The sequence below is a fragment of the Erinaceus europaeus genome, chromosome 1, assembly GCF_950295315.1.
Source record: "Erinaceus europaeus chromosome 1, mEriEur2.1, whole genome shotgun sequence".
Lineage (NCBI taxonomy): Eukaryota > Metazoa > Chordata > Mammalia > Eulipotyphla > Erinaceidae > Erinaceus > Erinaceus europaeus.
In genome coordinates, this window is record NC_080162.1 from 78,343,854 (window position 1) to 78,488,032 (window position 144,179).

A 144,179-nucleotide genomic window follows, 5' to 3' on the forward strand; every position below is an offset into this window, starting at 1 on the left:
TGGGCTGCTTCCAGGTTTTGGCTATTACAAATTGTGCTGCTAGGATCATAGGTATACAGAGATCTTTTTTGGATGGTTGTGTTTGGTTCCCTAGGATATATATCCCCAGGAGAGGAATTACAGGATCATAGGGTAGGTCCACTTCTAGCCTTGTGAGAGTTTTCCAGACTGCTGTCCACAGGGGTAAGACTACTTGACATTCCCACCAGCAGTGCAGGAGTGTTCCTTTGTCCCCACAACCTCTCCAGCATTTGTTGCTGCTATCTTTTCTGGTGATGACATTTTCACAGGAGTGGAGTGGTATCTCACTGTTGTCTTTATTTGTGTTTCTCTGACAATCAATGACTTGGAGCATTTTTTCATGTGTTTGTTGGCCTTTCGGATCTCTTCTGTGTTGAATATTCTGTACATGTCCTCTCCCCATTTTTGAATGAGGTCATTTGTTTTCTTGTTGAGTTTGGCAAGCTCTTTATATATTTTGGTTACTGGCCTCTTGTATGATGTATGGCATGTAAAGATCTTCTCCCATTCTATGAGGGGGTCATTTGTTTGGGGGGAGGGTCATTGGTTTCTGTTGCTGTGTAGAAGCTTTTTAATTTGATGTAGTCCCATTGGTTTATTCTTGCCTTAGTCTTCTTTGTAATTGGATTCATTTCATTGAAGATGTCTTTAAAATTTAGAAGGAAAGAGTTCTGCCAATATATTTCTCTAAGTATTTGATAGTTTCTGGTCCAACATCCAAGTCCAACGTTTACTTTTTAACTGTAGCGCCACTGCCCCTTTCCTAACCTAGTACTCCTTTCTTAGAACTAAAAGCATTAGATTTTGATGTCAGTCCAACTGGGTCTGTATGCATGGTAAATTTGGGCCTCCCTAACCAACAGTTTCCCTCAGCTGTAACATGAGCTTAATAACATTTACCTCACACAATTGTAACTGAGACAGCAAGTGAAAATACCAAGTACTGTTTGACACAGAACAGAAAGACAAGAATTATTTGCTGAACTGTGGCCTGAGCTTTAATATCAGTTTGAAACAGGACACAACAATCATTTGTTATTTAAAAACATTTTTTAAGGCAAAACTGAAATCTAAAGGGCTACTATTTACTACATTGGTTCAGTCCTTCTCATTATAAACCCCTATTCTTCTTTAGTAAGGAAACCGTGTTTCTTCTGAAGGATAAGGATTCTTACTTTCTTTTACTGAAAATGGGAACTATATAACCTAAGAGTCCAAAGCTTTATCCACTGTGCCAACTTCTGGGCCCCAGGTACTGTATGACCTCAAGGCTTTCCCACTTATACCTTTGGCTTCCAGGAATGTCAAAGCAAGGTTTCATATGGAAATACAGATTTCCTTGCTTACCTGCTAGAGACATTATGGGAAGGAGAGAGTGCAAAGGTACTGGGGCCAGAAGACTGAGCTGGGGCACTTTTGGCCCTTCTCACTCTGGATAACCCTATAGGCCTCCTTGAGCCTTAGTCCCCTCACTTGTATAAAGGGCGTAGTAAAAACAAGAATGATATGCAGAGAGCTGACCTAGTGTAGTGGCTCTGCACATGGGCTCTGAGGCAGAAGGGCTTCAGGTTCAAACCCTGTTCTCACCAGAAGCCAGAGGTTTACCTCTCTGGGGAAAAAAAAAAAGAATGATAATACTACCTACTTTATCTTCGCCCACCCTGTCCAACGCTTGACGTCTCGTCACCCAATCTGGTCCCCTATGCCTACACTGAACTTCTCTGTTCCAGTCTCTTGGAAACAGAGTTGGCAGTCAGCTGAGGTAAAGAACAAACACCTCATCACAGACCCCTGCAAGCGTCAACCCGGCTTTGACCTAGCACGTTATGATTGGGCCCTCCTCAATCGCTATCGCTATCGAACAGACCATGCGCCGCTATGTTCCATTGCTGGGGAGCCAGAGACGACCCGAACTGCCCCTGCGGCTACAGACAATGACCCACATAGTCAACGGCTGCCACCTCTCCAGATTCAAAGGAGGTCTCAAAACTTTACATCAGGCTCAACCTGATGCTGTTGACTGGCTACGGAAGAAGGGCAAACGCTAGAAGAAGAACAGAACTGTTGTGAGGTAATGCATTTAAAATGTTAGAGATCACTATCTGTAACATTATTATCTGTAACATTTTAAAGTTGGCAACTCATAGTAGCCTAGCCTTGCTAACATAATTACTCTCCCCCTTTCCCTCCAATATTTTGCATTTTATCTTTTAATCTTTGTATTAATCTTTTTGCAGTTTCATATAACTGTCTCTTAATTTGCTTTAATCCTTTCTGAAAATATACAAAGCAGAAATAAATGATGAAATTATTCCTAGTAAGCATTCTCCCTGAGGGAAAGAAGTAATCTCAGACTATACTTATTTTATATAATAATAATTTATAACAGAAAATAATTAAGCTTTAGTAAGAACATCTGTCTTTCACTCCCATGCAAAGGCCAAAGGAGGCACTTTGTACTTAATTGTTAAAAAAAAGGTAATAGCAAGTCAGGTTGAGAAAACAGTCTAGAAAGAGGCTTTTTGTTGGGCTTATACAATTACTGGTGATCAGTTATGCATTCCTTTTCTCACTTACCAAAGCTTATACTAGTGCCAACTATGAACCAGGTATTCTTTTGGGCAATGAAAAAGCAAAGGCGATGGACTCAAATGCCATGCCCATCATGCAAGAGCTGTACAGCACAGGATGGAGAGTGAGTATGCAAGAAATAGTTTCATTGTGGCAAACTAAATGCCAGCAGGAGAGAGAACTTGATACCAGAGGAGGAGGTAGACACAGTCTGGGGCAGACAGGTCAGAGGATATATGAGGACATGTGGAATTTATTTAGTCAGAAGAGGGAGGGACAAGGATTCCAGGTAGATGAAACAGTGTTTTTTTTTCTTTTTTCTTTTTCAGGTAACTCCAAGTGGTTCAGTTTGCTCAGAGCAGAAATGGGTTAGAGATCATAAAAACATGCTGGGAATGGAGGCAGGGGTCAAACTAAGAAGTCTTGTGGCCTCTGGTGAGTCTGGATTTTATCTTGAAGGGGAGGGGAGGGGAGTCAGTAAAGGATGTGGATGGTCAGGAAGTGAGGGCTCTAGGACAACACAGACATGATAGATCTGATTTGGCTGTTTGCAATGAGCTCTGTATTACAAGTTGGAGTGTTTGACAATTACTCATCTTCTGGAGACAGGACTTGGCTCAGCAGGCAGGGACCATCTGCTGCTGGAGATATTCATATAGGGCATGTATGAACATAGGCCAGATAAAATGGTGAGAAGGGGAGTCCAACTCTGGGTCAGGCTGTATTAAATGACCTCTAATCTCCCTTCCAAATTGGAGAGACCATGATTCTAAAGCAAGCCCAGTAGCTGAACTGGTGCTGTGGGCTGGGATCTGTGGCTAGGGAGCTGCCCTGGGCAGTAAATGGGTTAAAGCTCAAATAACTTTTATATATGAATTAATGTGTAGAGTTGGGAGCCAAAATCTGTTCCATTAATTTTTCCATCCATTCCAGGAGCAGTTAGGTACACACAGTAAAGTTTATTTTGGTGCATGGTATACTTCACTCCATTAAAAATAAATTAATCAGCAAATTCCTGCCTAGCTCAGCTCTGGTTTATGTAAATAGTGCCCAGCTGTAATGAGTTACAAGGTGTTATTATCTCATACATACAGAGGAGGCTTCATTCTAGAGCTCTGCTCACAACAAAAGCATCTTAAATAAACTCAGAGAAAGTGGTTTGATTTGTAATGTTTTCACAGAAGTGGGATATACCTCACCCATATAGAGTTTCTTTATATGAGTCATTTTATAGCAAGTTAAATGAAAGAAGTTTGATGGGGGGAGGAGCAACCTGGTTCCCCGCCTCCCTTTCTTCAATTTAAAGAAAGTCCTTCCAGAGATGACCCACACTGAGGAGGAGGAGGATACTACTCCTTATGTGCTTAGGCCAACATGGCTGTCTAGCACATGCTCCAAATGTGGGCAAGTTTACAGAAGTTGGGCGTTAAGTCTGGGTCCTAGGATGGTACAACTAAGCCAGGAAGATTGTTCTCTTCTCCCCCAAAATCTTATCAAAAAGGAGTCATGAGAGAAAAGAGAACAAATTTCTCACTCAGTTCAATGGTGGCAACAAAGGGACCTTTGTTCTTGAGGTCTCTTTTCAAACAACCTAGGATCCAAGAAGCCCCTTGGCTATCAGAGACCTCCTGGGTCCCAGGGGACAGGCACTGGCAGGCTGCCTTGGTCAGATCAGTGCTACCTCCATGAGCTGGAGCCAAAAGCACTAACAGAGATCCTCCTGACCCTCTCCCCACCCAACCCCCATTCTTCCTCTCTCTCTCTCTCTCTCTCTCTCTCTCTCTCTTACCAGAGCACTGCTCAGCTCTGGCTGATAGTGGTATGGGGGATTGAACCTGGGACTTTGGACCCTCATACACGAGAGTCTCTTTGCATAACCATTATGCTATCTACCCCCAACACCCATTCTCTACATGAGCTAGGCAGTGCTCCTCAGCTTATGGCAACTGCCACCTCAGTATGTTTCTAAAAGACCCTGGAATAAAGAATCATGCAGAGGGAAATCTCTGTTTCTTTTAATGGCCAACTCAGTCCCACCACTCAAAGCTGGGGGACAGAGCATAGTTACCCATCTTGACTCAGCAGCATTACAAACCACTCCAGGTCACAGTGGCAGGGCCCCTTTCTCACTAACCCCCATCCCTTCCTTGGCATTTGGAAAATGTTTGGGAAGTGTGTGCTAGAGAGTTCATGCTCAGGAATTCTCTTGATGAAAAGGGTATCCCCAAAGAGTTAAGGATTCTCACAGGACTGAACCCCACCAGATGAAGACTCTTGGGCATACTAAGAGGAAAAATCAACACAAATGGGGTCAAGTACTTGACAGGTGCTGTTTCAGAGGTCAGTTCAGGCTACATTTTGCAGGGTCCTGAGCCAGTCACCTCTCTCCTGGTGGTTCCTCGAAGCTAGCCAGCCAGCTGTTTGGAAGGACCTGCCTGTCAAAGACCCTCGTCATTATAAATTGGAGAACTGGGCTTCAGGACGCTCTGAGGATTCTTCTCCACTAGAGGGCGCCAGTTCACCTCCCCTGTGAGAAGTAGATCTTCACCATTCATGGAATCCAGGTACTGCATCTGCAATAGGGAGAACAGAGAATAGAAGACAGGGACACTGGGTCCATACCCCCAGAGGGATGGGGAATGGGAAAGCTATCAGGGGAGGGGATGGGGTGTGGAGTTCTGGTGGTGGGAATAGTGTGGACTTGTGCCCCTCTTATCCTATGGTTTTTGTCAGTGTTTCCTTTTTATAAATAAAAATTACAAAAAAAAAAAAAAAAGCAGAAAACAGGGACAAGGGCAGGACAGATGTGAGATGACACAAGGAATGAGCCTCTTAAAGAAAAGGAAGGCAAGAGGACATGAAGAGGATTCTGACTAGTTCAGCTCCCAGGGCACAACAAGTTTCTGATCTTCCAGATTATTTCATTTAAGAAAGGTCAGAGAAACAGTGTCACCGAAGCTCACTGGGAAGGCTTTAGGGAACTCTCCGTCATGCCTCTCTCCAAGAACGTGTCTCTCCTTACATCCTCTCTAAAGTGTTCAGTTGAGAGAGTCTTGTGATACTGCAACCACACCCTGTCCACTCCCACCACTGCTACTAGATGAAAGAATCTTCCCTAAAGCCCACACGTTCTTCCCAACTATTCCATTTCTGTCCCTAATGCTTATCACCTAGGTTGAAAATTTCAACACAGGGGCAAGGGAAATGGTTACAAGGGTAAAGTATCTATTTTACTAGGTGCAAGGCTCTGAATTCAATCTTTGTCACCATAAAGAAGTTCCACAGACAGCACAAGGGGTGACTCCATAGATGGTGGAGTTGCACTTTGATATTTCTCTGTCTCTCTCTCCCTCCCTGTTAGAAAATATGGTTACATAATCGGGTTGGGGAGGGCGCTAAGTGATATCACATATGCACAAGGGTCTGGGTTCTATCCCTAAGCACTTCAGTAAAAAAAAAAAAAAAAAAAAAAAAATATATATATATATATATATATATATATATATATATATATATATATACGTATATATGTAGATCTTAACAGAGCCTCTGAGCAGGTCTTGAGCCATCTACATCAAATAGCATTGTGGATTGTGGTAAGGGCCTAAATTTTGCTTAAGACTCAGTGTTCTGATGTTCCTTGACCTCCTGAGTCAAATTTAAGTCTTTCCATAGCACTTTGTTACTACCTGCATCTCATCACAGGCTGACTTATTCCAGAGCTAGTCTAGTGCCCAACTGGTTTCCTTGCCAAACTATAACCAGGCTTCTCGCGGATAGGATCAGGTTTTTATTAATTTCTGCTTTCTCAACAGAGTACTGGCACAGTAAGTATTCAAAAGATTTGCTGACAAAACTGGGTCTCCATCAAAGTCCTCACTTTCTTAAAAGCCCCAATCAGCTTTCCTACTGCCTATCTCTCTTTGCCACATTGGACTTATAGAGGCATTAGTGTAACAGCCTTAGAATCCTCAGAAATATCTCAGTTGTGCTCTTGTTGAGGGCCCTGGCACAAGCGCACTGTGGCAAATGGAAACTCTGGGCCGGTCTCTCAGAAAACTGAGCATTTGCTTTGTCAATTGCTACTCCTGTCTGAGGGCAAGTCCAGCCAACAGTGCAAGTCTCAATTCTCTATGGGTGGGGCCCTCTGGCCACAATACCCTCTCCCCAGCTCTGGCGGATTGAAGAATGATCAAACAGAAGTCCCAGCTTCTGGGGTTCTCTACCCTTTGGATTTGAGAGCTTTAGTATATGGTTTTTCCAGAAATTAACAAGCTGGTCCTGTTGGCCCCATCTATTCTTCAAGATCTGAGGTTTGGCTTTCCTTTTCCTAGTTGTTAGAGGCTTGAAGATCATGGATACAGGTGAACAAGGGAATAACTGTGCAGTGAGGCCCCTTCAGATCCAGGGGTTAGGTTCATGAAGTGAAGATATGACTCAGGGGACAGCCTAAGCTGATGAGCTATGAGGGACAGTTAAAAGCTTCTGGTGGTCAAATGAATCACTCAGGGGTTCTAAGCCAGATGTAGACTGAGTCATGGTGAGAACTTCTTCCCTGCTACTCAGCTAACTTATCTATAAAGTATGAGTTCCTAACAGTACAAGATCCAGGGTCAGAAGAGCATAAGGAGTGAATTCTCCATGGGCTTGAGGAAAACTATGCAGTTAAACAGTCCTCACTCTGGAGTTTCCTCCTCGGAACTACTGTGTCAGGGAGCCATAGAAGCCAGAGGGGTGAGGAGTGAAATAAGAGGAGACCCTGCTTGTCTGTGGAGAGTACCCAGTGAGAAGAAGCTTGAGAGGCATCAGTAGAAAACTGTCTACAGCCCAGTCCTCCTAGAAATCAGGAACAGGGATTGTGAATCCTGGGATCAAAGTGAGTAAAGAAGGGGGCTACAGAGGCGGTAGTAATGCCTATACCGTCAAGATCTATGTGCTTAGGATCCAGAATAGCACCTGGCATGCAGCAGGCAACCAAATATGCAGAGAATAAATAACTAAAAAAAATTAAAGGCAGGAGACTTGGTGCCCTTTCTTCTATGTATATGTGTGTGTGTATAATTTTTTTTTAACATTTTAAAAGTTATCTTTACTTACTGGGTAGAGACAGCCAGAAATAAAAAGGGTAGGGGGAAATAGAGAGGGAGAGAGACAGAGAGACACCTGCAGCACTGCTTTACCACTCACAAAGTTTTCCTCCTGCAGGTAGGGACTGGAGGCTTGAACCAGGGTCCTTGCACACTATAACATATGCACTTAACCAGGTGTGCCACCAGCCAGCCCCCTCTAGTCCCATTCTTAAGATACAGGTAGTGTTCTTCATTGGCCTGCTACTGACATGATTTCTTCAGAATCTCCTCAGAATGACTGTCAACCTCTCCTGATCACCTTAAAGTCTAATATACACAAATCATAGTACAGGCCCACTTCTCACAAGAGTTTGGGGGCAGTGAAGGGCTACTTACCTGTTTCCTCACATACTCCACCAACAATTCAAGTTGTCGAGGGTCTTCGCATTTCTGATTGAAGAAGGTTCTCCAGAGGGCAGCAGCCAGCCCATGATCGTCAGAAAGGATCCCCTAGAACAAAGTGCAGCAATTGGTCTTCTGGGAAGTATCACAAGAGCCAATGATATGAAATCTGGGAATACTGTGAATATGCAAACAACCACAGAGTCAGCTCAGAAGAACCTCAGAAATACCACAAGAGAAATGGGGGAAGCTACATAGTAGAACTGGAAGGAGTCTTCAGAGAGAATCTGGGCCAACCTTCTTTATTTTATACAAAGAACAGGAGCCTAGAGAGGCCAAGTGAATGCCTGAGTTTGATAAAGACGTAACTCATGTCTGAATGACCTTTCCAAGCCACAGCTCCCTGCACTCTGCCATATTCCACTTGGTTCAGACCACACTTAAGAGACTAAGAAACAGTAAAACAACCAAACAAAAAACAATATAATGTTCCCAGAGGTAGGAATAGATTGCACCTTCTCTCCTGGTTCAAGGGCACACATCTGCAAGGCAGCTGGCTCTTTGGGGGAAAGGAATCATTTACCTTGGCCTCAGGGCCTCAGCTTTGAGCTGCAGGTGTTTGACAGGATTGCCACGGCCACAGAGAGAATGTGCAAACACTATGTACCTCTCCTAGCAGAGAGGAGGCACTGCTGGGGAGCCCAAATAGCAGGGTCTAGTTAGTAGTTGGGCCATGGACTAGGGTCTTTTTCTAGTTTAGAACTCTAGGAATCTGGAGATGGAGGTTTGCTTCCTAGGTGAAAGCGACCTAAGAGAAAGGCACTGAAAGGTGCTTTGTTAAGGTATTACAGTAGTGTGTAGAACCAGCTAAAGTAGTGACTAAGGGTTGGTTTGGCCATGTTTTTGTTTTGTCACTGCCAAGTTCAGTGATAGTGGGCAATTCACTATACCTGATTCTCAACCTACTCATTTACTTAATAGAAACTAAAACAACTACTCTATTCACAATGTCCTTGAATTGCAAAAAACAAGTTTAATGGTGTTTTGTTAAGTGTGAAATGTCAGATACAAAGATCAGGGGCTAGCTTAGGCAGGGACCTGTGGATATAGTTGAAACAGGTGGATCTGAGGATCAGATCACCTGAATTCAAGTAGGTAGCTCTGCTACCTCATGCTGTGCAGTCTTTGGGAAACCATTAACCTTTCTTGAGTCTTGGTTTCTCATGAGAGAAATAAGCATAATAACATCACAAAGGGTTGTTTGAGAATTAAGAGATAAGAAACATGAAAGACTCTATGCGAGGTAAATCATTATACAGAGGCCCAGGATCATCTATTTGATGTTACACTGTAGGCTGGTCTCTGGGGCATCACATTATATGAGGTCTGGCTTCAGGCCTCCTGCTACAGAGAGCTGTGCCCAGTGTGGGGTGCTGACAGTTTGTTGGAAAAAGATTCCACCTGTTCCAAATGCTCTTTACTAACCATCCCCACAATTCCACAGCTTAAGAGACTATCCTGACACAATGGCTGAGTCAGGAAAACCAGTGTCTCCTGGCAGATGAGGACAGGAGTCAAGGACAGGCTCAGGCACATCACCATTATTTTCTTCAAGCTACTTGCTAACACAACAACCTGCCTGTGTCTGCAGAGCTCTGGGCACATGCCAGAGTGTTGCTGGCAGCAACCCACATGTACTACATGCGAAGGAACGGGATTGGGAACGGATGTTACAAGGACTTGGGGAATGAACACAGAGCATAGGAAAGCAAAAGCCTGGGAACCATGTCCTGCTTCAAACAGGCAATCAGAGGTGGATGAACTGGCTGGGAAAAGGCGAATTCATAATCAGTCAAAAGAAGGGATGACTCAGAACTCAGATTAAAAAGTGGTAACAACCTGGCTGTTCCAGACGCTCAGTTCTTTCACAAACCTGGCTCCTAATGACTACATATGTCAAGAAGAGATATTATTATCCCCATTTGAAAGATAAGCACACTGAAGCTTACAAGTTATCTAGCTAATTGGTGGTAGAACTAGGATTGGGATACACGGGTAGGTCAAAGGATGGTGCCTAATTAGCTCTAGTTAGGAGGCAGTACCTGGAACAAGAGTGGGAGTGCAATCAAAATGGTTGAGTAAATCAATGAACCCAACTTCAGTCTTCTTTCCACCTTATTGTTAACGAATCAGCACGAACAAATGAGAGAGGGCGACTCCAAAGTAAACTATGTACACAGCTGCTCCCCATTCTTAGTCTTAGCTTCTATGATAAACCCTCAGTGAACTTCCCAATCCATGCTAATACATTTCTCCATTAGCCTCTATTCCGCATTCTGTTTGTAATCAGATCTCTGTTTGTTGTTTACTTCCTATCTCTCCATTACAAGATAAGCTCCAGTGGAGAAGAATCAGATCATATTTCTTTTGCCCACCACTAGATTCCCAGTGTATCACACATTAGGCATTTAGTATATGTATGTTAAATATATAGATGGGTGAAATAAACATTTTTAAAAAAGGTGATGAAAAGCTTTGGGAAGGCTTGTGTGTGTGTTTCCTACCTTCCTTTTTTTCCCAAAGCACTGCTCAGCTCTGGTTTATGGTAGTGTGGGGGATTGAACCTGGGACCTCAGTGCCTTAGGCATGAGTTTGTTTGCATAACCATTATGCTACCTAGCTACACCTGACCCTCTTGTTATTTATTTATTTATTAAACTCAGCTCTGGCCTATGGTGGTGCAGGGTATTGAACTTGAGACTTTAGGGCCTCAGCATGAGGTGAGGGGGGTTCTTATAAAAAGGGAAGATATTTGGAAAGCTGCAGGACATTCTAAGCAAGAAAAAAGTGTTAATTTGCATTTACACAGGGACTATCTACAAGGTGCCAGTTCCTGAGCCAGGCCCCCAGGTCCTCAGGCCCTTACTCCCCACTGGCTACCCAGGAGAGCCGCACTCAGGGTCAGCTTGTCTATTGGGCAATCAGGCAAATGGCCCCACTTGGTTATATACACTGGAGAGTAGTAAGAACAAAGGTGGATAGGACATGTCACAATGGGGAGACTTCATAGAAGGTCTGAATGGAGGGACAGAAGGTTAAAAAAGTGTGCACAGTGAGGGCATAATCCAAGCAAGATTCTAGGAAAAGAGTACAGCAAAATGGTACTGTCAAGATGAACTTCAAGTGATGAAATACATACTCCACAGCTGCCCTGTCCAGTGTAGTAACCCTTTGGCACTTGCAATACATCTAGTTGATGAACTGAATTTTCTATTTTAGTTAATGAATTTAAGTCAAAATAGCCATATGTGGCTAGTATTGGACAATACAGTTCTAGAACATTGTAACTTCCAGTGTGATATCAAGTCTGGCTGCACCGTATCACCTTTGTTAGCAATGAAAACTCTCCAGGTTTTATCCCAGTCTTGCTGAGTCAAAATCTGAATTCCACCTAGATCTCCTGGTGATTCCCATGCACGTTAAAGTATAAGGAAAACTGTTGTATGAAAGCATTAAAGGCACCTAGGTAACATTTATAACTACAAATATCTATCCATAACACTTAAATCAGAATTTGTAGGCTATAGGGCCCAAACAATGGTGTTCTAAAAAAGTATCCCAGGATTGGAGGATTCGACTTCCGGAGGCGGAGCTACGAGCAGGAGATCGCTTTCTCTCCTCTCCTCTCCTCTCCTCTCCTCTCCTCTCCTCTCCTCTCCTCTCCTCTCCTCTCCTCTCCTCCTCCCCTCCCCTCCCCTCCCCTCCCCTCCCCTCCCCTCCCCTCCCCTCCCCTCCCCTCCCCTCCTCTCCTCTCCTCTCCCGGATCAACTAGGAATACCAAAGGAGACCACCCAGACCGAAACAAGACAGGACTAGAATGACCACAGGAACCCAGTAAATCACCCGTGAGTACAAACACGCGTGGCTGGTGATAGAGAGGAGACAGGGGCCTAAGGAGAGATTAAATGACTGCTAACAGTTCAACAGTTTATCAGTGGAGACACCACCTCCAGTCTGCTCCACAACAAGGGGACAGCTGAAGGGAGGAAAGGACTCCCCAGAGACTCACCAAGTGCAACTCTGAGTCTCCATTGCTACTACCCTCAGAATCTGGAGCAGCAACAGGGAGGGACACCAGGGGACAGAGATCTAACCGGGAAACTCAGGAGAAGACCTATACCTCGGTGGCTTAGCTGAGGGGCTGTGAAAGTCTCTTTGCATAACCACTGGATTATCTCTGCCACACCTTGCTTTATCTCTTGGTCAGGAGTCAGTGATTAAGCTAAGAAGCCTATTGATAGTTTAAAAGCCCTCAGGCTCCCATAGCCTACAGGGAAGGAAAAAAAAAAAGAGGCTTTTACACCACTGAGCTCCAACTCAGGGATTGAAAAAACTGTTAACTTCCACCACGGTAAACCCTTTAATTAAATTACTTAGACACAAGTCAATCCAGGCAATAGTAATCAATAATTTGAAAAGTACTGATAAAGGGAACTCATAACATAATATATAAAATGGTTAAAACAACAAGAAAAAATATTGGAGACTCGAACCAGGACAAGAGTCCAGCTAAAAGTCCTCCAGAGGGTGAAGCACAAAATAACGAGTTCAACATCCAAACATTAGCTAAGGAAATAATAACAGGAGTGAGTAAAGAATTTGAAAAAATTGTAATCAGAAATGCAGGAACAACAAATGAGAATATGGAAGAAAATTCTAATTATCTCATGGTTATTAGAGAGCTGAAAGCTGAAATCGCTGAGCTAAGAAGGCAACTAGCTGAACAAACTAAAACAGTATCAGAGCAGGGCAACAAAATAGATGAACTCCAGAAAACAGTAGAGGGCAGAGAGAATAGAATCTATGAGGCTGAAGACAGAATTAGCAAGATTGAGGATGAATTAGAGACAACTAAAAAAGAAGTAAGAGATCTCAAAAAGAGATTAAGAGATGCTGAAAACAACAACAGAGTCCTATGGGATGACTTCAAAAGAAACAATATACGCATTATTGGCTTACCAGAGGAAGAAAGAGAAGGAGAGGAAGAAAGCATTCTCCAGGCCATAATAGCTGAAAATTTCTCTAGTCTAGACAACACCAAAGACATAAAGATTCAAGAAGCCCAGAGGGTCCCAAACAGAATTAACCCAGACCTAAAGACACCAAGACATGTCATACTTAGAATGGAAAGGAATAAGGATAAAGAAAAGATCCTCAAGGCTGCAAGAGAAAAACAAAGAGTCACCTACAAAGGAAAACCCATAAGATTAGCAGCAGACTTCTCCATACAAACACTACAGGCCAGAAGAGAATGGCAAGATATCTATCGAGTGCTCAATGAGAAAGGCTTTCAGCCAAGAATACTATATCATGCTAGACTGTCATTCAGACTAGATGGAAGCATCAAAACCTTCTCAGACAAGCAACAGTTGAAGGAAGCAACCATCACCAAGCCTGCCCTGAAAGAAGTTCTGAAAGGTCTCCTATAAACAACCAGACCACCACAAATAGGACATATATTAAAACTCTATAAGAATGGCATTAAAATATCTTCAATCTTTGATATCAATAAATGTCAATGGCCTGAATTCACCTATTAAAAGACACAGAGTAGGAAGATGGATCAGAAAACACAACCCAACAATATGTTGTCTACAGGAAACTCACCTAACTCAACAAGACAAACACAGACTTAAAGTGAAAGGATGGAAAACTATCATACAAGCCAATGGCCCACAAAAAAGGGCAAGAACAGCTATTCTCATATCTGACATGATAGACTTTAAAATAGATAAGATTAAAAAAGATAGGAAAGGACACTACTTAATGCTCAGAGGATCAGTCAATCAAGAGGACTTAACAATTATTAATATCTATGCACCCAATGAGAAGCCATCTAAATACATCAAACTTCTACTGAAAGAGCTACAGCAATATATTAACAGTAACACAATCATAGTAGGGGACTTCAACAACCCACTATCTCAACTTGACAGATCATCCAGGAAGAAAATCAGTAAAGACATAAGGGAGCTAAATGAAGAGATAGATAAACTAGAACTATTGGACATTTTCAGAGTCATTCATCCCAAGAAACTGGAATACACATTTTACTCAAATCCACATGGATCATTCTCAAGGATAGACCATATGTTAGGCCACAAAGACAGCATCATCCAATTCAAGAGCACTGAAATCATCCCAAGCATCTTCTCAGACCACAGTGGAATGAAACTAACACTTAACAATCAACAAAAGATTAGTAACAGTGCCAAAATGTGGAAGCTCAACAGTACACTTCTTAACAACTTCTGGGTCAAAGAGGAAATCAAGGAAGAAATCAAAATGTTTCGAGAGTTCAATGAAAATGAAGACACAAGCTAGCAAAATATTTGGGACACAGCTAAAGCAGTCCTAAGAGGGAAGTTCATAGCTATACAAGCACACATTAGGAAACAAGAAAAGGCACAAATAAACAGCCTGATTGCACATCTTATAGACCTAGAAGAAGAACAACAAAGGAATCCTAAAGCAACCAGAAGGACAGAAATCACTAAAGTTAGGGCAGAAATAAATAACATTGAGAATAGAAAAACCATACAAAAGATCAATGAAAGTAAATTTTGGTTCTTCAAAAGAGTGAACAAAATCAACAAACCTTTAGCCAGACTCACAGAACAAAAAAGGGAGAAGACCCAAATAAATTGGATAGTAAATGAAAGAGGAGATATCACAACAGACACTGCAGAAATTCAACATATCATGTGAGGCTTTTATGAACAACTATATGCCACCAAGCTAGAGAACCTGGAAGAAATGAATGATTTCCTAGATACCTACCAACTTCCAAAACTAAGTAAAGAGGAAGTGGATAACATGAACAGGCCCATCACACCTAATGAAATTGAAACAGTTATCAAAAATCTTCCCAAAAATAAAAGTCCTGGACCAGATGGTTTTACAAATGAATTCTACAAAACTTTCAAAGAAGAACTAATACCTCTACTTTTAAAAGTCTTCCAAAAGATTGAAGACACTGGAATACTCCCTGCCAGCTTCTATGAAGCCAACATCACCCTGATACCAAAAGCAGACAGGGACACAACCAAAAAAGAAAACTACAGACCATTATCTATGATGAACATAGATGCGAAAATATTGAACAAAATTCTAGCCAACCGGATACAGCAGTATATCAAAAAAATTGTTCATCATGACCAAGTGGGGTTTATCCCAGGCATGCAAGGTTGGTTTAATATACGTAAATCAATCAATGTGATCCACCACATCAACAAAAGCAAGACCAAAAATATGGGATGATCTCACTCTCAGGCCTAAGTTGAAAAACAAGATTAGAAAAGAAAACACAAGTCGAACCTGAAATGGAATTGGAGTATTGCACCAAAGTAAAAGACTCTGGGGTGGGTGGGTGGGTGGGTGGGGAGAATACAGGTCCATGAAAGATGATGAATGACATAGTGGGGGTTGTATTGTTAAATGGGCATCTGGGGAATGTTATGTATGTACAAACTATTGTATTTACTGTTGAATGTAAAGCATTAGTTCCCCAAGAAAGAAATAAATTATTTAAAAATAAATAAATAAATAAATAAATAAAATGAAAAAAAAAGTATCCCAGGTAATTCACATATTTCCTCAAAATTTCCCACTCATTTTCCCTCCTAAAGGTTTACTTTTATTTCATATAAAATAGTTACAGATGAGAAAGAGTGGGGGAGAGAGAAGTCAGAGCACCACTCATACATGCAGCACTGGGGATCAAACCAGGAGTTTCAAGCATAAAAATCTTGTACTCTACCAGCTGAGCCACTTCCCTGGCCAAGCTTTCTCACTCTTAAAAGTTATGTAGAGTGCTTGCTAAAATACGAGGTCCTATGTATTGAAGTACAGTTTTCAGACGTGCTTAAGAATTAGACCTAGTCCACTTCACTCATGTGAGAGTATCATACACCAGAAAAGATAGCAGCAACAAATGCTGGAGAGGTTGTGGGGACAAAGGAACACTCCTGCACTGCTGGTGGGAATGTCAAGTAGTCTTACCCCTGTGGACAGCAGTCTGGAAAATTCTCAAAAGGCTAGAAGTGGACCTACCCTATGATCCTAGCAGCACAATTTGTAATAGCCAAAACCTGGAAGCAGCCCAGGTGTCCAACAACTGATGAGTGGCTGAGCAAGTTGTGACCTATATACACAATGGAATACTACTCAGCTATTAAAAACGGTGACTGCACCATTTTCAGCCCATCTTGGATAGAGCTTGAAGAAATCATGTTGAGTGAGATAAGTCAGAAGCAGAAGGATGAATGAATATGGGATGATCTCACTCTCAGTCAGAAGTCGAAAATCAAGATCAGAAGGGAAAACACTAAGCAGAACTTGGGCTGGAGTTGGTGTATTGCAGCAAAGGAAAAGACTCTGGGGCAGATGTGTAGGGGAGGGTTCAGGTCCTGGAACAGGATGGCAGAGGACCTAGTGGGGGTTGTACTGTTATGTGGAAAACTGGGAAATGTTATGCATGTACAAACTATTGTATTTACTGTTGACTGTAAAACATTAATTCCCTAATAAAGAAAAATTTAAAAAGAGAGAGAGAGAGAGACCTAGTGGCACAGAGGACAGAATGACAGACTTTTATTTGGGGAAAGTCCTAAGTTTGAATCCCAGCATCACATATGCTCTGGCTTTTCTCTCTCTCTTTAATCATCTTTTTTTCTTTTTATGAATCAGATTTATTTTTAAACACTATCTCTGCACTATGGTGGTATAGGGATTGAACTTGAGACTTTGGCGCCTTAGGAACAAAAGTCTTTCTGAGTAACCATTAAGCTATCTTCCTGCACATGAATTAGATTTTAAAAGGCTCAATGATCACTCACCCAGTAAAGCACATGTTCTACCATGAACAATACCCTGGATTCAAGTTCTGGCACCACATGGGAACATCATGGATGACACTGGGGGAGCTCTAGGAATGGTGGAGCAATATTGCAGTGCTTGTCTCTACACCCCCCCTCTTTCTCAAGAGAACAAAAAGGTGTGCCAGGGAGGCTACTCACATGAGTACTGTGCATGTGAGAGGTCCTGGGTTAAAATCGGGGGGTGTTTTAAAGATGGTTCTGTCAAGATGGAGTGGGAGTGGGAGAAAAGAGACAAGATCAGAAAATCTCTATTAATAATGGTGAAAGGAGTCAATTGAATCACCTGTAATAAAGACTCAACAGAAGCTAACAGAAAGAGAATTTTAGCTTGGTGATACTAGGATCAATCCCTGGCACCACCATCAAAAAAGACCTGCTCTGATAAAAAAGAAAATCTATTCAGTTCTAAGGCTCATTTACAAAAACAATGTAAGATTTCTGAAATCAGAATTATTTAGCAATTAATGTGTATATGTAGGTAGTTTTTCAACTCACACCCCTTACCCAAAAAATAATCATGTTAAATTAACAATGTATGTGGTATGCAATCTAAATTGTCTTAGTATAATTGAGGAGATCTGGTAGATTGTGAATCAGGAAATCTTAATTTTAACTAGCCCCATGACCCCATGCAAACCATTTAACTTAAATTTTTGTAAGCTTATCTCAATTCTTTAAAGACTTAATCTTCAGGCTTATATCATTTCTTCCAGCCTGGGATCTAGTTCCTTGCTTTCATCCTTTTATGCATGTCTTCCCTTCCTTGCTCTCCAACTACCACATGCCAAGCACCATGCTAGGCAAAAGAAATGTAAACACAGGAGATACCCAGAAGAAATCCTTACTCAGCCAAAGTGATGAACTTTGATGATCTTATGCCAGATGAAGGCAATTACTAAAGAACAAAAAAAGTCAGTACTGATTCCACTTACATGAGTCATTTAAAAGTAGTCAAAACCACAGAGACAGAATACGAAAATGATTGTGGCCAGGAGGCTGAAGTGGTGAGAAGAAGAAGAATGGGAGGATAGTATTTAATGGGTTATAGATTTTCTGCTTGGAAAGATGAAAAAAGTTATGAAGACAGATGGTGATGATAATTATTCAACAATGTGAGTTAATGTCGTTAAAATATACACTTGTAAATAGTTAAAATAGTAAGCTTTATGCTATGTGTAATAATTAAAAAAATGAGAAAGGTCCAGTAAGACAGCTCACCTAGGACACCCCACGACACTTAGGGAAGCTATGGTGCTGTGGTGTCTCTCCCTTTCTCTCTGTCTCTGAAAAGGTTGGCCTGGAGCAGTGAAGCCCTGGCAACAACAAACATAAACATATCTAAATGTTCTGATGTAGAAGGATGCCCATGATATATATCTATGTACATATATCTCTGAAAGCAAGGTACAAAATACTATATGTAGTTTAATTGCCATTTGTATAAAGAAAGTAAATACAAATGTTTGTGTATGCACAGATAAGGTCTGGAAGGACAGTCACTATTCAAGTTTTCCTCTACACAGAGAATTGGGTAGGAGAGGTAAGTGACCTGCTTTCTATGTCAAACTATTTAAATACAGTTGCACGCATTTTTTTTTAAATGAGCACTGTAACAAAAAAGTGTATGTTGCTGTGACCAGGAAGGTGGTTTAACAGGTGGAGCACTTGACTTGCAAGCATGAAGTCCCAAATTCAACCCCTAGCATTGCATATGACAGAATGGTGTGCGCTCTCTCTCATCTTCTTAATCACCAATAAAAATAACTATATATTTTTAAATGTGTAATTTGTCCAAGAGACCATGCTATTTGTGTGTGTATGTTTTCTTCTTTCTAGAGGCACTTGGGCTGAGACAGTGACTAATCTGACTTTGTCCCTCCATCCAACTCTGCACAGGTGCTGAATAAATGTTGGTTAATTGAATGATTTGACCATATTAAGTAGTGTTGTCTTCCCAAGCACTAGGGAAACTGTTTGGCACATTCACTCTAGTTGTCAAGGCAATAAAGATGAGAAAATAAATACTAGGCCATAGCGGCAGACAGTGATGATGGTCCTTGAAGCTTCTCTCAGAGACTTGCATCCAAATCTTTCTTGGGGGAGACCACTGTTTTGCCTAAGGTTTGGCAAATGATCTTACCTCATCATATCCCAAGATTGCAGCATAGAAATTATTTGTCATAAGGATCATGTTCTTCTTCAGGATATAGGAATTAACCTATGAAAACAAAATGACAGAAACAAAAAGTATGAAAGAAAGAAAAAAATCCAAAGGTATGATTTTTGGCTCTTAACTACCATAATTTCTTAGTAGAACAATGAGAGAGGGTCTCAATAGGTCAAACTGCCATTTTGCATCCACTTCCTTTGATCTATCAGGATTCTCCCTCATTTGACAGCTTCTTTTAGGTTTTGATCCCAAATTAAACAAAGAAGTAACTCAGCTCAATGAACTGAACCCAACTACATGTCAGGTTTTGTGTCTGATCCAATGAACACAAATATAAGAAATGGTTTCTTGACAAGAGAGGTAGTTTAGCAAGAGGAAATAGACATAAAAATAAAAAATAACACCATAACATGTTGCCTCCAATACTATTCTAAAAGTGGTGACTGGTAAATGAATGTTAGTACAAATTGTTTTTTCTTGGGGGAGATGTGGCAAGCATTATTTAGGAAATAACATTTAACTGAACATCAGAAGAGGAGCCTGATAAGAGAGAGTAAGGGAGAAAAGAAAGGACATACTAGGGGGCCAGGTGGTGACACACCTGGTTAAGCATACATGTCATATTGATCCAGGTTCAAGCTCCCAGCCCCCACCCGCAGAGGGAAACCTTAACAAGCAGTGAAGTAATGCTGCAGGTGTCTTTCTCCCCGCCCCCTCCGCTCTTAATTTCTCTCTGTCCTATCAAAATAAATAAGTATTAAAATAAAGAAATAAGAAAGGACATACTAGACAGAAGAAATAAGGTGTGCAACAATGCAGAGGTAGAAAATAAAATGCTTGAAGAATGCCGGCAAAGGTGAATGGGTAAGAACATTGGAAAGGTATGTTGGAACTAGGTCAGGAAATACCTTACGGTCCTTTCAAAGGAGCTTGTTATGGTGAAAGGACAAGAAGGAGGCTGTCAGAGGAGGGAAGTAGAAGGAAAAGCAGGACAGTGATTGAGATGCTGAGGAGAAAAGAGGGCCTCTGAGGCTACAGAAAGGAAGGTGGAATAAATTAGTCTCAAGTATTATGACTGTTAATCTAAGAAACTGTTTTAAAAATATAATCCTGGTGAGATTATAAAATCTTGTTATAACTGCTCTTAAGGAAAAGACCATGAGGACCTTCCAGAGACTAGAGTGCACTTATTTGAGTGTCTTCAATATATAGATTGGCCTCCAAGACTATGTTTGAAGTCAGGGCCCCTTTTATTTCTCTATGGGATCCCAGCACAAGTTTGGTGCACTATTAACATGCAGGAAGGACTTGAATATTTAAATGGATGGGTTTTAAAACCGAAAATAAGTTGGAATTTTATACAGAGTATGAGATTTGTGTCTAACAACCTTGATCATGACCATGCCCTCCGTCGTTCCCTTCATTTACTGAGATTCATTAATGGGCCAGATACTTCATGATCAGAATTTCTTTTAGAAAATTTTATTGGGGAAGGGATAATGCTTTATTGTACAGTTGTTGACACATGGATAAAATTTTTCATCTCACCATGTAAAACACTCTCACCACCAGCCTAGGACTCTTTCCATCATCATGCACCGGGACCCTCAAACCTCCCCCCCACCACAATACACACACTGAGCCTAGTCCAAATTTTACTTTGTGTTTCTCCTTTCTGTTCTTGTTTGAAGTTCTGCCCATGAGTGAAATCATCCCACATTTACCCTTCTCTTTCTGGCTTATCTCACTCAACATTGATTCCTTCAAGCTTCTTCCAAGATTGATTTCGTTAATAGGTGATATATATATATATATCACAACTTTCTTAGCTACTCATCTGTCTGTTGTTGGACACCGAGGTTGCATCCAAGTTTGAGTTACTAAAAATTGTGCTGCACAACAAGGGCAACAAAAGGGAATAAATAAATAAAATAAATTTTAAAAAATTGTGCTGCTATGAACATAGGTATACACAGATCTTATTTAACCATCACCTACCCTCAGAGGGGTAGTTAACTGCTATGGTCACACTTTTAAAGACACAGAAACCTAAGATTCAAAAGGTGAAGTGATCTGTTCTATGTTACACAGAAAATTAATGATTAAAGTAGCTGAGAGTATCACACAGGTCAGACTGAATCCAAAGTCCATACATATGCACTTCCATTATCAATCAAAGACTTAGTTATTTAATCCAGTGTTTCATATTATGGTCACTGAAGAGGGAAGAATGAAGTAGTAAACTAACCTGGATTTAGTCAGAAATTTTGGGTTCATGTCATAATTCTGATTATATAACATATATGGTATTATCTTGGGTAAGTCAAATGATCTGAGTCCTGAGTTCTCATTCTCTTTCTCTGGAAAGGCAGAGTGTGTATGTGGGGGGGGGGAGAGAGGGGGGGAGTGTGTGAAGACAGAGAGAGAGACCACATTATTGCAGTTTCCTTCAATGCATTGATAGCTGGGCTTGAACTTGGATCCTGCACAGGGCAAAGCAGCACACTGTTCAAGTGAGCTATTTCACTGGCCATCTATTTCAACTACCCTGTACAAAAGATTTTTCTGAAGAGCGAACAAAATGGTATTCATTAATTCAACAACGTATTGCATAAAGTCTTGGTAATCTGCAAAGAATTATGAGTAATACCTTCTGGTTTATTTATGTACAACTAAAACCAATTCCAATACTTTGCAAGATAATTTTCATAAAGGAAGAGAAAATTATGAAACTCAAGACTGGAATATATGAGATTGGATATAGCTGGTAGTGCAATCTATGCCCTTTCTCACCCCACCTTCAACCCTGGCCAAATTAGTCCACCTATCCTTTGTGTTCCCAGAGTTCTGTTCACACTTCTCCTGGGTGCACACCAAGGCTTAAAGCCGCTATGAACTTATCTCTCCCACTAGTCTGTGAACTACTCAAAGGTCATAATGGAATTTTATTAGTCTGGGCACACCCACCACCTCGTCCACAGCCCAGAGTAGGGTTCAAGAATGGCGAGCTGGAAGCTGAATCCTTACTATGGCCTAACTGCCACTCATAGTATATTCTTTTTTAAAAAATTTATTTATTTATTTATTCCCTTTTGTCACCCTTGTTGTTTTATTGTTGTAGTTATTATTGTTGTTATTAATGTCGTCGTTGTTGGATAAGACAGAGAGAAATGGAGAAAGAAGGCAGAGAGGGGGAGAGAAAGATAGACACCTGTAGACCTGCTTCACCACCTGTGAAGCAACTCCCCTGCAGGTGGGGAGCCGGGGGCTCGAACGGGGATCCTTACGCGGTCCTTGTGCTTTGCGCCACCTGCGCTTAGCCTGCTACGCTACCACCCGACTCCCCACTCCAGTAATATCCACTTTCTTTTCTTTTATCTTTTTTTTTTTTTTTTAATTTCTGTGCTACCTTCCAGAATGGGCTGAGGTAGAAGGAAAATATGACTGCAACTCAGACCTGCTGATACCCACCTTATGCTCTCTCCCTATTACTATACCAGTTGCTCTCTGAATTATGCAAGAAAAGCCAGACCCATAAATGGACAATGTCAGAGATGTCAAACAAAAGCAGAAGCATATCCCAGAGGTAAACATGCACTGAACCAATTTAGCAGAGCTAGCTGATGTGTTGCATTAAGCCAGGAAGTTTCAAAGCTCAGAGATCACATAGCTCAATTCCTTTGAGGAAACTTGTCTTGAGACCAGAAAAGCAGAAAGGACTTGTCCAAGGTCATACTTCAAATTAATTTCAGAGTCAGGAATAAGATCTGATTTCTGCATAGCTGCTTTTCCTCCTTCACTGTGTGCAGGGCATTTCCAGAGATTGTCAACATTAACCTGCAAACCCAAATTCTTGCTTTCCAACAAGATCTGTCTAAGTATACTCTTTTCTCCTTTTGGGATGCACTTGCATTCTGGCTGGCTACTGCCCAGAAAGAATGGAGAGCAGGAGTAGAATTCCTTATAAGCACAGCTCCCGCTATACCCTGGCCTCACATTCTAACCTCAATGACCTATATGCTTTCTCTCGCCATCACCTTTAGCTGAGAGAAGGCAAACTGCCACAGCTAAAAATGGTTTTCAGATATCATCACCCAGGCTGAATTAGATCATGAAAAGGGCCCTTCCTGGAAGAGGGTGGAAGCTCGATCATCGAAGACACATGATCTGCAAGCAACAGGTGAGGGTAACTGAGAGTACCTTCCTGACTATTGGACACTGACCCTTTCAGTCATCCCAGCAGTCAAGGGGAGTTGGATACTCCCTCTGATGAACTTCTGTTGGGATTTTTTTTTTTTCCTTTTAAACCAGCATTGCTCAGCTCTGGCTTATGGTGGTGCAGGGGACTGAACCTGGGATTTTAGAGTCTCAGGCATAAAAGTCTCTGTATAACCATTACACTATCTTCTCCTACTCTTCTATTGGGATTTGATTCCCTCAGCTTTCATTTGCTAGTATGCAGGTCCTATACTCCTTCTGCCATTCTCTATGGAACACACTGCCCATGAGTACACAAATGGACAAACCAGATGAGAAACTCTTCCCAGACAGCATCAGGTTGTTCTTCTATTAAACTCTTATCCATTCCATAATGCTTTGCTTCTTATAAAAAGCCATACATATAGCACCGCCACGGAAAAGGTTCCTTTTATATCAGTTACTCATATTTTCCCATTTATTTAAGCTTTTAAAATTCATGCAGATCTTTTATAAGCCATCAGAATTTGGTGACTGGTATTACTGAATGTTTAATAATAAACTAAACAGAAGAAATCAGAGGGTTAAATGATGACTGCAATTCCTATAATGACTTAATTAAATTTTTATTGAGTACATAAACTATGATGTCACTTCTAGCCAACCATGTTTCTACTTTCTCAGCATGTCACAGGGCGGACAGGGTGGAAGCACTCAATAGGAGGCTAGGCTAAATGAACAGCAAGTTTCAGCTGAAGTGGGGAGGGGAGCAAGGCTCATGTAACACACTCAATAAATTATCCGTTCATTTTTAAACAAAGTCCATGAGTTATAATATATTTGCCATGCAGTTTTTATGACATAATAAAAATGTTACCTTAAGGATTACTTAACACATACTACAAATGTTATAGCAGAGGCAGGCACAAGGGGCAAAGAAAACAAACACGAACAGGCCAGGAACGGGTCCTGGAGTTTATGTCCCAAGGGGGAACAGCATAGTATATTAAAAACGGGATGCAAAAAGGGGTAAGGATGCAGAGTTCAGGATTACTAATCAGCAGATTAATGAATGAGACAACCAACAGGGGACACAAATAAAGCAATAATGAATCTTGTAAGGACACACACTTAATTAATGTAGTGTTGTTGAAGAGGAATACTAGCTTTAAAGAGATGCCAATTCAGTTAAGGCTGATTAGCTGCCCTCTGCTCACTGTTGCTGCTCTTAAAAAGTATTATATGACTGCTTAAGAGACTGCTCAGATTATGTGGACAGAGTGACTGATGGAAATGAAGTTCTAATTCCTTTACAATCGCTATAAGGTTCTTTGTAATCTCTACTTTCCTGCCCACTTCCTCCCATCTTCCCACTTTCATTCTTTTTAAAATTATTTTTATTTATTTGTTGGGGGAGATAGAGAAGGAGAGAGACAGAAAGATACCTGCAGCACTGCTTTACCACTGCTTTACCTGAAGGTGGGGACTGGGGCTTGAACCCAGTTCCTATCGCACTGTAACATATACATCCAACCAGGTTTGCCCCCTTTCATCTTATTCTTTTTGCCTCCACGGTTATTGCCAGGGCTCGGTGCCTGCACCATGAATCCACTGCTCCTGGAGACCATTTTCCCCCTTTTGTTGCCCTTGTTGTTTTATCATTGTTGTGGTTATTATTGTTGTTGTTGCTGCTGTCGTTGGATAGGACAGTGAGAGAGGAGGGGAGACAGAGAGGGGGAGAGAAAGATAGACACCTGCAGACCTGCTTCACCGCCTGTGAAGTGACTCCTCCGCAGGTGGGGAGCCGGGGGCTTGAACCGGGATCCTTACGCTGGTCCTTGCACTTCACAGTACGTGCACTTAACCCACTGTGCTACTGCCCAATTCCCTTTCATCTTCTCTTCTAGTTCTTAAGCAATACCGCTACTAGAACCTCTTCCTTCTTTATCCGTTAGGATGCTAACTGTCTTATCCTCTAAGGCTCAGCTTACAAAGTATGTCTTCTACTACAAAGGCTCTTCTCTCCCCTGTCTACAGATGCAGTGATAATGATCTCAATCTAGAAATATATACTATAATTCAATATTTACCATGGGGCAAGAAATATGCTGATACATACATATACATATACATATACATATACATATACATATACATATACATATACATATACATATACATATACATATACATATACATATACATATACATATACATATACATATACATTCACTCAATCCTTTCCAAATACTGAGATGGGTCTACACATAAGAGAAAAAAGTCACACAGATAGGAAACACTGGGTGAAGGAAAATCCAACTGCAATGCTTATCTAAGTTGGATCAAACACCATAAATAATGTAGTTGTCCCTTCATGTGCTCAGAAACCAAGGAATTGGTACAGTAGCTATATAGCAGTGCACATGCAAACCTGTGGTCCTGAGTTAAATTCTTGGCACTGAAGCACCAGAGTGATGTTCTGGTTCTTTCTGGGTCTCTCTCAGAAATCAATAAAACTTCTCCATAATAGAGGCTGGGCAGTAGCATACCAGGCTGAGTGCATCTAATACTATGTGTAAGGACCCAGGTTCAAGCCTCTAGGTCGTGTGTGTGTGTGTGTGTGTGTGTGTGTGTGTGTTTTCACTGGTGATAGAACAGTGCAGTAGGTGTCTCTCCCTCTTTTTTTCCTCCTCCTCCTCTTTTTTTTATCTCTTTCCCTATCTCTATCTTGCATGCTCTATCAAAAAAGAAGAAAGAGGAGAAGGAGAAGAAGAAAAAGAAGAAGAAGATGATGATGGAGGAGGAGGAGGAGGAGGAGGAGGAGGAGGAGGAGGAGGAGAAGGAGAAGGAAAAGGAGAAGAAGAAGAAGAAGAAGAAGAAGAAGAAGAAGAAGAAGAAGAAGAAAGGAGGGGAGGGAAGGGAGGGAGAAAAAAAAATAAGGCCACTAGAATGGCAGAGTTGTACAGGCACTGAGCCCCAGTGATAACCCTAGTGGGGGAAAAAATATATGGGGGGGGGTGATACAACTGTATTTTTTTGTGTGTGTATGACATTTTTCCCCTTTTGTTGCCCTTGTTGTTTATCATTGTTGTTATTATTGTTGTTGTTATTGCTGTAATTACTGTTGGATAAGACAGAGATAAATTGAGAGAGGAGGAAAGGACACAGAGGGGGAGAGAAAGACAGACACCTGCAGACCTGTTTCATCGCTTGTGAAGCGAACCCGCTGCAGGTGGGGAGCTGGGGGCTCGAACCAGGATCCTTATGCCAGTCCTTGCGCTTAATGCCATGTGTGCTTAACCCACTGTGCTACTGCATGGCCCCTGACAACTGTATTTTTGTCCTCAATTTACAGAAAGGCATCAACTTGGGGGTCAGGCGGTAGCGCAGTGGGTTAAGTGCACATGGCACAAAGCGCAAAGACTGGCATAAGGATCCCGGCTCAAGACCCCGGCCCCCTACCTGCAGGGGGTCGCTTCATAGGCGATGAAGCAGGTCTGCAGGTGTCTGTCTTTCTCTGCCCCCTCTCTGTCTCCCCATCTCTCTCAGTCCTATCTAACATCATCAATAACAACAATAATAATAACCACATCAGCAATAAAACAAGAGCAACAAAAGTGGAAAATAGCCTCTAGGAGCTGTGGATTCGTGGTGCAGGCACCAAGCCCCAGCAATAACCTTGGAGGTACAAAAAAAAAAAAAAAAAAAGAAAAGAAAGGCATCAACTTATCTTCCATGAAGTTTCTCAAGTTCCTCAAAGTTTGTTGCTTTTACCTTCACATGGTTTTAAATATTTCTATCAGGAAAACTTATTGTACTGTTTCAATAAGGCTTATAGTCTGTCCCTTTACTTCTTGACTACATTAGATTGTGTGCTCTTTGATGGTAAAACAGCATATCTTTGGGTGTAAAGGTCTGTAGAATAAAACAATACCTTATTTCCTGTCTCAATAACTTCACATAGTACTGATGTCCAAGTACTTGAACAAATTTCAAGAAAGTTCCCGGAGTAAAGAAAGGTTGAAGAGGCTAGTATACATGATACTGTTAGTTTCATGATTTTCAAATACAACTCTTCTCTAATCCAAGGACGGCCAACTCCTATTCCTGCATAGTATGTTTTACATGGCCTCTGTTCTCTTTGTTCTCAGTCTTCTCAAAGCAGTCTTTTCCACTATGAAAATTTACATATGCCAGAGTCCTAGATTCAGAATTAAAATTATTTTATAGCAGCATGAAGTAAAAAGGAGAGCTTCTGAATGAATAGAGGGGAAAAAAATCACAATATCAGGTTAAGATAACCCACAGTGGATAACTAAGTTTCTTTTTTTTCAAGCTATTTAAAAATTTGTGATTAATGGTGGTTTTCAAGATCGTAAGATTATAGGGTATAGTTTCACACTGTACCCACCACAAAGTTCTGTGTCCCTCACCCTCCCCAAAACAGACAACCAAGTTTCTCTCTCACACTAGTCACTCGAACAAGACAATAGCCAAATAACTTAGACCAGAAACTATCAAAAACTCACAGGAAAAATACTGAAATTGACACAAGTTCAATTTCAAGGGGGGGAAAAAAAACCCCTGTATAGGGATTTACACACTATGTTAAATGCATCAAAGGATCATTCCATTCATGATAACTAGGATGGCTGTAATTTTAAGAAGGAAAAACAGCAAGTGTTGGCAAGGTTGCAGAAATATTAGAACCCTTATGTATTACTGATGGGAATGTAAAATGTAGTAGTCACCATGGAAAATAGTTTGGCAATTTCTCAAAAAGCTAAACGTAGAACTACCCTAAGACTCAGTAAATACTCCTAAGTATATATATCCAAAATAACTGAAATCTGGAACAAAAATATATACTTGTAAACCAAATATAATGCAAAGATAATTAGAATGAAGTGCATACCGTTATTTACAATAGTGAAAAGATGGCAACAACCCAAGAGTTTATCAACAGATGATAGGACAAACAGAAAGTAGTATGTACATACTCATTAAAAAGGAATACATTTTGATATGATTCAACCAGGATGAACCTTGAAAACAATTACGCCTAACTGAAATAATTCAGACACAAATTGTTATACACTCCATTTACATGACATACCCAGAACAGGTAAATTCACAGACAAAATGGAGAAATCAGAGGCAATCAGCAACTGGGGTTGGGGGGGAAATGAGAATTATTTACTAAATAGCATTTTTGTTGAGTATGAAGAAAATGTTTTGAGTATAAATAGTGGAAATGGTTACAAAATAATATGGATGTATTTAGTGCCATTGGCTTGTACACACTCACATACACAGTCATAATAAAAGTTCAGGGCAAGAGAGAGAAAGCTCATTAGGTCGGGCACATGCTTTGATATGATTACAGCCCAGATTTGAGCCCTGACACTGCATGGGAGATGTTATGGCAGCAGAGAAGCAGCTCTGGTACTGTGGGGTCTCTCCTTTTCTTTCCTTTCTTTCTTTCTTTTTTTTTTTTTTGTTATTGCCTCCACGGTTAGTGCTTGGACTTGGTGCCAGCACCACGAATCCACTGCTCCTGGAGGCTATTTTTTTCTTTTTTTAAAGGATAATACAGAGAGAAATTGAGAGAGGAGGGAAAGATAGAGAGGGAGAGAAAAAGATAGACACCTGCAGACCTGCTTCACTGCTTGTGAAGAGACCCCCCTGCAGGTGGGGAACTAAGGGCTTAAACTGAGATCCTTGTGGCAGGCCCTTGCGTGTTGTACTATGTGCACTTAATCCTGTGTGGGTCTCTCCTTTTCTATTTGAATGAAAAAGCATTCTGAAGCAGTGAAATCACATGTGCATGGGGTCCTGGCTAAACACTCTCTCTCTCTCTCTCTCTCACACACACACACACACACACACACACACACACACACACACACACACACACACTTTAGTTATAAATGACTCTTCAAATTGGTATTTCAATATGTGAACTATTCATGTACAAATATTAATGCTCATTTTATTAACAGTAGTCTCATGAAGTAATTTCTATTCCTTGATACATGCTTAATACATTTATATGGAGTGTTGCTACCTTCTAGGCATAGTGCTACGTAATGGGAGGAAAAGATAAGACAGTTTTATAATCCCATAAGAAAGGCATATTATATACAAGCCATTATAACATATAACACACTGTATATAATAATGACAACATTGGGAGTTGGGCGGTAGTGCAGCGGGTTAAGTGAAGGTGGCATGATGTGCAACGACCGGCGTAAGGATCCTGGCTCGAGCCCCTGGCTCCCCATCTGTAGGTGTCTATCTTTCTCTCCCCCACTCTGTCTTCCCCGCCTCTCTCCATTTCTCTCTGTCCTATCCAACAACAATGACATCAATAACAACAACAATAATAACTACAACAACAATAAAAAACAGCAAGGGCAACAAAAGGGAAAATTAAAAAAAATTTTTTTAAATGACAACATTAATCTGAGACTGAAAGGCTTTTAGAAATGAGGTGTTTAAGGGTGGGGGTATAGCATAATGGTTATGCAAGGAGACTTTCATGCCTGAGGCTCTCAAGTCCCAGGTTTAATCCCCCACACCGCCATAAGCCAGAGTGAAGCAGTGCTCTGGTAAAAAAAAAAAAAAAAACTATAACAACGAAAAAAAAAAAAAAGAAAGAAATGAGGTGTTTAATGGTGGCCACCTGGTGATGCACCCAGTTAAGTGTACATAATACTATGCATAAAGACCAGCACAAGGACCCTGATTCAAACCCCTTCATGAGTGGTGAAGCAGGCCTGCAGGTGTCTATCTTGGGATGCATTGGATCGACCTTCTCGTGGTGCATCCTGTGAGTACCCATTCATTGGGGAAACTGACAATCCTTCCTAGCTGACTGAATCCACATGGATCCCAGTCACTTTCAAAGCCAGCAACAAGCAGCTCCTGACAGCTTTCAACCTGACCTGTTGACTGGCTACGGAAGAAGGGCAAACGCTAGAAGAAGAAGGTGTCTATCTTTCTCTCTCCCTATTTCCTGCTCCTCTCTCAACTTCTCTCTGTCCTGTCAAATAAAAGGGGGATAAAATGGCTGCCAGGAGTGGTGGATTCGTAGTGCAGGCACTGAGCCCCAGTGATAACCCTGGTGGCAAAAATAAACAAATAAATAGGGTGTTTATTATGCTAGGTATTGAGGGATGAATAGGATTAGCACTTTGTAGATAGAAAGAATGTTCTATCCAAAGATCTGTCTGTCTCTGTCTGAAAACGTCAGTCCTGAGCAGTGAGGCCCTGAGAACAACAACAAACAAACAGAAAATTAACCTTAGAAGTACAGATCACAATGTTAGGAAGAACCAGAGGCAGGAATACAAGAGGAGGGTGTGCAATGGATTTGGCATGAAACTGAATAGATGTAAGTAGCAATAGGGACACAAAAGAAGGAATTCTTTCAAAAGAAATGTCTATAGCAGGATCAGCAGGATTTGATGATCATGTGGATGTGGAGGAGAAAAGGCGAAATCATGCACATAATCAGATCTCACTGAATGCTAGTTGAAGAAAGAATGCAAGAGCTATATTCAATCATAGGCCGATGACTTTCTGACCCTGGTAGCACTAAACAACCAGTCTTATAGGGTTCTAGCAATCACTGTGCCCTCAATGTCTCCTATGCTGTGGTAATGGAAAATCTTACTTGGACAAGTTGTAATACGAGCAAGATGTGTATTTAGCTTGAGCCTGGCAGGCGTCTCCAGTGGAATAGGAGTACAGCACACCAGGCCCTAGGAACCTGAACCCCTTTGCTGTAATTTGTTCACTATATGTCAGTGGATATCATTCTTCTGGGTCCTCTGCCTGCTTCCTGCAGTCATGAGATCTGATTACAGCATCAAGAAGATGCTGACCCCTTAGGTTTCCAGAAACATTGCAGGTTCTCAATTGCACCCTAGACCTCATGACTATATTTAAGCAAACAGTAAAGTAGTAGGCAGACCTCTGCCTTTAAAATGATTTTCTATTAAATTATCTAATCTGGAGACAGTGACAAACTAATAATTCTTATTCTCCATCAATTGTGGTCATCTCAAATACATATGTGTAAGTCAAACAACTAAGAATGGATACTCACAAGTTAGTGAGTTATTTGTTAATGGACCCCTGCCAGTTACTCATCCTGGATGCTGAGGATTTAAACAACCTCCAAGACCTAGAGACAGTACTTGAGGTCCTTCAGATGGAGTTTACTGACCCCAATCAGAGTCCAATCCCACTCAGCAGTTCTAAGATAGAAGTCACACTGCCTGGACACAAATATTTCAAGGATGCAAAATGTATCCCCTTCTCCACACTGAGATTTCAAAAGTCTTGCCTTCTCTCTGCGTGTAGTAATGGGAAGCAGAAGAGATGGGGGGATGGGGGAAATGGCCTCCAGGAGCAGCGGATACATAGCAGCAGGCACCCAAGCCCCAGTGATAACCCTAGAGGCAAAACATAAAATAAAGTGAAATATACTAGGAAGTGAATAGCAGTGCTGTTGGAACCTTGAAACACAAATATTAGACTAGAGGCATCAGAGACCTTGTTTCTGTGAGCAACACACCTGTGAACTGAATGATAAGTAGACAAAACACCTGACTTTCCTGATTCATCTTTACAGCAGAAAAACAGCCTTTTTCTCAGATGACCTACATTTCAGCATTTTAGAAAGCCTATGGTTTCCTACAGTAAGGAGTAAAGAAGTAACAATGACAGATTAACATTCTGTGACCAATTCTAGGATGTTGAATGTCTGCTTTATTGTTTTGTGTTACAGACTTTGGTCTCCTCTTCTTCCCAATGTAGTCACTAGTTAACAGTCACAAATTATACTCACTCAAGTAATACTGATGACAGTCTCTCTCCTCCTCCCCTCAGCACCTGGGGATTGCCTACTGTCCAATTCCATCTTGCCCTCTCTCTGTCCTGCTCTGAGCCAGCCTCTCTAGGAAGTCTACAGTAAAAACAAAAGCCAGGTGAACTCATATCTTATTTACCTATTTAGTTTGGAACTTAACCTAAGACTCAACTTTTATTTTTCATCTTGGCATAAACTAGACTGCAAGCTTTACAAGAGCACTTCTTTTTCGTATAACTCTCCAGCAATAACATTTAGGTATTAACATGTGAAGTAGCTAAACGTTCCTTGAATTAATTAAGGAATGAACAAACTGTAGGAGAACCATACAAATTAACAATGCTGCTGGAACTAAAGAAAAATAATTCATAATGCCTTCATAAGTTAAATGATCTAATCAGGCATCAAATACACCCAGGAACTGAAGTTATAACATCAAGCAAGAAAAACAATTCCTGAGCTGGAGTTTTACATTCTATTACAAGGAAATGGGGACATGACAAGTAAAATAAAATGTCAACTTCAGATGGAAATTTAGTGCTATCAACCCAATCCTGCCATTCAAAGCTCCAAAGATGATATACAGCACTGGACTGTTCTCATCACAGAGAGAGCTGCACTTAGGTTAAGGCGTATAGTGCACATGATACTCTAAAAGGCAAGAGGAGTCACTGAATTTCTATGCAATGAGTAGTAGTAGCACTAAGGAAAATGAGTCTGAATGTTGATTTAAAGGATGGATATTAGAGGAAAAAGTGAGAAGTGAGAGAGATAAGTAAGGCAGCAGATAGCCAAGTTTAGAAGAAAAGTCAGGACTGGATCTGAGTCAACTGAAGTCCTGCCAGTGTTTTTTGTTTGTTTGTTTTCTTTTTGCTGTTGCTTGCTTTTCTTCCCTTCCTTCCTTCCTTCCTTCCTTCCTTCCTTCCTTCCTCCCTCCCTCCCTTCCTTCCTCCCTCCCTCCCTTCCTTCCTTCCTTTCTTTCTTTTACAGTTTCCCTCACTCCTGGAGGATTACAATATATTTAACACTTAAGGCAGATATTCCTACCGTTCAGAAAAGGTCAGGATAATAGATGACAACTGACATAAAGAAAGAAGTCCCTCCTTTCCAGCTGGAACCCTTCAGTTTTAACCAATTCCATAGTGTCATTCAGCTCACATTTCAGAGAAACAATAGGGAAGAAGAGTATTATAGCTGCCTCATTGGAGGATCTAGAAACACAACACATCTGGGGCAGCCAAATCAGTGCCTGGCTCTAATCTATCTGGATACTTTAGCTTTCTTTTCTTTTCTTTTCTTTTCTTTTCTTTTCTTTTCTTTTCTTTTCTTTTCTTTTCTTTTCCCTTTCCTTTCCTTTCCTTTCCTTTCCTTTCTTTTCCTTTCCTTTCTTTTCTTCTTTTTTTGCCTCCAGGGTTATCACTGGGGCTCAGTGCCAGCACTACAAATCCACTACTTCTGGAGGCTATTTTTCCCATTTTGTTGCCCTTGTTGTAGTTGTTGTTATAGCTGTTGCTGTTGGATAGGACAGAGAGAAGTCAAGAGAGGAGGGGAAGACAGAGAAGAAGAGAGAAAAATAGATACCTGCAGACCTGCTTTACCGCTTGTGAAGCGACCACCCTGCAGGTGGGGAGCTGGAGGCTCAAACCAGGATTCTTGCACCGGTCCTTGCACTTTGTGCCATGTGCACTTAACCCACTGCACTACTGCCCAGCCCCCAGCTTTCTTAATTTTCTCACATAGCCACCAGACCTTAGTTACTACTTTCTGGCAATGACCAGAAAGAGAAAATGACAGATAGCTGCCTATTTTGTGGTAGGAGGTATGAGCAAGAGGCATCATCAATTTTGCCTCACTCATGATAAGAGCTCCTAAGAGTCTATAGTAATCACCTCCTTTAAACAAAAAAAATCATTACTAAAGTCATGGACCCCTTGGAATATACCTAAAATAGACTTCCTAGCTTTTTCCAAAATGGAGACACCAAATCTCATCTGCTCTATTCTTACTTTAGGTCCCTGATTATTAAACAATTTGTTCTGCTTTATATCTTAATGCTATGCAGCCACCAAGTTGCAGATGCTACCGTGACATCAACGTGAATTCCCTGGGCAGATGACCTCACCAATGTGTCCTGAAAGCCCACCTCTCCAGAGCCCTACCCCACTAGGGAAAAGACAGAAACAGGCTGGGAGTAGGAATCAACTTGCCAGTGCCCAGGTCCAGTGGAGAAACAATTACAGAAGCCAGACCTTCCACTTTCTATACCTCATAATGATCCTGGGTCCATGCTCCCAGAGGGATAAAGAATAGGAAAGCTTCTAATGGAAGGCATGGGATGCGGAACTCTGTGGTGGTAGGAATTGTACCACTCTTACCCAACAGACTTGTTGATCATAATTAAAATTAAATCAAGCTTGTAGGAGATTGACAGTCACTGAAGTAGCAGAAAATATAAACACTGATAGCTCTACAGTTCTTACTAGCCAGAATTAGCCCTGCCTGGGGTTCCTAGCCATCAGTAAGAACAATCTAGTCTTCCATTACTCAGTTCCTTCAAACATCCATACTCACTCACTGCTTCAGACCAGACAACTCTAGCATATTCTGAACCCCGCACTTGTCCCCAAACCACACCACTCTCTCCTAAGCCTTCTTCTTCTTTTTTTTAATTATCTTTATTTATTTATTGGATAGAGACAGCCAGAAATCAAGAGGGAAGGTGGGGTAAAGAGGAAGAGAGACAGAGAGTTACCTGCAGCACTGTTTCACCACTAGTGAAGCTTTCCCCCCGGTAGGTGGGGACCGGGACTCGATCCCGGGTCCTTGTGCATTGTAGCATGTGCGCTCAACCAGGTGCGTGGCACCTGGCCCTATCTCCTAAGCCTTCTAAGTTGAGGATAGGAAGGAAAAAGCCAGTTCTTCAAGGACTCCAGGGCAAGAGAGGCTTAGAGAACAAATGAGAAGCCTAATAAACTGCTTTTTACTGTTGCAAATTCTACACCTGATTGAAATTTTATTTTTTAGGGTTTGGGAGACAACATAATGATTATGCAAAAAGACTTTCATGTCCGAAGTTCTGAAGTCCCGGACTGAATCCCCCAAACCACCATATGCCCAAACTGAGCAGTGCTCTGGTCTTTCTCTCTGTATCTCTCTCATTAAAATAAAAAGTAAAATATATTAAAAATAAAAAGGGGGCCAGGTGGTAGCACAGTGGGTTAAACTCACATGGCACAAAGCCCCCGGCTCCCCACCTACAGGGGGGTGGCTTCATAGGTGGTGAAACAGGTCTGCAGGTGTCTTGTCTTTCTTTCCCCTTCTCTGTCTTCCCTTCTCTCAATTTCTCTCTGTCCTATCCAACAACAACAACAGCTATAACAATAACAACAAAGGTGACAGTAAGGACAAAAAAATGGGAAAAATGGCCTCCAGGAGCAGTGGATTCGTAGTGCAGGCACTGAGCCCCAGCAATAACCCTGCAGGCAAAATAAATAAATAAATAAATAAATAAGATAACTAAAAGAAAAGGCTTTCCATATTTTAAAAAAAGGGAAATTCAATTTATTTATTTATTTGATAGAGACAAAGCTAAACTGAGAAGGAAGGGGGAGGTAGAGAGGGAGACAGAGAAACACCCACAGTACTGTTTCACCATTTGTAAAGCTTTCCCCCTGCAAGTGGGTACTGCAGGCTTGACCCCAGGTCCTTGAGCATTGTTATACACATGTTCTACTAGGTGCACCACCACCCAACCCCTGATTGAAAATTTCTTGCTTTTTATTTTTTTTTCTTTCTTCTAAGCCAGAAAGATCCTTAGAATAACCACATCTAAGCTCTTCAGCTAAACTTGCTAGCTAATGGTAGAATTAAGTGTAATTTCCTACTCTTCTGGCTTTAGGAAGATATTTATAGCTTTAGGACCAAGTTCAATGTTCCTATCCCCTCCTTTCTCTAGAAAGAGGTCCTTCTTTGACAGATGACTTGGCTTGGGACCTTAAACACAGCAGCTGATAAACATATTCTGACACTGAAAGAGAAGAGGTGCAGCTATAAATATCTGCACCAAAGTACCAAAGACAATAAAGTCTATTTGATATCTTAAGAATGTTAGTAAAAGGGCATAGGGGAAATGAAAAGGAGTAGAGTAGAAGAACTTGTAATATCACTGAATGCTGAATGGGAATCATTTCCTACTTTCTCCCAAACCGTGAAAAAAACTACAAGTCTGCTGATTCTTAAATCTAGCAGCTGAATTACCCAACGAACAGAAATAGGGCAATGCACACACTTTATATGAATTTTATTATTCTGATAGAAATTTCTCTCCTGGGAGCAGAAAGGGTCAAAAGTCCAAAACCAAAAAGTATATATCTTTGTAAGCCAGGGTAAAGAAGCATTATAGCAGACAGTTATTAAAAAAAAACAGACAGAAAAAAAAAAAGAGTGAACACAGTAGAGTATGAGGTGTTAGAAAACTCACTCCAAGTAATTTATTCACTGGGAACCACAAAAGGCTTTCCCAAGAACAGCAAAAACACCATTAATTTCTATAGTACCCTCATTTCAAAGGGCTCCAAACACTTCACACACAACGTTTTAAATTGTCCTCTAAGGCTCCAAAATAAGGGGTTACTATTTCCTTAGGCTCAGATGAAGAAACTAAAACATTCACGCATACCCTCCTCTGCCCAAGACATCCGAACAGACTCGGCCAACTACAACTGAATGTCTGCTGTGTAGATGACCTGTACCAGAAAGTACAGGAGACACAAAGATAAAAGATATAATCCTAATCCTACAGAAAGCTGGAACCCAGTGGATCAACAAATGTGTACAGTAAAACTCTTGAGATAAGGCAGCCTATGCATGGTGTATTAAAAAGTTTCATATGCAGGAGTTGGGCGGTAACGCAGCGGGTAAAGCATAACAACCGGCGTAAGGATCCCGGTTCGAGCCCCCAGCTCCCTACCTTCAGGGGAGTCCCTTCACAATCAGTGTCTATCTTTTCTCCCCCTCTCTGTCTTCCCCTCCTCTCTCCATTTCTCTCTGTCCTATCCAACAACAATGACATCAATAACAACAACAATAACTACAACAATAAAACAAGGGCAACAAAAGGGAATGAACAAATAAATTTTTTTTTTAAAAAAAAGTTCCATATGCAATGCTCTTTCCATCAACAGTCTACAACAGCCCATGCACTAGCATTTTATTACTTAAGTCACCCGTGAGCAGCTTATCTTATAAAGGTAGGAATGGAAAAAAAATTAGAGGTAAAGAGATTTATCCAGGGTCTCCAGGCTAAAAACTATGACAAAGTAGGGATTAGAACTCACACCCATCTGCTCTATTCTTACCTTTAGGTCCCTGATTATTAAACAATTTGTTCTGCTTTATATCTTAATGCTATGCAGCCACCAAGTTGCAGATGCTACCGTGACATCAACATGAATTCCCTGGGCAGATGACCTCACCAATGTGTCCTGAAAGCCCACCTCTCCAGAGCCCTACCCCACTAGGGAAAAGACAGAAACAGGCTGGGAGTAGGAATCAATTTGCCAGTGCTCATGTCCAGTGGAGAAACAATTACAGAAACCAGACCTTCCACCTTCTGTACCCCATAATGATCCTGGGTCCATGCTCCCAGAGGGATAAAGAATAGGAAAGCTTCTAATGGAAGGCATGGGATGCGGAACTCTGTGGTGGTAGGAATTGTGTGGAATTGTACCCCTCTTATCCAACAGACTTGTTGATCATAATTAAAATTAAATCAAGCTTGTAGGAGATTGACAGTCACTGAAGTAGCAGAAAATATAAACACTGATAGCTCTACAGTTCTTACTAGCCAGAATTAGCCCTGCCTGGGCTTCCTAGCCATCAGTAAGAACAATCTAGTCTTCCATTACTCAGTTCCTTCAAACATCCATACTCACTCACTGCTTCAGACCAGACAACTCTAGCATATTCTGAACCCCGCACTTGTCCCCAAACCACACCACTGTCTCCTAAGCCTTCTGAGTTGAGGATAGGAAGGAAAGAGCCAGTTCTTCAAGGACTCCAGGGCAAGAGAGGCTTAGAGAACAAATGAGAAGCCTAATAATTTTTTTTTAATATTTATTTTATTTATTCCTTTTTGTTGCCCTTGTTGTTTTATTGTTGTAGTTATTATTGTTGTCCTTGTTGGATAGGACACAGAGAAATGGAATGATGAGGGGAAGACAGAGAGGGGGAAAGAAAGATTGACACCTGCAGACCTGCTTCACCGCCTGTGAAGCGACTCCCCTGTAGGTGAGAGCCAGGGCTCGAACCGGGATCCTTGCGCCAGTCCTTGCGCTTTGCACCACGTGCACTTAACCTGCTGCGCTACAGCCCGACTCCCAATAAATTTTTTTATATTTATTTATTTTCCCTTTCTTCTCTTTGTTTTTTATTGTTGTTGTAGTTATTATTGTTATTTATGTCACTGTTAAGTAGGACAGAGAGAAATGGATAGAGGAGGTGAAGGCAGTGGGAGAGAAAGATAGATACCTACAGACCTGCTTCATCGCCTGTGAAGCGACTCCCCTGCAGGTGGGGAGCCAGAGGATCCTTATGCCTGGTCCTTGCGTTTTGTGCCACTGGCGCTTAACCTGCTGCGCTATCACCCAACTCCCCCATCTGATTTTAAAGCCCATGTTATAGTGGTTAACTGCTTGAGAAAGTAGGTGTTAACATGGTAGCACAAAGTGCCAAGTGAGAGGGGGATAAAAGAACAAGGGTTCAACTCAAACACTAATCTTAGGGACATATGCACCCCTATGTTCATAGCTGCATTATTCACAATACTCAAAAGTAGAAGCAGCCTAAATGCCCATCAACAGATGACTGGCTAAAGAGGTTATAAGATATATATTTCATGGAATACTATTCTGCAATAAAAAAGACGATACTGGTGGCCCGGGAGGTGGCGCAGTGGGTAAAGCACTGAACTCTCAAACATGAGGTTGTGAGTTCAATACCCGGCAACACATGTACCAAAGTAATGTCTGCTTCTTTCTCTCCCTCTCCTATCTTCCTCATTAATAATAGAATATCAAAAAAAAAATTGTGTCCTGGGAGTCGGGCAGTAGCGCAGCAGTTAAGTGCACATGGCACAAAGCGCAAGGACCAGCGTAAGGATCCCAGTTCGAGCCCCGGCTCTCCACCTGCAGGGGAGTCACTTCACAGGCGGTAAAGCAAGTCTGCAGGTGTCTGTCTTTTTCTCCCCCTCCCTGTCTTCCCCTCCTCTCTCCATTTATCTCTGTCCTATCCAACAATGACAACAACAATAACAACAGCAACAATAAAAACAAGGGCAACAAAAGGGAAAATAAAATAAATAAAATAAAAATTGTGTCCTTTGGGATAAAAATGGATAGAACTGTAGGTGATTATGCTTAGCAAAATAACTAAAGAGATGAAAGACAACTAATGGATGCTTTCACTCATGTGAACTCTAGAGAACTTATACACGTAAACTTGGGGAAAAAAGGAAGCAAGTATACTGTTTCTAAGACTGGTGAAAACTATAGTGGTTATCTTTGGCAAGTGGAAGAGTGGAGACACAGAACTTTGGTAGTGGGTGTGGTGTAGAACTATACAATGTAATCTTATAATTTTGTCATCCACTGTTAATCACAATAAAAAAAATTATAAGAGAACAAGAGTCCACACTAGATTTGAGGAGAATGATCTGGTCTCTTGACTCAAATATGCATCTGCATATATCTAATTAATCCAAAGGGACTGCTCTTGGGGGTCAAGAAGCCAAAGGAAAATGTCTTCTAGAAAGTAACATAGTTCTCTCTGGGTAAGGAGCTCTGATTCCCCAGAAACCACCCCCACTAGGGAAAGAGAGAGGCAGGCTGGGAGTATGGATTGACCTGTCAACACCTATGTTCAACGGGGAAGCAATTACAGAAGCCAGACCTTCCACCTTCTGCATCCCACAATGACCTAGGGTCCATACTCTCAGAGGGTTAAAGAATAGGAAAGCTATCAAGGGAGGGGATGGGATATGGAGTTCTGGTGGTAGGAACTGTGTGGAGTTGTACCCCTCTTATCCTATGGTTTTGCCAGTATTTCCTTTTTATAAATAAAATAAATAAATAAATAAATAAATAAATAAATAAATAAATAAAGGGTCTGAAAAATCCTAAGCACTTCTTGTTCCATTGGTGGGCACTGAAAGTGGATCTGGGCCACAGAGTGTGGGATTCTTTGGCTGGCTTTACTACAAGGTGCCCAGTGTGGGGAATAGGGTGTGGTGGATACAGTATGCTTCCTAGCAGAGCATGCTTTTTCTTAAAACTGAAGTGGAACTCCTATAGAGGAAGGAGCTCCCCACTGGAGATAGCTGGTGAAGAATCTGGCTTGGTGACAGCTCTGCAAAGCTCACCTCATAGAAGTGATACCTGCCACTTTTGCCAAGGGAGAATGTGCCTAACTTGTTGGAAGAGTTTATGAGGTAGCAGGCCTCTGTCCCTAGACCAGATAAGTTACAGAGAGTCCAGTCAGCTCTGGGGAATCCATGCATCTTAGCAAAGGCCAAGTTAATAAAGAGCTAAATGTTAAGCCCAGAGGATGTGAGGTAGATTGGGGAAAGAAAAGGCCCTGCAAACTCTGTAAACAGGTTAAACCTGGAGCTAAGGAAGCCAATTACCAACCTCGATTTTTTTTTTTTTGGCCTCCAGGGTTATTGCTGGGGCTCAGTGCCTGCACTAGGAATCCACTGCTCCTAGAAGCTATTTTCCCCTTTTGTTGTCCTTGTTGTTTATTGTTGTTGTTACTATTATTGTTCTTATTGCTGTCATTGTTGTTGGATAGGACAGAGAGAAATTGAGAGAGGAATGGAAGGCAGAGAGAAAAATAGACATCTGCAGACCTGCTTCACCGCCTGTGAAGCGACTCCCCTGCGAGTGGGGAGCCAGAGGCTTGAACCAGGGTGCTTACGACGGTCCTTGGGCTTTGTACCATGTGCACTTAACCTGCTGCACTACCAACAGACCCCACCAGCTTCAAATTCTTACCATTTAAGTCATGTCATCCTTCCACAATTATTTTCGCGTCAATTTCTTTCTTAAAATTTCTTTTTATTTTACATTAGATAGATAGATAGATAGACAGACAGACAGACAGAGAGGAGCCAGAGCACCAGCCCATACATGCAATGACAGGGCTTGAATAGGAACCTCAGTTGAACTATCTCCCCAGCCATCCAAGTTTTAATTTAAACCTAACAACAATAAAACCCTCTGATGGAGTAAGGCACTTCTGCACTGAGTCCTTAACATAGGAAATAGGTTAGCTCAGTTAGTTTGCCCTACCTATCAATATATATGCCACTTTGTATTTAGCATTATGAAACTCTCTAGCCTGATGAACTTACAGGATTACCTTTATTTAACCATAAATATGGCGTAACAATTCTGCGCCTACATTGCCATTCCTATTAGTACACAGCTTTAGATATTTTAATATAATTATTCATTATTTCCTTGTCTCACATATACACAACTCATTTATTTGGTTGAGATGCACAGAGATGCACAATATGGGTCAAACTCTGTGTTAGGCATTTTAAAAACACCATCTCATTTAATCATTATAATTTGCCTTGTGATGGAGATGATGCTGTCAATATTTTGCAGCCAAGGAGAGATGAGGGGCAGACATGAAAGTCATAGATCTAGATCTGACCAATCTGAAAACTTTTGGTCCTTTGATCATATTATCTGCCTTTTGCCAAATGCCAGCACCAACGTTTTTTGGGTGGGTACACACACACACACACACACACACACACACACACACACACACACACACACATTCTTCTCTTAAACAGAACAGGGAAAACAGCTCTCCAGAGTACTGCTGGCCCTCTGATTCCACACTACTGCTGCATGCAATGAAGTACTTCAACAGTTAAAACATTTTTGTGCCAATATTTTAAGAGTGCAGAAGGTTCCAAATTACATGTAAAATAAACAATGCTAGACTGTGAAAACTCTTGGCTGCAAGGTTCTCTGATGTTAACAAGAGTTTCTTTATTACTGTAACCTTTCAGAAGTGAATAAAATATATTTCTCTGCCCTAGTTTTGCCCTCCAGTAAAAGGGAAGAGAACAGTGACCATGCAAAGAACTGTACAATAACTGCTCATGAAGGCAGGAGTCTGGAAAAGGAGTTTAAAATACAAAGCCTTCCATATATGTTTCTAGTCAAGGTTAGAAATTCAGTTTGTGCTGCACTGATCATATTGTAAAATTTTATGTTTCTAATACTTTTATGTAACTAAAACCTTTAGGGAGAAAGCAGGGCATTTTCGAGAGTCCAAGCTAAACTAGCACTCTGGAGAAAATCCAATTTTTGACCCAGACTTCTGAGCCAATCAGTGAACTTCCTTACTCAGAAAGTGAGTCTGAAGTACCCTTAAGAAGGAAACATGTCTCCAAATGAAGGCAAACTGTACCCTCACACCATTCTATCTTTACCCATACTATATTCTCTGCCTGGAATGTTCTTCCTGTTTAGCAAAGACTTATCTGAAAAGATACAACCTACATGGACACAATAAAATGGATGGAGAGATGCATAAAACTTTGTGTCTGGGAACAGAAATCAGACAGAGGGTGATGAACTGCTGAAACAACACAACACAAGCTCTGGGATTTAACACAAGGCTAGCTTTTCAAACTTTCACAGAGTTGTAGAATGCTAAGTCTGGAAGAGAATTCAGAAATCATCTAACTCTCCTCCCCAGAGAGGTGGGGTGATATCATTTACACAAACTCACCGAAAGAATGGCCTGGCTGGCTAGGACTCCTCACATTATACCATACCACCCCTTCTCTTAACTGTTGAAAATGGTAGGTGTACTTCACAGTAAAATGAGAAATGTGATTAAGACTGTGAAAATGGGGGATCGGGCAGTAGCACAAGTTAAGCACACATGGCACACATGGAACAAAGCACAAGGACCATCGTAAGGATCTTGGTTCAAGCCCCTGGCTCCCCACCTGCAGGGGGGTCACTTCATAAGCGGTGAAGCAGGTCTGCAGGTGTCTTTCTCTCCCCCCTCTGTCTTCTCCTCCCCTCTCCATTTCTCTCTGAACCATTCAGCAATGACATCAATAACAACAATAACAATAACCATAACAATGATAAGACAACAAGGGCAACAAAAGGGAAAAAAATAGCCTCCAGGAATAGTAGATTCATGGTACAGGCACCGAGCCCCAGCAATAACCCTGGAGGCAAAAAAAAAAAAAGACTGTGAAAATGTAAACTCATCATAAACAAATAGATGGTAAATATCATCCTAGGACTTCAAATAAATTGATATAAATATATAAGTTAGTAAAATAGTTAAATACAGAATTCCTAGGCAACCCAGCAATTCAATTCCTAGGCATATCTCCAAGAGACAGGCAAACATGTTCAGACAAAAATCTGTGTTTTAATGTTCACAGCAGCATTATAAAAGAGAAAGAGTACAAATATACATCCATTGATGACTGAATAATAAAAATGCAGTAAATTCATTCAAGAGACCACCCATGAAAAATATCTAAAGGATTGGGGGGTCTATTAGACTACCACCTTGCATGTGTAAGGCCCTAGAGACTACAATTTCAAGCCCCATAGTACCTTATGCCAGAGTTGAACAGTTCTGGTCTCCTCTCTTCTCCTTTCCTCTCCACCACATCCCTCTCCCCTCTCTCACTGTCATAATAAATAATTTTTAAAAGGGGGGGGCCAGGTGGTGGCACACATGGTTGAGTACACATGTTATAATGTTCAAGGAACCGGGTTCAAGCCCCAGGTCCCCATCTGCAGAGGGAAAGCTTTGTGAGTGGTGAAGCACTGTTGCAGATGTCTCTCTGTCTTTCTCCCTTTATCACCCCCTTCCCTCTTGACTTCTGGCTGTCTCTATCCAATAAGTAAAGATAATTTAAAAAAATTAAAAAATAACTTTAAAAAGGTGAAATACTGAAGTACTGAAATATAGTTTAACACAGATGAACCTTGAAACCAGAATTAGTGAGGGGGCTGGGTGGTGATGCACCAGGTTGAACACACATGTTACTATTCACAAGTACACAGGTTCAAATCCCTCACTCCCCACCTGGTGGGGGGAGGAAGTCTCACAAGTGGTGAAACAGGTCTACAAGTTTCTCTCCTCTCTCTTTCTCTTTCTCCCCCCCTCTGTCTCTCCCACTCCCCTTTCAATTTCTCTGTCCTATCAAATAAAAAAGAAAAATATGTTTAGATCACAGATTAAATGATTCCATTTAAATGAAATGCTCAGAACAAGTAATCTACACAGAGAATAGGGCAGCGGCTATTAAGGGTTGTGGAGGGGAAAGTAGGAAGAGACATAATGAATAGGGCTTCTTTTCAGGAGACAGTAATGTTGTAGAGTTAGTGGTGATGGTTGTTAACTATAAATTGACTCAAAACACTTAATATGATGAGTTCTGTGATTTGTGAACTTATAACTATTTTTAATGAAATAAAAAGATGCAGCATCTCCCTTTTAAGAGATTACAATCAAATAGGCGTCATGGCCTACTGAGATGCTTAAGGATTCATAAATTCAATATTACAAGATAATTGGTAGTATGTGAGGCACGACCTTAAACCTGCATTTTAAAAAAAATTTCCAAATGATGTTCAGGCTGCAGGTCTGGGAATCATACTGAGACTCTCTGGACTGGATTCTTTCAAGGTTTCTTTCCAGTTTTTTTTTTTTTTAATAGAGACAGAGAAAAATGGAAAGGGAAGGGGGACAGAGAGGACACACACACACACACACACACACACACCTGCAGCACTGCTTCACCGCTCATGAAGCTTCCCTCCTGCAGGTGGGGACTGAGGGCTTAAACCTGGGCACTGGTGCATGGTAAGGTCCTGGTTGAGCACTACCACCCAGCCTCCTCCAGATTTGACAGTCTTAAGATTCTCCAGCAACATCCAGCATATACAGGATTCAAAAAATAAAACAAACATTGCTATATCAGGTAGAAATAGATTTAACAACAAGGGCAACAAAAAGGGAATGAATAAATAAATAAAATTTTAAAAAGAGAGAAGTTTATTTAAAAAAAAAAGATTTAAAATTAAATTTCCTAAGTAGGAGAGTGGTGAGAGTGGGGGCAGTTGAAAGGGTCAGTATGTGGTACATGGTAAAGATTAATTTAAACTTTGAAATTGAGCAGAATGAAAAATCTTAAGAAAAGTTGGGAACAGGAAGAGGTTGTTCACTTATTCAATATGCAGGCCCCACTTTAATTTATCTTAATCCCACCTTTCTGCCTTTTCACCAGGTCCCTCCCCCTCACGTTCTCCTCTAGAAACACATCTAGGTGTCTCCTGGATTCATTTATTGGCTTTGCCATGCATGCACAGTATAATACTGCCTTTGTTAGTCTCCTAGCTCAGTCTCTCCAAGCATGATGTTCAGTCTCCATGTTCCTCTACTCTTAAAAAAACATAACCCATGAGTCTCTGAAAAATAACTGTAAAATCAACTGAGACAAATTCAGATGATGTGGAAACATTAAGCCTCTAAACGCTGGAAAAGGAAACAAATTCAGAACATTGTTAGTATTTTCATCTGTCTTTGCCCCCTTAGTCTCTACTAGTCCCATTGAATAGGAAACCTTTGCCACACTGGATTAGAAATCCTGAATAAAAGGGGCCTCCGGCTTGGGAAAGCACTGAAGAAGTGGGAGGCTTCTACAGTTAAGAAAAACACAATAAAACTATCATGAGATTGATGTGGGGGAGGTACCACAGGATAGGAAAATGAACAGTAAGTAGACAAGGAATCAACATACTCCAATTTTTGCTCTCAATCTGTTTTTTTCTAGCACTGTTCAACTCTGGCTTCAGGAGTTGCTGGGGATTGATCTCTGGGGTCTGGGGCATGGAAGGCTGGTGAACAACTGCTCTACATCTCTCCAGCCCCTAAAGTGATCTTATCCTCTTTCTTTTTTGCTCACGGCCTTATCAACTTAAAGCTATATAGTATCCCCTCCAAAAAACTTGGGCAAAACAATGAACTTTCTGGAACTCCAACTCCATTTCCTCACTACAGAAATGAGGCAGTGAGATAAGATCTATGGTCCTTAACCTGGGATATGCATCAGTAGACTTTTCAAAATATACACACTTGAGCCCCTTCAGACTGAGAACCACTAACTGAGAGAATCACTGAGGCATTCAGTCTAACATGCTAAGGTTCATTTAGCCAGAAAAGCAAAATAAAAGTATGAGTATGAGAAATCCATGGAATTAATGAGACAGAAAAATTAAGCTTTTATCTTTTTTAAGGGGACGTATCAGAGAAATAGAATACAGGTGAGATATCATTCACTAGAGGAAAAGAAAAACAATGACAACAGAAGATATCAGTCATTAAGTCAATATCTGTGAAACAGTGTTGGCTAGACATTAATAATGGAAAAGCAAAAACCTCTGTTCAGCCAACAATTATCTAAGAGGTAACTATGCTAGGCATTCTGTGCAGGACAACAGGATATTAGTCTCCTTATCTCATTTAATAGGAATGATCTACATAGACCTATACTTATAACGTTGTATTTCCTAACTCAGGTGTATGCTAAGAATTACAGGAAATCAAAAGGAGTGGAAAAATATATACTTTTAAATATAAAAATATATTTTAGAGGGTACTAGAATTTATTTGGAGGAGATACTATATAGCTATAAGTACATACCTAGAAGATGGTCAACATAAACAATGATAATACAAAAATAAATAAATAAATAAGCCAGAAGAAGGACACATATAGATTAATTTAGCTAGGAGAAACTTGGATTGAATTCCTATTTGGAGTGGAGAAATTGTAGGTGGGCTAAAAGAAATATATATATATATATATATCACATGAGGAAAGACACAAGGCAGGAGCAGCAAAGCTGAAGCCAAATGTATATGAAACAAAAAGGAACTGTGATGTCTACTGAGCACATACTATGTGCCAGGTACATGTGCTAGAAGGTTTCGTATACTTAATGTTCAAGAAGAGTTAGGGGAAATGAGTTTGGAAAGGTAATCTGGAGTATGAATCACAGAGGATTCTGAAAAGCAAAATGGTTCTTCTGAAAAGCAATGCAGAATTTTACAAAGGAATCCACTTCATCCCACTGCTCTCTGCCTCTTCCTAGTCCACCTGTAGTATCTACTACACAGAGCAAAAGACTAGGAGGATTCTTTGTCTGGAATAGTGCTTGTAAGAAACCATCTGAAGTCCTGCTGAGGCAGCTGGCAAGTCAGGGACCACGGACAAATCAGGGTGAATTTGTAATTTCTCTCTCTCTCTCTTAAATTTTAATTTTATTAACTACAGCCCACCCCTATCCCTTCCCACTTTGCTTCCATAGCTTGGAAAGCTTAAACCTGCTCAGTGTAAGCCACAAGGTGGAGATGTCTGGCAGGGCAGAGCTGAGAGGAAGTCATTTGGCAAGCCTAAGGTTACCATTAACACTTTGAGCCACTACCTTGAGCTAATTTTTATGCTTGTTTTTTAAGTTTGGTTGAAATATCACAAATGGAAAAATTAAGTAAAGCACCCAGTGAGCCACAAGACTGGACACACCTGGCTGCAAATCCAGCAAAAGAAACTTACTTCATTAATAGGAGAGGCTAAGAGAAATTTACATCTGAAATCTGCCTGGACCAGGAGAAAATGCTGAGGCCAGAAGCTCTGTCTGTTATTACAGCTGTGTCAAGTCTTAGTTCTCTGCTCTTACCAACACTCAGAAGTGAGGCAAGGGCCCAAGGAAAAATGGTCTCCAACCTTTTCAGCTGCAACTCAGCTCACAAAGGTTTTTAAGAACCAGTTAATGAAATAAAACAAGACCAGATGAGGTGATATAATGAGCTTTATTTCCACAGCTAATTTATATGTTTAAATATCAAATAATGTTTATCTTAAATCTCAGAACACTCTAAATTACTGATCTGATTTTTTGTAACTTCAGATTTAATGCTTTTTATATCAGCTTCACTGATGACATATGAATTTGTCTTATTTTTTCACTAAGGTCAGATTCCTAATAAACTGATGAAAAGTGATTTTGTAAGAGGGAATTTTCTCCCATCAAGTGAGACTGAAATTCTAATTCTAAAGAACTTCTTGATTCAATTTACAGATTAGTCATTTATTCACAGTGGCTTTCTTAATTCTTGTTATTTCCACATACACTAATCCCCCTAAGTAAACTAATGGCCTCTAAAAATCTTTGGCATGAGAAGTCTTGATTAGTATTACAAATTCTACTTTTTATGAATTTTCTTAAAGATGTACACCTGGGATACCAAATAACAAAGACAGATTTGCAAATTACCACCCCTAAACCAAAGATTCTCAAAGCTGGAAAAGAAACCTAGAAATTATGTAACCTGTCTACCCCTCCTCCAACCTAACCTGTATATTTCTGAGTAAACTGAGGCACAAAGAATTTTCCAACCAGGCTGATTCGACAAGTCAGACTGGCATACTACTGCCTACACTTTTTTCTAGTCTCATGCCTTTCTTTAGATTGTATACTCTCAGAAGATTGATATTCTTTCTACACATGAACACACACTCATAACTTAGAAGTGGTTGATATATCATTTTCTTGCCTATAAAAACATATTTATACTATGCAATTTGAAAAGGGAGGAGGGAACAAGTGACTTAGAGTAGAAATATTAATTCCCCAAGTCTTCTAAATTTCTTTTATTTTTAAATACCACTTTTTACTTAGTCTTTGTAACTGAACTTAACCTTCACATTTCTCTTTGTGAAGGCAAATTTAAAGATGTATACTTAAGAAAAACAGATCATCTAAAACCTTACTATTCAAAGTATTGTTGCCCCATCAATAAATTTGCTCCACTAATGACATTTACCATTACCAGGAAACTTTTTACAAATATAGACTCTCTGACCTCATCCCCAAGCCTAATGAAGCAGAGTATATTTAACAAGATTTCTCACCCAACACATTTTCCTATAGGATGGCATCATATCTTGAATAATCTAGACTGAGGGAGATGGAGTACTAATTCCTACACAACTGTACTAATGTACACCTGTACCAAAGACTACAGATGATTTTAAATGACTTTCTGTTAAGTAAGCTGACTTTAAAACAATGTCAGAGGCTAAAGTTCAATTTGTTTTCATTCAATGAATGATATATTCAGCCACTGTTGACATGTAAGCAAAAGGTTATAGATAGAGGTTGGGAGATGTCTCATCTGGTAGAATGCACATTTTACCATGTACAAGGACTTGGGTTCAAACTGTCAGCCATCACATGGGAGCAACATGCAAAGGGGAAGCAACACAAGCAGTAGAGTGTTGCTGTGGCTTCTGTGCTTTCTCTGTCTCTCACCCTCTATCTGGGGAAAAGAAAAAGAGAAAGAAAAAAAAGGAGTACCCTGGGACTGTGAAATGGAGCAAATGTAATGCTTAAGCAGAAATGAAAAAATCTATGGGTAAGACAGGTAGGCAGGTTTCCTGACTTCATACAGCTAATAATCAAGTACAAGGGACACTATAAAGTAACACAAGAGAAGGCCCAAAGAGCTGAATATTGTGATGGAGTTATATGTGGAGGGCCAACCAGGAAGACTGCATAGTGGTTATGCAAAAGTCTTTCATGCCTAAGACTCTGAAGTTTCAGGTGCACTCCCTGGCACTAACATAAGCCAGATATAAGTAGTGTTCTGACAGAGAGAGGGAGAGGGAGATCTAAAAGTCAGAAACTAAAAGGTTGCAATGATCCAGGAGTCAAAAACCTTTGACGTGTTTAATCATTCAGGTTTAGGACAGTCTGGATCTAATGGTTTAATTTCCAGCAGAGCTTAGTTCCTGAGGACAATACAGACTCCAAACCATGATCTTTCCATCTAGAGGAAGACTGTTTGAAACATTGAGTTGATGTCAAAGGCATATAACTATTACTTGATTTCTTTTATTTACTAGATCCATCTCTCCTGTCATGATTTATTTGGGTCTTATAATCTTACCTCAACAGACAGGGTATCCTCACACTAGCAAAACAAGACAACATGTGCAATCACATAAACAAGGTGTCTATGGCATGTCAGTTTCCACAAAGGCAGAAGTGATTCTAAATGAATTACCACTTGACATTGAAGTAGCCCTTTCACAGAAATCTGCAAGTCTATTCTAGGACAAATAAACCTTCAACTCAAGTCAGGTAATCTCTTACTGGCATTTTTAAGGATCACTTATAAGCACTCACTTACCCCCATGACTCTGCCACGCTGCTCAACATCCTCCCACATAAAATGAACTATAATACGACACATGTACTTTCCACTCCGGCCTTCCTGTTTCATTCGGACTAGACACATCCTGCATGGGAAAAAGGCATAGTCATTGGTTAATTACATTTCTAAAAAATATTTTATTTATTAATGTTGGACAAAGAAATTGAGAGAGGAGGGTGGGAGATTGACACCTGCAACACTGATTCACCTCTTGTGAAGCTTCCCCCCTGCAAGTGGGAGCAGGGAGCTTAAACCCAGGTCCTAGTGCACTGTAATAAGCCTCTCTACTTGGTGTGCCACCACCCATCCCCCTACTTACATTTTTCACAATACACATTCTACTCATCTAAGTGATTTCAGGGTAAAATTTTTTATTTTATTAATTTTTTAAAAATTTATTAGGGGATTGTTTTACATTTGACAGTAAATACAATAGTTTGTACATGCATAACATTTCTCAGTTTTCCACATAACAATACAACCCCCACTAGGTCCTCTGCCATCCTTTTTGGGCCTGTACTCTCCCCACTACCCACCCACACCAGAGTCTTTTACTTTGGTGCGATACACCAACTCCAGTTCAAGTTCAGTGTTTACTTTTCTGATCTTGTTTTTCAACTTCTGCCTCAGAGTGAGATCATCCCATATTCATCCTTCTGTTTCTGACTTATCTCACTCAACATGATTTCTTCAATCCATGGATTTTTCTCCATCCACGATGGGCTGAAAATGGTGAAACCACCATTTTTAACAGCTAAGTAGTATTCCATTGTATATATAGATCACAACTTGCTCAGCCACTCATCTGTTGCTGGACACCTGGGCTGCTTCCAGGTTTTGGCTATTACAAATTGTGCTGCTATGAACATAGGTATACAGAGTTTTGTTTTGTTTTTTTAGGGAGTCAGGTGGTAGCACAGTGAGTTAAGCGCACATGGCATGAAGCGCAAGGCTCCCCACATGCAGTGGAGTCTCTTCACAGGCAGTGAAGCAGGTCTGCAGGTGTCTATCTTTCTCTCCCTCTTTCTGTCTTCCCCTCCTCTCTCCATTTCTCTCTGTCCTACAGCGGAACATATATACTCTGTCCCCGGAGGAAGAGATCTTTTTTTGGATGGGTGAGTTTGGTTCCTTAGGATATATCCCCAGGAAAAGAATTGCAGGATCATAGGGTAGGTCCATTTCTAGCCTTCTGAGAGTTCTCCAGACTGCTCTCCACAGAGGTTGGACCAAATGACATTCCCACCAGCAGTGCAGGAGGGTTTCTTTGTCTCCATAACCTCTCCAGCATTTGTTGCTGCTACCTTTTCTGATGCATGACATCCTCACAGGAGCAAGCAATGACTTGGAGCATTTTTTCATGTTTGTTGGCCTTTCAGATCTCTTCTGTGTTGAATATTCTGTCCATGTCTTCTCCCCATTTTTTGGATAGAGTCATTTGTTTTCTTGTTGTTGAGTTTGCGAGCTCTTTATATATTTTGGTTACTAGCCTCTTGTGTGATGTATGACATGTAAAGATCTTCTCCCATTCTGTGAGGGGTCATTTGTTTGGGTTTTGGTTTCTTTTTGCTGTGCAGAAGCTTTTTAATTTGATGTAGTGCCATTGGTTTATTCTTACCTTAGTCTTCTTTGTAATTGGATTTGCTTTTTTAGGAGAATAGAACAAATGCTACAGATGCTTATCTGGAACCAGAAAAGATCTAGAATTGCCAAAACAATCTTGAGAAGGACAGAACTGGAGACATCACATTCCCAGACCTCAAATTGTATTATAGAGCCATTGTCATCAAAACTGCTTGGTACTGGAACATAAATAGACACACTGACCAGTGGAATAGAATTGAGAGCCCGGAAGTAATCCCCAACACCTATGGACATCTAATCTTTGACAAATGTCCAGACTATTAAATGGGGAAAGGGGAGTCTCTTCAACAGATTGTGTTGGAAAAAATGGGCTGAAACGTGCAGAAGAATGAAACTGAACCACTATGTTTCACCAAACACAAAAGTAAATTCCAAGTGGATTAAAGACTTGGATATTAGACCAGAAACTATCAGATACTTAGAGGAAAATACTGGAAGAACTCTTTTCCATCTAAATTTTAAAGACATCTTCAATGAAACGAATCCAATTACAAATAACACTATGGGTTTACTTTTTTAAATAAAGTCATTTTATTAAGGTACAAGGTAGATACTACGAATACAAATCTTACAGCTCAATGTATTTTTGCATATTATATGCATCTACATAAACACCACCCAAAACATATAGATCTAGAGCACCTCAGAAGGGTCCCTCACATAGAAAGAGAACACATTTAGTTGTTAGGGAGTAAGCAAGTGTGAATCTTTCATTTTACTGATTAAAGTCCTAAAAAAGGAAAGTTTTTTGCCTAATACTACAGTAGTTTGTAAAAGTGAATATAGTATTATAGCATTTGATTTTTTTTTTAAAGCTTCTAGCATATATAGCTATGGAACATTTTAAGTACAATTTGTATAGGGCTGGAGAAATAGTTCACCGTACAGATCATGTGCATGGACCTGGTTCAAGTCCTGATACCACAGAGGAGGTACAATGGCACCAGGGAAAGCTCCAGTGCTGTGGTATTTCTCCTCTCTTTCTGTCTCTTCATCTGTATGATCAGTCTAGAGAGCTCTCTGTTGAAGATCTTGCATTGACAATGTGTAAGAAATATGTTATATTTAAATAATGTTATATGTAATTACATACAGAAATATAAACAGCATCACCAATTTCCCAAGCTAGTTTCTAGTTTCATACCGTTTATTTCTTGTTCTTTGTTTTTGATGTGGAAGACTAAACTTAGGGCTTCATACAGGCAAAGTATGTGCTCTGCCTCTAAGCTAAATCCCCCAATTTCATTCATAAGAACATTTAAATTCTTACCAGGATTATGGATTATTTGGTCTAAAATGATAATTCCATCTCTATACAAATTAATCCTGCTAGCACTGAAGCTGTGGAATACATTAAAGTCTACTAGTAATGGCAAGGTATAATGGATTAATTCCAGCATGGCTTGCCTTAACATCTCCGTTAAAGATTAAGAAGGAGAAAAGAAAACATAGTTATCATATTCACAGATGACAAGAAGCTGGGCATGAAGACAAATATGCTGGATGAACTATCCATGAACCAAAAATATTTCAAGAGGCAGTTTGAATGGGTTCAATATAATAGGAAGAATTTGAGAAGTGTTCTTCAATTGGATCTGAAAGAACAATTGTATGTGCCAGGGGTTTACTTACCTGGTAGAGAGCAAACTTCCCATGCCTGGGACCGTGGGTTTGAAGCTAGGTGCCATGTGTGGGTGGCATCATGAATGGCATGGGAGAACTCCATGAATGGTAAAGCAGTGCTATGGTTTCTCTTTTCCCTCTCCATACCCCCTCCCCACCCCACCCACCAAGAACTAGAGAATGATGGAAAAGGACTTAAATTGGGGTTGACAGTTTGCAAACACTTATCATGGTGAGATGAGAAATTTTATCCATGTGTCAATAACTGTACTATAAACCATTAGCCCCCCTCCCAATAAAATGATAAAAAAATAAAAAGCACCCAGAAAAATAAAAGAATTGGGCTGGAACAGTCACTAAGCAGTCCTGTACATGCATAGGGGTCAGTCTTAGGTTAATTTTTGGGGTAGCTCACTTATAATAAAAGAAATACTAGTACAGGTTAGGTGTAGCTGTGTGTAAAAAAGTCTTATTGACTAGTAGTGTTTGTTCAAAGGTAGTCAAAAGGATGATGATCTAAATTAAACTGATGTTATATATAATGATATAATAAGAGAAATATCCTATCTTTGAAGTCCAGAGTAAGTTTTTTGTTATTGTTCTTCTTTTTCTTTTTTTGGTTCTACTCAGTATAGATTGAACTCTACTTGGGATACTGACCATAATTTTGAAAATTATATTTTAAGAGACAAAAGGAAGAGATAAAAGATTAGAAGACATTTCATCTTGAGAAAAATAGGGTAGATGCCTTAAGTATTGTAGAAAAGTGATTAGACTGGTCAAGAACTACTATCAGAATCAAAGGTTTAGGCCAGGCAGTGGCACATCTGGTTAAGCATACACTTTACAGTGTACAAGGACCCAGGTTCAAGCCCCTGGTCCCCAGCTGCAGTGGGGAAAGCTTCACAAGTGGTGGAGCAGGGCTGCAGGTGTCTCTCTGTCTCTTTCCTTCTCTATCTCCCTCCCCTCAATTTCTGTCTCTATCCAATAGTAAGTAAATAAAAATATTTTTAAAAAATCAAAGGCTCAGTGATAGAGGAAGAAAGAATTATTTAACATTGAATATAGAAAGCCAAAATTTTCTTACAAGGAAGCATCTGATAATTCAAATGATGGAATGAATGATCTAACCATGTAAAGAATTTTTCTATTTTAATAAAGGATGAATAAATACATAATGGAAACTCAGTAATCTGACAAGAATGTTGGCTATATAATCTCTGGTGTCCCTACCAATCTTGGGAATATACTGTGATTCTAAATTTGTAATCTCTGAACCCATTAAGTGCCCAAGAAATAACACTTCATAACAATAAAAATAGATCTATGGGAAAGGTCTGGTTACTTTACAAGCTACAGACTATTCTAAGGCAATATAAACTAGGGGGAGCTAGAAATCTTTATATATATATAATAATAATTATATATATTTAAAAAATGGAAACACATTTTTTAGGGGCCAGGCAGTGGCATGCCCAATTAAGTATATAGAATACCATGAGTGAGGATCCAGGCTCGAGCCCCTGCCCCTCACTTGCAGGAGGGAGTTTCACAAGTGGTGAAGCAGGTGCAGGTGTGTGTGTATGTGTGTATGATGCCCCATCTCAACCCACCCCTCTCAATTTCTCTCTGTCCTATCAAATAAATAAAAATAAAATAAAGATGGGAGTGATGGCTTTGTCATGCAGGCACTGAGCCCAAGCAATAAACAAACAAACAAAAAAACTTTTATTAGGAGATAGAGGACTACTTAGGTAGTGACAAGTGGCAGTGTTGAGGATCAAACCTAGAATCTCAGGCATGCAAGTTCTATGCTCAGTCAATTAGCTATCTCTGCCCAACCCAAGATTTTTCTTAAATTTAATCAAATCACTTACATCAGCCTTTTCCTGAAAAGACACTCTATTAAAAAAAAAAAAAAAAGACACTATGTTTTGATGCTTAAGTGTCATCAGAGGTCAATTCATCAACAGCAATAATGATGTAATGGAAATTCTCCACTTCTTTGAAAATTCTGTAGTTTGTTAATACACCTGCCCTCTGAGCTTTAAAAGGTACTAATTTTCTCAGACAATAAATTTTCTTACTATATCAACATGGAGTGTGTTTCCTGTTTCATACCAGTTTGTTCAAATGGTTATCTGAGTTGAAAAGATAGATGAAGAAGCTTTCAAGATGCTATATGATGCTTAATTCACTCAAATGAACATAACTTGAGGGTATATGGTTGAATGTTGTAGGGATAAGAGGAGTTAATGGGACCAGGAGATAGTTCACCTGGTAGGGTGCACACTTTACCTATGCATAAGGATCTGGGTTAAAAGGCCTGGGTTCAAGGATCTGGTTCACAAAGGGGAAACTCGATGACTAGTGGAGTGGTGCTGTGGTGTCTTGTCTTCTTCTCTCTCTCTCATCCTGTGTCTTAGAAGAGAAAGAGAGAGAGAGAAGAAAGAAAAGAAAGAAAGAAAGAAAGAAAGAAAGAAAGAAAGAAAGAAAGAAAGAAAAGAAAGAAAGAAAGGAAGGAAGGAAGGAAGGAAGAAACCCAGGGAATGGCAGAATTATGCTAGTGCAAAGTCTCAGTGAAAAACCTGGGGGTAGGAGGGGGTGGGAAGAAAGAAGGAAAGAAAGGAAAAAGAGTGATGGCTAAAAAGAGCCAAATTTCCAAGGAGTAGTTAGTCTCTTAGGGGTAATAAAACAAGCCCTATACAAATAGCTCTAAAAGAGAATGTGGTTAAGTGTCCCAAGAGGAACACAAAGTGCAATGGAGTTTGAAAAGATTACTTTTGGCTAAATGGGATCAGAGAAAGCGTATTGGAAAATGAAACACTGTACCTGGGATTTGAAAAGATGGGCTAAAGCTAGAGAGATAGAGATAAAAGAGAAAGATTTTTGGTAGATGGAACGTTAGGAACAAAGGCAGAGCTATGAAAGGATTTAACCCATGTAAAGGAATATGAATGCTGCAATGGGGGGGGGGGGGGCTGGAGACAAGCATAAGAAACAGAAAAATATACCAGGAAAATAATGATAAAAATTCAGCAAATATTTATTTTAGTAGGATTACAATATTAAGAACAGTGCAATCCAGAAGTATAATCTAATGTGTGCATTTGATTTTAGAGAAATATAGAACCAGTAATGTGTTACAGTCTGGACCTAATTTTGCTGATATTCACTGTTTAGAAATATGGATTCAAATCTTCCAAATGAGAGGAGAGGAGATTTTAGTTATTCCTAAAACATACACTTGACTAGTCAGTTCAATATATAACTGGCATAAGACACTTTCAGGTATAAAGTTCTATGGCAAATTTCATCACATATAGCTAAAGTTATAAAATACAAATGATCAGTTTTCATGTATTTTGCTGAGAAAACAAGAATTTCACCCACAGGGTTTTACTAATTCATAAGTACCACATCCAACTGTCTAAAAAAAACCTCATTTTTTTTTCCTTTTTGCCTCCAGGGTTATCGCTGGAGTTTGGTGCCTGCACTACGAATTCACTGCTCCTGGAGGCTATTTTTTCCCTTTTGTTGTCCTTGTTGTTTATCATCGTTATTATTATTGTTGCTGTCGTTGTTGTTGGGTAGGACAGAGAGAAATGGAGAGGAGGAAGACAGAGGGGGAGAGAAGGACAGACACCTGCAGACCTTCACCGATTGTGAAGCGACTTCCCTGCAGGTGGGGAGCCTGAGGGGATTCTTATGCCGGTCCTTGCGCTTTGCGGCATGTGCGCTTAACCCACTGCGCTATACCGCCTGGCCCCCAAAACCTGATTAATTTTTTCACTACATTTGTGAATCAAATTCCCAAAGAAGTTTAGGTACAGAAAAGTACACTTGAAATGAAGAACTTTGTGTTTGTCCTTAACGAAAAAGCAGGTTAACGCCCACGTAGATATCAGTTGCCTAGAATATACAGATCAGCATTCTGACCCCCGAACCCTACACACTTCTTTAATAATCTTCCTCTTTTTTTTTTTTATTGTCACCAGGATTATCACTGGGTCTTGGTGCCTGTATAATAAATCCACCACTCTCGGTGGACTTTTTTAAAAAAAATTTATTTATTATTGGATAGAGACAAAGAGAAATCAAGAGAGGAGGAAGGGAAGGAGAGAGGGACAAAGACAGAGAGACACCTGCAGCACTGCTTCACCAGTTGTGAAGCTTCCCCCGTGGGTGAGGACCAGGGGCTTGAACCCGGGTCCTTGCACACTGTAATGTGTGCGTTTAACCAGGTGCACCACCACCTGCTCCCACTTTTATTCCTATTTTATTAGATAGAACAGAGAGAATATGAGGATGGGGAGACAGAGAGAGAGTGAGAGAGATAAAAAGATAGACACTTACAGACCAGCTTCACCATTTGTAAATCGTTACCCATGCAGGTGGGGGACCGGGGCTTGAACCCAGATCTTTGCACATGGCAAAGTATGCACTCAACAGGGGTGGTGGGAGGGGACACACCACCCATCCCTACAAAGTCTTCCAACTGGTATCCCTTAGCCACCTAGTTCCTCTCCCTAAGTCAACCCTAGGGAACAGCTTAAGAATCCTATATATAATCAACACATGTAAAAGAATATGTATTCTTTTGATGTAAATAGTAAAGTCTCCCACAATAATAGCATTCTATACATTCTTCTTTTTTTTTTTTTTTGTAAGCAGGGGAGCTCACACATAAGCAATTTCATTGCTCCTGGTCAACTTATTTCTTTTCATTATTTTTTAAATAAAGCTTTTTTATTTATTATTTTTCTTTTCATTCTTTTAATTTCAGATACAAAGACAAAAAAATAGAAAGAAAGGGAGGCACCACAGCACCAGAGTTTTCTCCTGAGGAAGTAACACTCCTATGTGCTGCCAACCCAGATAGCATGTAAGGGAAGGTACATGCCCTACCAAGTGAGCTATCTTCTGGCCCCTATACACAATATTTCTAGATTGAGGAAACACTTATTTCTGTTACAAAAGGATAGAGGTGAAAAGATTTCAACTCCAATTCTACATTTAATCCAGAGGCCACGGTCATCCCATGACATCCAAGTGGTGCCATCATTTAGACATCAGTGAAGATAGATTCCACAAGTTTATCTAACAGTTATTATTTAACATCTATTCTAGACTGAATTCTACTTACCCAGCAATTTTTCCTGTTCTAGACATGATTAACAGGAAGAGAACAACAACAAAAATATTTAAATAGAAAAAAATGGGCAAGTGCTATAATTAACAGCTAACAAAACTAAGAGTCAGATACTGTCCTATATGATTTAGATATCGTATTTTATTTATTTAATTTTTTGCCTTTTTGTTGCCCTTGTTGTTTATAGTTGTTGTTATAGTTATTATTGTTATTGCTGTCATTGTTTTTGAATAGAAATGGAGAGAGAAGGGGTAGAAAGAGAGGGGGAGAGAAAGATAGACACCTGCAGATCTGCCTCACCACCTGTGAAGTGAATCCCCTGCAGGTGGGGAGCCCAGGGCTTGAACCTGAACCAGGATCTTTACGCCAGCCCTGCGCTTTGCACCATGTGTGCTTAACCCGCTGCGCCACCACCTGGCTCCCTAGATATTTTATTTTATCCTTTCAATAACAATATAAGGCTAGTACCTTTATTGTTCCCATTTTAAAACTGTGGAAACTTGAGTCTTAGAAAAGTAATTTGCCCAGCATTACAAATGTAATGTCAAAAGTTAAAACTGAACTATGATAATCTGATACTAAATCTGATACTAAAGTTTTCTATCTTATCTCATAACCAAAACAGACTCCATTTACTCAGCCATTTAGCCATTTAATCTTCAGAAAGATAGTAATATGTTTCAAAATTGTTTGTACACTAGAAGTCATAAGGGGAAAGACTAGCTAACTTGAAGCAAGCATACCTGAAACAACAAAAAGTATCTGCTTGCAGTTCAACAGGTAAAGAAAGTAAAAATGTACTTAGAATAGACACAAAGATAATAGCCTAGCAACTGAAGTTCAACTCATAGAAGACAACCTGAGAAATATAGTTTAGAGCTCTCAAGACCTCTTCAATCATCCAGAAAGAAAAAAAAAAAGCCAACACAAGGCTCTTACTACACAATAATGTTTAAGTTATTAAGTAAACTATTCCACAACAATAGAGAATACTAAGACTAAGCAAAAGAACAATGTGTCTCCAATGTGTCTCATTTCCTCACAAATGCTTACATTAGCTGTGGAGAGGTCAAAGTACATTTTGACTGATTCAACTTCATAATTGTGCTGTTCTGTGGAGAGTAGAGGATAAAGAAGGAAACTTCCATGACCAATTTACTGCCACCTATGTTGGAGTAACATGGAACTGAACCCTAGTGACAACAGCAATTCTGTAAACAAACATTACCTCAATAAAGTAATACTAAGGTTGAAAAAATTAAAATTGCTCTTAAGAACCAAAACACTTAAAAAAAAAAAAAAACCTTTAAAAGAAGCACTCTTTGCTCAATTATGGTACAAACCTAAAACTGCTTAAAAAAAAAAAAATTGTTGTTACTGTGGCTTGACCACTCCAGATTGTTATCACATAGAAAGAGAAAGGGAAGGGGCCAGATGATGGAGCACCTGGTTAAAGTGCACATATTATCATGCACAAGGATCCAGGCTCAAGCCCCCAGCCCCACCTGTAGGGGCAATACTTCATGAGTGGACTGCAGATGTCTCTTAGTCTCCTTCCTTTTCTCCCCCTCCCCCTCAATTTCTCTCTGTTCTAGGAAATAAAATAAAATTTAAGAAAAGAGAGAGAGATGCCCTATCACTGTAACTTCCTCTAATATATGAGAGTCAGGTTCAAACTCAGGCTGAATACGTGGCAAAGCAGGTGAAATACACAGGTAAGCTACTTTGCTGGTCCAATAAAGTCTGCTTTTAAGTCTTTCAAAAAAGAGACAATACTGGGTCAGACAAACAGCTCACTGGTTAAGGATCATGCCTTGTCATGTTTGCAGGCCAATTTCCAGTCCCAACCCTACGTGGGAATCACTATGCCACCAAAGAAGCTTTAATGCTATGATGTCTTTTTCTCCATCTGAATGCAAAAGTGCCCTAAGCTGTTAAATCACACATGTGTGAGGCCCTAGCTACACACACATGTAATAGCAGACAATATAGTAATTAAAATTTTCCAGTATTAAATGATTTAATAGTTCATTTAAAAATATTTACTAAGTAAAATATCAACTCTGAGTATGGAGTTGATCTGTGCATAAACTACACTGTTTCAGAGCAATTCGAGTTGTCCCTTCCAAGTTTGGTGATGTTCCTTTCTAAAAAGATTTGTTTATTGCTTATTTATTTATTACATATCAGACAGAGTTTCACATGAGACAGAAAAGAGACAAAGAAACAAGCCAAAGTACCATTCTGGTACATAAGGAACCAAAAGTTGAACCGGGAACCTCAGGCATGTAAACCTGATGTTCCACCAGTTAATCTATTTCCCCTAGCCACTTGATCATGGTCTTAAATTGATAATTTATTACCAAGGCTTTAGACTATACAGTACTATCCTTGTCTCTGTGATTCCAGTGGCTCATAAATAAGATTGACCTATTCTATATATAAGGAGAGTAAATAATTCAGATGGCAAAGTAAAGGAAAAAAAGGGTCACTGACTCGAAGTCAAATATAGGGGGCTAAGATATAAACTCTGCCTTATGGCAAATAAATAATGATTATCATCATTATAATTTATATGAGAATTGTCACTGTAAGATGCATCTGCACTCACCATCTGTCCAGCCTAACTGTCCTCATCTTACAGAAAAGATGGATGTTCTGAGGAAATTAAGTAAATTTAAAGTTGCACAGTAGAGAACAGAAAAGCTGGAATGAAGCCTGAGGCCCCCCTACCCACAAGCTACAGTGTCTTGCAGGGCAGTGTCTGGCTGCTTCTTGCACTCATAGCAGCAGAGCACCAAAAGCCTCTTCCTGTTAGATCAGACAAGAAGGAAGACAACACTGCCCACAGAGTTCAAAGGAACAACATTTTCTTTGCCATGCTTTCCTCCTCTCAGCCTAAGTCTGGGAGGGAAAATTCTTGTTATTCCTGATGTTGACCTGCTGCCATGTACTGGCAGCTCTAACATCCTGTCTCACTTGCTGTTTAGGCCTTCGTGACAATGCCAGTTGTGTTTTGGACTTACTTCTCCCTCATGGTAGTTTACTAGCTGTGCAGAGCGAATTTGATTTTGAATTCAATGAAGACTAGCGGGTACTTGGGCAGGTTTGTCACTCTGGCTGCTATAAAGGAATCCCAAAGGAGACTTTCATGTAGCTTATTTCCCTAACTTTGCCTCCAGTTAAAGCCAAGAAAGCAGAGGCCTACATGGCCACACTCAAGCCTCAGCAGTGTGCTAATGAATGAGTTTATTTATTAGTAAGTTGGCATACTGACCCTTTCCTGGGGCTATGTGCATGGGTATCTCTACCTGGTTTCCTAAACTCCCTCACCACACAGTTTAACCTTTAATGTTACACTGTGGGGACTTTAGGGGACACAGGACAGTCTGAGCAAACAGACAAATGTGGTGAGGCACTTTCCAAAGCTGTTTCACCTAATAGTAAGTCTCCTCCAAAAGGTATAGCTGGCCTGTGTTCTGCCTGTCAAATCCACTAAAAAGAAAAAGCTACTGGATACCAGGTATCAGTGCCCTTTGGTTATGTAATATAGATAAAAATGATGCTACCTAGACCCTTGATTTGAGCAAAAAAGCTATGTGTGTGTGTTTAAATGGCTCTGGTTGGAGGAAGGAGAAAAGATATTCACAGAGCCAGGGCTCACCATATATAGCAGGCCTAGAGCTTCTGAAATCTGCATAATCTCAAAAGTCCTACAGTTACTTTCGAATTGGTATGGTAGTTATTGCTAGGGCTCAGTGCCTGCACCATGAATCCACTGCTCCTGGAGGCCATTTTTTCCCCCTTTTGTTGCTCTTGTTGTAGCCTTGTTGTGGTTATTATTGTTGCTGTTGACGTCATTTGTTGTTCCTGGATAGGACAGACAGAAACTGAGAGAGGAGGGAAGAGAAAGACAGACACCTGCAGACCTGCTTCACCACCTATTAAGTGACTCCCCTGCAGGTGGGGAGCTGGGGCTGGAACCGGGATCCTTACGCTGGTTCTTGCGCTTTGTGCCATGTGCGCTTAACCGCTGCACTAGCGCCCAACCCCCTGGTGTGGTAGTTTTTAAAGAGTCTTCTTGGAAAAGCTGAGAATTCTCTGGCAGTACACTTCCCTAGACTGAAACTGGAACCAGTTCTTTTTTCTAATACCTGCCCCTCTACCCTTTTGTATGCCCCCCGCAGTGGTTTCTTCCACTAGGCTTACAAACAAAATAGTCCTCACTTCAGCACACTTGGAATATCTTAAAAAGCAGCTTACAAGGGAGTCCAGCGGTAGCGCAGCGGGTTAAGCGAACACAAGGACGGGCATAAGGATCTGGGTTCAAGCCCCCAGCTCCCCACCTGAAGGGGAGTCGCTTCACAGGTGGTGAAGCAGGTCTGCAGGTGTCTATCTTTCTCTCCTCCTCTCTGTCTTCCCCTCTTCTCCCCATTTCTCTCTGTCCTATCCAACAACGATGACAACAATAACAACAATAAAACAAGGGCAACAAAAGGGAATAAATATTAAAAAAAAAAAAGCAGCTAACAGGATAAGGGCAAGAGATCAGCACACTTTAATGATGGCCTTTTTGGTTGCTATCAGGCCACCCCATCACCTGGGGCCCTAGTAAGGTAATCCTGGCATTCCCACATAAGATATGATGGGCCTAGACATCTAACAGATCCCTCTTTCCACCATCACTGGTCTTCTCCACCATGAACATCGTAAACCCTCTTGTGAACCTCTACAGGACCTTGCCCTCAATCTGGAACAACAATGGTAGAAACTGCCCCACTCTCTGGAGGGAGTCTGCCACTCGAGGAAGACTGGTCCTGAAATGAGTGCAGCCTAGAATGTTCCTATCTATAACCGTGGAATGTGAGCTTAGACTGACAGGGATGCAGAGGTTACACAGACTCCTGTGTTAAATATGAATAGACATGGGCCCTAGGCCACATCAATGGGGTTTACAGTTAACAGTATTTATATACTTTTCCCCATATTTGGGAACTACTCTCTGCCCTGATCCAGCTTTCTAGTCCTATTCCCAGCTCTGGCAACAGCTTCCCAAACAATACTTTTAGGTCACCTGCATCCTAGCTGTCAGGCTCAGGCAAAAATTCATGAAGTCATGGACCCCTTGGAATACACCCAAAAATAGACTTTCTAACTTCTTCCAACATGAAGACCCCAAATCTCATCTGCTATATTTTATATTTAGATCCATGATTATTAAACAATTTGCTCTGCTTTATATCTTACTGCTTTTCAGCCACCAAGTGCAGATGCTACCATGACAGCAACCTGACTTCTCTGGGCAGACGACCTCACCAATGTGTCCTGGAACCCCACCTCCCCAGAGCCCTATCCCACTAAGAAAAGAAAGAAACAGGGTTAGGGGTATGGATTGACCTGTCAACACCCATGTCTAGTAGAGAAGCAATTACACAAGCCAGACCTTCCACCTTCTGCACTCTATAAAGATCTTTGGTCCATATTCCCAGAGGGATAAAGAATAAGGAAGCTTCCAATGGAGGGGATGGGAAACAGAACTCTGGTGGTGGGAGTTGTATGAAATTGTATCCTTCTTATTCCACAACCTTGTCGATCATTATTAAATCACTAATAATATTAATTTAAAAAGCAGCTTACAATTATTTCCTCCCTAACAACTCTAAAACTCTGTGCTCTGGTTCTAGCCTCCAGAGGTCAATGCAACCGCTTTCGTTAACCATCCCTAAGCAGTCACCTTCCCCTGTGTTCTCTCATCTGCTAAACACAACATATCATCTTGTACTATTTTTCAGGTTTATTTGTTACCTCTCCCAGGACATCGATAGTGAGTGGCAAGAATCACAATTCAATACAACTGTTGGTCAATGCTGTGCTATTCATATGAAGAGAATTTAAAAAAGGGGAGGGGACACTGGAATATTTTGTGTAGGCACCGAGCTACACCAATAATCCTGGTGGTTTAAAAAAAGGGGGGGTAAGGGGGAAGACAATGGGGAAGGAGAGCTGTTCACAGCTAGCTTTGTATCTGAGCCTTAGATAGTTCATTACTGACAGAGGCTTGTGACAAATCTCTTAAATTGTCAAAATTATCTCCCATCTATGAAATGAAGAAACTAGTCTAGATTTATGTCAAACAATAGTCTGGGCTTTCTTGGAGTTTGTAAGGGTTCCTAACCAGCAGATTTGCTGTGAAGACTGGAGCGAATACTTCATTCCCACTCTTTCAATCCAGGTAGCAATCCTTTTACCTATTCACACTCTGGCTGAGCCTAAATTCTCAATTTTAAAAAGGGCTCTGCTTAAAAGGTTTTTGTTTTTTTTCTTTTTTCGTCCACTCTTTACCTTGCTTAACTTCTACTCACATGTTCCCCAGTACAAGAACCTAGGTTCAAATCTCCAGAACCATACAGGACCACCATGCATGGCAGCTTTATAAACAGTGGGGCGATGCTGTAGTGTTCCTTCCTCTCCTCTCTCTCACAACTTTGTCTCTATCTGAAATTTAAAAAAAAAAAAGGCCTCTCCAGTGAAGTTCTTCCTGACTGACTCACTTCCATCTAAGTCATGTGCCCTCATCTCCCATAGAACACTGTTATTTCCTTTTATGGCACCATGTCCTCTTTGTATTTTGTTGATGACTTGTCTTATAGCTATCTCCTACATCGTAAGCCTTATAAGTACGGGGAAGAAATCTGCAAACAGTAAACTCAGCTAGAGAATAAATGTCCTAATTTCATGAATTTACATTTACAAATAAAAGAAAAGTTTCTTTCTGTCCTATCCAACAACAATGACAACAGCGATAATAATAACAACAAGGGCAACAAAAGGGAAAAAATAGCCTCCAGGAGCAAAGGATTCCGTAGTGCAGGCACTGAGTCACAGCGATAACCCTGGAGGCAAAAAGGTAAACAAATAAATAAAAAGATACAAACCAAATTTTACTCTCTCCCTTGTTCCATCTCCAAAGCAGGTATACTATTCTTTTTTTTTAATTCTATTTTATAAAATTAATTTTTACATCTGTGATACTCATGTTCCATGACAAATTTTAGAAAGTGAATTCCTACAAATCTATGAACACATATAACAACATAAATTTCAAATAACATCTTACCATACAAAGAAACTTTTTTTTTCTTTTCTTAGCAGTCAGGACCTGCATGCAAGATTTACTGCTCCCAGGTCAAGTTTTCATTCTAACATATACACACAGAGAGACAGAGATATCACAGCACCAGAGCTTCCTTTGGTGCAATGGTCCCTCCCATATGGTGCCATGACTCCAACATGGACCACACACATGGCAAGGCATATGTCCTACCTGGTAAGCTCTCTCCCTGACCCCAGGGAAACATTTAAAGTAGAAGGAGAGCTTTGCCACTGGAATTTGCCCAACAGGTAGTAGCCAGGATCCTCCCAATTACCAGAGGAGTCAAGTCAGCTCTGAGGCCATCAATTAATAAACACTTTGGATGCAAACTAAGGTATAAGCCTAGGTCAAATCTTTCCAGAAGGGTGATTTGTTTCTTTGTTAGTTTGTTTTTGGTAGCACTGGGGCTTTACTGTTCTAGGCCAACTTTTTCATTCATACAGAAAAGAGAGGCAGAGACACCACAGCATTCCCCAAGTGATATCAGGGTTTGAACCTGATGAGGATGAGGCATAGTAAAGTAGGCACCCAAATAATTCCTGATTTCAGTAAATTCACCATACATAAGTAAGACTGATCCATTTGAAAAAAGATGTTAAATGTTATGTGATGGTTGCTTTAATATAAGTGTCCAAAATAACTGTCTTCAGAGGAAAGAGAACACTTCAAGAGAAGTTGGATGTTAAAAAAAAAAAAAAAAATCCAGAGTTTAGGGACCAAGTAGTGGTGCACCTGCCTGAGTGCACATGTTGCAATGTACAAGGATCCAGGTTCAGACTCCTAGTCCCCACCTGCAAGGGGAAACCGTTACAAGTGGTGAAATAGTGCTGCAGGTGTCTCTGTCTCTCTCCTTCTTTCTCCTCACTCCTCTCAGTTTCTGTCTCTACCCAATAAATAAATATTTCTTTAAAAATGGGAGTTTAGGGTGGGAGTAGATAGCATAATGGTTATGCAAAGAGATTCTCATGGTTGAGGCTTGAAAGTCCAAGGTTCAATCCCCTGCACCCCATAAGCCAGAGCTGAGCAGTCATCTGAAGGAAAAAAAAACAAAACAAAGTAAGAGCTTGCGGATTTTAGAGGAAGACGAGCCTTATAAACAAAAGGAAACATTTGTGCAGAAGACTTTCATTTTTCTTTGTAGAAGAGGAAATGATAGTGGTACCTAAAATGACAACAAAAAGATCTAGGGCAAGCATCATATTTGAAGGAATATGAATGCATTGCTAAATTACACTTCACTCTCAGAACAATGGAGACTATTAAGCACAGGTCTGTTGAGAAGAACAACTCCACAGAGAGAGTAAAATTGGAAACCAACAATGAGTTACCAGGTACTATTTCTTGTAACCCACTGAAATCAATTGATTTAGGTAGCAGCTTAAATGTCTAAAAATAAATTTAAATGAAGTCAAAAGCATTAGCAATTAATTGACATTACAAGGATAAGCTTTATGAAAACTTTTCTAACAGATATGAATGTGTTTTCTGGGTGGGTCACAAAGTAAAATGAATTTGCCACCATGGGTCAAGTTTGAGTTAGTGAATGGTGAGTGGCCAGATGAAGGGAATGAGGGAAGTCAGAGGATTCTCAGGTTTCTGGTATAGGCCCCTGAACTGATCACAACACAAGTGCTTAAGATGAGAAACAGAGAATGAGGGACTGGGCGGTAGCGCAGCAGGTTAAGCGCACATAGAGCAAGGATCCCGGTTCGAGCCCCGGGCTCCCCACCTGCAGGGGAGTCGCTTCACAGGCGTTGAAGCAGGTCTGCAGGTGTCTCTCTTTCTCTCCCCCTGTCTTCTCCTCCTCTCTCGATTTCTCTCTGTCCTATCCAGCAATGACATCAATAACAACCATAATAATAATAACCACAACAATGATAAAACAACAAAGGTCAACAAAAGGGGAAAAAATAGCCTCCTGGAGCAGTGGATTTGTGTGCAGGCACCCCAGGTCCCAGCAATAACCCTGGAGGCAAAAAAAAAAAAAAAAAAAGAAACAGAAAATGAGACCTTTTTTTTCAAACTGCCAGTAAGTACTTTTCCCCTAGTGGTTAGTGAATACTGCTCTTATTCAGTAATGACAATGGACACATGGCCACTCCAACTATAAGCTCTCACAAATACATAATTGATAAGGGTCCTCTGGGGACTGGAGGAGTCCCAGTCCTAAACCCCAATACAGTGAAAAACTATGGAACTAGAGAAAGCTGACAGGATTAGTGAAACGACAATACATCCTCCAGGGAAACAACAGGATATGAGAAATGTTTTTTTTTAATTTTTTTAAAGTTTTTTTTTTCAACACTTCACCCTTTATTATTATTATTATTACTATTATTATTACCAGCTGGAAAGTAAACTGAACACCCAACAAAACTCTATGAAATAGAAAGTTCAGGAACATATTTGATGCCCGCCAGTATTTCTTTCTCAACTGTTTTTCGACAAAATAGAAAGCCACTCTTCACTTTGACTCAGCAACAGATGTTATGAAAACTCAGCACAGATCCTTCAGAGCAGGTCTTCAGGTTGTTGCGGGTGGCGCCAGGGAGCCCGTTAACGTTTCTTTCTGACATTGTGATTAAAACTTGCTCACTTCTGCAAGACATCTAGGGAGTTTATTCTGTCGCCATTTCAGTGACAGGAGAGAGACGACCCCAGGGAACCCAGCTGATGGTGGCAAGGCGATTCGATTCTCTCTCTCTCTTTATTTTATTGTTGGAGTTGTTGTTGTTGATGTCGTCATTGTTGGATAGGACAGAGAGAAATGCAGAGAGAGGAGGGAAAGACATAGAGGGGAAGAGAAAGATAGACACCTGCAGACCTGCTTTACAGCTTGTGAAGCGACTCCCTGGCAGGTGGGGAGCCGGGGGCTTGAACCAGGATCCTTATGCTGGCCCTTGCGCTTGGCACCACGTGTACTTAACCCGCTGCGCTACCGCTTGACTCCCAGGATATGAGAAATCTTGTCCCTACTCTGAGAGTCAATAGGGGGCCATTATTACCCTGAGGGATGAACCCAAGCAATCATTCAGGACAGTCTACCACCGGAGTACTATTAGGGCTTGTGTGGTTTGAGAAGAGTGGGAATGAGGATTCTTTCTACTTTGTGTCTGCATAAACCTTCCCACATCTCCTTGTCTGCTACCTATACAAAGAGCATTTCAACTCTATAGTCTCTAGGAAGTCCACTGAATCCTAAAATACTGGATATGGTTATCTATCGGTTGTCCTCATGGAGTTTCAAACTAAACTGAAAAGAGGTAAAGGGACAGATTCTCCAAAAAAAAAAAAAAAAGGGACAGATTCTCCACTGGCTCAGAGCGATCCATTACTCCCAATACCCACTATTCCTTAATTCTTTTTGAAGGGTTACATTATCATTGGGCATAAAATTTTTTTTTTCAATTTTTACTATATTTACTGGATAGAAATAGCCAGAAATTGAGAGGGAGAGACAGAGAGGGAAAGAGGCAGAGAGACAGCTGCACCACTGTTTCACCACTTATGAAAGCTTTCCCCCTGTGAGGAGTGGGGGCTTGAACCTGGGTCCTTGAACACTGTAACATGTGCACTCAAACAGGTGTGCCACCTAAATCAACTTTCCTTTTTTTTAAAATTCTTTCTTTTAAAGATTTTTTTTATTTATTAATGAGAAAGATAGGAGAGAAAGAAGCAGACATCACTCTGGTACATGTGCTGCCAGTGATTGAACTCAGGACCTCCAGCTGGAGAGTCCAATACTTTATCCACTAAACCACCTCCCAGACCACCATACATTAACTTTCTAGTTTTTCCACAACTTTCCTCCAGAAACCAGTCCCAGGTCCTTCAAAAACTGACTGTCCCCTAATACTCCATGTTCTTTGTATGTGTTTATGTCTTGATATTCTTTATATATACATATGTATTTTTATTATCTTTATTTATTAATAAGATCGATATAGCCAGAAAGGGGAGATTGAGAGGGAGAGAGAAGAGAGACACCTGCATCCCTGCTTCACAACTTGTAAAGCTTTCCCCCTGCAGGCAGGGACCGGAGGCTTAAACCTGAGTCCTTGTACACTGTAATGTGTGCTCAAAGCAGGTGCACCACCACCAGACCCACTTTGATATTCTTTCAACTTAAAATGTTCCTCCATTTATGACAGAAATTCTGATAATGGTACATCTCAAATATCACCTTACCAAGAGCCACTCTTTTTTTTTTTAATCTTTATTTATTGGATAGACACAGCCAGCAATTGGGATAGGAGGGGGTGATAGAGAGGGAGACACCTGCAGCACTGCTTCACCACTCACAAAGCTTTCCCCTGCAGATGGGACGGAGGGGGGGGGGGCTCAGACCCAGGTCCTTGTGCATTTGTAGTGTGTGCACTTAACCAGGTTTGCTACCACCTGGCCTCCAGAGCCACTCTTTAACACACAACACACAAACACACACACCACATCTGTATTTATTTACCTCTCTTTGCATCCACAGTTTGTATTTATGCCATGGGCAAAGAACTTTGTTGTCATTTATTATAGGCATTTGAATTTTATGTTTGATTTCCACTGAAGTTTTTTCTTTTTTTAATGGTGCCAGGGAGCAAACCCAGGGCCTCAAGAACATGCTATACTGCTAAGCAATCTCCTTGATCAATTTTCAATGTCTCTTTTTTTTCTTTTCTTGAGGAAAGAGAGGGGGAGATACAGAAAGAGCAAAGAGATACTGCACCTTTATTCTACCATTCATTGAGCTCCCTGATAGCATCCACAGTGTTTCCATGTAGTGCTAGGGTTTAGACCTAACAGCATCACATGGAACAGCAAGGCATATACTCTACTGGGTGAGCCACCTCCTGGCCCTAACATTTTCTGAAATTACAGACTACATCATATCATCTTTTCCAATGGCCCACTGTCTTTAAAATTTCAATAAGTTTGTTGTTTCAAACTGTAAAGCTATTGATTCATTCCACCAGTCTGGAGATCAGACGGACTAAGTGAGGCAGGGTGGAGAGAAAACCAAGCATAGATTTGAAGCAGACAGTCTCCCTTCCTTTACCTAACTGGTGGTGGTAGTCCCCACTCCTCAGAGAAATTAAACCAACCTCAGAAAGGAAGACTCAGCAGGCACGTTTGGAAATGGTGGCTAACTTGAAAGAGCTACAAGTAGTTTCAAGGTTCCCTGGGCTGCTATTAGTCAGGTATTGACCTTGGGATGTGGTCACAGGGATCATATATTTTGTTTTGCCATCCACTCCCTCTCACACTCTGATACTCCTAGTCATATGGGCAATAAAGAGTCTTTCATACAGGTTCTGAATATTATCTTTGAGCTCCTTTGGGAACGACCTAGCCTCGTCTCAGGCCCCCCCACTGCCCCCGCAACCTTTCCAGTGAGTAATTCCGCAGTGCCACCTATGTGGTCCTCTCCTCTTGAAAAAGTAGTTTTCCTCTCAGTATATCCAACTCCCCTCCCTGAACCTTTTCCTGCCTTTCACAAAAGACAGAAGGAGGCAATTTGCCTTCTAAGATGCTGATAGGAAAGATATGGCACATTTCAACAAGTAGGAATTAGTAAAGGCATTGATAACTGTGGCTGCCTCCATAATCCATAAGTACTACCTACTCACATTTATTATATAACTTAGCATCCCAGTTTATAATTGGTCATTTTAAAAAAGATTTATTTGGCTGGGCAAAATAGTTTGCTTCAGTAGTATGCTGTTTTGCCATATACATGACCTAAATTCAAGTCTGGCCCCCACCATATTGAAGGAAGTTAAGATGCTGTGGTTCTCTCTCTCTCCTTATACCTAAAAATATTAACACAGTTTAAATTTTTTTTTAATATTTATTTTATTTATTTATTCCCTTTTGTTGCCCTTGTTGTTTTATTGTTGTAGTTATTATTATTGTTGTTGTCGTTGTTGGATAGGACAGAGAGAAATGGGGAGAAGAGGGGAAGACAGAGAGGAGGAGAGAAAGACAGACACCTGCAGACCTGCTTCACCGCCTGTGAAGCTACTCCCCTGCAGGTGGGGAGCCGGGGTTCGAACCGGGATCCTTATGCCGGTCCTTGTGCTTTGTGCCATCTACGCTTAACCCACTGCGTTACAGCCCGACTCCCACAGTTTAAATTTTTATGAGAAAGAACCACAGTATCATTCTGGTGCAAGGGAGTAAACTCGGGACTTCATATTTATAAGTCCAAGGCTTTATCCACTGAGCTATGTCCCCAGGTACTTTATATAGCTGACCATTTTTATATGTTTCATCTCCTTTACTAGACTATGAGTTTCTTAAGAACTACCTCTTTCCCCATCAAGCTGCCTAGGACATAGTGTGCATTCAATAAACTAGCAGCTAAGGAAAAATAACATAAAATAAATTGCCACTTTAGGCCCCTTAGCCAATCTCAGTACTGTGTAAGTTCAGAAGAAGAAATATTTCAGAAGTGATCAAAACTAAAAGTCTTTATATAGTAGTCAGTCCTGTGATGTAAAGCTCAGCCGAAGGCAGTCTCAAACAAAGGTCCTTTTGACAGGGAAACCATTCCCCATGTTCCTTAGATACTCACTATGGTCAAAGTAGTAAACTTAGTTCTCCAGAATTTACTTTCCCAAAATCTGGCAGTTCAATAAATACGTCCCCAGCCCCCACTTCAACATCTTTCCTATATCCTTCTGACCTTTAATACTGTGTAATGTTAGATGAAAAATTGATTTTTTTGGCTACTTATTTTGCAACTGAAGAAAAAATATACTGTTTAAGGTGTTAAATATTTTTACATGAAACAAACCTGGCATGAATCTAACTTGTATGCACATTTTAGAGGTACAGGCGTAAATGTCAGTGCTATAATTTGTTATAGGTTTCTGATGACCAGTAATGAAAATGACCACGGATTCTCACAATTTAAACCACTTTTACGTAAATGTGAACTTTCCTAAAACAGACAAGGGAGAGAACTTTCCATCCAACCTCATAGGGTCTTTTAGAGATACTGATAGCATTGTTCACTGGGTTAGGTGTTCTTTGAGAAAATTCTACAAATATTAGTTTCTTTCTGGACTATGCTTTGACCTTTAAGAAAAATGTACTTCAAGACACCAGTTATTAAAATGAAAGAAGTAGTTTCTAATGCCTGAACAGCTGCCATTTCATATAAACAGCCTTGCTGAAGGCTATACCTTACAAGTCAGCAGTGTTTTTCTTAAAAAAAAAAAAAAAAGTGATTTCACTTAAATTGCTTACTTACCAGACATGAAGTAGAGTTATAAGAAACCATGAATTGAATGTATCAGGCATCTGACACCCTAGAAAGTAACAAAGACATGTCAGGGATTAGAGGAAAATATTGACTAGGTTTTAAATAATGATAGAAATTTGTTCAACTAAACTACATGTCAATCAAAGCAGTCTCAGATGCTGCTATCAGAGTGTGTCAGTGGACTTACAGAGCAAGGTGATGGGTTGAAAGAGCACAGACTATAGCCAGACAATCAGTGTTCCATTTCTAGCTCTGGTCCCACTTTGCTTTGTGGCTTGGGAAAAATCAAAAAACTTCTCTCTGAACTTCAGTTTTTTGACTCTATAAAGAGACCAAGATGCTCTCCTTATAGTAACAAATTCTGGGAAGCTGGGAAAACACCTTGCTACACACTTAAGTGGAAGCTTTTTTTCATCTGAGCCCTGCTGAGAAGTCTAAATTGTACTAATCTCCTTTTTGGGCTCAGTGCCTACCTACACCATGAATCTGCTGCTCCTGGCAGCCATCTTTTTTCCATTGTTGTTGTTGCTGAAGAGGACAGAGAAAAATTAAGAGAGATAGGGAAGACAGACAGGGGGAGAGAAAGACACCTGCAGACATGCTTCACTGCTTATAAAGCAACTCCCCTGCAGGAAGGGATCAAACTGGGCTCAAACTGGGATCCCTGAGCGGGTCCTTGTGCTTCACACTGTGTGCTTAACTGGGTGCACTACTGCCCAGCTCCCTTCCTGTCTTTTTTTTAAAAAGTGACCCAAGTGTTAAAAGCAGGAGTGCTGAAAGATTCACCCTAAATCAATAACCAGAAGAAAGAAGCAGGGGTCCAAGAAGTTATAGTTAAATAAAATGGGCCACAGCTATCAATAAAACATTGCATCACTCACAGGAATGGCAAAACTGAACAGAGATTCTCCTTGGTTTAAGACAGCAAGATTCAGCTTAATTCTCAGAACTCAAAGAAATGCCCCTGGCTAGATAAGAAGTCCCCAATGAATCAACCTTATATATGTTTGCCCTAACTATATGACAGGGGAAAAGAACTAGAGCAGGAAAATAAAGAGAATCATCAGGAAATTTGGGTTCTGTGAGTATAATCTGTCTTCTGGACCAATGACTAGAGAAAGAAATAGTATTTTCTGCCTTCATCAATCAATGAAGCGTCTACACAGTACATGATATTAGGGATTATTACTAGGAGAGAAAACACATGTATGTTAAAAACACCATTAACGAAGGGCTATAATTCATTGTCGCTTTAAGATAAAGCACCGTATGGTATAAGTATTTCATGTGCATCAGTTCACTAAATCCTTCCAATAATTTTGAAGGAGATATTGAGAGTATCCCCATTAGAAAGGTAAGAAGAGGGGAGTCAGGCAGTAGTGCAGTGGGTTAAGCATGGCGCAAAGTGCAAGGACCAGTGTAAGGATCCTGGTTTGAGCCCCCGGCTCCCCACCTGCAGGGGAGTCGCTTCACAGGTAGTGAAGCAGATCTGCAGGTGTCTGTCTTTCTCTCCCCCTCTCTGTCTTCCCCTCCTCTCTCCATTTCTCTCTGTCCTATCCAACACCAACATCAACAACAATAATAACTACAACAATAAAACAACAAGGACAACAAAGGGGAATACATAAATACATAAGAAAGAAAGGTGAGAAGATTAGCTAGTAGAGAGACTATAACAATTGCCTAAACTCACACAGCTATGCAATAACTCTGGAATGAACTTCAGATAGGATTGATTCCAGAAACTATTCTTTTTTCACTTTTTTAAAAAATTTATTCTCTTTTGTTACCCTTGCTGTTTTATCATTGTCGTAGTCGTTGTTGGATAGGACAGAGAGAAATGGAGAGATGGGGAAGACAGAGAGGGAGAAAGCTAGACACCTGCAGACCTGCTGCACCACCTGTGAAGCGGCTCCCCTGCAAGTGGGGAGCCGGGGGCTCCAACTGGGATCCTTACACCGGTCCTTGTGTTTTGTGCCATGTGCGCTTACCCCGCTGCACTACCGCCTGACTCCCAGAAACTATTCTTAATCACAACTCTAATTGCCTCTCTAGTACTAATATCAAAAAGTAACATTCACTGAGGTCCTGTGCTTCATGTCAAGTCATTGGTAAATAATCATGGCAATACATTATCTTGCTTAATTCTTGCTTCACTACAAAGAAAGGCTTTGTAACCTGCATTTAAAGAGGGTTGAACATGAGAAGTCATGTTCAAAAAAGACTAAGTAACTTTCAGGCAATCACAATATTAACAAAGCAGGGCTGGGATTTAAGTCCAGGTCTGCCACAAATGACACCAAAATACTCCGGTGAGCTTACTGGGAGGTGCCCAGCAGCTGTCAAGTGGACTTCCTCTTGGAGCCAGTAGTAGGGAGGTGAAGCCTGGCCTGGACAGTCATACAGCTATTAAGATACATGCCATCTGAGAATGGGCCAACCACCCTCCACCTAAAACAAGAATAGCCATGAGAAACTCTCAAGCCCGGATCTGAAGTTGGGTCTTTTTTGGATGATAGAACAAAACATTAAAAAGAAAAGTTTTCTTGGAAGTCTGTCTTTCAATCTGGAAAATGAAAGTTGGCTGCTTTTAAAGGACAATCTGTTCAATTGCTACCTCTACATCAAAGCTTCTCAGAAGCCTCTAGGAGCCTTTCCAATTTTCTCAAAGAGGGAATCAGTTCTTGGGCTGGAAAGCATAGATAGATAGGCCAGCTGCTGGACCTGGGTCATAATTTTCCCTTCCAAAGGTCAACTCAGGGCTGAAGATAGGAAAAGAGCTAGTTTCTGATTGTCTCAGTGTATCCACAAGATCTAGTTGAGAAACCCACAGGGTAAAGCTCTAAAAAATAAGACCACTGGATGTTTGACTGTGAGTATGCAAAACATAATAGGTTCTTTAGCTCAATGAAATATGTTATAAATATAAGAAAATTAAAACATGCTATAGTCTTTTGCCATGATTATATTCTAACTCCAATACACACTTCATATAATATTTTCTGAATCCAGGTAGTTTCTTCCTTAGCATCTTGGATAAAATTAAGTAATTGATTACATTTATGAGGTGGCATCAATGACATAACTGTTCACTTAACTCAGGTCCTAGGTTCAGAATGCCTGACTGAAAACCTTGACTCTAACGCTTTTTTACTATGATTCTGGTGCTCCTTGGAATATAACTAAAATAGGCCTACTAAGTATCTACAAAATGAAGACCCCCCCTCAACTCTTCATCTGAACTATTCCAGCCTTTAGGTTCATGATTAGTCAACAATTTGTTTGGCTCTATATGCTAAATCTCTTTTCAGCCACCAGGTTCCAGATGCTAGTATGATGCCAACCAGACTTCCTTGGACAGACAACCCCACCAAAGTGTCCTGAAGCCCCACTTCCCCAGAGCTCTGCCCCACTAGGGAAAGAGAGAGGCAGGCTGGGAGTATGGATCAACCTGCCAACACCCATATTCAGCAGGGAAGCAATTATAGAAGCCAGACCTTCCACATTCTCTACCCCATAATGACCCTGGGTCCATACTCCCAGAAGGATAAAGAATATGAAAGCTATCAGGGGAGGGGATGGGATCCAGAGTTCTGGTGGTGGGAATTGTGTGGTATACCCCTCTTGTCCTATGGTTTTTGTCAGTGTTTCCTTTTCCCAATTAACTTATTGGTAGCACTATTATTCATCATAAAAGTGGTAAAAAAAGACTCAATGGAGATATATTCATCAATTTAAAAAGATGTTGTGTCCTTTGGAGCAAAATAAATGGGACAGGGAGTGATTGTGCATAGTGAATTAAGTAAATAAGTTAAAGAAAACTATGAGATGATTTTACTCATATGTGGAATATAGAGAATTGAAACACATAAACTTGGGAGGGTTAACCTGTATCTAAGACCTTGGGAGAACTATAGTGGTTACCACTGGTGGGTGTTGGGGGGCACAGAACTTTGATGGTGGGAGTAGTATAGAATTATACACCATTATCTTATAATTTTGTAAATCACTAACAAAAGAACAAAATAAAAATGAAATGGAGACAATAAGAGATGCCAAATTATATGGGTTTTGTTAGGATTTAATGAGATAAAGGTCTCAATAAGTACACATATTATTAATTTCCAGTGAGTTATTTAAACACTATGATTCAGATTATCTTTAAAAACATTCACTAATTATTTAAGAAAATGTCAATTAACTGATGAATTTCAGTCACTAACTTGGAAATTATAAAGTATTGAGTCTCCTCTCTAAGATACTAAATCTCTTAGAGGTTAAAAGACAACACAGTCTACAGAAGCAACTGGTAGCATTACTTTATAAAATACAACTATATGTAAATAGCATTAAAGGACATAAATTATGATGAGGTCATGTATGATGATACAGCAAATCCTAAGAATGGGATTTCCAAAGTTAACTCAACTGCCAAATAATTTGATTACAGCAATAACTATCTATTGCTTTCTTAAACCCTAAGACAGCAGGAACCTCCCGCTTCCTCTATAAAGCCCTTACTTCCCCCAGTCCTAGAACCTCTCAGGTGAGCTCACTTTCCTGCATGCTTCTCTCAGTTCATACAACTGATACTGCATCTGCTGATCCAAACCTAATCAATGAAACACATACCACCTCAGCATGCTTCACTTCAGACTGAGTGCAGAGACATCAGGCGTGGAATGTCAACCCTTCACCATCATTATTCAGGTGAGACGATTCCTTTCTCATAGGACTCCTTAATCCTATTTCGGGTGATTCACTTCCTAACAAAGCCCCAAAACCTAGATACAGACCAAATTCCATAAGATATGGCAGATGTACACGTGTATTCATAAATTAGGGCAAAACATATACCTGAAAGCAAAGGGGCACAATAGTTTGCAGTGAGTCAATAAAGCAAACAAGTAGAAAGACCTAAAAAGAGGAGGCCCAGGCAATAGCGTAGTGGAGTGCAAGGACCTGCGTAAAGATCCTGGCTTGAGCCCCCAGCTCCCCACCTGCAGGGAGGTTGCTTCACAGGCAGTGAAGCAGGTTTGCAGGTGTCTATCTTTCTCTCCCCGTCTCCCCCTCCTCTCTCGATTTCTCTCTGTCTTATCCAACAAAAATGACAACAATAACAACAGCAATGATAAACAACAAGGGCAACAAAAGAGGAAAAATAGCCTCCAGGAGCAGTGGATTCATAGTGTAGGCACCGAGCCTCAGCAATAACCCTGGAAGCAAAGAAAAAAGAAAAAAAAAAGACCAAAGGAAGCCACCTGGGACCGCAACAATGCAGGACTAGAATCACATACAATGCAGGACTAGAATCACTTCAGGAACCCACCAAATCACTGGTGAGTGCAAACACGTGTGGCTAATGCACAGAAAGGAGTCTAAGGAGAGATTGAGAGCTGGTAACAGTCCAGCAGTTTACCAGATGAGGCACCACCTCCAGTCTGTTTTACCAACAAAAAGACTGCTGAATGGGAGGAGAGGACTCCGCTAAGACTCACCAAATGCAACTGTGAGTCTCCATTGCTACTGCCCTCAGATGCTGGAGCAGCAGGGGGTTGGCCCTGTGCTGACACCAAGGGACAGAGAACTGACTAGGAAACTCAGGAGAAGAGCTACACCTCAGTGGCCTAGCAGTGGGGCTATATTGGACACCTTTCCACATTGTTCTCCTGATGTGAGCATGATATTTGCTTCAGAACCTACAGGCTATAAATGGGATTTGTTTGGAAACTCCCAGGACCCAGCAGTGCTGCCCAGCTTGGCAGAGAAGCTGAATTGAGCCTGGAGCTTTGGATCCTTGGGGTGAGAGGGTCTCTTTGCATAACCACTGTGCTATCTCTCTCTCACCCTGCTTTATCTCTTGGTCAGGAGTGAGTGGTTAAGCTAAGAAGCCTACTTATAGTTTAAAGGCCCTCAGGCTTCCACAGCCTACAAGGAAGAAAAAGAACATAAGAAGTTTTAACAGCCACTATGCTCCAACTCAGGGATTGAAATAATATTGAAACAATTTCCACAACTGTGTATTCTTTAGTACCTTCTTTAGACACAAGTCAATCCAGGCAAGAGTGATTAGTAATTTGAAAAGTACTGAGAGAGGGACCTCATAACATACTATATAAAATGGTTAAACCAACAAGAAGAAATATTGGAGAAATGAAACAGGACAAGAGTCCAGCTAAAATCCCCCCAAAGGGTGAAAACAAAATAATGAGGTCAACATCCAAACACTAGTTAAGGAAATAGTCACAGGAGTGAGTAAAGAGTTTGAAAGAATTGCCATCAAAAATGCAGAAACAACAAATGAGACTCTGAAAAAAAACACTAATTATCTCAAGGTTATTAGAGAGCTGAAAGCTGAAATAGTTAAGCTAAGAACACAACTAGCTAAACAAGCTAAAACGTATCAGAACACGGTAACAAAAGAGATTAACTCCAGAAAATAGTAGAGGGGAGAGAGAATAGAATCAGTGAGGCTGAAGACAGAATTAGCAAGATCAAAGACGAATTAGAGACAACTAAAAAAGTAAGAGATCTCAACAAAGAGATTAAGAGATACTGAAAACAACAACAGAGACCTATGGGATGACTTCAAAAGAAATAATATATACATTATTGGCTTACCAGGGGAAGAAAGAGAGGAAGCAGAAGAAAGCATTCTTCAGGACATAATAGCTGAGAACTTTTCTAACCTAGACAACATAAAAAAGACATAAAGGTTCAAGAAGCCCAGAGAGTCCCAAACAGAATTAACTCAGACTTAAAGACACCAAGATACATCATATTTAAAATGGAAAGGAATAAGGATCAAGAAAGGATCCTGAAGGCTGCAAGAGAATAACAAAGAGTCACCTACAGAGGAAAACCCATAAGATTAGCAGCAGTATTCTCCACACAAGCACTACAGGACAGAAGAGGATGGCAAGATAGCTATTGAGTGCTCAATGAGAAAGGCTTTCAATCAAGACTACTGTATCCTGCTAGACTGTCATTCAGATTAGATGGAGGCATAAAAACCTGCTCAAACAAGCCACATTTGAAAGAATCAACTATCACCAAGCCTGCCCTGAAAGAAGTTCTCAAAGGTCTCCTATAAACAGTCAGAGTACCATAAATATGCCATATATCAGAACACTCTTAAAATCTACAATAATAGATCTTCAATCTATGGTAACAATAAATATCAATGGCCTGAATTCACCTATTAAAAGGCACAGAGTAGGGAGATGGATCAGAAAACACAGCCCAACAATATGCTGTCTACAGGAAACCCACCTAACTCAACAAACAAAGACTCAAAGTGAAAGGATGGAAAACGATCATAGAAGCCACTGGCCCACAAACAAGAGCAGGAACAGCTATTCTCATGTCTGACATGATAGACTTTAAAATAAATAAACCCTCCTTCACTGTTGTTGGGAATGTAATTTGGTCCAACCTCTGTGGAGAGCAATCTGGAGAACTCTCACATGGCTAGAAATGGACCTACCCTATGATCCTGCAATTCCTTTCCTGGGGATATATCCTAAGGAATCCAACACACCCATCCAAAAAGATCTGTGTCCACATATGTTCTTATCAGGACAATTTGTAATAGCCCAAACCTGGAAGCAGCCCAGGTGTCCAACAACAGATGAGTGGCGGAGCAACTTGTGGTCTATATACACAATGGTGACTTCACCCTTTTCTGCCCATCTTGGATGGAGCTTGAAGAAATCATGTTAAGTGAAATAAGCCAGAAACAGAAGGATTAATATGGGATAATCTCACTCTCAGGCAGAAGTTGAAAAACAAGATCAGAAGAGAAAACACAAGTAGAACCTGAACCGGAGTTGGTGTATTGCAGCAAAGTAAAAGACTTTGGGGTGGGGGTAGAGGAAGTACAGGTCCAAAAAGGATGGCAGAGGACTTAGTGGGGGTTGTATTGTTTTGTGAAAAACTGAGAAACATTATGCATGTACAAACTATTGTACTGACAAATGTAAAACATTAATCCCTCAATAAAGAAATTAAAAAAAAACCTAAGAAGACACCAAAAGTCTCAGAGGCTGCAGATTCAATCCCTGGGACCACCTTATGCCAGACCTGAGCAGTGTTGTGTTTTTTCTCATTCCTTGGCCTCTCATAATAAATAAATAAATAAACAAACAAATGAATAGCAGACTTTCTTTTTTCCCTTTCGTTACCCTTTTTTTAATTGTTGTTGTTATTATTCTTGTTGTTACTGATTGTTGTTGGATAGGACAGAGAGAAATGAAGAGAGGAGGGGAAGACAGAGAGGGGGAGAGAAAGATAGACACCTGCAGACTTGCTTCACCACCTGTGAAGCTATACCCCTGCTAGTGGGGAGACGGGGGCTCGAACCCGGGGGAGACGAGGGCTTGAACCCGTGGGAGACGGGCTCGAAGATGGGGGCTGGTCCTTGCACTTTGCCCCATGTGCACTTAGCCCACTGCACTACAGCCCAACCTCGGCTTTCTTTTTTTTTTAATCAGCCTGGGGCAAGTGAAACTGCATGTTTGAGGCCCAGCTCTGTCAGAAAATTGTGAGGATGTGGTTGAGCTTTGAAGGGCTTGACTTGAGGAGTGCATCTTTCCTGTCAGTTTCTCTCTCCACTGAGAGGTTGAACAAGGAGGGACAGGAGTAACCCCAAAGGTGTGCCTCATCCTATCAGACTCCCTGCCTCACAAAGCACCCCACATTCCTGATACTATGGCCATTAGATAAAAAGAAAGGGGGAGATGTCAGGAAATTGTTAAGCCAGCTCCCCCTGCTCCACCCTGCATTCCTGATACTATGGCCTATCTACATAATCATTGTTTTGCCTGAAAGATCCCCACCCATTCCATTCCTTTGATCTATCTTTCAAGACCCTCCCTGCTTCCAGGGTATCATTAATCCCACCAGTTAAAATCCTCGCAACAGTTGCTAAGGATGTTTCTACCTTCCCAGTGCCCTTTTGCCTTTCTCCACCCTTTTCCTAGCCATTTCTGTTTCCGACTTGTCACTTCCAGGTCTGGCCTTTAAAAGCGTTGCTCTCTGATCAATAAAGACATAGCATTGCCTAGCCCTCCACGAGCTTGGTTCCTGAGTCATCTATCTCCCATGTCTCTGAGTGAGCAGCAGCCCAGGCTGGCTCCGGTCACGTTCCCTCCAACCCAGAGAGCACGTGCCAGGGAAGAGGCATCCCCACACTAGCCAGGCACAGCTCCACAAAAAATAAATAAAATAATTACGTAAATGAATTCAAGAAACCACTCATAAGAAATTCAACTTCAGGAGACAGATGGTGGAACACCTGGTTAAGTGCACACATTATAGTGTGAAAGGACCCAGGTTCAAGACTCTGTAGGGGGAAAGCCGCATGAGTGGCTCTCTAACTATCCCTTCAATCTCAATTTCTCTCTGTCTTTATCTAATAAATTAAAAATATATATTTAAAAAAGAAACTCAACTTCTAATATTTTTTTCATCAGGTAGCTAAAGAATATTCCTTTTGAATTAATTTCTCTTAAAATAAAAATGTTTTAAAACTTTAAGGATTCATATACACCTATAATTTTTAATTAAATCAGTAGCAATGAACAGAGAAAACATAGCTGTTTCATATATTGTTGAAACTTAAAAATTCAAAAGAAAATGGGAGTCGGGCGATAGTGCAGTGGGTTAAGCGCACATGGTGCAAAGCGCAAGGACCAGCGTTAAGGATCCCGGTTCGAGCCCCTGGCTTCCCACCTGTAGGGGACTCGCTTCACAGGTAGTGAAGCAGGTCTGCAGGTGTCTATCTTTCTCTCCCCCTTTCTATCTCCCCTCCTCTCTCGATTTCTCTCTGTCCTATCCAATGACAGCAACAACAATAATAATAATAACCACAACAATGATAAAACAACAAGGGCAACAAAAGGGGAAAAAATGGTCTCAGGAGCAGTGAATTCGTGTTGCAGGCACCAAGCCCCTGCAATAAACCTGGAAGCAAAAAAAAAAAAAAAAAAATTCTAAAGAAACAAAATTTATTTCTCCATATGAATAAGAAAGAAGTGAATACTAAATTAGTACTGTAAGTATTATTGAAATAGAAGAATAAAACAATTTGCATTTGTTAAAAAAAATAGCTATTAAATAATCAGAAATGTGTCAGCTTTCTTCATTGTTAACATGATTATGTCGAAATAATTATTGTCTGTGAAAAATAACAAGTATATACAGTTAGGTGTGTATTGCTTTGAAGATAATGGCTGTTAAAATAAAAGTACACAGAACACATTCCTTCCCAAAATTTGTGGAACTAGAAAAAACTTAAAGTTGGGAGTCGGGAGGTAGCACAGCAGGTTAAACGCAGGTGGCGCAAAGCGCAAGGACCGGCCTAAGGATCATGGTTCCAGCCCCCGGCTCCCCAAATGCAGGGGAGTGGCTTCACAGGTGGTGAAGCAGGTCTGCAGGTGTCTATCTTTCTCTCCCCTTCTCTGTCTTCCTCTCCTCCATTTCTCTCTGTCCTATCCAACAACGACAACAATAATAACTACAACAATAAAAACAAGAGCAACGAAAGGGAATAAATAAATATTTTTTTTAAGAAGCTTAAAGTTTCTCAACTAGACAATCATTATTAAATCACTAGTTGGGGGTGGGGGGCAGCTGGTGGCATACCAGGTTAAATGCTTACATAGCAGTGCAGGAGGACCCAGGCTCAAGCCCCTGGTCCCCACCTGCATGGGGGAAACTTCACAAGCCGTGAAGCAGGGCTGCAGGTATCTGTTTCTTTGTCTCTCTATTTCTCTATCTCTTCTTCCCCTCAATTTCTCACTTTCTCTATCCAATAATAAATAAATATATATGTTTTTAAAAAAAGAATTTTAAAAAAGTCTATCAACTAAACAATAACTTTACAAATAATTTCCTTTGGGGGGAAAGTACAGGAGATCAAACCCAGGTACCCTCATACATGTGAAGGAACACTACCACTGATCTACATCCTTGCCTTATGTGTATATTCCCTAACTTTGTTTATAGCATCAAAATGAGTTATCATGGAGTTAAAGAGTTAGTGCCTACTTACATGCCAGCAGCTCTAGAAGCTCTGGGCTTAACACCTAGCATGATATGCAAGCAGCAAGGAAAACTTCATACATGGTAAAACAGTGCTTTACTCTCTTCTCTCTCTCTCTCACCACCACTGGCTCTTTTTAAAGAAAAAGTTGGGGGTCGGGCGGTAGCCCAGCAGGTTAAGTGCATGTTGCTTCAAGCACAAGGACCGGCATAAGGATTCCGGTTCCACCCCCGGCTCCCCACCTGTAGCTGAGTCGCTTCACAGGCGGTGAAGCAGGTCTGCAGGTGTCTATCTTTCTCTCCCCCTCTCTGTCTTCCACTCCTCTCTCCATTTCTCTCTATCCTATCCAACGACGACAACAACAATAATAACTACAACAACAATAAAAAACAAGGGCAACAAAAGGGAAAATAATTAAATAAATATTAAAAAAAGAAAAAGTTAAGCTGCGGGGTGGCTGAGCGGTAATACATATGGATGAGACCTGGGTTTCAATTTCTTGCACTGCATAAAAATAAAAACTTTAAGAGTTTTCAAAATAATCATTATATTGACGCAATCAACGTGCTAGTATGGGTCTAAACTAGCAAAACTCTTTGGAGAAGCAATTTATCAATGGGGTATAAATACATGCTTTCTAAAATCGATTGTCCTTTGGCACAGAGGAAAAAAATCACAAGGTATATTCTAGGACTAACTAACAATTAAAAGTTATAATTAGAAGAATGACTGCCAAAAAGCTCATGTTACCACATTAAGCAAAACATCCAAGATGTAAAATAGGGGCTGGGTGGTGGAGCACCTGGTTAAGCACACATAGTATTAAGCACAAGGAGCCGGGTTCAATCCCCCGGTTCCCCACCTGCAGGGGAGATGCTTTACAAGCAGCTAAACAGCTCTGCAGGTGTCTTTCTCTCTCCTCTATCTCCCCCCCATAATTTCTCTGTCCTATCCAAAAAAGATGGAAAAAATGGCCACCAGAAATAGTGGGTTTGTGTTTAAGCACCAAGCCCCAGCAATAACCCTGAAGGCAGAAAATAATAATAATAATAAATCAGGATGTTTACTATAAGCATTGTTAGTTAAAAAGATACATGCTGGGGGCTGGGCGGTAGCACAGTGGGTTAAGCGCACATGGTGCCAAGCACAAGGACGGGCCTAAGGATCCAGGTTAAAGCCCCTGGTTCCCCACCTACAGGTTGATTCAAAAGCAGTTTCTCTCCCCCCTCTGTCTTCCCCTCCTCTCTCTCTCTCTCTCTCTCTCTCTCTCTTTCTCTCTCGATTTCTCTGTCCTATCTAGCAACAACAACAAAAACAGTGACAACTAAATGGGAAAATGGCCTCCAGGAGCAGTGGATTTTCAGTGCAGGCACTGAGCCCCAGTGATAACCCCGGAGGGAAAAGAAAAAAAAACTGATAAATGATCAGACAAGGAGGTTGATAATGTCAAAGTACTACACAATTTTCTTTTTCTTTTAAAGTTAAGCTATTTTTATTTAAAGTTCCTTTGGTCTTTAGAAAAGGGGGGGAAAAGGAAGTTCTCTTTATACACTTTTACAAAGAAAATTTTCCAACTTGAATAAAATCTGTCCTACTAAGATACAAACAAAAGTACAATATAGATTCATTTTTCTTTTTCAGAACTATCAAAAACAGTGACTTACTTAGAAAGAATTCCTCAAAGTCAGTTTTCTCCACACAGCTAGTATACATACGCAGGGCTGCAATCTTAATTTTCTAGACAAAGAGAATAAAACCAAACTCATGACATGATCAAATGAATCTTATAAAATCGCTAGATATCAGTCATAGAATTTTATATTTCTATAACTAGAAGGAAGGGTTCCAACCAGTCTCTAGCCAAATTTAACAAGTAAACCAATGTATGTATTTCTTTACTTTTAACAGCAAACAAGCAATTCATAGACTTAGATCATTTTCACATCTTAGGATTTCAGTATGAAATTTCAAAAAGATCTTTCTAAGATTTAAATAAAATCAATGTCACTATTTCTTTCTCCTTCTCTCTCTCTCTCTCTTTCTCTCAACCAGAGCACTGCTCAGCTCTGTCTGATGCTAATGTAGGGGATTGAACCTGGGACTTTGGAACCTCAGGCATGAGCATCTCTTTGCATAACCATTATGTTATCTACCCCCTCAAAAAAATCTCTTTTAATTCAAATCTATTTCACAACAGTGAACATTACTCATTGTTGAGCATCACTCATTTCATCTCCATAATTTGAAATAATTTACATTATAAAACTACCAATTTTCAGGTCAAATTCAAATAAATTCAGTTCTTTCCTCAGAGACATTACTATCTAAGTTTGCCTTTATTTCTGTTAAGAAAACACTATTTTCCCCTTTATTTTCCCTAGGTTGACTGTTTACTGATTAACAGAAAAGCAGTATTCATAATCATAGTAAAACATAGTAGAAGTGTGGCACAGAAGGGAATGCAGTGGATTAATTATTGGACTCGCAAGCATGAGGTCTCAAGTTTGATCCCTGACACCTCACATATTAGAGCAATGTTCTGATTCTCTCCCCACATACCCTCTCTCTCTCTCATTAATGTGTGTGTGTGGGGGGAGAGACTGAGAGAGAAGAATTGACCTCTGACTATTCTCCAAAGAACTAAGGGGCACAGAAGGTAGGAGTTCTGGCTTCTGTAAATGCTTCTCCACTGCACATGTATATTAGCAAGTAAATCCATACCTCTAGCCTATTTTTTTTTTTTCTCCAGGGTTACTGCTGGGCTTGGTGCCTGCACCATGAATGCACCACTCGTGCAGGCCATTTTCCCCCCTTTTGTTGCCCTTGTTGTTGTAGCTTCATTGCGGTTATTATTATTGTCATTGTTGATGTTGTTCGTTGTTGGACAGGACAAAGAGAAATGGAGAGAGGAGGGGAAGACAGAGAGGGGGAGAGAAAGACAGACACCTGCAGACCTGCTTCACCGCCTGTGAAGCGACTCCCCTGCAGGTGGGGAGCCGGAGGCTCAAACCGGGATCGCCACACGGATCCTTGCGCTTCACATGCACTTAACCCACTGTGCCACCGTCCGACCCACCCCCACCCCCACCCCCAGCCTATTTCTATCTTTCCCGAGTGGGGTAGGTAAGTTCCCCCTAGTGTGGGAGGTAAGGTTCCAGGACACATTGGTGAGGTTGTCTGCCCAGGGAAGTCAGGATAAGCCTGAGTACCTTTATTCATGACTGCTATTCTTAGAAGTATTTAACACAGAACACATTTTTGGAAGCATTGATCTACACCATCACCAAACTAATGATAGAAATATCGTAGTATAGCTCATTAATTTAGCACTTTAAAAAATATTTTATTTATCTAGTAACAAGATAGAAAGTGAAAGAGAGAGAACCAGAACATCACTGTGGTTCTGTTATCAGGAATCAAACTCTGAACTTCATACTTCCATGTTCAGCACCCTACTTAGTTAATGTACTACCTCCCAGGCTCAGGATCTTAATCTTTGACTTTGTGAGGTCTATTCCTACCCTTGAGATAGTGCATGGGGGCATTTACTAGCTCTTCTCTTCACCTGACAAATGTTTTATTGAGTCTCTGATATGAAGATAGAGCAGTAAACGAAGTAATAAAAACCTCCTGGTTTCATGAAGCTTACAGTCAACTACAGACATAATAAAAATTAAATAAAATTTAAATAAATAAAATAAAATTTCAAACAGTCCATTTATTTACTTATTTTTAACTCTGAAGTTTCCCCTCAGATTTTTATATAGAAAATTATCTAGGCTCATAACTAATCACCCTCTATGACTAATGACTGTGAATAGACTTGTCTCCAAGGTTCAAGTCTTTCCTTCAGAAGGAAGTTTCTTCCTGTAACATGCTCATGTAGAAAGGATTCATTACAAATAATGGACAGCTCACCAAGTTGGCCAGAGTTATTTATACAGTAATCATAGTGTGGCAATCAAGAGCATTTTATAGCTCCTCTCTTTTCCTGCAACAAAGCCAAACCTTTTTATACTTGGGTGAGCAATTTTTCTGGACAAATCTCTAAAGCAAGTCCCTTAAGACCATCACACAAGGGCTCGAAATAAATTCATGAAAGAACTTCTTCAAAATTCATGTGTTAATATAAGATAGGAAGGTAAGTGGATTAAATTTCTACCCAGCTAACACAAATTGTTCTGGTCCTCAGATGAATTCATGACACACACTCTAGAAGATTTCACCAATCTATCTTACTGAAACAGAAGCATATATGACAGCTTTAGGAAATGAAAATAATGTTTTCTACTAAGTGATGTATTTTATACTAGTTAAGATGATGAAAATTAAATTTAAAGGGGCCAGGCATTGGTGCACTTGGTTAAGTACTCACCTGGCCCCCATCTGCTGGGAGAAAGCTTCACAAGTGGTGAAGAAGGACTACAGATGTTGTCTCTCTGTCTCTGTCTCTCTCTCTCTCTCCATCTCCTCCTCACTCTCAATTTCTCTGTCTCTGTCCAATAAAAAATAAATTAAAATATTTTTAAAGTTATGTAAAAAAGAAAAATTAGGGAGTTGGGCGGTGGCACAGCAGGTTAAGCACACGTGGCGCAAAGCGCAAGAACCAGTGTAAGGATCCCGGTTCAAGCACCCAGCTCCCTGCAGGGGAGTCGCTTCACAAGTGGTGAAACAGGTCTTCAGGTATCTTGTCTTTTTCTCCCCCTCTCTGTCTTTCCCTCCTCTCTCCATTTCTCTCTGTCCTATGCAACAACAACAACATCAATAACCACAACAATGTTAAACAAGTGCAACAAAAGGGAAAATATATAAAAAGAAAAATTAAATTGAAGTAAAAGGCTTACACTGACAGTAGTGTGAGTGTTGGAAGGAGCTTTGAACCATTTGAGCCTTCTATTTTGTGCTGGAATTCCTTCTACAATACTCTTGTTTCATTGTCAACAATCTGGACCCCTATTCAAAAAAGTTTGATGGCACTGTGAGGCTACCTGTCCCAGGGGAGCATAAGTCTTGTGTTTAGGTTTTTGTTTTATTGAACTTTAAACTGATCCATATAATTAAATCCATGATATTAAATGCCATTTGCTTGGGCCTAAGAGATGACAAGGCAAGTAAAGAACATGCCTCCCCGAGCCCAAATTTTATTCTATATTTTCAGAAAGAGAGAAAAATGAAGGGAGAGATACCAAATCACTGCTTTACCTTCCATGGGGCTTCTTCTGTATTATTCATGTGGTGCTCTGAGGATTGAACCCAGAGACCCAAGCATGGTAAAAATCTGCTGACTGCTATACTTTAGTTTTTTCTTCCTTCTACTCTTCCCTCCTCCTCCTCTTTCTCCTTCTTCATCTCTTTCTTTCTCTCTCCCTCTCTCTTTAAATATTTGTTTGTCAAATACTGAAAACCTCCATCACCTTTTCTTTCTTAGGCCAATCAATATCCCTCCAAACATTCATTTTCAACAGTTTCTAAAGCTCTCATAAGGCTACATCTAAATGCATTACCACAGCTAAATGTATTCCAGTTTGTCAAGTGTCCTTCATAATAGGAAGAATTTCCTCAGCTTAATGCTAATATATAAACTGCCCATTCTGTGAAACATGGATGATTCTACAACAATAATAACAACGACAACGATACACAAGGGCAAAAAAGGGGAAAAATAAAAAAATAAAAAAATAAAAAAGAAACATATATATATATATATATATATATATATATATATATATATACACACACACACACCATATAACGTGAGAGAACTATGAAGGCTACCATTGGGGATAGGGGAGAGGGAGCACAGAACTTTGGTAGTGGGAGTGGTATGGAATTATACCCCTATTATCTTATAATTTTATAAACCACTATTAAATCACTAGTGAAAATATATATTAAAATAAATAAAAGAAGCTACTACAAATCACAAAGGAATTTTTTTTTCCCCTGTCTCCAGGGTTATGGCTGGGGCTCAGTGCCTGCATTGTGAATCCACTGCTCCTGGAGGCATTTTTTCCATTTTGCTGCCCTTGTTGTTATTGTTGCCATTGCTGTTGCTGTTGCCGTTGCTGTTGTTGGATAGGACAGAGAGAAATCGAGAGAGGAGGGGAAGACAGAGAGGGAGAGAGAAAGATAGACACCTGCAGACCTGCTTCACCACTTTGTGCACCTGCAGGGGACTCGGGGGCTTTGCATGCTTGAGGTCATGTAACAAAGATAAATTAGTCAGAACTCCAAGGCTGGTACAGCAGTGCTTTGCTTTCTCTGTCTGCCTCTCCCACTAAACACAAATGAAAATAATAATTGGGCCAGGGAGTTGGCTCAGTGGGAGAACATGAGTGAAATCCCAAGTTCCATCTCTAGCACATTAAAAAAAGAAAAAAAAAAAGTAATTTCACAAAGGAAATGAATGATGAGTCACTATGTTGTATATTTTTAATACTTAAGCTAATTATACGTCAATGAAGAAGAAGAGGAAGCAGCAACAGCAGCACCAACAAGAAAGCTCACTCACCAAGTGGGCAAGTACCTTGCAGTGTACTTGACCCAGATTCAAATCCTGGTACTACTTGGAAAGCTATGGTGTCTTTATCTGTTGATCCCTCTCTTAGTTTCCCTGACTATCATAATGAAAAAGAAGACCAGAGAGGTAAAATCACACATGTACAAGACCCTGGCTTCATAGAAAAATAATAGTAATTTTTTTCAGGGTCAATTATTATCAAGAAGTCACCATCTGAATGGCAAATATAACTGTGACAACAGGAAAACTTTTAAAATATTCATTTAGTCTTTAAAGCACAAAACTCCTTGCTATTATTTCAGAAGGAAAATTAACTAATAACGATTGGTAGTGCTTGACTACTGGCAGGATGGAAGTTTCTTAAGTGGTGAATCAATGTTGCAGGTGTCTCTATGTCCCTCTGTATGTCCCCCTTCCCTTCAATTTCTCTGCCTCTACCCAAAATAATTTTTTTTTATTTATTCCCTTCCTTTTTGTTGCCCTTGTTGTTCTACTGTAGTTATTATTGTTGTTGTTATTGATGTCATTATTGTTGAATAGGGCAGATAGAAATGGAGAGAGGAGGAGAAGACAGAGAGGGGGAGAGAAAGATAGACACCTGCAGACCTACTTCACCACTTGTGAAGTGACTCCCCTGCAGGTGGGGAGCCGGGAGTTCAAACTGGGATCCTTATGCCGGTCCTTGAGCTCTGCACCACCTGCACTTAACCCGCTGCACTACCGCCCGACTCCCCAAAATAAAATATTTTTAAAAGAAAGTGGTAAGGGGTCCAGCGGTGGCTCACCAGGATAAGTGCACATAGTACGAAGTGCAAGGACCCATGCAAGGATCCTGATTCGAGCCCTCAGGTCCCCACCTGCAGTAGGGTCACTTTACAAGGAGTATAAAGCAAGTCTGCAGGTGTCTTTCTCTATCCCTCTCTACCTCCACTTCCCCTCTAAATATCTCTGTCCTGTCTAATAAAAAAAAAAAATGGAAAAAATGGCCGCTAGCAGTAGATTTGTAGTGCTGGCACTGAGCCCAAGCAATAATCCTAGAGGCAAAAAAAGAAAATATTAGCAGTGTGGGAGGTGGTGCAAAATATATAAAGAGCTCACCAAAGAAAACAAATGACCCCATCCAAAGTGGAAAGAGGATATGAGTAGAATATTTATCAAAGAAGAGCTCCAAAAGACCAACAGACATGAAAAAATGTTCCAAGACATTGCTTGTCAGAAAAATGCAAGTAAAGACAACAATGAGATACCACTTCACTCCTATGAGAATGCCATTCATCAGAAAAGGTAGCAGCAACAAATGTTGGAGAGGTTGTGGGATAAAGGAACCCTCCTGCACTGCTGGTGGGAATGTCCATTGGTCCAACCCCTATGGAAAGCAGTCTGGAGAACTCTCAGAAGCCTAGAAATTGACCTACCCTATGACCCTGCAATTCCTCTCCTGGGGATAGATCCTAAAGAATCAAACACACTCAGGGAGTCAGGCGGTAGTGCAGTGGGTTACGTGTGGCACAAAGAGAAAGGACAAGCATAAGGATCCCCACCTGTAGAGGAGTCGCTTCACAGGCGACTGCAGGTGTTTTTCTCTCTCCCTCTATGTCTTCCCCTTCTCTCTCCATTTCTCTCTGTCCTATCCAACAAGAATGACATCAATAAGAACAACAATAATAACTACAACAATAAAACTATATGGGTTGGGGGCCCTAATCGGGGAGTCTTGAGATTCCCAAACAGACATGATAGGCCTAGACCTAGAATAAATCCCTCTCTCTACTGTTACTGCTCATTTCTATCAGTAACAACACAATAGACCCCTTTGTGGGCCCCCATAGGACATTGCCCTCAACTTGGATCAACAATGGTAGAGAATGTTCCATCCTCCGAAGGGAGGATGGACAACATACTCTATGCTACACCTGAGGAAAATGGGTTAATATTGGGGCAGCTTGGAATTTTCCTATGCATGGCCACAGAGTGTGAGCTCAAATCTACAAGGATGCAGAGGTTACATAGGCTCTTAAGTGAATATGGGCCCCAGATCACATCAAATCGATGGGGTTTACAGTCAACAATATTTATACCCCTTTCCCATATTAGGGAGCTACTCTCTTCCCTGATCCAGCTTTCTGGTCCTTTTTCCAGAAAAAGATGACATCATCTCCCCAGACAATAACTTGGATTCACCTGCATATCAGATTTCAGCCTCATGGGAAAAAAGAAAAAGAAAAAGAAAAAACTAGTATAGCCACAGGCCCTTTGGAATATAACTAAAATATGCGTACTAGCTATCTACAAAATGAAAGACACACCCCCCCAACTCTTCATCTGCACTATTCCAGCCTTTAGGTCCATGATTGATCAACAGTTGTTTGGCTTTGTATGTTAACTCACTTTTCAACCACCAGGTTCCAGATGCTAGCATGATGCCAACCAGACTTCCTTGGACAGACAACCCCACCAATGTGTCCCGGAGCTCCGCTTCCCCAGAGCCTTTCCCCACTAGGGAAAGAGAGAGAGAGGCTGGGAGTGTGGATCGACCTGTCAACGCCCATGTTCAGCAGGGAAGCAATTACAGAAGCCAGACCTTCCACCTTCTGCATCCCACAATGACCTTGGGTCCATACTCCCAGAGGGTTAAAGAATAGGAAAGCTATCAAAGGCAGGGATGGGATACAGAGTTCTGGTGGTGGGAATAGTGTGGAGTTGTACCCCTCTTATCCTATGGTTTAGTCAATGTTTCTTTTTTATAAATAAAAAATTAAAATTAAAAAAAACAAGGGGGAGTCGGGCTGTAGCGCAGCGGGTTAAGCGCAGGTGGCACAAAGCACAAGGACCGGCATAAGGATCCCGGTTCAAACCCCAGCTCCCCACCTGCAGGGGAGTTGCTTCACAGGTGGTGAAGCAGGTCTGCAGGTGTCTATCTTTCTCTCCTCCTCTCTGTCTTCCCCTCCTCTCTCCATTTCTCTCTGTCCTATCCAACAACGACGACAACAACAATAACTACAACAATAAAACAACAAGGGCAACAAAAGGGAATAAATAAAATATTTAAAAAAAAAACAAGGGCAATAAAAAGGAATAAATAAATAATTTTTTTTAATTATTAAGGAAAAAAAAATAATCAAACACACTCTCCCAAAAAGATCTGTATTTTCACAGCAGCACTATTTGTAATAGCCAAAACCTGGAAGCAACCTAGGTGACTAACAACAGATGAGTGGCTAAGAAAGTCGTGCTATACATACACAGTGGTATATATACAATGGAACTCAACTATTAAGAAATAAGAACAGAAAGTAGAAACACAAAGTAGATCTTAGACTGGGTTTGGTGTATTGCACCAATGCAGGGGTTAGGGGGGTGCAGCTATTAGGTCCTGGTAAATGATGGTGGAGAAGGACCTAGGTTGGAAGTGAAAGTGTCTTGCAGAAATTTGAGAAATTTTACTCCTGTATCAACAACTATATTTACTGTAAACCACTAATTCTCCCAATAAAAATAATCAATAAAACAAAACAAATTTTAAAAAATGTTTCATTAAGAACATTACCCATCAGAACGCTTGGCCCACGTAACTCCTTAGGATTTATCTAGTGGATTGTTGGAAAAGTCATGATGTATATTTCTGTTTCTCTAAGCAAAAATGCATTAGCTTTTCTGACAGCCCAATATATGGCATACCATGTAACAAGTCCAGTTTTACTGACCTGTCTGCTACTAAGATACTTCTAAGAAACTAGGTAAAGTAAGTACAAGGGGTATTTCAGTGCCATATATTGTATAAATATGATTTGGAATGAGGTCAGGCAGACATCACATTAGGAAGCAAGCTCTCAAGATACTGTATAAATTTCACAATAGAAAACAGAAGTTAAAATCCTCTATGAGGAGGAGCCAGGCAGTGGTGCATCTGGTTAATGGCACACATCACAGTGCACAAGGATCCAGATTCAAACCCTGGTCCCCACCTGCAAAGGGAAAGATTCACAAGTGGTGAAACAGGGTTGCGGGTGTCTCTCTCCATCTCTTTCCCTCTCTAACTTCCCTTCCCCTCTCAATTTATCTCTGTCTCTATCCAATAATAAATAAATAAATAAACCCTCTATGAGGAGCAAAAGGAACAAAGCAGAAAGAGAAAAATATTACTTAAAAGGCCTTACATCCCTGCCAAAAAAAAAAGGACCTTACCCATTTACTGTACTTCAGTGGTCCTGTGAATCCCATGGCTTCTATTATCTTTGTGAAGGGACCAACCTTCTCTTCAACAGGCTGTGGGAAATCCTTGGTAGTAGAAAGCTATTTAATAAAAATGAGAAACTAAAATTAGTTGCAAAGATATTTTTTAATACACCAAAGAATGATCCCTAGATCTCAAGCATTGAGCAGCCCCCAGTCCCATATTTCTTGTATATTTTGAGAAGTTGGGGGAAGACAAGGGGGGAAGAACAAAGCACTACTACACCATCAAAAAAGTTTTTTTGGTGCTGTCCATGGTGCTCCTGTGTGTTACCAGAGGTACAGTCCAGGGCCTCACACATAGTAAGTATGCACTTTGCCTTCTGAGTTATTGCCTAGATAGCTTTATTTAAAAAATAAAATGGGGGAGTCAGGCAGTAGAGCAGCAGGTTAAGTGCATGTGGCACAAAGAGAAAGGACCAGCATAAGGATCCTGATTTGAGCCCCCCACTCCCCACCTGCAGGGAGTCGCTTCACAATCGGTGAAGCAAGTCTGCAGGTGTCTTTCTCTCCCCCTCTGTCTTCCCCTCCTCTCTCCATTTCTCTCTGTCCTATCCAACAACAATAACATCAATAACAACAACAATAATAACTACAACAATAAAACAAGGGCAACAAAAGGAAATAGATAGATAGATAGATAGGTAGATAGATAGATAAATGGGGGGGCAGGTGGTAGCACAGTGGGTTAAGTGTACCTGACAAATTACAAAAAATAAAACGGGTTAAGCGGCTGCAAAGCGCACGGACATGGCGCAAAGCTCAAGGACTGGCATAAGGATCTTCGTTTCAGCCCCCTGCTCCCCGGATGCAGGGGGAGGGGTTGCTTCACAAGCAGTGAAGCAGGTCTGCAGGTGTCTATCTTTCTCTCCCCCTCTGTCTTCCCTTCCTCTCTCCATTTCTCTCTGTCATATCCAACAACGACAGCAATAAGAACAACAATAATAATAAACAACAAAGGCAACAAAAATGGGAAAAAATGGCCTCCAGAAGCAGTGTATTTGTAGTGCAGGCATTGAGCCACAATAATAACCCTGGAGGCAAAAATAAATGATAGATAGATAGATAGATAGATAGATAGATAGATAGATAGATAAATTACAAAAAATAAATGGGTTAAGCGGCTGCAAAACGCATGGACATGGCACAAAACGCACGGACCGGCATCAGGATCACGGTTCGGCATCAGGATCACGATTTGAGCCCCCAGCTCCCCACCTGTAGGGAGGTCGCTTCACAGGTGGTGAAGCAGGTCTGCAGGTGTCTGTCTTTCTCTCCCCCTGTCTTCCCCTCCTCTCTCCATTTCTCTCTGTCCTATCCAATAACGACGACAGCAATAACGAAAACAAACAACATGGGCAACAAAAGGGGAAAAAATTAAAAATAGTTTTAAAAAATAAAACAAACAAAAACTCCTGTTTCTCATTCCATCCAAGGGCATTTTTATTGCTGAGCTATATCTTTTCCCACCTGGAATTTTCATTACCATTTTTCTGGGCATCCTCAATGAAAATGCATCTAGAAATCTAAGAGATATACCCCCCCACACCACAAAATTTCAGAGCAAAACATTCCTCTTATTGATCAAATGCTTATGAACTCATGCCTAGGAAATGATAAGTTTTGGGCATCAAAATGATAGTTCTGAGCCTCACCCTGTAGGACACATACTTTACCATGCATGAAGCCCCAGCATGGACAGTGGGAAAGCTCTACGGATGGTAGAACAATCCTGTAGTATTTATCTTCAACCCTCCAACTCTGTACATACAAATATTTGAACTATAAAAATAAAAATTCAATGGAAATGAGTGCTTTTAAAAGACAATCTTGGGGAGTGGGCGGTAGCACAGTGGGTTAAGCACACATGGCGCAAAGCACAAGGACCAGCATAAGGATCTAGGTTGGAGCCCCTGGCTCCCCACTTGCAGGGGAGTCGCTTCACAAGCAGTGAAGCAGGTCTGCAGGTGTCTGTCTTTCTCTCTCCCTCTCTGTCTTCCCCTCCTCTCTCCATTTCTCTCTGTCTTATCCAACGATGACATCAATAACAACAACAATAATAACTACAACAATAAAAAACAACAAGGGCAACAAAAGGGAATAAATAAATAAATATTTTTAAAAAGACTATCTTGACCCCAATCTACCAAAGAATAACTCTGAAAAGAATGTTGTATATTGACTTTTTAAAAAAAAAAAAAAGGCAAGAAAATTATGTCATGAAAGCAGTCAAAAGTCATTCAAAATCATAATTAAGCAAAGTAAGCACTGAAGTGTATTAAAAGTCTTGCTTTTGAGGTTATTACACATTTTACTGATGGCTATCGAAGATACAAGTCTTACAGTTTACAAAGCCAAGAAAAACCTAATTTAATGCTAAGCCTCTTAAAGTGAAGGCAGGCTACATAACCAAAAAGGAAATCTACAAACGTTAAACATTATTTTTAACAACAACAAATCAAAAAGATTTCTCTAAAGTGTCTTCCAAGCAAGAAAGTACAATGGAAGAAATACAAGACTGACAACCAGAAGTCTTATATTCAAATATTCAGTCTATCACTTGCATTTGATCAATTCCCTTGCCTCATCCAGCTAGCAATTATGCTATGATCAATTAAAAATAGTTTTGTGAAAGCACCCTATAAAAGTAGAAAGTACTGGGGGCCAGGTAGTAGTGCACTAGGTTAAGTACACATAGTGTGAAGCACAAGGATCCCGGTTCAAGTCCCCAACTAATCCCCTGTGGTGGGGGGGGGGGGGGATCACTTCACAAGCATAGAAGCAGGTGTCTTATCTTTCTCTCCAACCCTGTCTTCCCTTCCTCTCTCAGTTTCTCTCTGTCCTATCCAACAACAACAACAACAACAATAATGGGAAAAAGAGGGCCTCCAGAAACAGTGGATTCGTAGTACAGGTACCAGTCCCCAGCAATAACCCTGGAAGCAAAAAAGAAAGAAAGAAAAAGAGAGAGAGAGAAAGAGAAGAAGAGAAAGAAAAAAAGAAAGAAAAGAAAGTACTAATGAGTCTCACCTGAGTTGTGGTATGATACTTCTTTCTCAGTTGCATGTCTAGTCCATGAATCTGTTCAGGTACACCACATGCTAGGAACTGGCTCATCTGATGCCACTAGGGGATTAAAAAAAAAAAAAAAAAAAAAGCAACACTGAGCAGTTGCTTTAAGGATGAATCAAGCACAGCTGCTTCAAAGTAGTGACTACAATATTTCCCTAGCCTTCCTTAACCCAGTTTCTGGTGATAAAAGACCAAGAAGAGCATCTAGAATGGTGCCTAGTATTTGACTGATGTTCAATAAATATCTGTTGAGGTGGCCAGGAAATAGCTCACCTAGTAGAAGCACATTTTTCCATGTACAAGGACCCAGGTTCAAGCACCCAGCTGTCACACAGGAGCAACATGCATAGTGTCAGTGGAATAGTGCTGTGGTGTTGGTCCTCTCTATATCTCTCACCATCTCTCTCCCTTTCTCTCACCTTCTAATAAAAAAAAAAAATCTGCTAGGGTCAATGGAACTGTGCAGACACAAAACCCCAGTGACATGCCTGGAGGAGAGAAATGAATAAGGAGGTGTGATCCAGGAGGTGGCACAGTGGATAAAGCATTGGACTTGGGGCCAGGTGGTGGCGCACCTGGTTGAGTGCACATGTTACAGTGCTCAAGGACCCAGGTTTGAGCCCCCAGTCCCCACCTCCAGGAGGAAAGCTTCACAAGCAGTGAAGCAGGTCTTCAGATGTCTCTCTTTCTCTCTCCCTATCTCTCCTATTCTCTCAATTTCTGGCTATCTCTATCCAATAAATAAAGATAATAAATAAATAAAGCATTGGACTCTCAAGCATGAGTCCTGAGTTCAACCCCTGGCAGCACATGTACCAGAGTGGTATCTGGTTCTCTTTTACTTTCCTATCTTTCTCAATAACAAAAACAAATAAAATCTTTAATAAATAAATAGTAACCTTTAGCAGTTTTAAATGCTTAAAGATCATCATACAACAACAACAACACACACAGTGTTAGCAAGGATGTAGAACAAAAATTTTAATATACTGCATGCTAGTACAATGGTATAAGAACTCTGGAAAGGTATCTTGCAAAATCTACTGAAGATTAATGCATGCACATTCTAGAAAACACAACAATTCCAATTCTGAGAAATGCATGCACATGTCCACAAAAAATATATGAACAAGACTGTTTTTAGCACTATTAGTAATAGCCCAAACTGGAAACATTCCAAACGTTCACCAACAGAAAAGTGGGCAAATGAACCATGGTAATCCACATAATGAAATACTACACAACAATGGGGAAACATGGATGAATCTCTAAAACAAAGTTGAATGAAAGCAGACAAAGACAAGAGAATAAATACATTTTTGTTTGTTTTTGTGGAGCCTGGGGCCTTGAAATGCACTTTTTTCATTCAGATACAAAGACAGGCAAAGACAGAAAGAGAGATACTAGAACACTATAGTTTGCTCTGGTGCAATAACTTCCATGTGGTAGTAAGGTTCAACCTTGGAGTGAACATGGAGCAAGGCATGCACCCTTTCCAGTGAGCTATCTCTCCAAACCAATAATGTATGTTTAAAGGCAAAAGTAGGGGACCAGGCAGTGGCACACCTGGTTAAGTGTACAGGCTAGTTTGCCCTTCCACCTGCAGGGTGGATGCTTCACAAACAAAGCATGCCTCCCCCTGCACCCTGTCATCCTGCTTCACTTCCTTCCAGTCTCTTGTCACAGACTAATGTCCCCTCTGTTTGCTGTCCCTGCCCTAACTCCAGCTCTATCCCTCCTCCTCTCTCAACTTCTTTCTGTCCTATCAAATAAAATGGAAGAAAATAAATAAAACAAGAAAAAAATGCCAAAAGTGGTAGATTTGTAATGCCATCACTGAGCCCCAGTGACAGCCTTGGAGGCAATTAAATAAATAAATACAAAACTATAATGGATGGGGCCAGGCAGTGGTGAACCTGGCTAAGCACACACATTACAGTGCACAAGGACCCAGGTTCAAACCTCTGGTCCCTGCCTGCAGGGAGAAAGCTTCACAAGTGGTGAAGCAGTGCTACAGATGTCTCTCTGTCTCTTTCCCTCTCTATTTCCTCCTCCTCTCTCAATTTCTTTCTATCTCCATCTAATAATAAATAAAGATTAAAAATATATACTGGGTAAGCGAGATGACATAATGGTTATGCACAGACTCTCATGCCTGGTTCAGTCCAGGTTCAATCCCCATTCATCACCATAAGCCAGAGCTGAGCAGTGCCCTGGTAATAAATAAATAAATAAATAAATAAATAAATAAATAAATAAATAAATAAATGTAAAACTGTACTATGGTGTTCAAAATGAAGGCCATGGCTAACTTTGGCTTGCAGGGGATTAGACTTGTGGAGTTCTATTTTTTTTTTTTTTTTGCCTCCAGGTGTATAGCTGTGACTCTGTGCCTGCACTATGAATCCACTGCTCCTGGAGGCTACTTTTCCCTTTTTGTTGCCCTTGTTGTTTATCGTTGCCTTTGTTGTTTATTGTTGCTATTGTTGTTATTGCTATTGTTGTTGTTGGATAGGACAGAAATGGAGAGAAAGATAAGACACCTGCAGACCTGCTTCACCACTTGTGATGCGGCCCCCCCTGCAGGTGGGGAGCCAGGGGCTTGAACCGGGATCCCTGAGCGGGTCCTTGAGCTTTTTGCACAATGCGCACTAAGCCTGCTGCGCTAACGCCCAGCCCCCATAGTTCTATTTATCTGGTGATTACTATGTTCACAATGTACAATTCATCAAGCTATATATATATGTGCTTTTCTGATATTTTTATATCAATAAAAATATAGTTCGATAAAATGTGCCAATTTTCTTAAAGATGTGGAATTATAAATGACAAAAAAAAAAATGGAGACACCTGAAATGGAATTGGAGTATTACACCAAAGTAAAAGACTCTGGGGTGGGTGGGTGGGTGGGGAGAATACAGGTCCATGAAAGATGATGAATGACATAGTGGGGGTTGTATTGTTAAATGGGAATCTGGGGAATGTTATGCATGTACAAACTATTGTATTTACTGTTGAATGTAAAACATTAATTCCCCAATAAAGAAATAAATTATTAAGAAAAAAAAATGGAGACATTAAAGTAAATCTAGAGTCATCAGAAAATTTTTCACAGAGGAGCCTTAAGGAGTAAGCAGGCAGGCCAGTGGTTAGCCAGTGTTCAGACAGTTTAGGCAATACTTTACTATACACAGGGCCTTGAATTTGAGCCCTAACCCCACATGACAGCACCATGGATAGAACTGAGGAAGCTCAACAGGTGATGGAGAGATGTTGTGGTGTCTCTCCTGCCACACATGGGCGAGAGTGTATGCTCTATCTATCTATCTATCTATCTATCTCACTATGGTACTCCTATCCCTCTGAGTGAACAGAAATAAAGGGGGGTGGGGTGGGCACGAAACAATGAATTCACACATTTCTATTCCAAGAAAGAAAAGGAAAGAAAGGGGGAAGAAAGGAAAGATTAGGAAAAGAATGAGAGGAAGAATGGAAGCACTGAAGCAATTCTTCTGTTTATTTTAATTTATTAACAAGAGAAAGAGAGACAGAACAGCACTCTGGCATGTGAAGTTCTGGGGATCAAACTCAGGACTTCAAACCCACAACGTTTTGGACTCTTTCTGCTATGCCACCTCCCAAACTGCTTAAGCAAATCTTTGGATGTATGTATCTAGTCCTTTCAGCAAGACAATAAGCTCTACCAGGATATAGTCTACTTTATACCTCTTTCATTTTCTGTCCTAATGCTTTACACCAATCTGGGCAATGAGTCGGCACTCAATAAAAAAATAGGTAGACTTTTCTTTTTAATGTTTTTTTGATTTTTTTAATTTTAATAGAAGGACAGTCTGGAGAAAGTCCAGAAAAGAACTACAGGAATGATCAAAGAGATGAATAAAATGTCCTAGTGGAAAGGTTAAATTGAATTGGGACTGTTTAGCTTGGAGAAAAGGCAACTGAAGAACTAATGAATAACTTTAACAGCAACACTTAAGAGCTGGATGAAATCTCAGAAATCTCTGAACACCAAACTTTTCATTATACGTATAAAAAAAACTAAGACCCAGGGAAAGGTTGCAACTTACTTAAAGTAGTTTTATGACAAAAAGTTTTTTTAATGTCATTTTACACAGTAAAGAAAAAATTATCCAAGCAGCATGAATATGAATAGCAACAAAAAACTGTAGTTACAACTTACTGATATCTATATGAGATACTGAGATGTGTCTCTCTCTCTGTATGTGTGTGTGTACACCTATATGCTTGGTGTTTTACTTGTTATCTCACAACAAACAAAAAATAGATATTATTTTTTTCCATTTAGAGATGAGGGCACAAAGGCTGAAAGAAATAAAGTCATAGTCCAACAGTAAGGGAAACAAAAATAAACAAATGGGTCTACAGCAAATTAAAAAGCTTCAGCACAAAAAAACTAATACCCAAACTAAAAAACAACCTACTGAATAGAAAAAATTTATAAAAGAAAAAATTTATATTCCAGGGAGTCAGGCTGTAGCACAGCGGGTTAAGCGCAGGTGGCGCAAAGCTCAAGGACCGGAGTAAGGATCCTGGTTCAAGCCCTGGCTCCCCACCTGCAGGGGAGTCACTTCACAGGTGGTGAAGCAGGTCTGCAGGTGTCTATCTTTCTCTCCCCCTCTCTGTCTTCCCCTCCTTTCTCCATTTCTCACCGTCCTGTCCAACAACAACAATAATAATAACTATAACAATAAACAAGGGCAACAAAAGGGAATATTATTTTTTTAATTATATGCCATATATTAGACAAAAGACTAATAAAAATATATAAAGAACTCACAAAACACAGCAAAAACAAGACCAAAAAAATTAAAAATTAAGAAATGTGGAGAGGACACGGATAGAATTTTTAATAAAGAGGATATTCAAATGGCCAATAAACATTAGAAAAAATACTCAAAGTCACTGATTAGAAAAATGCAAATAAAGACAACAATGAGATTTCACTTCACACCTGTGAGAATGTCATACATCAGAAAGGACAGAAACAACAAATACTGGTGAAGATGTAGGAAAAGAGTAACTCCTGTTTCTTTTAATTTACTTTTTTGTTATTTATTTATTTGATAGAGACAGGGATAAAATGAGGGAGGAGATAGAGAGGGAAAGAGACAGAGAGGCAATTGCAGCCCTATTTCACCACTCATGAAGCTTTCCCCCTACAGGTGGGGATCAGGGGCTTCAACCCGTATCCTTGTGCACTGTAATGTGTACACTTAACCAGATGTGCCATCACCTGGACCCAAGAGTAACAAATCTACACTCATGATGGGAATGTAAATTGGTTCAATTACCATGGAAAGCAAACTGGAGGTTCTTCAGAACACTAGAAATGAATTTACCCAATGATTCAGCATTTTTCCCAGGGTTCTATCCAAAAAACTATAAAAGCACCTATCCAAAGAGATCTATGTATACCAATGTTCATAGCAGCACAATCTGTAATAGTTCAAACCTAGAAGCAATGTAGATATACAACAACAGGTGAGTGGCTAAGAAAGTTGTGGTACGGAGCCGGGCAGTGGCGCAGCGGGTTAAGCGCACATGGTGCAAAGCCCAAGGGGCAGCACAAGGATCCTGGTTCAATCCCCCGGGCCCCCACCTGCAGGGGGTTCACTTTACAAGCGGTGAAGCAGGACTACAGGTGTCTGTCTTTCTCTCCCCCTCTCTGTCTTCCCCTCCTCTCTCCATTTCTCTCTGTCCTATCCAACAACAACAGCAGCAATAACCACAACAATGATAAACAACAAGGGCAACAAAAGGGGAAAAATGGACTCCAGGAGCAGTGGATTCACAGTGCAGGCAGCGAGCCCCAGCAATATCCCTGAAGGCAAAAAAAAAAAAAAAAAAAAAAGTTGTGGTACATACACACCACGAAATAATACTCAGCTATATGAAATAACAAAATCTTCTCTTTTTTCCCATATTTTGGATGGAACTTAGAAGGAATAATGTTAAGTGAGATTAAGACCTAAGGAGGATAACTAACAAATGATCTTACTTAAGAAGCAAGGCAAGAAAAGGAAAACACAGAATCATGCTTGGACTTGGTGAGGTATACAGTAGCATAAGCAAAGGACTCTGGACTAGTGGAAGATAGGAGGGGCATAGAGATAGCACTGTATGATAGTGAAGAGGGACTTGGGTTGGTAGTGGGAGTGGTGTGCAGACTCCTATCATGGGAGATAAAAATTGTACCTATGTGTCAACAACTGTCCTATAAACCATTATTTTCCCCATAAAATGATAATACAAAAAGAAAAAAGTGCTATCTTTTTTCATCTATATCAAGCTGCTTTCAAAAACTTCAAGTGAAATTTAATAATATACACCCATGTATACTTAGCACCCAGATCTTTTTTTTTTTTTTTTTGATAGAAAGAGAGAAACTGGGATGGAAGGAAGAGATAGAGAAAAGAGGGGCCAGGAGTACCACACCTGGTTAAATGGACACATTACAATGCACAAGGACCCAGGTTCAAGCCCCTGGTCCCCACCTGCAGAGGGAAAGCTTCACAAGTGGTGAAACAGGGCAGGTGGCGGGTGTCTCATTGTCTTTTTCCCTCTCTATCACCCCTTCCCACTCAATTTCTGTCTGTATACAATAATAAATAAATAAATAAGAGGAAGAGGAGGTAAGGACACCTGCAGTACTGTTTTACTGCTTGTGAAGCTCTCCATCCTGCAAATGAGAACCAGGGGCTTGAATCTGGGTCCTTGCACTGTAACATGTATGCTCTGTGAGCTGTACCACTGCTCGGCTCCTAGCACTTAGTTCTAAATTTGCAAGTATTCTAAATACTATTCTCCAATAAAAGGAAAAAGAAGTTGTAGAGAAATTGCTGATTCTAGAACTAGAACAAGTGCAAAGAAAATACTTCCCCACCTGCAGGGGGAGGGGTGTGTGTCACTTCACAAGTAATAAAGCAGGTCTGCAAGTGTCTATCTTCCTCTTCCTCTCCCTCTCCCTCTCTACCAGAGCAGTGCTCAGCTCTGGCTTATGGCTTATGGTGGAATGGGGGATTGAACCTGGGACTTTAGAGCCTCAGGCATGAAAGTCTCTTTGCACAGGCATTATGCTATCTACCCCCACCCTCTCCCTCTCTATCTTCCCCTTTCAATTTCTCTCTGTCCTATCCAATAAAAAAAAAAAAGAAGAGAAAAGAGAAGAAAATAAAAGACAGCGTGGTGGTCTGGGAAGTGGTACAGTGGATAAAGTATTGGACTCTCAAGCATGAGGTCTGGAGTTCGATCCCCAGCAGCACATGTACCAGAGTGATGTCTGGTTCTTTCTCTCTCTCCTCCTTTCTCATTAATATATAAAATCTCTTTAAAAGAAAAAAGAAAGAAAGAAAGAAAGGAAGAAAGAAAAAAGAGAAAGAAAGAAAAACAAACAAACATGAAGGGGCCAAGAAAGAAAATACAACATGAAGGGGCCAAGTGGTGGTGCACATGGTTGAGCACACGTTACAATGCACAAGGAACCAGGTTCTAGTCACCGGTCCCCACCTGCAGGGGAAAAACTCTGCAAGTGGTGAAGCAGTGTTGCAGGTGACTCTGTCTCTCTCTTGCTCTGTCTGCCCCCCCTTGATTTCTGGCTGTCTCTATGCAATAAATGTATAAAGATAACTTTTTTAAATAAAAAAAAAAAAAAGAAAATACAACATAAACTTGAAAAAGCTTCAGGAACAAAGGAAGCATCTAGAAAATTATAAAGCATGTAGGAAAGAATTTGAAGTAGTCTCCATGAGTCAAAATTGGGACAATTTTATCAACAAAATAGGAAAAATACTAGATTATAACACATAGAATAAAATATTCATGAGTTTACGCTGATATAAATAGTTGAATGAATAAATAGGAAAGAAGTAATAGTTCTTCCTTAAAGCAGAATTCCAATCAATAAATGTAGCAGTGATGCTGGATGTGGCGCAGTGGATAAAGCATTAGACTTGAAAACAAGAAGTCCCAGGTTTGACCACTGCATTCACCAGAGTGATTCTGTTATGTCATTAATAAATAAATATAAATAGGAGTCTGGCGCACCCAGGAAAGCACACATGTTACCAGTGCAAAGTCACAGATTTTAGCCCCTTAGTTCCTACCTGCAGGGGAGAGGCTTCACAAACAGTAGAGCAATGCCACAGGTGTCTTTCTCCTCCCCTCCTCCCATTTCTCTCTGTCCTTATCATTAAAGAAAGTAGTAAGAAAATAGTAAACAAAAAAAATATATATATATGGGGAGCTCCATGACCATTGGTGTTTTTATCCAGGCACTGAGTTTTGTTTTTTTTTTTTAATTTCTATACTGGGGAATTAATGTTTTACATTCAACAGTAAACACAATAGTTTGTACATGCATAACATTTCCCAGTTTTCCATATAACAATACAACCCCCACTAGGTCCTCTGTCATCCTTTTTGGACCTGTATTCTCCCCACCACCCACCCTAGAGTCTTTTATTTTGGTGAAATACACCAATTCTAGTTCTGGTTCTACTTGTGTTTTCTCTCTGATCTTGTTCAGGCACTGAGTTCTAACAATAGCTCTGGTGGCAAACCATGTTCAGCGGGGAAGCAATTACAGAAGCCAAACCTTCTACCTTCTGCAACCCACAACAACCCTGGGTCCATGCTCCCAGAGGGATAGAGAATGGGAAAGCTATCAGGGGAGGGGATGGGATACGGAGATTGGGTGGTGGGAATTGTGTGGAGTTGTACCCCTCCTACCCTATGGTTTTGTTAATTTATCCTTTCATAAATAAAAAATAAATTTAAAAAATAAATAAATAAACAAGAGAATAGAAAGACATTACAGAAAAGACTCATGTAAATTAAAGTCAGAAAATATATTCCCAGTAGATAAAGAAGGAAATGACATATGCATCCAATTAAAAAAAAAAACTGAAATGCAACTGGTAAAAAGAAAAATGTTTATTCCTGATAAGCAGAACAATATAAAGTAATACATAGTAACTTTTTTTTCCCAGAGCACTGTTCAGCTCTGGTTTATGGCGGTGCAGGGGACTGAACCTGGGACTATGGAGCATGAGTCTCTTTGCATAACCATTATGCTATGTACACCTGCCCCCACAGTAACATCTCTTACCAAAGTAGTTTAAATGTTTTAAATGTATCCAATCTAGAGCAGGTAGTGATGAACAGCAAGTCATATATACACTGCTGGTTGCAATATAAATCAAAATCAATTTTTTGAGAAGGAAATTGTTTATACCTTTTGACCCAGTATATACAGCCATGAGGGAAAGCAGAACACAGCACCCCAAAAATGGATCACCATGGCAAATAGGTTGCTTTGAGCTGAAGGCAAATTAAGAACTAGAAAACTCGGGAAGTTTTATATCTTTCCTTTAGCTGCCTAAAAGGACTTTTAGTGGTCCAGGAGGTGGTGCAGTGGATAAAAGCACTGGACTCTCAACCATGAGGTCCTGAATTTGATCCCCAGAAGCACATGTACCAGAGTAATGTCTGGTTCTTTCTCTCCTATCTTTCTCATGAATAAATAAATAAATTCTAAAAAAAAAAAAAAAAAAAGAAAACTTTTATATCAGAAAGACTAATCTGTATGACAGTGCCAGCAACTGTTTACTTTTTTTTTTATCTTCCTGTGGTTATCTTCTTCCCTATGGAAGTCCCAGACTCATCTCCCCTTTCTTAGCTTAGGATGGTACGTATATAAGCCTCAACTTGAATGTCTCATTCCTTACACATGTAATTAAGATTTGTTTTTCTCCTGTAAATCTGCCATATGTTAATTACTAGACCAGACAGAAGATTTTCCTTCCCATTTCCTCCCCACGAATTCATCTTTAAAAATAGTATGTGTGGGGGTGAGGTGGTAGCATAGTGGGTTGACCGCATGTGGCACAGAGCACAAGGACTGGCGTAAGGATCCTTGTTGGAGCCCCCGGCTCTCCACCTGCAGGGGAGTCGCTTTACAGGCAGTGAAGCAGTTCTGCAGGTGTCTTTCTCTCCCCCTAATTTCTCTCTGTCCTAACATTGTCATCAACAACAATAACAATAACCACAACAAGGCTAAAACAAAAAGGGCAACAAAAGGGGAAAAAATAGCCTCCAGGAGCAGTGGATTCATGGTGCAGGCACCAAGCCCCGCAATAACCCTGGAGGTAATAATAATAATGATAATGTGTGTGGCCTGAAAGATGGCAGTGGTAGAACATGGAATTTGCATGGAATAAGGTCTCAAGTTCAAGTCCATATACCACATATACTAGAGTAATGTTCTGGCTCACTCTCATTCTCTCTCTCTATTTCTAGACAGAGACAGAGAGAAATCGAGAGGGAGTGAGAAAGAGAGACACCTGCAGCACTGCTTCACCACTTGGATGTCCCACCCCCTACCTCACAGCTGGAAACCGGGAACTTGAACCAGGGTCTTTGCATATAGTAACATGTACACTCTACTGGGTGTATCACCAAAAAAGCCCCTCATTCTCTCTCATTAGTAAAGAAAAGATCTTTATGGGGCCAGGTGATGGCACACCTGGTTGAGCACACGTTACAATGCTCAAGGACTCAAGTTCAAGGCCCCGGACTCCATGTGCAGGGGGAAAGCTTTGAGACAGGTTAAACAGGGATAGAGGTATCACTCTGTCTCTCTCCCTCTCTCCCTCCCCCTTCCCTCTGGATTTCTGGCTATCTCTATCCAATAAATAAAATTTTTTAAAAATTTTAGGGAATCAAGCAGTAGCACAGCGTGTTAAGCGAACATGGCACAAAGCTGAAGGACTAGCATAAAGACCCCCCCGGTTCAAGCCCTGGCTCCCCAACTGCAGGAGAGTCACTTCACAAGTGGTGAAGCAAGTCTTCAGGTGTCTTTCTCTCCCCCTCTCTGTCTTCCCCTCCTCTCTCCATTTCTCTCTGTCCTATCCAACAGCAAGAACAACAATAATAACTACAACAATAAACTACAACAAGAACTACAACAAGAACAACAAAAAGGAATGAATAAATAAATGTTAAAAAAAAATTTAATGAGTCTTCAAAAAATAATACATGGGAGTCAGGCGGTAGCGCAGCAGGTTAAGTGCACGTGAAGCAAAGCACAAGGACCAGCTTAAGGATCCTGGTTGGAGCCCCCAGCTTCTCACCTGCAGGGTAGTCACTTCACAGGCGGTGAAGCAGGTCTGCAGGTGTCTGTCTTTCTCTCCCCCTCTCTGTCTTCTCCTCCTCTCTCCATTTCTTTCTGTCCTATCCAACGACGACGACATTGATAACAACTATAACAACAATATAAAACAAGGGCAACAAAAGGGAAAATAAATAAATATAAAAAGATAATAGTAATACATAACTGCAAAACAAGAAAATGTTGTGGTCTGAAGGTGGCACAATGGATAAAGCACTGAACTGTCAAGTTCGAGGATCTGAGTCCAATCCCTGGCAGCACATGTACCAGCCTGATGTTTGTTTCTTTCTCTCCTATCTTTCAAATAAATAAATAAATAAATAGGAAATGTTAACTACATTATAATCTATGAAAATCAAAATAATCAAAAAATCAGAATAATTCTAATACCAAAGGTTAGAGTAACACAACCATTATAAAGTTAATACTGAATGCTAACTACTAACATGAATAATACATACTCTAATAAATGAAAAGGTATCAGGTATAAAATTAGGAGGGCCAGGTGGTGGTGCACCTAGTTAAGCACACACATTACAGTGCACAAGGACCAGAGTTCAAGCCCTTGGTCCCACCTACAGGGGGAAAGCTTCATGAGTGGTAAAGCAGGGCTGCAGGTGTCTCTCTCTCTCTCTCCCTGCACCCCCTCCCCTCTCAATTTCTCTCTGTATCTAATAATAAATAGAATGATTTAAAAAATAAAATAAAATTCTGTAAAGTTGTCTAAAAAAAAAAAAAATAGCATGCACACCCACATACACAGAGGAATGAAAACAAACCCACAATGGTTTTCAGGTCTTCAGTCTTGGGCGATTTTTATTTCCTTTATTACTAAATTATTTGTATGATTAACAAAAGTCAGAAGAAAAACTCTCAGAGAAGGTCTAAGGTAAACCACTTTATAATGAATCATGTACCTCAAATAACTATTCCTTTTATGTTTATGACAAGGGAAAAAAAGAAACATCTCACCCCAAATAAAAGTGGTATAAAGTGATGATAAAATAAATAAATAAATAAATAATAAAGCTAACTCTGAGATGAATAACTGGAAATATTCCCAACAGTAAAAATCATCAGACTGTAGCATAGTATCCTAGGCTGGCTGCATATTTAGAAGCAACGCCCTACACACCGAACTGTAGGAATGACCCTGAGCTGGCACCACAGACACCCACAAGTGGCTCATGAGGTTTTTTCATGACACACAATTTATTTGGTTGGCTAATCTATAAATACATGACATTTGCACATAAACACTGAGGTTTTCAGACCAAGCAAAGGAACAACAACCCTTACCTGAGAAGTTCCAGACAGAGCCCTGCCCCACTGCCCTGGCATGACAGACACAGGTACCAGTCGGCCACATACTGGAAAACACTGGGAGATGCTAATCCCATTCCTCTAGAGAAAGAAAATAATAATCTGTCAAGATTTTATATCAAGCTCCATAATGTAGAAGGCCCAAGCATGTCTACATTTAGAAATACCACCAGAACAGAGCATATATAGAACAGAAATTTTACAAATAAAAACAGAACCAAGCCTCCCCATGGTCATCTCTCTAAGGGTACAATGTATTCCAGGCCTTGAATTTTATAATGGTAATATAATAATTTTTTTAAAAAAATTTATATTGATTCATTCCCTTTTGTTGCCCTTGTTTCATTGTTGTAGTTTTTTTTTAATTTCTTTATTGGGGAATTAATGTTTTACATTCAACAGTATGTAGTTATTATTATTGTTGTTATTGATGTTAGGATAGAGAGAAATGGAGAGAGGAGGGGAAGACAGGTAGAGAGAAAGACAGACACCTGCAGACCTGCTTCACTGCCTGTGTGGAACCAGGATCCTTACTCCAGTCCTTGCGCTTTGCGCCACGTGCAATTAACCTGCTACGCTACCATCCTACTACTGGTAATGTAATAATTGATTCAAACCAGGGGCAGAATGCTTTAGGAGAGAAACTAAACAAGGAAACTTCAGGCATTTTATAATCAGATTTTACAGTTTTTGTTTGTTTGCTTGTTTTTTATAAACAATGACTTAACGAGAATCTTCGGAGAATCCCTTACCATAACAGTGCTGTAATTACTACTAGCCCCAAAAGGATGAAGAAACTACTGCAAAGTTTATATGTCTGTAAAAGCACACTTTTTGGCAAATTGATTTCTGAAACAAAAGAGAAATTAAGTGGCTATTAAAGACATCACGAATGTTCTCCTCTGGAAAACTGTCTTCAGAAAGGCCTCGGGGTCAAAGTTAAAGACTAGAGAAAGGAGCTGTTTTGTTAAATACTATATATTTATGACCCTGAAATGCACAGGACAGGAAATATTTATTCTAGAAATTAGCTCCATGGATCCAAGATGTGTTTCTTTCCCATAACATTTAGACCATTAGGGCCATAGTAAGGACTAGATACACAATTTGTTAAGACTATACCTTGTCAATCATAAAATATAGTACTAGTAGTCAAAAGATTTGAATTCTGGGGGTTGGACGGTAGCACAGTGGGTTAAGCGCAGGTGGCGCAAAGCGCAAGGACCGGTTGAAGGATCCCGGTTCAAGCCCCTAGCTCCCCACCTGCAGGAAGTCGCTTCACAAGCAGTAAAGCAGGTCTGCTGGTGTCTATCTTTCTCTCCCCCTCTGTCTTCCCCTCCTCTCTCCATTTCTCTCTGTCCTATCCAACAACGACAACAACAACAACAACAATAATAATAACTACAACAATAAAACAACAAGGGCAACAAAAGGGAATATATAAATAAATAAATATTTTTTAAAAATTTGAATTCTAGGGCAAGAATAGATAGCATAATGGTTATGCAAAAGACTCATGCCTGAGGTTCCAGGTTCAATCCCCTGCACTTCCATAAGACAGAGATGAGTAGTGCTCAAGTAAAAAATAAAGATTTTAATTCCAGTCTAATCTCAACTCTATTAAGATCTGTATGAGTAATTTAACTTCCATAAGACTTAGTTTCCTCATAGCAACTATTAGTAAAATTATTTTAGTACACAAATGTGCCAGGCATTTTTCTATGTACTTTAACACAGCAAGCCATTTGTTCGGCAGAGAAGCAATTACAGAAGCCAGACCTTCCACCTTCTACACCCCATAATGATCCTGGGTCCATACTCCCAGATGGATAAAGAATAGGAAAGCTATCAAGGGAGGGTATGAGATTCGGAATTCTGGAGGGTGAGAACTGTGTGGAATTGTACCCTTCTTATCCTATGGTCTTGTCAATATTTCCATTTTTAAAATAATTTTTTATCTTTATTTATTTATTGGATAGAGACAGCCAGAAATCAAGAGGTGATAGGGAGAGAGGCAGAGAGACACCTGAAGCCCTGCTTAATCACTCCCAAAGCTTTCCCTCTGCAGGTGAGGACTGGGGGCTAAAACCTGGGTCCTTGAGCGTTGTAATATATGCGCTCAACCAGGTGCACCACCACCCGGCCCCTAAAAATAAATTTAAAAAAATCTTAAAACAGAGGGCCGGGCGGTGGCGCAGTGGGTTAAGCGCATGTGGCTCAAAGCGCAAGGACCCGGCGGTAGAGCACTTGGTTAAATGCTCACATACAGTGTGCGATGATCTGGGTTTAAATCCCTGGTCCCCACAAGGGTAGAGCTTCACAAGTGGTGGAGCAGGGCTACAGATGTCTCTCTGTCTCTGACTCTTATCTCACCCTTCTCTCTCAATTTTTCTGTCTCTATCCAATAATAATTAAATAAAAGGGGAGTAGGGCATTAGCGCAGCGGGCTAACCGCACGTGGCACAAAGCACCAGGACCGGCGGAAGGATCCCGGTTTGAGCCCCCGGCTCCCCACCTGCAGGGAGTCGCTTCACAGGCGGTGAAGCAGGTATGCAGGTGTTTATCTTTCTATCCCCCTCTCTGTCTTCCACTCCTCTCTCCATTTCTCTGTCATATCTAACAACAACGACAACAATAATAACTACAACAACAATAAAGAACAAGGGCAACAAAAGGGAAAATAAATAAATATAAAAATTAAAAATAATAATTAAATAAAAATAAAAAATACTGGGGCCAGGTGGTGGCACACCTGGTTGAATGCACATGTTACAGTGCGAAAGGACCCAGGTTTAAGCCCCTGGTCCCCACCTGCAGGGGGAAAGCTTCATGAGTGGTAAAGCAGGGCTGCAGGTGTTTCTCTGTCTCTCTCCCTCTATATCTTCACCTCCCCTCTCGATTTCTGGCTGTCTCTAACCAATAAGCAAATAAAGATAATATAAAAAATTTAAAATATTAAAATGTAAACATTTTTAAAAGAATGTAAATAATGGTAAAAAGAAACCAGCAGTCTCAGGTGCAAGGGGCAAGGGATTACAAGAACAATGCATACTTTTGGAAGATTTTATGAAGAATTTCATCATTTTTTTAATGTCAACATTTTTCTCTGCAATTCTGGCACTACTTGGTCTTATGCCAATTCTTTAAATCAGGTTTCATTAGAAGAAAGGGCAATCAGTTCTGCTCTTTCCTTCTCTAATCCTATGAGGATTCTTGTCCAAAAGTTTAGATGAAACTCTTAAGGTACAGCAGTGTTTGAACCCCAACTCTGTCAGTAGTTGTGTGACCCTGAACTAGTTACTCAACTCTCTAGGATTTCATTTTCCCTTATTCCATATCCCATTTTATAGTGGAAGTGATGAAATCTACCATCAAGAGAATTCCAAGAAACACTTGTAAAAGCATTTTGATAACAGTAATTCACACACACAAAGGCATCATTACTGGTATTTTACAACTGCTACTGGGGCAATGAATGAGCAGGCAAAGTGTGCGCCTTACCCTGAGTGATCTTAGTTTTAACTGCGTGCACCACATGGAATACCAGAGACAACATCAAGGGAACTCCACTGATGGTGGATTAATACTTTGGTCTCTTCCTCTCCTCTCTCTGTCTCTTAAAGGATATAGAATAAAAAACTGTTAATGAACTATGTAAGTTAGCTCCTCCTTCCCCAGTGGAATGTCATAACAACATAAACCATTTTCTTAAAATACTCTTTCTGGGGCCAGGTTGGGAGTGGGTGGGTAGCGCAGCAGGTTGAGCACAAGAACAGGGACCGGCATCAGGATCCCAGTTCAAGCCCCCGGCTCCCCACCTGCAGGGAGTAGCTTCACAGGTGGTGAAGCAGGTCTGCAGGTGTCTTTCTCTCCCCCTCTGTCTTCCCCTCCTCTCTCCATTTCACTCTGTCCTAGCCAATAATAACAATAGCAACAAGGACAACAAAAATGGGGGAAAAATGGCCTCCAGGAGCAGTGGATTCATAGTGCAGGCACTGAACCCCAGTGATAACCCTGGAAGCAAAAAAAAAAAAATTCTTTCTAACCTGATATTACCTTTGTCAAAAGCTTGCAGTGTCTTCTTGAAGTGCCTCCTTAGTCAAACTCAAATATTTTTACAGAGGGCTAGGTGGTGGCTCACCTAGTTAAGCACACATATTACTATGTGCAAGGACCGCTCCCCACCTGCAGTGAAGCAGGTCTGCAGGTGTCTTTCTCTTTCCCTCTCTATCTTCCTGTGCTCTCTCAATTTCTCTGCCCTATCTAATAAAAAAAGAAAACAAAAAGAAATGTCCACCAGGAGCAGTGAATTCATAGTACCGGCAGAGCCCAGGCAACTGAAAGCAATATATTTTTTTTTACAATGGCCTGGGAAGTGTCAAAGTGGCTAGAGGGCTGGATTTACAAGCATGAGGTCCTATCCCCAGCATCATATATTCTGGTTCTCACTCTTTTCTTCATCTCTATCATAAGCAAATAATCTTTTTCTTAAAATAGCTATACAACTGCCCCCCCCCCCCCATACCACCCACGCCCCAACCCCTCTCATCACTCAGATACTCTGGTTTTGGAATCACAATTCCTCTCTACACAAGTTAATCCTCTAAATAGTTGCTTCCAATAGTTGTTTCTTTCTTTTCCTTTCCTTTCCCTTTTTTTTTTTTTTTGATATTTTATTTTATTATTATTTTTTTTTTCTTATCAGAGCACTGCTCAGCTCTGGCTTATGGTGGTGCAGGGGACTGAACCTGGGACTTTGGAGCCTCAGGGAAGAGGTTCTGTTAGCATAACCATTATGCTATCTATCCCTGCCCTCTATTAGTTGTTTTATGACCTCATTTGCTTCAAGAAGTCTCTTTAAACTTCAGTTTCTTCTTGTACTGAGTGTATTCAGTCCCTTTTCCTTCCTGCCTCTCCCAATATTTCATTTACAAATATAAATCTGTGGAAGTACTTATTGTCCTCTTTTTTTCTTCCTCCTCTTTCTTTTTTTTCTCTCTCTTTCTATTTTTCCCACCCCTAAGACTTCACTGCCACTCTGGGCTGTCTTTTTCAGAAAGAGAGGAAAAGAAATCACAGTACCAAAGCTTACTTCAGTGCACTGGAGGTGGGGTTCAAAGCTTGGTCATGCATATGGCAAAGTCCAGCACTTATCCAAATGAGCTATTTTGCCAGCACTTATCTCCCTCTTATAGGTACTAATAATTGCTCTTAGTAGAAATACAAGGTTATATCTCTGCTATCCTCTGGTCACAATATTTTCATTAATGAGAGAAGTTAGGATATTACTATATGATAAAAACCCTTAATAAACTGAGAGTAGAGGATGGAGAAGACAGCAAAGTGATTATGCAAAGAGATTCTCATTTCTGAGGTTCAAAAGTTCCGGATTAAATCCCAGTATCACCATAAGCCAAAGCTGAGCAATGCTCCAGTAAATATGTAAATAAATATTGGGTTGTCAAAAAAAGTCATGCTTTTCTATGCAAAAATGCATCATAACTTTCCCAACAGCCCAATGATAAATGGAGAGTAGGAAGAATATACTTCAACATAATATAAAGGTCAAATGTGACAAATCCTGTAGCATCATACCCTACAATAAAAAACTGAAAGCTTTTCCCCTAAATTCTGAAACAAAACAAGGATATCCATTCTCATACAAAATCTGCACTCTCTGAACTAAATGATATTTCCTCAGCTGCTAAGGATGGACACTCTGACCAGTACTATTCAACACAGTTCTAGAAGTTTTAGCCAGAGTAATTCGGCAAGAAAAAAGACATATGGGTCAGATGATGGCACACCTAGTTAAGCACACACACTACAGTGCACAAGGACCCAGGTTCAGTCCCCTGGCTACCACCTACAGGGGGAAAATTTCACTATACAGATTCAAAAGGTTATTTGCACACCTGTCACTTCTAAATTGACAGCTGCACTGTTCACAGTAATTTTAAAAAAGAATAGATTCAACCTAAATTGCTACTGACAGGCAAGTGATGAAGAAACTCAGAGATAAATTCTATAACATATTACTTTGCCATTAAAAATGGTTAAACTGTGTCTTTTAGGACTAAATCGATGGAACTAGTGATTATACTAAGTGAAATAAGTAAAAAAAGACATGGAAGAAAACTACTGATGATTTTACTCATTTGTATTAACTAAGACCATTAAATTGCAAAAAATAATAACCGGGGACTGGGCAGTGGTGCAGCGAGTTAAGCACACATGGTCTGTGAAGCACAAGGATCTGCATAAGGATTCTGGTTCGAGCTCCCAGCTCCCTACCTGCAGGAGAGTCACTTCACAGGCGTGAAGCATGTCTGCAGGTGTATTTCTCTCCCCACCTCTGTTTTCTCCTCCTCTCTCAACTTCTCTCTGTCCTATACAATGACAGCAATAACAACAACAACTACGATAAACAACAAAGGCAACAAAAGGAAAAAAAAATAGCCTCTAGGAATGGATTAATAGTGCAGGCACTGAGTCCCAGCAATAACCCTGGAGGCAAAAATACTAATAACAACCACCAAAATTATTCTTAGACTCTCTGAAAACTATTGCAATCATTGGAAGGGATGGGAAGTGGATGAAGGGATTTTTAGTATTGTGGCACTACAATTTTGGTGGTGGCTGTGGTAAGTAGTATACATATATTTATAGGTCTGAAACTATATACCTAAGAGCCTGTAACATTGTAACCCAGGTAAAAATAAACAAAAAAGATAAAATATTTAAAAACTAAGGGCAATCTAGTAACAATTTCCCCAGAAGTCCTCAGTCTGGGTTAATTTTTGCCCTGGGGAGACAGCATAATGATTATGCAAAATGCTTTCGGAGCCTGTGGCTCAAAGATCCCAAGCTGAGTCCCCAGCACCATCACAAACCAGAATTGAGCAGTGCAGAGCTCTGGGGAAAAAAAAAAAAAAAAAAATTCAAGTGAATCCTTCCATAGGTTACAGGAGCTATTCTTCAAATAAGGGGACACTACACTCTTGCTAGATTGGTAAAGAATTCAAGAAGTAAAAGTGCAGCTCAGCTCATATGTATATGTAGGAATAAGTTATACAATAATGATTGAAAACAAGTATAAAATAATAATTCAAAAGACAGCCAAAACAGGACATTGTGTCAGCTATGAAAAATAATGTCCTTAACCCAGTTTTTGAAAGACTTGCTAAAATTATAAACTCTAGCACTGCTCCAACACTGATGAACTAAGTAAGCCTTGTAATCATCTAACCTTTATCTGTTGCTACTCTTAATTCCTAGAGCAGACCAGAAAGCGCAGGACTAAAAAACAAAAATGTAGTAGGGACTGGGGGAAGATAGCATAATGGTTATGCAAAAAGACTTCTGCCTGAGGCAGTGCTCCAGGAGGGCGGGGCAGTAAGTGCAGTACTTTCAATAAGGATGCTAAATCCTATAGGTTTGCCTTCTTAATTCATTCAGTATTTATTGAACATCTATATTGTGACACTGTGCTAGTCTGAATGAAAACGATATATGACTCCCATTTTCCTGCAGCTTTTAATCTAATAAATCTAGAGCAGTATTCCACTTAGCTGTACAGCTATGAATCGCCTTACTTGCTCTCTGAAACTAACACGACGGACCTCAGTACCAGAAGGTGATACAGATAAATACCCTCGCTTTTCACATGGGGAACCAAAAGCGCGGAAGTGACATGCCCAAGGTCACAAGGTGCAACATGACAGAACAGGGACTAGAACCCACATCTCCCAGAATTCCAACCAGTGTCCCGCCTATCCCAGCGGAGAAATCACAGGTGGTGACTGAGAAAAAGCAACAGTGACTAAATTGTGTCCAATGTCACTTTCCCCCGCCTCCAAAGAGGGGGAGCATACGGGCAAACAGAGCAGGTGGGAGGTGGGAAGCCGCCTCGTTTTTCCCCACGAGAGACAGCCATGCAGACTCGCTATAATACAGACTCTCCTTCCAATATTTCGTTCCAGTCCCTCCCGCTCCGCCCTCTCTGATTTCAACCCTGAGCCCAGCGGGCGCCCGTAGGAAATTACTCCTTCACTCACAAGGACTCGCACCAGCAACGCCATGTTCCTCAAGAACCATTTCCGGGTGAAGGGTAGGCTTCCGGAGACCCGGCTGCCCGCAACCCTTCCCGAGCTTGTCCTTTCCCCAGGCGGGTGCCGGGCAACGAGGCGCAGGCGCACAGGGGTGCGAGCCCCGCCCGGGTTCCGCTCGCTCTAGCGCGTCACAGAGGCTCCGGAACAGGATTTTCCCCAGCGGTCTCAACTCCTGCGGCTGCACACGACCCCTCTTCTGAGCACCCCTTTTGTCAGACTCCCTTTTTTTACTGGGAGTCGGAAAGAATTGGGCCTTGCAGGCCTCCCCACCCCCCGTCAAAGAAAAGAAAAGAAAAGAAAAGAGAACGTTGAGTGGCCAGGGAAGTGGCACAGTGGCTAGAGCTCTGGAATTGCATGTATGGGGTCCTGAGTTCCATCCCTGACTTCGCATGTGCTAGAACAATACTCTGCTTTTCTTTTTACTCTCTCCTCTTCTCTTCCTCTCTCATAAATGTCTTAAAATTTAAAAAGAAGGGGCTGGGGAAATCGGACAATGGTTATGCAAAAAGACTTTCATGCCTGAAACATCAGAGGCCACAAGTTCAAAATCCCCAGCACCACTTTATGTCAGAGCTGAACGGTGCTCTGAAAAAAAATTAATTAAAATAGGGATTGAGTGGCGGCGCACCTGATTGAGTACACACCTTACCATATGCAAGAACCCAGCTCTCTATCTGCAGACGGGGAAGCTTCATAAATAGTGAAGCAGTGATGCCAGTTTCTTTCTCTGTATATCCCCCTTCCTTCTAGATTTCTTTTTTTTAATTTATTTATTTACATATTCCCTTTTGTTGCCCTTGTTTTTTGTTGTTGTTGTTGTTATTGATGTCATCGTTGTTGGCTAGGACAGAGAGAAATGGAGAGAGGAGGGGAAGATAAGAGAGGGGGAGAGAAAGACACCTGCAGACCCGCTTCACCGCCTGTGAAGCGACTCCCCTGCAGGCGGGAAGCTGGGGCTCCAACCGGGATCCTTAACACCGGTCCCGCCGACACCCCCTTCTAGATTTCTTTCTGTCTCTATCCAATTACAAAAAAAGAAAGGAAAAGAAAATAAAGGGAGTCAGACGGTAGCTCATCAGGTTAAGTGCCGGTGGCGCAAAGCACAAGGACCGGCGGAAGGATCCCGGTTCAAGCCCCCTGGTTCCCCACCTGTAGGGGAGTCACATCACAAGCAGTGAAGCAGGTCTTACGTGTCTATCTTTCTCTCCCCCTCTCTGTCTTCCCCTCCTCTCTCGATTTCTCTCTGACCTATCCAACAATGACGACCTCAATAACAACAATAAAACAACAAGGACAACATGAGGGAATAAATAAATTTTTTTTTAAAAAAAAAAACTTTGAAAAGGGGAGTCGGGCTGTAGCGCAGCGGGTTAAGCGCAGGTGGCGCAAAGCACAAGGACTGGCAAAAGGATCCCGGTTCAAACCCCAGCTCCCCACCTGCAGGGGAGTCGCTTCACAGGCGGTGAAGCAGGTCTGCAGGTGTCTATCTTTCTCTCCTCCTCTCTGTCTTCCCCTCCTCTCTCCATTTCTCTCTGTCCTATCCAACAACGACAACAACAATAATAGCTACAACAATAAAACAACAAGGGCAACAAAAGGGAATAAATAAATAAAGTAAATATTTTAAAAAGTTTAAAAAAAAAAACTTTGAAAAGGAATAATTTGAGCTCAAAGGAGCTGAATACTGAAATTCTGGCAGAAAAGAGCAGCCATATCCCACCTTAGAAGAGGAAGGAATTTGGGAAGTTCTGGCTGTTAAATTTAATGATTTCATCATTGAAAAGTAACAACAACAAATGTAAAGATGAAGATACAGAAGAAAGAATCAATGACTCAAGCAGTTTCCTGAGAAGATAGTAGAGAATGACATTAACTAGAGGACTCCTTGTCAATTTACATGAAGAGCAGCAGCAGAGCAGCAGTGTGGATGCTCCTGGGGTTGACTGGGATATAGGAATGCCAAGGGACTTCCTATCTTTTCATTCAGTCAAGACCAGTAGAATGTCCTCTATGTGCTAGGCACAGAAAAAGTTTATAGACTGGGGGTCTGGGAGATATCTCACCCTCTAGAAAGCACTATTGAGGTCAGGCAGTAGCGACCTTGATAGAGGACACATGCTACAATGCACAAAGACCTGGGTTCAAGTCCCTAGTCCTCCATTGCAAGGGGGAATCTTCATAATCGATGAAGTAGTGCTGCGAGTGTCTCTCTCTTCTCTCCCTACCTTCCTCTCTCCTTGATTTTCTCTGTATCTAGAATTATTTAATTAGTTAATTGATTAATATATAAGAGAGGACAAGGGTTCTAGCACTCAGTCACCCTGTGTAAGCAAGGATGTAAAAGAAGTAGCTTCACCAGCTACCTCTCACTTCCTCTCTGTCTCTCACATTCTATTAAAAAAAAAAAGTTTAAAAACCTCATAGGCTAGTAGGGATACATAAAAAAGTCAATGAAAAGATTATTTTATGTTGTGGTAAGTGCTATGAAGGAAATAACAAAGAGCTAAGGTGGAGATTAACATGGGAAATTACACTTTGTCAACATTGTAGCTAGGTTAAGGCCTCTCTGGGGAGGTCCAAAGGGATAAATTGAGATCCAAGAAGTTAGTTCATCATGGGAACTGACTTATCACATTCTATTTGATCACTATATGTTTGGGGGTGTGGGGAGGGGGTAGAAGATTCCAAGAGTCCTGAGATGAAAGAGGCTTGAGAAATATCTCACTGGGTAGGGTGCCTGCTTTGCCATGACCACCAACCACTTAGGAGTACCATTGGCATGGGAAGAAGTTCTAGTGCTGTGGCATCTTGTGTGTGTGTCTCTCTGTGTGTATGAATGAATGAATGGCCCAGGTACAGTGAAACACACAAGTCCTACATCACACAAAAAATAATAGGGGACAGGGGCTGGGCAGCTGCTGAGAAATTGTGCCAATGCAATCACATCTGCCATGTTGTCCCCTCAGGCTACTGCTAGTTCCCGCGCGAGTTGGGACATTATCGGAGTGCCTGTTCAGCCATGTTGTGCCCTCAGGACATTGTCTATATCCCCGTGATATTTGGAGTGCTTTTGTTACTCCTCCCCCCTCCCATTCTCACTAGAGTTATTATCCTATCCTGGAGTGCTATGGTTACTCCTCCCCCTTCCCATTCTTGCAAAAGCTGCTCCTATAAAAGCCTTTCTTCTTCCACACCTTGTTCTCTTGCCAGCGCTTCACTCCAGTGTTCAGACGCAGGAAAGGTTACTGCGTGAGGCGGCCATTTTCGCTACCTCCACATGGCCCAACCTGCTTCTCTAGCACCCAACTCTGAGGTGCCAACGCAAATAAAGATTTGTGTTTCCTCTTCGCTCAGGACCCCTCCTCTCTCTCTTCTCTGCGGCCACGCCCAACAACAGGCAGCAGCACAGCAGGTTAAGCGCACATGGCACAAAGTTCAAGAACCAGAGTAAGGATCCTGGTTCGAGCCCCTAGCTCCCTACCTGCAGGGGGTCACTTTACAAGTGTCGAGAAACAGGTCTGCAGGTGTCTATCTCTCTCTTCACCTCTCTGTCGTCCCCTCCTCTCTCCATTTCTCTCTGTCCTATCCAACAACAATAATAATAACAATGATAAACAACAAGGACAATAAAAAGGAAAAAATAACCTCCAGGAGCAGTGGATTCATAGTGCAGGCATGGAGCCCCAGCAATAACCCTGGAGGCAAAAAAAAAAAAAATAGGGACCAGGTGGTGCACACCTGGTTAAGCACTTGAATCACAAATAATAATAATAATAATAATAATAATAATAATAATAATAATAATAATAATAATGTGCTGAGCTGGGGAAGAAAAAAGGCTTTTATATATTTTTTCCTTCACTGGGGGATTAATGTTTTACATTCAGCAGTAAATACAATCGTTTTTACATGCATAACATTTCTCAGTTGGCTTTTTTTTCAAGCATTCAAGAGTATGGTACTGAAATTAATCTTAATCTAAATACATAATTTTGAGATGTAGGGAGAAGCTAAATTATTTAAGAGTTTCTACATGACGTCTGAATTTTATTCTAAATACAGTAGTAAGCCATTAGAAGATAGTAAGCTGAGGAGGACTAGCTGATTCTTGTTTAAGAAGTTGTCTTAGAGTACTATCTGTAGAATGAATCAGAAAAGGTTAAGTGTAAAAATGGAAGACTAGTTGGTAGGCTCATAGCATCCTAACATTTTTTTATATTTATTTATTTACTCCCTTTTGTTGCCCTTGTTGTTTTATAGCTGTAGTTATTATGGTTGTCGTTATTGATGTTGTTGTTACTAGATAGGATAGAGAGAAGTTGAGAGAGGAGGAGAAGACAGAGAGGTGGAGAGAAAGACAGACACCTGCAGACCTGCTTCACTGCCTGTGAAGCGACTCCTCTGCAATTGGGGAGCCTGGGGCTCGAACCTGGATCCTTACGCAGGTCCTTGCACTTCACACCACGTGCGCTTAACCCACTGCGCTACTGTCTGACTCCCCTAAAATTTTTATTGTATAGGTTTATTGTAGTACAAAATGTAAAGATGCCCCTAATCTTTCATATGAGGATTTTTTTAATTTCCCCTTTTGTTGCCCTTGTTGTTTTTTATTGTTGTTGTAGTTATTGTTGTTGTTAAATAGGACAGAAAGAAATGGGTAGAGGAGAGAAAGACGGGGGAGAGAAGGATAGACACCTGCAGACCTGCTTCACTACCTGTGAAACTACTCCCCTGCAGGTGGGGAGTCTGGGGCTTGAACTGGGATCCTTACACTGGTTCTTGTGCTTTGCACCACCTGCACTTAACCTGCTGTGCTACCGCCTGACTCCCCATATGAAGATTCTACAAGTCAAAATGAAGATGCTTTCTGCATCCCAGTGGATAGGTTATATGTGTCATGATGAAAATTAATGGTGTACTTCTGCACATAAATTTGATCAAGTGGTGTCACATATTTCATTTGGAAAGAATCAAAGAAATATTCTTACTAATTAGATTCAACAATAAAATGTGACACAAGATCTATGCAAATGAAATCAAGTAAATAATTTACATCAGAAATGATTAAGATACTGGAGACAAGAGAAAACATTAATATTTAATTTCTTTTTAAAGACTTCTATTTTCTCTGTAAAACAGGGAAAGAATTTTTCCACTGAGTGGCATGCAGATATATGTGGATATAGACTGGAAAAATGGAGAAACTTTCAAGTATAACAGAATGAAAAATGCATTCATGAAATGAAAATGGGATGTGGCAAAATAACTCACTTAGTACTCTTGCTTTTATAAAATATATATAATTTATTTATCTCTTATTGGATAGAGACAGAGAAATTGAGAGGGGATGGGAAGATAGAGAAGGAAGAAGACAAACACCTGTAGACCTGCTTCACCACTTGTGAAGCTTCCCACCTGCAGGTGGGAATCAGGGGCTTGAACCTAGGTCCATGTACCTATAATGTGTGCACTTAAGCAGGTGCACCAATACCTGGCCCCACATTCCTGCTTTTGTCATGTACATGTCAGGTTTCAGCATAGCACTGAGGAAAGCTTTGGTGCTCTTTAATTCTTCCTCTCTGTTTCTATCTGGAAAAAAAAAAAAAAAAAGCCCATAGTGGTAAAGCCTCAGCAATGACAAACTGTATATATCACTAACTCTTTACTATTGCCTCTAAAGTCTGAAAATCTGGATTCTGCCTATCTCATAACTCATCTTGTGCATTACTGACTCCATTCCATCCTCAGTGACCTTGACATTCCTCTTTCAGTAAACTCATCAATTATTGGCCTGAAGACTTGTGCATGTGCTGTTCTCTCTGCCCCAGATGCTTTCTCTGGGTCTGGTTGTCTGCAGAAGAGAATCAAAAAGAACTTTCCTTCAAGTAAATTATAGTAGTCAAAATTAGAAAAGATGGTAATAACTAGGAGGGTAGACAGTGAAGATTGGAGAGAAAGATGAAAAGTATATGTATTAAGAAAACTGACAACCCCAGAAGTGATGGGATAGAGTAAAGGAAAAGCCAAGTCAAGGGTAAATCTTGTGTGGGTACTAAGGGTATTTGCTTTTTCGTGGAGACAACTGGGTAGGTATTATACTGTTTAGCAACAACAACAACAAAACAGCAAGAACTTATTTCAAGAGGAAATATTCTGTTTTGGACATGTCAAGTTTGAAGAACTCATATAAGATTAGTTTCCAACTTTTCCATGAATTGACAAGAGGAAAAATAGAGAAATGGACATGATAAAACCAGGTTTGTTGGCTTAGCAGTAAGAAGCTGAGTTTCCTTCTGATGGCTTCTTTTAAAATTATTTTTATTTATTTATTGGATAGAGACAGCCAGAAATCAAGAGGGAAGGGGGTGATAGAGAGGAAGAGAGACAGATACCTGCAGGTAGGGACTGGAGGCTCAAACCTGGGTCCTCGCACATTGTAATATATATGCTCAACCAGGTGTACCACGACCTGGCCCCTCTGATGACTTCGGTGATTTTTTTTTTTTATTTCTTTATTGGGGAATTAGTGTTTTACATTCAACAGTAAATACAATAGTTTGTACATGCATAACATTCCCCAGTTTCCCATATTACAATACAACCCCCACTAGGTCCTCTATCATCCTTCATAGACCTGTATTCTCCCCACCCACCCACCCCAGTCTTTTACTTTGGTGTGATATGCCAATTCCATTTCAGGTTCTACTTGTGTTTTTTTTTCTGATCTTGTTTTTCAACTTTGACCTGAAAGTTAGATCATCCCATATTCATCCTTCTGTTTCTGACTTATTTCACTCAGCATGATTTTTTCAAGGTCCATCCAGGATCGGCTGAAAACAGTGAAGTCACCAATTTTTACAGCTGAGTAGTATTCCATTGTGTACATATACCACAACTTGCTCAGCCACTCATCTGTTGTTGGACACCTGGGTTGCTTCCAGGTTTTGGCTACTACAAATTATGCTACCAAGAACATATGTGTACACAGATCTTTTTGGATGGATGTGTTGGGTTCCTTAAGATATATCCCCAGGAGAGGAATTGCAGGGTCATAGGATAGGTCCATTTCCAGCCTTCTGAGAGTTCTCCAGACTGTTCTCCACAGAGGTTGGACCAATTGACATTCCCACCAGCAGTGTAGGAGGGTTCCTTTGACCCCACACCCTCTCCAGCATTTGCTGCTGTTACCTTTTCTGATGTATGACATTCTCACAGGAGTGAAGTGGTATCTCGTTGTTGTCTTGATTTGCATTTCTCTGACAATCAGAGACTCAGAGCATTTTTTTTTTTTTATGTGTTTCTCGGCCTTTTGGATCTCTTCTGTGGTGAATATTCTGTCAAGTCATCCTGCCATTTTTGGATGGGGTTATTTGTTGTCTTGTTGTTGAGTCTGGCAAGCTCTTTATATATGTTGGTTATTAAACTCTTATCTGATATATGGCATATAAAGATCTTCTCCCATTCTGTGAGGGGTCTCTTGGTTTGGGTAGTGGTTTCTTTTGCTGTACAGAAGCTTTTTAATTTGATGTAGTCCCATAGGTTTATACTTGCCTTAGTCTTCTTTGTAATTGGATTCGTTTCACTGAAGATGTCTTTAAAATTTATGTGTAAAAGAGTTCTGCCAATATTTTCCTCTAAGTATCTGATAGTTTGTGGTCTAACATCCAAGTCCTTGATCCACTTGGAATTTACTTTTGTATTTGGTGAAATACAGTGATTCAGTTTCATTCTTCTGCATGTTTCAACCCATTGTTTCCAACACCATTTGTTGAAGAGACTCTGTTTTCCTCATTTAATAGTCTGGGCACCTTTGTCAAAGATTAGATAACCATAGGTGTGGGGCCTCACTTCTGGGCTCTCAATTCTATTCCACTACTCAGTGTGTCGATTCATGTTCCAGTACCAAGCAGTTTTGATGACAATGGCCTTATAATATAGTTTGAAATCTGGGAGTGTGATGCCTCAGGTTCTGTTCTTTTTTCTCAAGATTGTTTTGGCAACTCTAGGTCTTTTCTAGATCCAGATAAACATTTGTAGCATTTGTTCTATTCTCCTAAAAAATGTGCTTGGGATCTTGATGGGGATAGCATTAAATTTGTAGATAGCTCTGGGTAGTATATTCATTTTGATGATGTTAATGCTTCCAACCCATGAATATGGAATATCTTTCCACTTCTTTGTGTCTTTTTCAATTTCTTGGAGTAGTGACTCATAATTTTCAGTATACAAGTCTTTCACTTCTTTGGTTAGGTTTACTCCTAGATATTTTATTGTTTTCGTTGCTATAGTAAAAAGGAATTGATTTCTGGATTTCAATTTCTTCTAACTTAGTGTTTGCATAGATGAATGCCACTGACTTTTGAATGTTAATTTTATAGCCTGATACCTTACTGTATTGCCTGATGATTTCCAAAAGCTTCTTGCTGGATTCCTTAGGTTTTTCCATGTATACTATCATGTCATCTGCAAATAAGGAGAGTTTGACTTCTTCTCTTCCAATCTGTATCCCTTTAATTCCTTGTTCCTGCCTGATTGCTATGGCAAGAGCTTCCAACACTATGTTGAATAGTAATGGTGATAGTGGGCATCCCTGTCTAGTACCTGATCTGAGTGGAAATGCTTCCAGTTTTTTACCATTGAGTATGATGTTGGCTGTAGGTTTGCTATATATAGACTCCACTATCTTCAGGAATTTTCCATCTATTCCCATTTTTTGTAGTGTTTTGATCATAAAGGGATGTTGTATTTTGTCAAAGGCTTTCTCTGCATCTATTGATATGACCATGTGGTTTTTGGTCTTGCTTTTGTTGATGTGGTGGATCACATTGATTGATTTACGTATATTAAACCAACCTTGCATGCCTGGGATAAACCCCACTTGGTCATGATGAACAATCTTTTTGATATACTGCTGTATCCGGTTGGCTAGAATTTTGTTCAATATTTTCGCATCTATGTTCATCAGAGATATTGGTCCGTAATTTTCTTTTTTGGTTGTGCCCCTGTCTGCTTTTGATATCAGAGTGATGTTGGCTTCATAGAAGCTGGCAGGGAGTATTCCAGTGTCTTCAATCTTCTGGAAGACTTTTAAAAGTAGAGGTATTTGTTTTTCTTTGAAGGTTTCATAGAATTCATTTGTATAACCATCTGGTCCAGGACTTTTATTTTTGGGGAGATTTTTGATAACTGTTTCAATTTCATTAGCTGTGATGGGCTTGTTCATGTTATCTACTTCCTCTTTACTTAGTTTTAGAAGTTGGTAGGTATCTAGGAAATCATTCATTTCTTCCAGGTTCTTTAGCTTGGTAGTATATAGTTGTTCATAGAAGCCTCGCATGATATGTTGAATTTCTGCAGTGTCTGTTGTGATAACTCCTTTTTCATTTAGTGTCCGATTTATTTAGGTCTTCTCCCTTTTTTGTTTTGTGAGTCTGGCTAAAGGTTTGTCGATTTTGTTCACTCTTTTGAAGAACCAACATTTACTTTCGTTGATCTTTTGTATGGTTCTCAGTGTTTATTTCCACCCTAACTTTAGTGATTTCTATCCTTCTGGTTGGTTTAGGGTTCCTTTGTTCTTCTTCTTCTAGGTCTTTAAGATGTGCAATCGGGCTGTTTATTTGTGCTTTTTCTTGTTTCCTAATGTGTGCTTGTATAGCTATGAACTTCCCTCTCAGTACTGCCTTAGCTGTGTCCCAAATATTTTGATAGCTTGTGTCTTCATTTTCATTGAAGTCTCGAAACATTTTGATTTCTTCCTTGATTTTCTCTTAGACCCAGTAGTTGTTAAGAAGTGTACTGTTGAGCTTCCACATTTTGGGACTGTTACTAATCTTTTGTTGATTGTTAAGTGTTAGTTTCATTCCACTGTGATCTGAGATGCTTGGGATGATTTCAATGCTCTTGAATTTGTTGATGCTGTCTTTGTGGCCTAACATATGGTCTATCCTTGAGAATGACCCATGTGGATTTGAGTAAAATATGTATTCCAGTTTCTTGGGATGAATGACTCTGAAAATGTCCAATAGTTCTAGTTTATCTATCTCTTCATTTAGCTCCCTTACATCTTTATTGATTTTCTTCCTGGATGATCTGTCAAGTTGAGAGAGTAGGGTGTTGAAGTCCCCTACTATGATTGTGTTGCTGTTAATATATTGCTGTAGCTCTTTCAGTAGAAGTTTGATGTATTTAGATGGCTTCTCATTGGGTGCATAGGTGTTAATAATTGTTAAATCCTCTTGATTGACTGATCCTCTGAGCATTAAGTAGTGTCCATTCCTGTCTTTTTTAATCTTATCTATTTTAAAGTCTATCATGTCAGATATGAGAATAGCTGTTCCTGCCCTTTTTTGTGGGCCATTGGCTTGTATGATGGTTTTCCATCCTTTCACTTTAAGTCTGTGTTTGTCTTGTTGAGTTAGGTGGGTTTCCTGTAGACAGCATATTGTTGGGTTGTATTTTCTGATCCATCTTCCTACTCTGTGTCTTTTAATAGGTGAATTCAGGCCATTGACATTTATTGATATCAAAAATTGAAGATATTTTAACGCTATTCTTGTAGAGTTTTAGAGTGTTCTGATATATGTCTTATTTATGGTGGTCTGATTGTCTATAGGAGACCTTTCAGAACTTCTTTCAGGGCAGGCTTGGTGATAGTTGAGCTCCATCTTGTATATTAACCAAGTGTGTCCCTCTCAAGATGTAAATAGAAAGCCTCAGTGTGCAACCTAAGTCTGCTTGCCTCCTAAGCATATGTGACTGTCCTTTGCCCTGCTTCTCACAGCTGCATTCAGATGGAAAGAACTAATTGTGGAGTCAGAATGAAGAGTAAGTGACTTCCCAAAATTGTGCCCTAGAAACTCCTGTGGCCCTGGGACATGAGAAACAAAAGGGGCCAAGAGATAGTACCAGGCATGAGGGTTCTCGTGTATTTCCTCCTGTCTGGATATACGTGTCTGTATATATATCTTGGCAATTTCTCCCTGGAACTAATAGCACTGCTTTTCTCCATGAAGATATTTTTTATTTTAACTATATATAGAGAGGGGGGGAGGGAGAAGGAGAGAGAAAAGCGGTGCTCAGTTCTGGTTCATAGTGGTGCTGGGGGCTGAACCTGGGACCTCAAAGCTTCAGGCATGAAAATCTTGCATAATCATCATGGAAGTCCCCCCCTCAACCCCAAGGAGATACTTTTTTTAAAATTGTTTTTTTAATATTTATTTATTCCCTTTTGTTGTCCTTGTTTTATTGTTGTAGTTATTGTTGTTGTTATTGATGTTGTTATTGTTGGATAGGACAGAGAAAAGTGGAGAGAGGATGGGAAGACAGAGGGGGGAGAGAAAGATAGACACCTGCAGACCTGCTTCACCGCCTGTGAAGCAACTCCCCTGCAGGTGGGGAGCCTGGGGCTCGAACTGGGATCCTTCTATTGGTCCTTGCGCTTTGTGCCACGTGTGCTTATCCCGCTGAGCTACCACCCAACTCCCCCAAGGAGGTACTTTTAAGATTAGGAAGCCAAGGTATGACTACTCTCCAGGACAGGGGTTAATATAATCATGGGTCAAGAAAAGTAGCAAGAATGATGCAGAGAACGCTAGACCTGAAAAAAAAAATTATCAGTTACCTCTCTGGGTGTCAGCTTCCTCATCTGTAAACATGGAGGGGAGGGGGAGAGTAGTGGTGGTATTTAAGGTCACGGATGAATTTCAGTAGTAGAGTGTATGCTTTGTATATATGAGGTCCCGGTTTTGGTCAAGGGGGGAAAAAAGAAAGAGAAGGAGGAAGGAAGGAAGGAAGGAAGGAAGGAAGGAAGGAAGGAAGGAAGGAAGGAAAGAAGGAAGGAAGGAAGGAAGGAAGGAAGGAAGGAAGGAAGGAAGGAAGGAAGGAAGGAAGGAAGGAAGGAAAATATTGCCCCAACTTCAAAGAACTGTTTGAGGCACTATAACAATAACATAAAACAGTGCCGGGAGTCGGGAGGTAGCGCAGCGGGTTAAGTGCACTTGGCCGTGGTGCGAAGCGCAAGGACCAGCATAAGGATCCCAGTTGGAGCTCCTGGTTCCCCACCTGCAGGGGAGTCGCTTCACAGGCTGTGAAGCAGATCTGCAGGTGTCTATCTTTCTCTTCCCCTCTCTGTCTCCCCTCCTCTCTCAATTTCTCCCTGTCCTATCCAATGACAGCAACAACAATAATAAACACAACAATGATAAAACAACAAGGGCAACAAAAGGGGGAAAAATGGTCTCCAGGAGCAGTGGATTCATGGTGCAGGCACTGAGTCCCGGCAATAACTCTGGAGGCAAAAGAAAAAAAAAAAAACTCAGTGCCAACTTCTCTGTACCAACTACTGTGTTGAATGACTTTCATGTCCTCACAATCAGGTGTACTATTTACACAATCTCCATCTCCCCCTCCCACCCCACCCCACTTTTTTTTTTCTTACCCACAAATGAAGGAATCAATGTTTATGGAACTGAATTACTTGCCCATGGCCTGTAAGTGAAAGATATGAAATTGGAAACTGGGCTGCTATTTAAGTCAAGAACTATGAAGATATATATGGCTGTGAGAGTGTACACTCTAAAGAATGACAGAAGCCTTGTTTGTATGCTTTTGTGCAAGAATGTGCTGTGCATACATGTAGTCTGTGTTGACTGGACCTGGAGGTGATGAGGGTTAAGGAAGATGAACTGGTCAAATCGATAGGATGGAAGAAATGTCTCCACCCACAATGAACTGATTGTCTCCTCATTTATTTGTTTCGGAGAGGCATGCATTCTGGGTGATTTCTGTTTATTTTTTTCCAATGGTTCTTTTGTGAAAAAGACAATCTTTGGTTATCAGACCAGAGCCACAATAATCAATTCAAAACCCAAGTTTTCAGCAGAGAGAGCACCTTAGTTGAGATGACATGAGAGAACAGCTTTAGTTCTGCCAGTTTTAGAAGGAGAGAGTGAGAGAGGGGGAGAGAGAGGAAGAGAGAGAGAGAGAGAGAGAAGGTACATGAAGGTGGCACAGTGTATGAAGTATTGAACTCTCAAATATGAGATCCTAAATGTAATCCCTACCATCTCAAGTGCCATAACAGTGTTCTGGTGCTTTCTTTCTCTTTCTCTCATTAATAAATAAAATCTAAGAGAGAGAGAGAGAGAAACCCAGAAAATGCATGCACATAGGAGCCAACCCCACCTGTGGACCCTTTGTCCTCTGCCTCTCTGTGCCTGGGTTTCCAGTCACCCAGTTTCTCCCACATGCTCTCCATGTACCTATAGTCTTTTGCGTGGCTCATCTGGCACCCCCTTCTATGCTCATTTTTCTCTCACACACACCAGAACTCTATCTACTGTGGCAGAGCCTATGATTACTTCCAAAGCTCTCAAGTCTACCACCATCCAAACACAACAGCCGCCAGCCAGGAAGAGCTAAGCTTCATTTCAGACTGGCCCCTCAGAACAGGTAGTGACTCCCAGCCAGAAGGCCACTTGAAGGTAGTCTGCCCCCTGTACTGGGCTCTTACTTCAGGTCCTGACAACCTAGGTTTCAAGCCTACAGGGCAGGGTTATAAGATCTGCCCACAGCTGGGCAGGAGTCCCAAATGTTGAAACAGCTTAGGCTGGGAGCCTTGGGAATCAAAGACCCAGCTGGAGAAACATGGAGAAAATTTTGACGCCCCTGGTTGAGAACCAGAAGTCTAGGTTTCCACTAGGGAAAGAGAGGGACAGACTGGGAGTATGGACTGACCTGCCAACACCCGTGTTCAGCGGAGAAGCAATTATAGAAGCCAAATCTTCCACCTTCTGCACCCCATAATTATCCTGGGTCCATGCTCCCAGAGGGATAAAGTATAGGAAAGCTGTGGGGGAATCGGGCGGTAGCGCAACGGGTTAAGTGCAAGTGGAGCAAAGTGCAAGGACAGACATAAAGATCCCCTTTGAGCCCCCGCACCTGCAGAGGAGTACCCCACCTGCAGAGGAGTACTTTCACAGGTGGTGAAGCAGGTCAGCAGGTATCTATCTATCTTTTTAAAATATTTATTTATTTATTCCCTTTTGTTGCCCTTGTTTTATTGTTGTAGTTATTATTGTTGTTATTGATGTCATTGTTAGATAGGACAGAGATAAATGAAGAGAGGAGGGGAAGACAGAGAGGGGGAGAGAAAGACAGACACCTGTAGACCTGCTTCACCGCCTGTGAAGCAACTCCACTCCAGGTGGGGAGCCGGGGGCTTGAACCGGGATGCTTATGCTGCTCCTTACGCTTTGCGCCACGTGTGCTTATCCCACTGTGCTACTGCCCGACTCCCAGGTATCTATCTTTCTTTCCTCCTCTCTATTTTCCCTCCCTCTCTCCATTTCTCTCTGTCCTATCTAACAACGATGACATCAATTACAACAACAATAAAAACAAACAAACAAATAAAAAAAAAAAAAGGACAAAAGGGGAAAAAAAAAGAATAGGAAAGCTGTGGTCCTGGAGGTGGCACAGTGAATAAAGTTTAGACATGAGGTTCTGAGTTCAATCCCTGGCAGCACATGTACCAGAATAATGTCTGGTTCTCTCTCTCTCCTCCTACTTTCTTATAAATAAATAAATTAAATTAAATATTTTTTAAAATAATAGGAAAGCAGTAAGGAGCAGTGAAAGTAGCAGTTCTATAGAAAGACCACAGGGATCAGTGGTCAGTGAAAAAAAAAATCTCTGGCAGGCCAAAATCCTTAGTGGAAACAGAGGTAGATGATCTCCATTTAAACATTTATTTTTTTAACTTTATTTTATTTGACAGAACAAAGAGAAACTGAGAAGGAGGGGGGAGACGGAGAGGGAGAGAGAAACAGAAAGATACTTGCAGCACTACTTCACTGCTAGAGAAAATTTCCTCCTGCAGGTGGGGACCCGAGGTTTGACCTGGGGTCCCTGTGCATGGTAATACATCCACTTAACCAGGTGCACCACCACCAGCCCCCTAATTTTTTTTTTTTGTCTTCAGACTTATAGTTAGGGCTTGGTTCCTGCACTACAAATCCACTGCTACTGGAGGCCATTTTTCCCATTTTTGTTGCCCTTGTTGTTGTTATTATTGTTATTGCTGCTGTTGTTGTTGGATAGGACAGAGAAATCAAGAGAGGTCGGTTAGACAGAGAGGAGTAGAGAAAGATAGACACCTGCAGACCTGCTGTACTGCTTATGAAGTGACCCCCCTGCACGTGGGGAGTCAGGAGTTTTAACTGGGATTCTTGACGATATGAGAATCCGGCACGAAGCCCAGCCAGTTTATCTTGGCGTTACTCTCGATCGCACTCTGTCATTTCACAAACATCTCATAAAAACTGCAGCAAAGGTGGGCGCGAGGAATAACATCATTGTAAGACTGGCCAGCTCCTCATGGGGCACGAGCGCTTCCACACTACGATCATCCTCTCTGGCATTACGCTATTCCACTGCAGAATACTGTGCCCCAGTATGGTTCCGTAGGCCCCATGTCCACTTGGTCGATTCCAAATTATATTCCTCCATGAGGATAATTTCTGAAACCATCCATTCCACCCCGGTTCCATGGCTGCCAGTTCTTAGCAACATCGCCCCGCCAGATATTCGTCAGGATGCGGCATCATCTAAGTTCATTTCCCACGTCTACGCTCGACAGGACCTGCCAATATACACGGATATCTTCGCCCACCCTGTCCAATGCTTGACGTCTAGTCATCCAATCTGGTCTCCTATGCCAACACTGAACTTCTCTGTTCCAGTCTCTTGGAAACAGAGTTGGCAGTCAGCTGAGGTAAAGAACAAACACCTCATCACAGACCCCTGCAAGCGTCAACCCGGCTTTGACCTAGCACGTTATGATTGGGCCCTCCTCAATCGCTATCGAACAGGCCATGGCCGGTGCGCCGCTATGTTCCATCGCTGGGGAGCCAGAGACGACCCGAACTGCCCCTGTGGCTCCAGACAGACTATGACCCACATAGTCAACGACTGCCACCTCTCCAGATTCAAAGGAGGTCTCGAAACTTTACATTAGGCTCAACCTGATGCTATTGACTGGCTACGGAAGAAGGGCAAACGCTAGAAGAAGAAGAAGAACTGGGATCCTAAAGTCAGTCCTTGCACTTCATGCCATGTGTGCTTAAACCACTGTGCTACAGCCCCCCTCCATGAGCCCCCCCATTTATTTTTAACAGAGAGAGGGAGAGAAGATGGGTGGGAGTAGATAGCATTATGGTTATGCAAAGAGACTCTCATGTCTGAAGCTTCAAAGTCCCAGGTTCAATCCCCTGCCCCAACATAAGCCAGAGCTGAGCAATGCTCTGGAAGACAGAGAGAGAGAGAGAGTGAGACTAGAGCATCACTCAGCTCTGACATAAGGTGGTACCAGGGATTGAAGCTGGGGCCTCTTGGAATTCAGGCATCTTAAGTGCTGTGCTCTAACACTTAGCTATCTCCCTAGCCTTAGATGATTCTTTAAATAGTAGCAAATTCATTGGGGGTGCAAGAAAGAACAGATATTGGTCAATGAAGTGGAGAAGATTTTTACTTTTTTGCCTCCAGGGCCTTATGCCTGCACAATTCCATCACTCCCATTGGACTTTTTTCCCCTTTTAATTCCAGATAGAAAGTGACAGAGAGGGTGAAAGAGCACAGCTCCTGTGATGTCATGCATGGTGCTACCATGTAGTATCAGTAATTCAAATCCAGGTCCCCCAGTGTGGTAAGATGTGCACTCTACCTGGTGAGTGATCTCCTAGTCCCTCAGAGAGTATAAAATCACCACTTTCCCTTCCCATTTAAAGTTCCCTTTTAGAGACCACAAACTTGACTCAGGAATGTCAAAGAGAAAACCCAGCTCTGTTGCTAAGCCCAGTGGAGCAGAGGGCACTCCAGACCATCAGGCCTTTGGAAAGAGGAGGAATGGGGTTAGAGGTGAGCATTGGCCCTTTCAGCCTGTACTCTCTGTCCTATTTGTTTGTTTTCTGGACTGAGAGTGGGGACTGGGTCTTGAACACCAGGACATACATGAGGCCCCCTACTTCACCTCCATGGTTCAGTCATTCTTTAAGGGACCACAGGTTCCCCTAGAGTAAACAAAAGGTTGCCATAGTTTCAGGAAGTGTTGCTTTTTTTTTTTTTATCTCATCAATGTACATTTAAACCTAATAGACTAACAGCCTCCTCACCCCTGTCCAAGCCCATTCTTTCCCACCCCTGTCCAATCAACATCTCCTCTGGCCCAGGAGCAGAAAATCACCAGGCACAATGGTAATTCAAGGAGGAGGTGGCCCCTCTGGCTCTCCCAAGAGGAACCCAGAGGCCAGGGAAAGCCAGGGAAGGAGAAGTCATGGCTGAGTCTCACTGGAAAGCAAGCTCTCCAGGGCCTCAGTCCCATTCAGAGTCTATCTTCTTGGGTCTGGCCCTGCTGATCGGCGCAGCAGAAGGAACTCATGGATGGAAAGGGACCTTTCACCCAAGTCCCACTCAGATTAGGCTGTTGGTATCCCCTTGCATGCAGACTGTGTTCCTAACTGGAGCCTCCAGACATCACCCCCCCCCGCCACCCCCCCCCAGAATTCCAGGAGTACAGGGAGGAGTCCTTGTGACCAGCATCCTAGGGATTTGCCACTCAGGAAGACAGAAAGCTAGTGCTGCTACCTGCAGCCACAGGACTCCACAACCATGTCCTCATACTGCTTATAGACCACGTTGTTGGCAGAGTCGATGAAGAGGATGCTGATGGGACTCAGCCGAGTGGGCACACAGCAGGTGGGTGGTGTGGACTCAGGGTCCATGGAGTTCATCAGGGTCTGGATGACTGCGTGGTTTGTGGGCTCTAGATGGGAGCGCAAGGGAAACTCACATAGCCCATCACAGTGGAAAGCCTCGTACTCAAGGGGTGCAATGATCCAGTCATCCCAGCCCATGTCCTTGAAGTTGACATGCAATGCCTTCCGACTGCAGCGGGCCTTGGGATTTTTGCTGGGCCGCTTGCCCTGACGTGTGGCCAGCGGGGCCCGCCGCTTGCGTCGCTGACTGAACAGGTACTCATACACAGTCTTATCATCCTGGCCAGAGCGGGCCTTAATTTCATTGAAGAACAGGTCCCGTTTCTTGGTGCGGCCAAATACCAGGAACAGAGCCTTCTCATGAACCTGCCGGGCAGCCCGGTCAAAGCCCAGGCCCCGGAGGTCCACAGCCCGGCCCCGTTCCCAGGCTTCCAGCTCCAGGCACAGCTGGGCTGAGTTCTTAAAGTTTCGGAAGAGCTTCCAGATGTCAAAAACCTCCCAGCCAGATCCGTCCAGGCCTGGCACAGAGCGCACATCCAGCAAGGCTGCTGGTTGCCGGCCACTGGGGCAGCTGGACAGCTTCAGCTGGGCAGCCCGCCCACCGCTGGGGGCCACTGGCTTGGCTGTGTCTGAGGGCTTCTTCCGCAGGATCCGTAGCTCAGCCCCTAGCAGTCCATCCTTCTCCAGGGCACTAATGTCAAACACATACCTCTGCTTCCTGACCACAGGACTTCGGTCATCTAGAGAGAACAAACACCAAGGAATCATTCCCTGCAGCCTCACCAAGGGAACTAGTCACCTCAGGGCCTCAGAGGAATGCCATTCCCCCCCCCCCCAGGAAAGCTTTCTCTAACCTCTTCCCCACTCTGGCAGAAGCCAAGACCCAAACCATGCCTTTTTCAAAATAAGGGAACCTCCTGCAGAGCCAGCCAAGTATGACTGTTATCTGTAGGAGGGGCTGTGGGTGATAGGAATGGTTCTGGGTGTTTCTATCAACGACTACACCTGTCAGAGAGTCACTGGCCTTGGAGCTGCTTTCCTACCTATCCATCTCCCATCTGTTATCTAATAGCTGAGATCACGGGGGTGGGGGGTAGGGGGCACTATACTTATTCTTGTTTGTCCAGAGGAAAAGCCTAGTGCTCAGAAAAGTTAAGTGACTTGCTCAGTGTTATCCAGCTAGGAAAAAGCAGAGTTGAAATTCTAGCCTAGAACTTTTTATATCTAATCTAGTCTTGAGTTACTTCCATTATACTGGGGTTTCACTCCTTCAAACTAACTTCTTCAGATAGAGAGACAGATGGGTAGGGTGGTTGATTGTGCACACATATTATAATGTGCAAGGACCTGGGTTCAAGCCCCTGGTCCCCACTTGCAGGGGGAAAACTTTGTGAGTGGTGGAGTAGTGTTACAGGTGTCTGTCTCTTTCTCTCCCTCTCTATTACCCCTTTCCCTCTCAACTTCTGGCTATCACCCCCTTCCTTCTCGATTTCTAGCTGTCTCTATCCTATAAACAAATAAAGATAGTTTAAAAAAAGAAAGAAAAGAAAAAGATACACAAAAGAGGAGGGAAAGGAGATAGCACAGCACTGAAGATTTCCCAGTGTTTCTGTTTAGTACAACAGGGCCTCAAACCTGAGTTGTGAGCATGGCAAAGAAGGTGCCTTCCAGATGACCTCTCTGGTCTGTCCCAAGATATTAGAATCCTTGTTTTATTTATGAGATAGAGAGGGAGAGTGACATCCCTGTGACTACAAAGCTAAAGACAAAGCTAGTCTACAGACCAGTTTCTCCAGCTTCCTAACCTAATGCTTTTGTGTGTATGTGCCTCACTATGTTGGAAATATGACTTTAAGTGACAGCTTCTGTGTATATGCATGTGTGTGATTGGCATATAAGTATGAAATAAAATGTATATGTAAGTGACACGTGCATATATGATTGGACTTCTGTGACTATATATATATATATATATATATACACACACACACACAATTGAGTTTTTGGGAAAGTCGTGGCCTAATTTCTGGGTTTTTGGTTTTGTTTTTTAAATATTTATTTTATTTATTCCCTTTTGTTGCCTTTATTGTTGTAGTTATTATTGTTGTTATTGATGTCATCGTTGTTGGATAGGACAGAGAGAAATGGAGAGAGGAAGGGAAGACAGAGAGGGGGAGAGAAAGATAGACACCTGCAGACCTGCTTCACCGCTCGTAAAGCGACTCCCCTGCAGGTGGGGAGCCAGGACTTGAACCGGTATCCTTACACTAGTCCTTGTGCTTTGTGCCACCTGCGCTTAACCTGCTGCACTACAGCCCGACTCCCGGTCTGTTGTTTTTTTTTGGACACAACATCTACTGATTTGTTCTGTTTGTTTTTGCTATTGTTATTTACTTTGCCTTTTTAGAGAATAAACTTTTTGAGAACAGGGACTGGTCTTCCCTTGTGTTATGGCTTTCCAGACAACTCAATAGATATGTAAGGAGATTCCATGCATAAATGCAGGAGGGTGTGTGTGTGTGTGTGTGTCCGCATTCTCATGCATGTGTGTGATTCACCATGTTTGTGTAAACACAGGCTGTATGTGTACAAGAAGTTTAGTATTATGTCTAAATTAGCATGTCCTCCTTCCAAAACACTAATTTGCCATTGGGAAGCACTCATATATTGCTCTGGAAGGTAACTAATTAGGCCTTTAAACTCCCCATCTCCCCCTCTCTGAGTTCTCTTAGTGCTGAGGGGCATAAGGACTTATTTTATGAGCCCTCAAGGGGTCACAGCTTTCCTTGGCCGGGCAGGCAGCCAGACCACCTCCCCCACCTCAGCCAGACCTGCTGCCTCTGAGCCTCCCCCACCCCTCTCCCCTCACAGACCAGCTCTAATGAGGAGCCCCTCCTACTTTGCCCCCCTCCCCCACCCAGTCAGCCAAACTCCTGAGAGGTATAGAACAGAGCATAGAATCACTAGTCCACCTCTCCCTTCACATGCACTGGTAAACTGAGGCCCTGGGGGTAGGGGGTAGGTGTGGAGACTTGTGGATATCCTATAAGTTGAGGAAAGGCTGGGCTAGGTGGGCAAGAAAGAGGAGAAGAAAGTAAAGCAGCTCCTCTTCTGGGTTAGTGATAAAAACTTTCTTTAGGACAGGACAAGAATGGCTCTCATAAATCACCCAGTCTTGGGGGCTTGGGGGTTGAGTGCACATATTACAATGCACAAGGACCCGGGTTCGAGCCCCCACCTGTAGGGGGGAAGCTTTGCAAGCAGTGAAGCAGGGCTACAGGTGTCTCTATCTCTTTCCCCCTCTACCTCTCCTTTCCCTCTCGATTTCTGACTGTTTTTATCCAATAAGTAAATAAAGATAATACAAAAAATTTTAAATAAAGAAAGTAATCACCCAGTCCAACCCCCACACAGTTAGGTGTACAGATGGAGACACAGACCCAGAAGGGAGAAGGAGTTTTTCCCAGGGTCACAGTGTGAGCTAGACCCTGTCTGCTGCCACCCCCCTCCCATATAGCTAAACATCACTTTATGACTCCAAGAGGCCTCAGGCACTGTCTTCACCTGCCCAGCCCTCTCTGCTCTATGACTGCAGAATCATAGGAATCTAGAGATAGTGTTTCTTTCTGCCATCTGAGAATCTACAAACCTCTGCAGCCTAGGAAGTTTAGCCATCTCACAAACGTACAGAGCATGACCTGGTATCAGAGTCTGGTACCCAACTCTGGCACTAATCAGCAGGTCCGATATTTCCTCCGAATTATGTAATCCTCTCTGTACCTTGCAGGAACGAGGCCTGGTGATCCCCAGGTACCCTCCTGCATTGGTCCCAGCAGGTGGGGAACTGGAATGTCCTTGTCTAAGAAAAGTCCAGATATCACCCCAGGCCAAATGCACCAACTATCCCCATCTACTCAGCCTTGGAACTCTGAGAGGCCCACCATGCATGCACCTGCCCCTCCCTCTGAGTTGTGCCCCTGCCACCCCGCCCCCTCACCTTGCCCTTTGTCAATAAAGCTGGTGATGGTGTTGGCCAGGCCAGCCTCCAACTTCACGCTGCTGTTGCCTCCCTTTCTGTCAGCATCAGACAGCGTCTTATACAGCGAGAGCATGTACTCATGGGGTGTGATGGGGGGCGGGCGGAACGGCTCCTTGGAGTCTCGAGGGGGCCCAGGCTCCCTGGCCTTCTTCAGCAGGAATGAGTTAGGGGCAGGTCCTGCTTTGGGGGGTGCCTTACCCCCAGGAAGCTGTCCTTTTGCAGTCACAGTCCTTGTCGCACCCTGCTTTGTCTGGGAAGGGTGTCCTGGTTTGGGTTCAGAGCCACCTGATCTGGGGGGCAGCTTTTTGAGTTCATCCTTCTTGGTCTGTGTCAAGCCTGCTGTCTGCCCGCTGCCCCCCTTTGCCCTGGCATTGGCAGTTCCCCCACCATAGCTGTGACCCCCTGGCCTGAAGATGTTCCTGGCCAGAGGGGGCCTCTCCTTGGCTTCTACTTTGGTCAGTCCTGGCCTGGCCCCCTGGGGTCTCTGACCCAAGTCAGGGGCACCCAACACAGTGCAGATGAATTCCAGGTCCAGCCAAGCCAGGTGCCAAAGCAAGAAAGTGAGGAGTTTGGGGAGTCTCATCCTCTGACCAGCCGCTGAATGACACCAAAGAGAAAGGCGGCAGCAGCGACGGTGCCTCTGGTTTGGCAGGAAAAACCATGAAAGGAGTGGACCCTCAAAAGCAGCGGCAGCAGCAGTAGCAGCAGAAGGAAAGGCTTTCTCCTCAGTCTGAGACTCTTTAAGTCTGCCGGGTGTGTGTTTGTATCCAGTCCCATAGTGGAAATGCTCTCGTATTCAGACGTGCACCGTCTCCAGTCAGCAGCTGAAAATAACTTGTTCTTGAAAGGAGAAAGCCGACCGCCCCCTTTCTCCTGCACAACTGACTGAGGGCTTGAAGGAGGCTTGTATAAGGCTGAGGGATTTTTCCAAGAAGGAAGAATGGCGTAATGCTGCCTGTGTGCTCCAGTTTTTTTGTTTTTTTTTTTTAAAGTTTTGAATCCTTTCCAGTGAAAATACTTCACACACACACACACACACACACACACACACACACACACACACTCCTGCAGGTGCTCAGAAAAATCTTTTACAAACCTGAACTCAGGAATTGGAAACGGAATTCCAACCCAAACCAATTTAATTACTCTCTGATGTCATGCTGTCTAAACTCATTTAAGTGCAATATATTTATGTGAAAAAAATCACCGCTGCCCTTTTGAGGCCATGGCTCACGGGGGCTCTTGGCACAGAGCCCCACAGCAGGACTCTAGGCTTAGGGGGCCTCTCAGTCCATGGTGTGGGCTCAGGGGTCCTCACCTCCACCTTGAGAGGCAGCCCACCCCACCTTCCTGAGGAGAGATGCTGGGGAATGAGCTCAAGGATCTTAAGCCCCAAAAGCATGGGGAGTGTATGCTTTCAGCTAAGTCCTTGGGGTGTTTTTAAAGCAGTTTCAACGCCTGTGTCTAGTCTGGGGCCTGATTTGTTGTTGGGGGACAGCACAGATGGCAGCATTTACCCACAGTTTCTCTTATTTTAATAAACTTGTGGTGACCCAGAGACAGAAAAAATACCAGTACCCCCCAACACCCCACCCCCCAAATGCCACTGACTGAGTTCAGATGATTTCTTCACACATGGGGTGGGAGGGGCTGGATGGAGGAAGGTCCAGAGTCCTCACTACCAGCCCAGTGAAAGATACACTTTACTTAGAAAGGGCTAGTTGGATCCAGAAGTGGAAGATCCAGCCTAGGACATCAGTGCCCCCTGCAGGCGACTGGCAAGAACAGGATATTCTTCTGGTAACTGCAACAGGTATGAGTCCCTGCTGTTGATATATGGAAGCCCCCTTTCCTTAGAGGGTCTGCCTCATAGAGTTCCTAGGCAACTCACCACAGGGACAGTGAGAAAGTTCTTCAGCTTGCCTGGAATACCCTTTGCTCACTTCCACGACTGGAGGAAGTTATCCTCTTCATGAGAACTTCAGCTAAAAACGCACCTCTTTTATGAAGTCTTCCATGATGCCCAGAATCAATTACTCTTCTTTTTTTCTTATATTTTACATTTTCTGCAACATTTGTCACATTATAAGAAGCTATAGTATCAGTGTAAACAGTAACCAAGTAAATTTTCTTATTAATCTGACAGGGAGTGAAATAGCTTACTTGAATAGTGTGTTACTTTGCCATGTGTGCAACCTAATTTCAAACCCAGCACCAACTACATTGAAGGAAGTTTCAGTGCTATGGAGTGTCTATCTGTCTATCCTATCTATCTAGCTAGCTAGCTAGCTAGCTATCTTAATCAGAGATTCTTAGAGCCTGCCTAATCTGTTAATACATATACATATACATATATATATATATATTCCCTTTTGTTGTCCTTGTTGTTTTATTGTTGTTACTGATGTCATCGTTGTTGGATAGGACAGAGAGAAATGGAGAGAGGAGGGGAAGACAGAGCGGGGGAGAGAAAGATAAACACCTGCAGACCTGCTTCACCGCTTGTGAAGTGACTCCCCTCTAAGTGGGGAGCCAGGGGCTTGAACCAGGACTCTTAGGCTGGTCCTTGCGCTTTGGGCCACCTGCACTTAGCCCACTGCGCTACCTACCACCTGACTCCCAATCTGTTCATACTTTAAGGTCATATACTTGTTCCCACTCAAGCAATCATCCCTGAAGCTCCTCCCTCCTCTCCACCCCCTATGTGTCACCATCTCAGAAATTACCACCTGCAACTGACTTCTAGACCTAGAATCTATCGTTCTCAGCCCTACTTTCTCTAACCCACTAAAAAGTATAAACTTTTTTTCTCTAATTCTTTTTACCACAGCAGTGTGCAGCTCTGGCCTGTGGTGGTGTCAGGGATTGAACATGGGCCCTCTGGTGCTTCAGACATAAGTGTCTGTTACATAAACCACTCTGCTATCTCTCCAGCTGGAAACAAATTCTTGTTAGATTCCCTTCCAAAAAGTCCTACTAGATCTTCTGAAAGATAAGCACTGTAAAGCTATCATCACACTGTTCTTTTTTTTCTGGTTTATTTATTTTTTAAATATGTATTTCCTTTAGTTGCCCTTGTTGGGTTTGTTTTATTTTTATTGGGGGGTTAGTGGTTTACAGTAAACACAGTTGTTGATACATGTGTAAAATTTCTCAATTTTCTGAAATACACTTTCACCCCCAGCTTAGGTCCTCCTCCATCATCATGCACCAGGATCTGAAAACCACCCATAATGTTTTACTTTGGAGCAATACACCGAGCCCAGTCCAAATTCTATTTTGTGTTTCTGTTCTTATTTCGCAACTTCTTTCTATGAGTGAGATCATCCCATATTCATCCTCTCTACTTTATATATTTTTTAAATACTTTTTAAAAATTTTAAGATTTAAAAAGTATTTATTGCATTTTTGTCACAATTGTTTTTATTGTTGTAGTTATTA

General features: G+C 41.2%; 2 protein-coding genes across 4 annotated transcripts; both read right to left on the reverse strand.

The window, feature by feature from the left end:
- Nucleotides 1–2,893: 2,893 nt before the first annotated feature.
- LOC103113137 (ubiquinol-cytochrome-c reductase complex assembly factor 1) lies at nucleotides 2,894–119,022 on the reverse strand. Of its 3 annotated transcripts, XM_007522644.3 has the most exons (10): nucleotides 118,875–119,022; nucleotides 110,794–110,898; nucleotides 98,244–98,339; nucleotides 95,166–95,273; nucleotides 86,125–86,197; nucleotides 73,405–73,462; nucleotides 50,563–50,671; nucleotides 19,143–19,220; nucleotides 8,058–8,171; nucleotides 2,894–5,165 (listed from the first exon to the last, which is right to left on the reverse strand). In XM_007522644.3, exons 1-10 carry the CDS (start codon nucleotides 118,896–118,898, stop codon nucleotides 5,031–5,033), a joined length of 900 nt encoding a protein of 299 aa, XP_007522706.1. In that variant the 5' UTR covers nucleotides 118,899–119,022; the 3' UTR covers nucleotides 2,894–5,030. The 3 variants fall into 3 exon arrangements, with proteins under 3 accessions (XP_007522706.1, XP_060044824.1, XP_016043439.1); XM_060188841.1 differs by lacking the exon at nucleotides 98,244–98,339; XM_016187953.2 differs by lacking the exon at nucleotides 19,143–19,220.
- Nucleotides 119,023–135,860: 16,838 nt separating this feature from the next.
- Nucleotides 135,861–141,747, reverse strand: GDF5 (growth differentiation factor 5). Its single transcript, XM_007522643.2, has 2 exons — nucleotides 140,697–141,747; nucleotides 135,861–137,439 (listed from the first exon to the last, which is right to left on the reverse strand). The coding sequence occupies exons 1-2, from the start codon at nucleotides 141,319–141,321 to the stop codon at nucleotides 136,565–136,567; spliced, it is 1,500 nt and encodes a 499-aa protein (XP_007522705.2). The 5' UTR covers nucleotides 141,322–141,747; the 3' UTR covers nucleotides 135,861–136,564.
- Nucleotides 141,748–144,179: the final 2,432 nt, after the last annotated feature.

What these genes read in the sequence shown, in the direction of transcription:
- GDF5 (XM_007522643.2), bottom strand. Translation starts at nt 141,321, where the DNA reads ATGAGACTCCCCAAACTCCTCACTTTCTTGCTTTGGCACCTGGCTTGG. An exon ending in CTTTATTGACAAAGGGCAAG is followed by an intron (nt 137,440 to 140,696) that starts GTGAGGGGGCGG and finishes TGTTCTCTCTAG; the next exon opens with ATGACCGAAGTCCTGTGGTC.
- LOC103113137 (XM_007522644.3), bottom strand. Translation starts at nt 118,898, where the DNA reads ATGGCGTTGCTGGTGCGAGTCCTT. An exon ending in CGTTGCTGGTGCGAGTCCTT is followed by an intron (nt 110,899 to 118,874) that starts GTGAGTGAAGGA and finishes TTCTTTCTCTAG; the next exon opens with AGGAATGGGATTAGCATCTC. An exon ending in CAATCTTGGGATATGATGAG is followed by an intron (nt 8,172 to 19,142) that starts GTAAGATCATTT and finishes ACTTTGTTCTAG; the next exon opens with GGGATCCTTTCTGACGATCA.